The sequence below is a fragment of the Molossus molossus genome, unplaced genomic scaffold, assembly GCF_014108415.1.
Source record: "Molossus molossus isolate mMolMol1 unplaced genomic scaffold, mMolMol1.p scaffold_m16_p_39, whole genome shotgun sequence".
NCBI classification, from domain to species: domain Eukaryota; kingdom Metazoa; phylum Chordata; class Mammalia; order Chiroptera; family Molossidae; genus Molossus; species Molossus molossus.
The window spans coordinates 413,507-557,685 of NW_023425376.1; the positions used below are offsets into that span (position 1 = coordinate 413,507).

Consider the following 144,179-nt stretch of genomic DNA (forward strand, 5'->3'; position numbering starts at 1 on the left):
AGTCTGTACCATGAATCATTCAGGGCCCCCTCAAATAGGCCTCTTGGACTTGGTGCCAAATCAGAGAAGTGATAGGAAGCACTGTTAACATCCAGGAAACACTGCAGACGTCATCAGCAGGTGAATGGCTGCTCCCTCCCCAGGGTGTGCACGGGCAGGCGAAGCAGAGAAGGGGCGTCTCACTGCACATGGCACCCTGGAGACACTCGGGCCATCTGTGGGTGCCCCTGAAGCTCCAAGGGGCCCCTCTCTGGAAGCTCTGTGTGTGGGGACAGGTTGTAGACACTCTGCAGGACTTAGTCTCGAGTTGCCACCCTCTGGGTGGCACACGCACTCACTCCAGCTAGCGAGAGGACAGGGTTCAGGCTCCAGGAATCCGATGCCATGGAGCCTGGGAACGTGGGTGGCAAGTGAGCTCCAGCTCCACAGGTCACTCTGCTCGGGCCCCAGAAAGACATTCCTGGGGGAAAGTGCCCACAGACACAGTAGTGACCTCCAGACGGTGGGACACAGAGACCAGGAAAGGTGGAGAATGAAGGGAGAAACACCGGCCACTCCAAAGCCAGACAAAAAGTTAGTCCAAGTTTGGGGCCGTTGGTCCAGTGGGAGGCAGCATGAGAAGACCCCCAGGTAATGAAACAGAGCGGGTCTGAGCACTGTCTGCCATGCACAGCGTTGTGGCGATGGGCTGGTGTTTCTCTCTCAGCAAGGAAAGGCCACTGGAAACCATGCTCCATAAAAGACACATGAACCACACGGGTCAGTGAGAACAAGGGCTGGTCTGAGTACCTGGTGGAGTGCAGGGCAGAAACTCTCCTGACTGTGGCACTAGGAACCTCTCCTAGGAGTGGAAGATGCCCCCCCCTCCCCGAGACTCCTTAGGTGCAGAGGAGCAGGGCTGGGGCGTGACCAGCTGCAAGGGGTTGATATCCAGGGGACTTCCCACCTTTGGTGGGCTGGGGGCTCTCCCTTCCTTCCCCCCTTTTCCTTCTTCTCCCCTTTATCCTCCCTCCCCTCTTTTTCCCTGGCTCCCTCCCTCCTTCTCTCTTTCTCCCTCTGCGACCAGGTGCCCTGACCTGTGAGGGACCCTACGTGGGTCCTCCAGGCTGTGTCTGAAATGGAATGACAAGGAGGGCCATGAAAGTTATGGGGTCAGGGGGCACAGCCTGCCACCTGGGGTCCCCAGTGGCTGCTCAGGTACCTGTTCACCTTTGTGGCAGGGCATGGGAAACAAATGATTGTGTTGGGGCCCCTCTTCATTGGGATTTATCTGTCAGAGTGATTAGCTATGCTCACTAATTCAGGTTAACTGGTTTTCAACTTCCTAAAGTCTGTAGGCAAAGCACAGAAAATTTAATTATGGGTAAAAATAGACTAAGTGTTGTCAACCTGGATAAGGTGAAGCATCTGTCAGTAGTTGAGGAGAGGAGGGAGAGGAGGGTGACCATGTGGCCACCTTCACCTGCGTGGTGGGCACATGGGCATGTGGGGAGGCACTGTGAATGGGTGATCTCTGCAGACACATCAGCAAGCGCACTGCAGTTGCTGCTGAGGCCTTGCTAGGAGATGGGCCACAGTCAGGAGCCACGTCCTCACCCATCAGCAGGACAAGTGCTGAAGCTGATGGAGAAAGTGCCTGAGGGTTATGGACAGGAGTGGAGACCTGACCTCAGAGCCAGTTGAAGTGGTTGCCCCCCAAGGAGAAGGTCTGAAGATGGAGGGGTGGGCTGGGGGCTCTCCCTTCTTCCCCCCTTTCCCTTCTTCTCCCCTTTATCCTCCCTCCCCTCTATTTCCCTGGCTCCCTCCCTCCTTCTCTCTTTCTCCCTCTGTATCTGTCTCTGTCTAATCATTCCTTTGCATTACTTTATATGTTAAACATGTATGTTTATTACTTTTATTAAAATTTAAAGTATTTAAAGGTTTGCAAAGTAAGTAACCATTAGAAATGAGGTTATTGAAGAGAACAAGAGGTGTTTTGAATACACGAGGGGCTCTGAACTATTCATTGATAGGCCCCTGACACCCCATTCCTGTCTGTGTTAAAGCAGGCCCCTGACACCCCATTCCTGTCTGTGTGTTAGAGCAGGCCCCTGACACCTCATTTCTGTCTGTGTGTTAAAGCAGGCCCCACATACAGGCCCTGGGACATCCTTAGTGTTAGTCACTGGGGGTCACTGTCTGACCTTGAAATTCTTCAGTCACAGTCCTCTGAGAAGAGTCCCGACTTAGAGAAAATGGAGATGTATGTGTGCCTTTTCCTCTACCTAAAATTATTGCCATCCATCTGTCCATCTGTGTGTCCGCCCATTCTGCCAGGGACAGAGGCACTGAGGACTGGGCCCCATGCCGTGTGGAGAGAATACAGGTCAGCAGCAGCTCCAGGTCTGCATCAGGGAGACCGGAGGAGAGGCCTCCATCCTGCACCGGCGTGGGGATGGCGGACTCACTGGTGCTGAAGTGTGAGCCCGGCACTGGCAGAGTCCCATATTTCCTGGTGGCCGACAGAGGGGCATGGGCCAGGCAGTGTGGCTGCAGAGGGTCACCGCCCGCTCCACCATGGTCTCTCTCCCAGGAATGCAGCTGGCCCTTGGGTGGGGTGGTTAATTCTGTCCACCTCTTGGCCCAACCCCCTTCACCCTCCTGAGCACCCACAGGAGCTGCCCAGTCCCCTCCGCCCTCCTGAGCCCCTGCAGGAGCTGCCCCTCCACGGAGGAGGTCGGGCTGCAGCCTCCGCCCTTGACTTTGAATGCAGCATTGCCACCTGGAGAAGGAGGCTTCACCCTCAGTTTCCACATCTGCACAGTGGGGTGACGGTAACTGCCATACAGGCCCTTTTGGGGTTTAAATGAAGTCGTGTCACGGAAATGTCAGAAACTGTTTGTCTTCTCGTACTGCCCCTGGTGTGTCCATCTGCGTCTGCCTTTGCTGCGGTGACGCTGCCTGTGGGGTGTGCATGTCGGAAACGTGGTCCCACACCGGAGCTCACAGCACTGAGCTGTCCCAGGAAGGTCACGTGGAAGGAGAGGGAGCGGGAGTCTGCTGGGGCGGCCTGGACTGGGGGGAGGGCACGTCTGGGGGAACCAGGCTGCCTCCTTTTCCTCCAGGCAGCTGGGGTGGGATTGGGGCTCTAACTCTTGTCTCCTCTCTCATAAAAGATGCATTTCACATGACAGCTAAAAAGGGAAGGGACACAATTAGCCCTGAAGAAAAGAGAGGTTGGGATCTGAAGACTCTGCACAGCTCAGCATTTTCTTAAGAGCCCTTAATGATCCTAGGAAATGTGGTTTTATGACTAGCTTTCTGTTCCTTTCTCTTTCTCTTTCTTTTTTGTGTTTTGTGTTTTTGTTGGTTTGTTTGTTTTTTGCATAACTGTCATGCTGCTGGTCACCTGACAGAGTGGCTGCAGTCTGGGGGAGGGGCACACAGGTGAGCTGTGCTCCAGCTGGGAGGCTGCGCCAGGAGGGAGACTGAGGAAACACAAGGACAGTGCTGATGACCTGTCACAAGCAGGAGATCTTACTGTTTGCCCAGATCTGAGGAGTGAGCAGGACCCATGCCGGGACCAACCTGGTGCAGGCAGCCAGGTGCAGGGATGCTGGGCATCTGCCCCTCACAGCAGATGGGGGTGTGTGTGTGAGTGTGCATGCATGTGTAAGAATGGATGTGACTGTAACTGAGGACATGTGCATGTGTAAGAGTGTGTGCATATGTGTGCGTGGGGGGTGAGTGTGTGTGTGAATAAATGTGACTGAGGATGTGTGCATGTATAAGAGTGTGTGCATGCGTGTGTGTGGAGGTAAGTGTGAGTGTGCATGTGGAGGTGAGTGTGCGTGTGTGTGAGCATGTGTGGAGGTGTGTGTGTGTGTGTGTGTGAGCTTGTATGGAGGCGAGTGTGTGTGTGCCCCAGGAAGGGGGTTCTTTCATCGTAACCTCAAGGCCTTAAACGTAGACCTTTGGTCTCCTCTTCAGATGAAGTTAAAGTCACAGGGAGACAGGGACAGCCTTGAACAATGGTGCCATCTGCTCATAACATGAGTCCATAGTGGGAACAGCACCAACCAGCCCTGTGCATCAGTACTTCAGGAAGTAAATGGGACAATATTCTGAGATAATTATCGTACGTGGAATCAAGGATTTGAGGTGATAAGGTTTATTGATGTAAACATTTTATTTATTAATCCTCAGCCAAAGATATTTTTTCATTGATTTTTAGATAAGAGTGAAAGGGAAGAAGGGAGGGAAGCAAAAGATAGAGAGAAACAGCGATTGGTTGCCTCCCAGTCAGGGCCAGGGATTGAACCTGCCCTTGACCAGGAATCAAACCCTCCACCCTTTGGTCTGAGGGCTGATGCTCTAACCCAGTGGTTCTCAACCTTCCTGATGCCGTGACCCTTTAATACAGTTCCTCATGTTGTGGTGACCCCCAACCATAAAATTTTTTTTTTCTTTTTTTTCTTTTTCCTCATCTGAGGACATTTTTCCATTTTTTGTACAGACAGAGTGGGAGGGAGAGAGAGGAAGAGAGAGAGAGGGAAACATCGATGTGAAAGGGACACATCGAGTGGCTGCCACCCGCACGACCAACCAGGGCTGGGGACAAACTGCAACCGAGGTACGTGCCCTTAGCGGGAACCGAACCCGGGTCTCTCCGGACCGCAGGCGGACGCTCTAACCGCTGAGCCAAACCGGCCAGGGCCATAAAATTATTTTTGTTGCTACTTCATAATTGTAATTTTGTTTTCCAGTGGTCTTAGGCAACCCCTGTGAAAAGGTCATTCACCTGCCCAAGGGGTCGCGACCCACAGGTTGAGAACCACTGCTCTAACCATTGAGAAACCGGCCAGGGCTTGATGTATAAACATTTAAAATAGACACCATTGAAGCCCTGTGGGCACTTCTCTGCTGACTCCTTCAGGGAAGGCTCTCTGGCGCTGCTGGCGGATGGAATCACCACATGGGGTTCCATTGTCAGCTGTCGGACAGGCTGCCGGGCTGTCCCCGGGTGTGAGAAGGCAGCGGCTGGCCTGGGAGGTCATGTCTCGACTACACACATGCAGTGTGACTCCCACAGAAGCTTCCTTTCTGTCTCACTGGGCCTGTGAGACAGACAGGAGGGAACTGAGGCTTGTCCAGGGCTGCTCACTGGCCCTCGGACCCCAGGCTCTGCCATGCCTGTGGTCCAGAGGCCTCATGAGAGCAGCTCAGGTGGCCTGAGCACATCCCACCACGGCTCTGTGTGCAAGGCCTGGCCTTCTTTTTCTTGTTCTTTTTCTTTTTTTGCCCAACAGTTTTATCACATAAAATATATGCACAATGAAATTTATCATTTTATCTCTTTTTTGCCACACAGTTCAGTGGTGTTAAGTACATTCACAGCATTGTGCGACCATCACCACATCATCTCCATCTCAGTTCCCATCTTCTCCAACTGAAACTGTCCCCACTGAACAACTTCCCATCCTCCACCCCACCCTGGGTGCCCTCCCTCTTATCTCTGTCTCTGACTCCGACGGCCCTGGGGACCTCATGTGAGTGGACTCCCACAGCGTTTGTCTTTTTGTGACTGGCTTTTTCACTGAGCATAATGTCCGCACGGTCCATCTGGGTTGTAGCAGGTGTCAGAATGTCCTTCCTTTTTACACTTAATCTATTGGGGTGATAGTAGTTAATAAAATGATATAGGTTCAGGGGTACAGTTCTATACCACATCATCCGTATATTGTATGGTGTGTTCACCACCCCAAGTCAAGTCTCCTTCCATCACCATTTATCCCCCTTTGCCTCTTCTCCCTCCCACCCCCTTTCCCTCCAGAAATCACCACACTGTTGTCTGTGTCTACGAGAGGGTTTTTTCTTTGCTTAGTCCCTTCATCTTTTTCAGGCAACCTCCACTCCCCTTCCCCTCTGACAGCAGTCAGTCTGTTCTTCGTATCTGTGAGTTGTTTATCAGATTCCACATAAAGTGAAATCTTATGGCATTTGTCTTTCTCTGACTGGCTTATTTCACTCACCATAATACTCTCCAGGTTCATCCATGCGGTCACAACAGTAGGGTTTCCTTCTTTTTATTTACAGCCAAGTAGTATTCCACTGTGTATATGTGCCACAGTTTTTTTATCCACTCATCTACTGATGGGCACTTGAGATGCTTCCAAATCTTGGCTCCTGTAAATAATGCTCCAAAGAATATAGGGGTACATATATTCTCTCAAATTAGTGTTTGGGGTTTCTTTGGATATATTCACAAAAGTGGAATCACTGGGTCATAAGGAAGTCCCATTTTTAATTTAATTTTTTTGTTAATCTTCATTTGAGGATGTTTTTTCTATTGATTTTTAGAGAGAGTGGAAGGGAGAGGGGAAGAGAGAGAGAGAAACATCAATGTGAGAGAGACACATTGATTGTTTGCCTTCTGCACAGGCCCCAAGCAGGACGAGGATTGAACCTGCAAGTCAGGTACCTGCCCTTGACAAGGAATCAAACCTGCGACTCTTCAGTGCACAGGTTAACACTCTAACCACTGAACCACACTGGCCAGGGTCATTTTTAATGTTTTGAAGTAACACCAGACTTCTTTCCAAAGTGACTGCACCAGTCTGCATTCCTACCAGCAGTGCACGAGGGTTTCCCTTTCTCCACATCCTCTCCAGCCCTTGTTTGTTGCTTTACTGATGATAGTCATTCTGACTGGTGTGAGGTGATATCTCACTGTGGTTTTAATTTGCATCTCTGATGATTACTGACATTGAGCATCTTTTCATATGTCTACTGACAATCTGTATGTCCTCTTTGAAGATGTGTCTATTCAGGTCCTTGGACCATTTTTTAATTGGATTGTTAGTTTTTTTGTTGTTGTTGAGTTGTGTTTTTTTTAATACATTTTTATTATTTTTAGAGAGGAAGAGAGAGGGAGGAAGGGAGGGGGGAGAAAGAGAGAGAGAGAGAAATCTTTGTGAGAGAGAGACATTGATCAGCTGCCTCCTACATGCCCCCTGACTAGCGATGGAGGCTGCAATCTGGGCATGTGCCCTGACCAGGAATTGAACCAGCAACCTTTTGGTGCATGGGACAGTGTTCAACCAACTGAGCCACACCCACCAGGGCTGGTGTTGAGTTCCATAAGTTCTTTATACATTTTGGATATTAAGCCCTTTTCAGATGTATCAGTGAGTATGTTCTCCCATTCAGTGGGTCATCTTTTCATTTTGTTGATGGTTTCCTTTGCTCTACAAAAACGTTTCAGTTTGATGTAGTCCCATTTGTTTATTTTTCTGTTTCCCTTGCCTGGAGATATGTCAGAAAAAAATATTGTTAAAAGAAATGTCCACCCTAGCCAGTTTGGCTCAGCAGTTAGAGTGTCAGCCTGCGGTCCAGAGAGATCCAGGTTCGGTTCCCGCTAAGGGCACGTACCTCGGTTGCAGTTTGTCCCCGGCCCTGGTTGGGTCGTGCAGGTGGCAGCCACTCAATGTGTCCCTTTCATGTCGATGTTTCTCTCTCTCTTCTCTCTCTCTCTCTCTCTCTCTCTCTCTCTCTCTCTCTCTCTCTCTACCTCCCACTCTATCTGAACCAAAAAAAATGGGAAAATGTCCTCAGGCAAGGATAAAAAAAAAAAAAAAGAAAGAAATGTCCAAGATTTTACTGGCTATGTTTTCTTCTGGAATTTTTATGGCTTTGAGTCTAACACTGAAGTCTTTAATCCATTCTGAGTTTATTTTTGTGTATGGTGTAAGAAGATGGTCTAGTTTTTTGTTTTTTCACTTATTTGTTCAATTTTCCCAACACCATCTATTCAATAGACTATTTTAGTCCATTGTATATTCTTGCCTTCTTTGTCACATATTAGTTGACCATAAATTTGTGGATTTGTTTTTAGGCTCTCTAGTCTGGTCCACTGATTTGTGACTGTTTTTATGCCAGTACCAGGCTATTTTGATTACTATGGCCTTACAGTATAGTTTGATATCAGGTAATGTGATTTCTTTAACTTTATTATTCTTTCTCAAGATTGCTGTGGCCATTGGGGTCTTCATGGTTCCATACAAATTTTTGGAATTTGCTTATAGTTCTGTGAAATACACCATTGGTATCTTAATAGGAATTACATTGAATCTATAGGTTACTTTGAGTAGTATGGACTTTTTTTTTATGCTCACCCGAGGACGCTTTTGCATTTATCCTCCGATAGACCAAGAGGGAAAGAGGGAGGAAGAGAGAAAGAGAGAGAGAAACACTGACACGAGAGAGACACATCAAGTGGTTGCCACCCACATGACTCCAACCAGAGCCAGAGACAAACTGCAACTGAGATACACACCCCCAGAGGGAACTGAACCAAGGACTCTCTGGTCCATGGGCCAATGCTCTAACCACTGAGCAAAACCAGCCAGGGCAGTATGGACATTTTAATGATGCTATTTCTTCCTATCCATGAACATGGTATATGCTTTCACTGATTTGTATCTTTTCCCATATCATTTTTTAGTGTCTTATAATTTTCCAAGTACAGGTCTTTTATACTCTTGGTTAAATTTATTTTTAGGTATTTTATTTTTTGATGCAACTGTAAAATGAGATTGTTTTCTTTGCCTCCCTTCTTTTTTTTTTTTTAATCCTCACCCGAGGACATTTTTCCTTTTTTTGTTCAGGTAGAGTGGGAGGGAGAGAGAGGAACAGAGAGAGAGAGAAACATCGATGGAAAGGAACACATCGAGTGGCTGCCACCCACACAACTGACCAGGGCCGGGGACAAACTGCAACCGAGGTACATGCCCTTAGTGGGAACCGAAGCCGGGTCTCTCAGGACTGCAGGCCGACGCTCTAACCACTGAACCAAACCGGCCAGGGCTGCCTCCCTTCTGATAGTTCATTATTGGTGTATAAAATGCAACTAATTCCTAGATATTTATTTTGTATCCTGTTACTGTACTAAATCGCTTTATCAGTTCTAGTAGATATTTGGTGGAATCTTTTGGGTTCGCTATATACAGTATTATGTCATCTGCAAATAATGACAGTTTTACTTCTTCCTTTCCAATTTGAAAGCTTTTTACTTATTCTTTTTGTCTAATTGATGTGGCTGCAAGTTCCAATCCTCTGATGAACAAGAGAGGTAAAAGTGGGCATCCCTATCTTGTCCTGATCTTAAGGAACACACTTCTGATTTTTTCCCATTGAGTATGATGTTGGCTGTCGGTTTGCCATGTACCACCTTAATTATCTTGAGGTATGTTCCCTCTATTCCCACTTTGCTGAGAGTTTTTATCATAAATGGTAGCTGGATTTTGTCAAATGCTTTTTCTGCATGTATTGTTCTGATCGTATAATTTTTATTCTTTATTTTGTTTATATTCTGTATCACATTTGTTGATATTTAAATATTGTACCAAACTTGCATCCCCAGAATAAATCCCACTTGATCACAGTATATGATCTTTTTAATGTACTGCTGAATTCAGTTTGCTGATATTTTATTGAAGATTTTGTATATATGTTCATCAGGGATATTGGCCCATAATTTTATTTTTTTAGTGTCTTTATCTCGTTTTGGAGTTGGGTAATATTGGTCTCATAAAATGAGCTTGGGAGTCTTCCCTTGTCTTGAATTATTTGTAATAGTTTGAGAAGTATAGGCATTAGTTCTTGCAATGTTTGTAAAATCCACCTGTGAAGCCATCCAGTCCAGGACATTTGTTTGTTGGGAGTTTTTATATTTTTTTATTTTATTTTTTATTACTGCTTCAATTTCATTAGTAGTAATTAGTCTATTCAGATTTTCTGCTTTTTTCCTGATTGAGTTTTGGAAGATTGCATGTTTCTAGGAATGTACCCATTTTGTTCAGGTTGTCCAGTTTGCTGGCATATAGTTGTTTGTAATATTTTCTTACAATCTTTTCTATAACCGTGCAGTTGGTTGTTACTTCTCTTTCATGTCTGATTTTATTTATTCGGATCCTCTCTCTTTTTTTCTTGATGAGTCTGGATAAAGGTTTGTCAATTTTGTTTATCTTTTCAAAGAACCAGCTCTTGGTTTCAATGATCTCCTGTATTTTTTAGACTCTATTTCATTTATTTCTGCTCTGATTTTTATTATTTCTTTTCTTCTACTCACTTTGAGCTTTGCTTGTTTTTTTCTTTTTTCTAATTCCTCTAAGTATAAAGTTCAATTCTTTATTTGAGATTTTTCTTGTTTCTTGAGATAGGCCGGTAATATTATGAATTTCCCGCTTAGGATTGCTTTTGCTGTGTCCCATAGTTTTTTAGGTTGTTGTATTCTCATTTTCATATGTTTCAAGGTATCCTTTGATTTCCCCCCTTAATCTCTTTGTTTACTATTCATTGTTTAGTAACATTATTTAGCCTCCATGTCTTTGTGTGTTTTCGTTTTTTCCTTTTTGGGTTTTGTTTTTTTAATCCTATAAATAATCATTTTCATTGTTGTAAAATGTATATGACGTAAGATTTTCAAATTTAACCACATTTAAGTATACAATTCAGTAGCATTAAGTGCACTGATGTTGGGCCACTATCACCACCATCCATCTCCAGAACATCTTTTATTTTTGCTTCTCATTGTTTTTTATTAAATTTATTGGGGTAGCATTGGTTCATAAAATTATATAGGCTTCAGGGGTACAACTCTATAATGCAGCACCTGTATGTCAGTTTTTTTTCTTGTGATTGACTTCTAGTTTTATACTATTAAGGTCAGAAAAGATGCTTGATATGATTGCTTTGTGTGTAACATGTGGTCCATCCTAGAAAATGTCCCATGTGCACTTGCAAAGAATATACATATTCTGCTGCTTCAGGGTGAAATGCTATGAAGATATGAAATCCGTCTGATCTAATGTGCCATTTAAGGCTGCTATTTCCTTTTTGATTTTCTGTCTGAAGATCTATCGAAGTCGATAGGTGTTAAAATCTCCTACTATGTCTGTATTACTGTCAATATCTCCTTTTATGTCTATCAAGACTTGCTTTACATATTTAGGTGCTCCTATGTTGGGTTCATAAATGTTTACAAGGGTTATATCCTCTTGTTGGATTGCTCATGTTATAATTATGTAGTATCCTTCTTTGTCTCTTACTATAGCCTCTGTTTTAAAGTCTGTTTTGTCAGTTATATATATTGCTACCCCCAGGTTTTTTGTTTTGTTTTGTTTTCATTCTCATTTGCATGAAATATCTTTTTTCATCCCTTTACAATCAATATATGGTTATCACTAACAGTAATTCACCATGTTCAAAATCAGAAAGCCTATCATTTCCTATCTTGCAAGCCCGTGTCTTTAATTGGGGAGTGCTGGGTGAATTACTCTGCTAAGATAGTATATTTACTTTTTAAATTGTTATCTTTTTTATTTTTTAGAGAGAGAGAGAGATGGAAACATTGATGTGAGAGAGAAACATCAATTGGCTGCTTCCTGCATGCTCCCCACTGGAGATTGAGCCCAAAACCGGGCATGTGCCTTGACCAGGAATCAATCCTGGACCTCTCAGTTCATGAGACGATGACCCATCCACTGAGCCACACTGGCTGGGCAATAGTATATTAACTTTTAATATCTTTTCAATTCATTGCTCATTAATTAGTGATATTTCACTCCTGTTTAAAAAAGAAAGGTGGGAGCAGGAGGGAGCCCTGGTGGCGGCGCAAGGAGCATCAGCAGTGGCGGAAAGCGAGCCAGGTTGGGGGGAACCTCGGCTGAAACCGCGGCCGAGGCACTGAAGTGGGTAGCGCCCAGTAAGAACAAGGAGGATGAAGGCCATTCAAACTCCTCCCACGACACTCTGAAGCAGCGACGGCACAGCGGGAAGAATGGAAAATGTTTACAGGAGGCCTTAGCTGGGACACTACAAAGAAATATCTGAAGGACTACTTCTCCAAATTTGGTGAAGTTGTAGACTGCACTCTGAAGTTAGATCCTATCACAGGGCAATCAAGGGGTTTTGGCTTTGTGCTGTTTAAAGAGTGGGAGAGTGTAGATAAGGTCATGGATCAGAAAGAACATAAATTGAATGGGAAGGTGATTGGTCCTAAAAGGGCCAAAGCCATGGAATCAAAAGAGCCTGTAAAAAAAATTTTTTCATTGGTGGCCTTTCTCCAGATACACCTAAAGAGAAAATAAGGGAGTACTTTGGTGGTTTTGGTGAGGTGGGATCCATAGAGCTCCCCATGGACAAATCCAATAAGAGGCGTGGATTCTGCTTTATTACCTTTAAGGAAGAGGAACCAGTGAAGAAGATAATGGGAAAGAAACACCACAATGGTGGTCTTAGTAAATGTGAAATAAAAGTAGCCATGTCAGAGGAACAGTAACAGCAACAGCAGCCGTGGGAATCTAGAGGAGGATTTGCAGGAAGAGCTCGTGGAGGAGGTGGTGGCCCCAGTCAAAACTGGAACCAGGGATATAATAACTATTGGAATCAAGGCTATGGCAACTGTGGATATAACAGCCCAGGTTACGGTGGTTATGGAGGATATGACTACACTGGTTACAACTACTATAGATATAGTGACTATAGCAACCAGCAGAGTGGTTATGGGAAAGTATCCAGGTGAGGTGGTCATCAAAATAGCTACAAACCACACTAAATTATTCCATTTGCAACTTATCCCCAACAAGTGGTGAAGCAGTATTTTCCAATTTGAAGATTCATTTGAAGGCGGCTCCTGCCACCTACTAATAGCAGTTTAAACTAAATTTTTGTATCAAGTCCCTGAATGGAAGTATGACATTGGGTCCCTCTGAAGTTTAATTCTGAGTTCTTATTAAAAGAAATTTGCTTTCATTGTTCTATTTCTTAATTGCTATGCTTCAGAATCAATTTGTTTTATGCCCCTCCTCCCCAGTATTGTAGAGCAAGTGTTAAAAGCCCATTGTGACAGTGTCATGGTGTAGTAGTGTCTTACTGGTTTATTAATAAATCCTTTTGTATAATAAATAAATAAATAAATAAATAAATAAATAAATAAATAAATAAATAAATAAATAAATAAATAAAATGAAAAAGAAATGTGTACATATACATTCTTGCTTAGAAAACTCATGCCAGAATTGTAAGAACTGGAATTAGACAGAATTCAGGAAAGTGAGGCAACAGGTAAGGAAATTAGGGTGGGAAAAACCACATAATATCATCATCATCATCATCATCATCATCACCATTATCATCACCACCACCATCATCACCATCATAACCATCATCACTACCATCATCATCATCACCATCATAACCATCATCATCACCATCATCATCACCATCACCACCACCATCATCATCATTATCACCATCCTTACCATCACCATCATCACCATGATCTTAATAATGATAATAATCAACATTTACTACCACCTACTCTGTGGCAGGCACTGTACTGTGTTCAATATATCTCATGTGGTATTTCAGCTTTGCTATAACCTCTGAGGCAGGTAGATTCTTATCCCTTTTTTACATATGAGGGATGTGAAGTACAGGGAAGTTTAAATACATTGGCCAGAGTCTCTCCCCTAGCAAATGAAGGAGCTGAGACTCAAAGCCAGTGAAGTGTGTATTCTAACAGTGAGGCTGTGTTGACATGGACAGTATAGGTGGGCACACATTGGCATCTCGTTTGTACAACAACTACAGTAAGGCAGGAGGGCCAGGTGCCAATAGCCCTTCTGCCACAGTGAGGAAATCAGCCTGACACCTAGGAGCACCTACTGTTTGTTTTTTCTCCCTGCAACTTCCCTCTTTGGACTCTCCCTTTCCCTTCTGCCTTCTTCGGTGGTATCTGGCCTCCCAGACCCTTTGTCACACAGGAGTCACCGACAACAGAATGGCATGCAGGGTTTATCTTCTGTGTTGACTCAATGTATCTGTTGCCATGGCATGGCCGTTCCCTCTGTGACCTGTGAACATTGTACTGATGGTCCTCATTTCCCAAACCTCCCTGCAACCACACCTCTGGTGATCTTGTCCTCCTCCAACCCTGGCTTGGCCACCACCTGGGCTTGCTCCACTATGGAGGGGGAGTGTCCATGTCCATGCATGCACAGATGCTGTGTTTCTGCCTTCTTGGACTCCCTCTCCTGCCACATGAACATACTAGGGTTCATGCTAGGGGTGCGATGTGGATGAGAGCTAAGCCCTCCTGGCTAGGCTGACTCAGAACTTCCAGGTCCAGGCAGGGGTCTCAGGAGCACGGGTGAGACCAGCGGAGATCAGCAGACTGCCGTGCAGATGTGTAGACTGTGAGCAGTATCAGTGGTTGTGGGGAGACTGCTGCATTTGGGGTGGTTTGCTCTGCAGCACTCTCGGGCAGCAGGTAACTGATACGCATATAACAGCAATGGAATCCTTAAAACACAGGAGGGCTGCCTGTGCAACCAGAGTGTTGTGGGCGTGGGGTCCTGAAGGGAATGAGTGTGTCCCTTTCCCGCCCTGGTGCAGATCTTTCTCTCTGTCTCCATCATGCCATCTCCTCAACCTACTGCCCTCCTGGTATGTTCTGTCCAGAAAATCGTTACATGTTTGGTGAGACACGAGCACCAGTCACAGAGGTCATGAATGTCACAGTTGGGCTGGGGAAAGTGACCCTGCAGAGGACGGCCCGTCTCCGTCTCCCATTCGTGGGGCTGCTGTTAGCTGTCCCTGGAGCATGGTGGCTGTTCCTGTGCAGTGATTACTCAGCTGGATGATACTGTTGATGACCCTCCATTGGGGTCACAGGGTACAGGCCAGTGCCTTTGGGTGTGGTTGTCTGCAGCCCCTGGAGGCTGGGAGAGGGACCTGTCTTCCCAGTCACCTGTGCCTGACCTCCTGTGTCCCTGTCCCTCTCCCTGCCTCCGCTGCACATTCCTTCACAGTACTGGGCATGGTCTGGCTGGTGGCCCACATCCCTGCTGACCCTCCACCTCCAGCAGTGGTGTCTGCGCTCGGACCACCTGCCACCCCGTGCCAGGACAGTGCCCATGGGGACGTGGGTGAGCAAAGACCCAAAGGCACCAGCTGCCACTTCTGTGTCAACAGTTGAGACGGAGGTTCTTATTCTGGAAAATTTTGATGGCAGGATGCTCTCCTCCTAGGTGCCCGGTCATCCGGTCCCTGTGCCCAGCTCCCTGGGTTCCCCGTGACTCTGAGGAGAAACAGCACCCACAGTCCCTGCTCTTTCTACTCGAGCCATCTTTCATTGTGATTATTTTAACCTCCCTCCGCCTCCCTGCAGAGCTCATGTGTAGAGGAAATATATTAACGGAGAGTAATGCTCATAAGAAATAACTTCTTTCCATCGAAGACGTTTATGGGACTAATCGGGAGCTCACGGCCTGCAGAGTGACCGTGTTTAAACCCCTCTCGGGTGGCCTGTAGCTCAGTGGGAGGGAGCGGGGCAGCGGGGTGGCCATGGGGGCTTTGCAGATGGCTGCCCTGGGGCCTCAGGTCCTCGAGTCGCCGATATGGGAATAGGAAGGCTGTCCTTGCCTGAGGACAGCCACTGTGGGGATTAGCTCTCAAGTGCAAGAGTCCTCACCTGGAGCCAGGTCCCTGGGCTCTCCACCCTGTTGGGGCCAAGCAGAGCTGGTGTGGGGCTTGCTGGAAGCCAGGCCTTGTCGTCCCATGGGGGAGGGGCTGTCGCAGGCGTGGGCCCCTTGAGAAGGCACCACAGCCTTCTCTTGTCATTGATTCCGGGATCTGCCAGCCCTGACATCAGTATGGCAACAGGGTGAAGGGACAGACCAGGGTCACAGATGAAATGGTCCAGAAACACCTACACAGGGTCAGGGGCACTGTCACTTTCTTCCCTCTGGAGTGTCTATTGTTAAAGGGAGGCCATTGCCATCGTTTCTGTCCCTTAAAGAGTGTGACTGGCATGAAACAAATGAACAGAGCCCTGGCGGCATGATTCAGAGAACCAGAGACGAAGAGAAAAGTGCCAGGCCTGCTGGCCTTCTGGAAGCTCCAGACCCTGCTCGCTAGGAGCCCGGCTCTGGGCACAGCCAGCTCTGAGCTGGCTCCACCTCTGAGCGGCTGGTGCCCGGCTAGGCCTATCCCCTCCCAGGTCCCAGCATCTGCCTTATCGCTCTCTCTCTCCCTGTCTCAGGCCCTGTCTCTCTCTCTCTCTCTCTCTCTGTGTCTCTCTTCTCTTTCTACCACTCCACCCCCCTCTCCTGCCTCCTCTCCTCCCTCTTTTGTTGGCCCTCCCAATACTGCCTGAGGCTGAGCCCTCCCAGCACTGCCTGTGTCTAAGGGCTGGACTCTGAGTGCCTGGGAGTGTCTGTGTTTTGGCCCAAGTTGAGCAAACCGCAGGCTGTTGTGATGGAACCAGATGGCCAGGGAGGCTTCCAAGGTAAGGTTTCTAGAAGCATGAGCTGACCACTCCTTCCTTGGGTGGTCATTTCCCTTTGTCAAGATTGGCTCCCTGCCCTGCCACCTTTGGAGATGTGCCAGTCTGTGGGCACAAGAGCACGTTCAGTGATGCCAATGCGTCTACCCTGGGTTGGTGTCTAGGGCTTTTCATGGGTGATGGGCCCGCGGCCTGCGGTGGCCTGTCTCCAGTGGCCTCCCAGTGCGTGGAGCTGGTGCCTGGGACTGACCTTGACCGAGATGGGAGGGGCCCTGCCTGGACTGGGAGGTCCAGACCAGCGACCCTGCGGGTTCCCAGGGATTCAGGAGATTCTGCTGGGCCAGCCAGCTGACTGGGGTTTTGTAGCTAAAAGAACTGAAATTCAAGTTTTCCAAGTGAGGCCAGAATTATGACCCTCTTGGATCGGAACCAGGCAGTGCCCAGGCCCCTGATGCTCAACAGCGGACTGACGTTCCTCTCCGGTGAGGCCTTGGCATCCGTCAGGAGCACAGCTCAGACTTCCCATGGCTGGTGGGCGTGTGAGCTGCAGAAGACCCAGCAGAGGAGAGGAGAGGTGAGCCCGTTTCATCCCAGGCGGCCAGGCGCCGAGGAGTCAGTGAACGGACACTCAACCAGCCCTCCTCCGACAGCAGCCGCCTCCCTGGGTTTCCTGGCCTCGGTGCTTTTCTGCATGAAACCACCACGCAAACACTTTAAATACCTGACCATTTCCTACATCTATTAAACCCAGTAACGCTGAAAAACCCCGAAATTCTTCAGGTACATTCTTAAGTTCCGTTCCACAATCTGGCAGTGTACATAACAAAGTCCACACAGGAGCGAATCTGTCTCTTTCCACTGTGAGTGACCGGAGTTCCAGGCCTTTGGATGGGCTCTGAGGGCATCTCTTCCTCCACATGGTTGGGTGGGCAGTGTGGGCTCAGTGACCGAGAGCTGCCTGGGCTCTCTCGGCCTGTCACCTAGAAACAGAGACTCTCCCTGCTCCCCCACCCTCCTGACTCCCGTGATGGCCCCCAGCACAGCCACCCTCTCAGAGCTGAGTGCTGGGACAAGTGCCGCAGCCCCTAGGAACCTGGAGAATTAGTCCTGTCCCTGCACCATCCTGGGGCGGAGGGGACACCCTCACACTAGCCACTTTCTGAGTGCTCTTCTATTGAAGGGTGCCATCCATGTGCAGACACTGGCTGTGGGGAGGGCTCAGGGTGGTGACTGACACCAGGGTTTGGGGCAGACACCACAACAGGCTCTGTTCTGACCTCTAGGAGTCTCGGGCTCAAACATCTAAAACAGCCTTGGTGAGGCGAGAATAAAGCCTTCTTCTCTGCATTAAAAACCTCTCACACTGTTCTGACTTAGGGAATATAACCTTCCCTTTCTCAAATCTCAGTCCAGTGGAGATGTGCCCTTGTCTGCAGATCTGCATGTTCTTCATTCTGCACTGGGAGTCGCACCTGGGAAACACTGTCTCAGGAAACGACCCTGGAGCAGGACCAGGAGTGGACCAGGAGAGGACCAGGAATGGAACAGGAGAGCACCAGGAGCACGACCAGGAGTGGACCATGGAGGGACCAGGAATGGATCAGGAGAGGACCAGGAGTGGACCAGGAGAGGACCAGGAGAGGAACAGGGGAGGACCAGGGGAGGACCAGGAATGGACAGGAGAGGACCAGGAATGGACCAGGAGAGAACCAGGAGAAGACCAGGAGAGGACCAGGGGAGGACAAGGGGAGGACCAGGAATGGACCAGGAGAGGAACAGAAATGGACCAGGAGAGGACCAGGAGAGGACCAGGAAAGGACCAGGAGTGACCAGGAGAGGACCAGGAATGGACCAGGGGAGGACCAGGAATGGAACAGGAGAGGACCAGGAGTGGACCAGGAGAGGACCTGGAGAGGACCAGGAATGGAACAGGAGAGGACCAGGGGAGGACCAGGAGAGGACCAGGAGAGGACCTAGGGAAGTGACAGGAGGAGATGGACCAGGAGAGGACCAGAGAGACCTGGAGAGGAGGACAGGACGATGGACCAGGAATGGAGATGGAGGAGGACCAGGGAGGACCTGGAGAGAGGACCAGGATATGGACCCAGGGAGGACCAGTGAGAGGATAGGCCTGGAGAGGTGCAGTAGAGGACCAGGGTGAGAGCGAGGACCTGAGGACCAGGAGTGGACCAGGAGAGGACCAGGAGAGGACCAGGAGAGGACCTGGAGAGGACCAGGAATGGACCAGGAGAGGACCAGGAGAGGACCTGGAGAGGACCAGGAGTGGACCAGGAGAGGACCAGGAGAGGACCTGAAGAGGACCTGGACAGGACCAGGAATGGACCAGGAGAGGACCAGGAGAGGACCAGGAATGTACCAGGAGAGGACCAGGAGAGGACCAGGAGAGGACCTGGAGAGGACCTGGAGAGGACCAGGGGAGGACCTGGAGAGGACCAGGAGAGGACCAGGAATGGACCAGGAAAGGACCAGAAGAGGACCAGGAGAGGACCTGGAGAGGACCAGGAGTGGACCAGGAGAGGACCAGGAATGGACCAGGAGAGGACCAGGAGAGGACCAGGAATGGACCAGGAGAGGACCAGGAGAGGACCAGGAGAGGACCTGGAGAGGACCAGGAGAGGACCAGGAATGGACCAGGAGAGGACCAGGAATGGACCAGGAATGGACCAGGAGAGGACCAGGAGAGGACCAGGAGTGGACCAGGAGAGGACCAGGAATGGACCAGGAGAGGACCAGGAATGGACCAGGAATGGACCAGGAGAGGACCAGGAGAGGACCAGGGGAGGACCTGGAGAGGACCAGGAGAGGACCAGGAATGGACCAGGAGAGGACCAGGAATGGACCAGGAAAGGACCAGGAGAGGACCAGGAGAGGACCAGGAGTGGACCAGGAGAGGACCAGGAATGGGGGACCAGGAGAGGGCCAGGAATGAGACCTGGACGATGGACCAGGAGATGGACCAGGAGGAGGAACCGGGGATGACCTGGAGAGGACAAGGAGAGGACCAGGAAATTGGACCAGGAGGGGACTGGAGAGAGACCAGGAGAGACCAGGAGAGGATCAGGGGAGGACCTGGGAAGACAGGAATGGACCAGGAAGAGGACCGGAGATGGACCAGGAGGAGGACCTGGAGAGGACCAGGAATGGACCAGGAGAGGACCAGGAGAGGACCTGGAGAGGACCAGGATTGGACCAGGAGAGGACCAGGAGGACCCGGACTTGAAAGGAGGACTGGACAGGACCCAGGGAAGGACCAGGAGAGGAACCAGGAGAGAACAGGAATGTACAGGAGAGGGACCAGGAAGGAGGACCAGGACGGACCTGGAGAGGACCGGAGAGGACCAGGGGAGGACCTGGAGAGGACCAGGAGAGGACCAGGAATGGACCAGGAAAGGACCAGAAGAGGACCAGGAGAGGACCTGGAGAGGACCAGGAGTGGACCAGGAGAGGACCAGGAATGGACCAGGAGAGGACCAGGAGAGGACCAGGAATGGACCAGGAGAGGGACCAGGAGAGACCGGAGGAGGACCTGGAGAGGACCAGGAGAGGCCAGGAATGGACCAGGAGAGGACAGGGAAGGACCAGGAATGGACCAGGAGAGGACCAGGGAGAGGAACAGGAGGGACCAGGAGAGGACAGGAAATGGACGAGGAGCGGACCAGGGAATGGCCAGGAATGGACCAGGAGAGGCCCCGGAGAGGACCAGGGGAGGACCTGGAGAGGACCAGGAGAGGACCAGGAATGGACCAGGAGAGGACCAGGAATGGACCAGGAAAGGACCAGGAGAGGACCAGGAGAGGACCAGGAGAGGACCAGGAGAGGACCAGGAGAGGACCAGGAGAGGACCAGGAGAGGACCAGGAATGGACCAGGAGAGGACCAGAAGAGGACCAGGAGAGGACCAGGAGAGGACCAGGAGAGGACCTGGAGAGGACCAGGAGAGGACCTGGAGAGGACCAGGAGAGGACCAGGGGAGGACCAGGAGAGGACCAGGAATGGACCAGGAGAGGACCAGGAGAGGACCAGGAGAGGACCAGGAGAGGACCAGGAATGGACCAGGAGAGGACCAGGAATGGACCAGGAAGGACCAGGAGAGGACCTGGAGGAGGACAGGAATGGACCAGGAGAGGACCAGGAGAGGACCTGGAGGACCAGGAATGGACCAGAGAGGACAGGAGGAGGACCAGGAATGGACAGGAGAGGGGGGGGACCAGGAAGGACCAGGAGGGACCAGGAGAGGACCAGGAGCTGAACAGGAGAGGACCAGGATGGAACCAGGAGAGGACAGGAGAGGACCAGGAATGGACCAGGAAGAGGACCAGGAGAGGACAGGAGATGGACAGGAGAGGACCAGGAGTGAGGACCAGGAGAGGACAGGAGAGGACAGGAGGAAGGACCAGGGAGAGGACCAGGAGAGGACAGGAGAGGACGAGGGAAGATGGACCAGGAGAGACAGGAGAGGACCAGGAGAGGACCAGGAGAGGACCAGGAGAGGACCTGGAGAGGACCAGGAGTGGACCAGGAGGAGGACCAGGAGAGGGACATGGAGAGGACCAGGAGGAGTACCAGGAATGGACCAGGGGAGGACCTGGAGAGGACCGGGAATGGACCAGGACCGGGGAGGGACCAGGAGAGGACCAGGAGAGGACCAGGGGAGGACCAGGAGTGGACCAGGAGAGGACCTGGAGAGGACCAGGAATGGACCAGGAGAGGACCAGGGGAGGACCAGGAGAGGACCTGGAGAGGACCAGGAATGGACCAGGAGAGGACCAGGAATGGACCAGGAGAGGACCAAGAATGGACCAGGAGAGGACCAGGAGAGGACCAGGAATGGACCAGGAGAGGACCAGGGGAGGACCTGGAGAGGACCTGGAGAGGACCAGGAATGGACCAGGAGAGGACCAGGAGAGGACCAGGGGAGGACCAGGTGAGGACCAGGAATGGACCAGGAGAGGACCAGGAGAGGACCAGGAATGGACCAGGATAGGACCATGGGAGGATCAGGAGAGGACCAGGAATGGAACAGGAGAGGAGCAGGAGAGGACCTGGAGAGGACCAGGAATGGAACAGGAGTGGACCAGGAATGGACCAGGAATGGACCAGGAGAGGACCAGGAGAGGACCTGGAGAGGACCAGGAATGGACCAGGAATGAAACAGGAGAGGACCAGGAGAGGACCTGGAGAGGACCAGGAATGGACCAGGAATGAAACAGGAGAGGACCAGGAGAGGACCTGGAGAGGACCAGGAGAGGACCAGGAGAGGACTCGGAGAGGACCTGGAGAGGACCAGGAGAGGACCAGGAATGGACCAGGAAAGGACCAGAAGAGGACCAGGAGAGGACCAGGAATGGAACAGGAGAGGACCAGGAATGGACCAGGAGTGGACCAGGAGAGGACCAGGAATGGAACATGAGAGGACCAGGAATGGACCAGGAGAGGACCAGGAATGGACCAGGATAGAACCAGGGGAGGACCAGGAGAGGACCAGGAATTGAACAGGAGAGGACCAGGAGAGGACCAGGAGAGGACCAGGAGAGGACCAGGAATGGACCAGGAGAGGACCAGGAATGGACCAGGAGAGGACCTGGAGAGGACCAGGAATGGACCAGGAGAGGACCAGGAATGGACCAGGAGTGGACCAGGAGAGGACCAGGAGAGGACCAGGAGAGGACCAGGAATGGACCAGGAGAGGACCAGGAATGGACCAGGAGAGGACCAGGAGAGGACCAGGAATGGACCAGGAGAGGACCAGGAATGGACCAGGAGTGGACCAGGAGAGGACCAGGAGAGGACCTGGAGAGGACCTGGAGAGTACCAAGAATGGACCAGGAGAGGACCAGGAGAGGACCTGGAGAGGACCAGGAATGGACCAGGAGAGGACCTGGAGAGGACCAGGAGTGGACCAGGAGAGGACCAGGAGAGGACCTGGAGAGGACCTGGAGAGTACCAAGAATGGACCAGGAGAGGACCAGGAGAGGACCTGGAGAGGACCAGGAATGGACCAGGAGAGGACCAGGAATGGACCAGGAGAGGACCTGGAGAGGACCAGGAGAGGACCAGGAGAGGACCAGGAGAGGACCTGGAGAGGACCAGGAATGGAACAGGAGAGGACCTGGAGAGGACCAGGAATGGAACAGGAGAGGACCAGGAGAGGACCTGGAGGGGACCAGGAGTGGACCAGGAGAGGACCAGGAGAGGACCTGGAGAGGACCTGGAGAGGACCAAGAATGGACCAGGAGAGGACCAGCAGAGGACCTGGAGAGGACCTGGAGAGGACCAGGAATGGACTAGGAGAGGACCAGGGGAGGACCAGGAGAAGACCTGGAGAGGACCAGGAATAGATCAGGAGAGGACCAGGAGAGGACCTGGAGAGGACCAGGAATGGACCAGGAGAGGACCAGGAATGGACCAGGAGTGGACCAGGAGAGGTCCAGGAGATGACCAGGAGAGGACCAGGAATGGAACAGGAGAGGACCAGGAATGGACCTGGAGTGGACCAGGAGAGGTCCAGGAGATGACCAGGAGAGGACCAGGAATGGAACAGGAGAGGACCAGGAATGAACCAGGAGTGCACCAGGAGAGGACCAGGAGATGACCAGGAGAGGACCAGGAGCAGGACCAGGAGAGGACCAGGAATGGAACAGGAGAGGACCAGGAATGGACCAGGAGAGGACCAGGAATGGACCAGGAAAGGACCAGGGGAGGACCAGGAGAGGACCAGGAATGGACCAGGAGAGGACCAGGAGAGGACCTGGAGAGGACCAGGAATGGACCAGGAGAGGACCAGGAGCAGGTCCAGGAGAGGACCAGGAGAGGACCAGGAGAGGACCAGGAGAGGACCTGGAATGGACCAGGAGAGGACCAGGAGAGGACCAGGAGCAGGACCAAGAGAGGACCAGGAGCAGGACCAGGAGAGGACCAGGAGAGGACCAGGAATGGACCAGGAGAGGATCAGGAGAGGACCAGGAATGGACCAGGAGCAGGACCAGGAGAGGACCGGGAGCAGGACCAGGAGCAGGACTGGCCCCCAGCCCCCAGGAGGGTGTTAGCATCAGCAGCCAGCCTTTTGAGAATGAGGGGACTCCTGGGCTGGGATCCGTGCTCCTTCCCTAGTGGCTGCCTGTCCCCTGGATTCGCCGACCCCGGGCCTCTGTGGGAGCTTCTTAGCCTGACAGTTTGGGTTCTGCTCCTTGTGGCACATGTGTCTGGAGAGACCCGGTGTCTGAGAGGAACCTGAATGACCTTGTGCTTCTGCGTTCATCAGGAGCCAGCATGCAGTCCGGAGCGTGAGCTTGTCTTCTGGGCTCGTCGCCCTCCTGCAGTGCAGGCCCGGAGGGGAGACAAACCCTGGCCTCCCTCCTGTTTCTGCCCCTCAGCAGCTGTGTAACCTTGAGTGGCTACTTCACATTTTTGAGCCTCAGTTTCCCTATCTGGAACACATGGGTCATTGTGCCTGCCTCGGTGGACCCCTGTGTGGATAGATACGGTAAAACCCTGTGAAGCACCTGCTTTTGCTCCAGGGGCACCATTCTTCTGGCCTCACACAGGGGCCACAGGACCGCCTGGGCCTCAGCTTGGGCAGGAGAGCAGGAAAGGCCCAGAGCGTGGCCTGATCCCGGCAGGACCATCTCCTTCCACATCCCTGTTCTCAGCACCACAGCACACTCTGCAGACATCAGTTTTCTACTTCCATGTTCACCCATTCATCACCAAACGCCAGAGCGTCTGGGTCACCCCTCACCTGGACGCCGGCCCCAGATCCTCAGCACCTCCTGATGTCCTGTCACTGGGGAACACTGGGCAAAGGAAGGAGTCTCTCTGTTGCAGGAGTAGCTGACTTGATCACCTGAGGAGTGAAGGCTGATGCCTCGGGCTGGGGGAGGGGCACAATCCTGGAGCCTGGAACTCAGGGAATCCCCGTGGTAATGGTGAGGCAGGAACCACAGCAGCCAAGACCCATGGAGACGAGGAGTCAGGCCCCTCGACAGGGAGTCCAGCTTCCCTCAAGAGACAAGAAGAGTGGATCAGGCAGAGCACAGCCAGGTGTAAGAGGATGCTGGGAGTGGGCATGCGGGCATGCCAACAGCTCTTCTGGGTAGTGGGGAGCCACTGAAGAGCTTTCCAGAGGAAGTGACAAGATCAGATATTTCCCTGAAAAGGTCACCTTGTCAGTGCACAGGTAAGGAAGAGCATGGCCTGGTGGTAGGATGTTTGGGGCCGGTGCAGCTGCCGCAGGCAACAAGGGCTAGAACGAAGAGAGTGGGCATGGGGCTGCCCAGGGGAGCGTGGCCCTTGAGATGTGGACAGGATTAGGCTGTGTGAGGTGAGGACTGTGAAGGCAGCACACAATCACACACATAGCACACATGTGCATACACATGCATGCACAACTACATAATACACACATGCACACACACGTGCACTCAGTGAATGCACATACACTCACACAGGCACACATGTACACACACGTACACAAGTGTGCACATACAATATACACACATATGAACAAAAAGCATGCCCACACACACACCCTGCCCTAGTCCCTGTTGACTGGAGCCAGGCCATAATAGCTTCCTAATGGCTGTCCCTCTTTCTTTACCTCTATTCTCCATGCAGGAACCACAATGATCTTTCTAAATAAATACACCTCATCTCTGCCCCTCTTAAAACCCTCCCAGTGGTTGTCTCTGGCACTTGGAATAAAATCCCAAATCCCACGGGGCCCTCTAAGTCCTACACCACCTGTGTAGATTTGTCCGGCAAGTTCAGGGGCAACTGCAGCTAACCCACAGCCACCGAATCCCTTTGTTGCTTTGTTATCATGTGGGGTGGTGTAGGTATTGCTTGATACAACACATATTTACATCATTTATCAATAAATTATATTGGTAATAGGGCTATTACATATTTAAATGACTCTAATGGATTCTCTTGAAATATAATTAAAGACAGTGCGTCTCTGGGATTTGTCACAGGGAACATGGACGTGTGTGAACTTCTCTGCATCTGAGCTACAATGTGCTCCAGATGGGAAAGCTGGACTGGGCAAAGCATCACTCTTCTCCTTGCTCCTGGACTGTCCCGTGGGGCTGGCCACCTTCTGTTCCAGCAGCCAGCTTGAACCCCCACCTGCCCATCCTCCAGCTCTCCCCATGGCTCCTTTGCATCATCTAGGTCCCTGCGGCCCAGATGGCATGTCCAGGCCCTTCCTGACCCTGTCTGGGGCCTGCCTCCCACCCCGTGCCCACCCCCACAAAATGTCCTTTGCAATTCAGCTATTTTATTTAATCCATCTCCGTATGGGACACTCCTGAGCTGCATGATCACTCAATCTATTTGCTAATTGTCTGTCTACACTGGAAGGCAAGTTCCCTGCCACCAGGGCTGTCTGCCCGGCTCGTTGGTGTGTCCTGCCACCAAGAGACGTGCCCAGTGAGCACATGGTCCGTGCTCACATGTGTTTGCTAAGTAGATGAGGGAACGAGAATGTGCCCAGCAGCCTCTGTGTGTCTGGATGCAGTGACCGCCCCAGGAGTAGGCACAGCAATGAAAGGACAGCCGGAGAGGTGGAGTGGCCCAGGGCTCCTGAGAGCTGGCGAGTCCCTAAGGCTGTTTCGGCATCTTCTCATCAGTGGGGCAACTGCACTGGAGTCAGTGGACAATCTGTATAAATAATCTACAGAACAGCTTGGGTCTCAGTGAAGACGAACGCCCGCCCTCCTCCTTCCACCCTGCCTGCCTCCCAAACACGAATCCTTCCTGGGGATCAGTTCCAATGTGACCTGATTTATGAGACTTCCAGGCCCTGTGTTGTGGCCAGGAGACTCAGAGGTGTCCCTGCCTTCTAGCCCCAGAGACGGGGAAAACAAATACTTGTCATTCTGTTCTGTTCTGGGGTTTTGGGTGAGGTTCAGTGAATGAATTTTACTTTCTATCTTGTATTACTGCTGGTTGTTTAAAATTTTTCTTTATTGATTTTTAAAGAGAGAGGAAGGGAGAGGGAGAGAGAGAAACATTGATCTGCTGCCTCACACATGCACGCACTCAAATCAGGGATCAGGATATATGCCCCAACTGGGAACCCTACCCTTCGGTGCCCCAACCAACTGAGCCACAGTGGCCAGGGCTGAAAGTCTTTTTAAAAGAGTTTATTGAGCCATGTGCTAGCAAGATAAAAAAGACCAGGTCCTGGGGCTTGAAGTCTAAACCACCAACAGCGGCGCTACGTGGGAAGACAACATGTCGGACTTCTTGGAGTTGGTGAGCTTTTTCTATAGGTCAAGTACAAGTACTGGAAAGAAAGCGTTAAGGTGCTTTGAAAGAATACTTTGGCTACAGAGAAGGGTGGGGTGGGAAAAGGTGAAGCAGGGCTGTTCCCTGACAGCACAGGGTGGACGAAGAGGGGCCACGTTCTAACCTGACAAGCTCTGCAGGGAGGACTGCTGGTGGACTTGCAAACTCAAAGACCAAAGTAACGACAAAGGATGGTCTGAAATTAAAACTTTACTGAAAACCCCAGAGCAAGTAGAAGGAAGGAAATAGTAAAGATCAGAGCAGAAATAAATGACATAGAGACCAAAAAAACAATTCAAAGGATCAATGAAACAAAGAGCTGGTTTTTCGAAAAGATAAACAAGATTGATGGACCCTTAGCTAGACTCACCAAGAAACAAAGAGAGAGAGAACCCAAATACACAAAATCAGAAATGAAAGAGGAGAAGTAACAACCAACACCACAGAAATACAAAAGATCATTAACAGCTACTGTGAACAACTATGTGGCAACAATTTAGACAATCTAAGTGAAATGGACAAATTTCTAGAAACACACAGTCTCCCAAAACTAAACTGGGAAGAGATAGAAAACTTGAACAGACCAATAACAATTAAGGAAATTGAAGAAGTAATCAAGACTCTCCCAGCAAACAAAAGCCCACGCCCAGATGGCTTCACGGGGGAGTTTTACCGAACATTCAAAAAAGAACTAACACTCATTCTCCACAAACTATTTCAAAAAATTCAAGAAGACGGAATACTTCCAAACACGTTCTATGAGGCCAGCATAATTCTAACTCCAAAACCAGAAAAAGACACTACAATGAAAGAAAACTGCAAGCCAATATCCCTAATGAACATAGACGCCAAAATCCTGAACAAAATACAGTACTAACAAATCGGATCCAGCAATACATTGAAAACATTATTCACCAAGACCAAGTGGGATTCATCCCAGGGATGCAAGGCTGGTACAATATTCGCAAATCAATAAATGTGATACACCACATAAACAAAATGAAGACTAAAAACCACATGTGATCATATCAATAAACGCTGAAAAAGCATTTGACAAAATCCAGCATCCATTTCTGATAAAAACGCTCAGCAATGTGGGAATAGAGGGATCATATCTCGACATAATAAAGGTCATATATGAAAGACCTACAGCCAACATCATACTCAATGGGCAGAAACTAAAAACATTTCCATTAAGAGGAGGAACAAGGAGACTTACGGTCAAGATGGCGGCGTAGATATGTGGTATCGCATCCTCCCACAACCACATCAAAGTTACAACTAAACTACAGAACAACCATCATTGAAAATCCCCTGAAATCAAGCTGAATGAAAATCCTACAACTACGAAATTAAATCAGCAGCCACATCCAGACTGGTAGGAGGGGCAGCGGCGCGAGGGGCAGTGGCGGCGGCGGCTGCGGCGCGACGGGCTGGTCCCACACCCAAGTGTGGCGGATAAAAATCAGGAGGCTCCCGTGGCTGGGAAGGTCCTTCCTGAAGACTGAGGGGTCCCCGTCCCACACCAGGTGCCCCGCTCAGGGTTCCAGTGCCAGGAAGAGAAGTCCCTATAACTTCTGGCTGGAAAAACCAGCGAGAACTGAGGCTCAGGGAGGCTGAAGCGGCTGGAGCCCCAGGCAGCTCCTTAAAGGGCCCGCGCACGGACTTATCGGACTCTCTACCTCTAAGCTCGGAGGGGAGGCAGTTCGAGGGGGCACCAGAGGAATACAGGGAAGAACTGAGCTGTTTGGCACTGGAGCGAGGGCTGGAGAGGGGGCTTTCTCGGGGACAAACGTGCTGTAAGAGGCCTTTGTTCCTTTGGTGAGCCCTTCCCTGGGACAGCAGACACTCTCTATACCTGGAACTCCAGCAACCTCGCTCACACTGGTAACCCCGCCCTGCTGACTCCCTGAGGCCCCGCCCCATCCCACCCAACCTTCAAGCCCACTCAAGCTGTTGCCACTTGCTTAACCATAGGATTGGCCGGTCTTGGATCGTGCTTCAGGTTTTTCCTAAATTTTTTCAAACAAGCAGCATCTGGTCTCAGCGAGCCCCATACCTCTCATTAAGTAATACACTGAAACAAACACAGGGAGGCAGCCAAAATGAGGAGACAAAGAAACAGGTCCCAAATGAAAGAACAGAACAAAACCCCAAGAAAAGAACTAAGCGAAATGGAGATAAGCAACCTAACAGATACTGAGTTCAAAATACTGCTTATAAGGATGCTCAATGAACTTAGTGAGAACCTCAGTGAACTAAGGGAGGGCCTCAAGAGCATAAAAAAGGACCAGTTAGAAATCATGGATACACAGTTAGAATTGGAGGCATTAACTGAAATAAAGAATAATTTACACAGCTTCAATAATAGAGTATGTAAATCCAAGGAGCAAACCATCGATTTGGAATATAAGGAAGCAAAAAATCCCCAATCAGAACAGCAAAAAGAAAAAAGAATCCAAAAAAATGAGGATAGTGTAAGGAGCCTCTGGGACAAGTTCAAGCGTGCCGACATTCGCATCTTGGGGGTGCCAGAAGGAGAAGAGAGAGAACAAGAAATCGAAAACCTGTTTGAAACAATAATGGCACAAAACTTTCCTAACTTGGTGAAGGAAACAGACATACAAGTCCAGGAAGCACAGAGAGTCCCAAACAAGATGAACCCCAAGAGGCCCACACCAAGACACATCATCATCAAAATGCAAAAGGTGCAAGACAAAGAGAGAATCTTAAAAGCAGCAACAGAAAGGCAGCTAGTTACCTACAAGGGAGTTCCCATTAGGCTGTCAGCTGATTTCTCAAAAGAAACTTTGCAGGCCAGAAGGAAGTGGCAAGAAATATTCAGAGTGATGAAAACCAAGAACCAACAACCAAAATTACTCTATCCGGCAAAGCTGTCATTTAGAATCGATGGACATATAAAAACTTTCCCAGACAAGAAAAAGTTAAAGGAGTTCATCACTACCAAACCGTTATTATATGAAACGATGAAGGGTCTTTTTGAAGAAAAAGATAAAATGTATGAACAAACAAAATGGCAATGAATACATATCTATCAACAATGGAATCTACAAAGAAAATGAACAGGTAGAACAGAAACATTCTCATAGATACAGAGAACATTTTGTTGGTTGCCAGTTGGGAGGGGGTTTGGGGGAATGGGTGAAAAAGGTGAAGGGATTAAGAAGCACAAATTCGTTGCTAGACTGACAAACCTCAAAGGGAAAGGGGTTGGGGGGGTGGGAAGAAATAAACCAAAGAACGTATATGCATAACCAATGGACACAGACAATAGTGTGGGACAAGGTGGGAGGGGGGTGGGAGTGGGGAGGAGAGGGGTCAATGGGGGAAAAAATGTGGAACATCTGTAATACATTTTACATCCAACAATAAAGATATGGGGAAGAAAAAAAAAAGAACAGGAACAAGACAGGGATGTCCACTTACACCACTCTTATTTAACATAGTACTGCAAGTCTTAGCCAGAGCAATCAGACATGAGGAAAAAATAAAAGGGATCCGAATTGGAAAGGAGTAAGTGAAACTGTCATTATTTGCAGATGACATGATATTATACATAGAAAACCCTAAAGACTCCATCAAAAATCTACTAGACTTAATAAACGAATTTGGCAAAGTAGCAGGATAAAAAATTAACATCAAGAAATCGACAACATTCTTGTACACCAATGAGGAACTCACAGAAAGAGAAACTGAAAAAACAATTCCATTTACCATCACACCAAAAAAATTAAGATACCTAGGAATAAACTTAACCAAAGAAGTAAAGGACCTATTTGCAGAAAACTACAGGACATTGAAAAAAAAAAAAAAAATAGAGGAAGATATAAAAAAAAGTGGAAGCACATACCTTGTTCATGTATTGGAAGAATTAACATCATTAAAATGTCCATACTACCCAAAGCAATCTATAGATTCATTGCAATCCCCATCAAAATACCAACAATATATTTCACAGAACTAGAACAAATACTTCAAAAGTTCATATGGAACCAAAAAAGTCCCCGAATAGCCAAAGCAATTTTGAAAAAGAAGAACAAAGTAGGTGGGATCACAATACCAGATATCAGGTTATACTACTAAGCGACTGTAATCAAAACAGCCTGGTACTGGCACAAGAACAGGCATATAGACCAGGGGAACCGAACCGAAAACCTAGAAATGGACCCAAGGCAATTTGCTCAATGAATATTTGACAAAGGTGGCAAGAGCATACATATATCTTTGTAGCAGCACTATATACAATCGCTAAGATCTGGAAACAGCCCAAGTGCCCATCAGTAGACGAATGGATCAAAAAGCTGTGGTACATATACACAATGGAGTACTACGCAGCGGTAAGAAAGAAAGATCTCTTATCCTTTGAGACTACATGGAGGGACCTGGAAAGTATCATCCTAAGTGAAACAAGCCAAACAGAGAAAGACAAATTTCATATGATCTCACTGATTTGTGGAATATAATGAACATAACAGTTTGAGGAATGGGGTAGTCCCAGAGACGCGGAAGCGGGGTACAGACTGACAATCCCCTAAGGAGTGGGGAGGTGGGGGAGGGATGAACCACAGAACTTATACGCATGTATGCATGAACAGTGGACATGGACAACAATCTGGGGAAGGGGCAGGGAGGGAAGGGGGAGGGGGGAATCAGTGGGGGAAAAAAGGAGAATCATCTGTAACAAAAATTAATCAATAAAAAAATAATAATAAAATTAAATAAATAAATAAATAAATAAATAAATGGTGTTGGGCCCTGGCCAGTTTGGCTCAGTGGTTAGAGCATCAGCCTGCAGTCCAGAGAGACCCGGGTTCGGTTCCCGCTAAGGGCACGTACCTCGGTTGCAGTTTGTCCCCAGCCCTGGTTGGTCGTGTGGGTGGCAACCACTCGATGTGTCCCTTTCACATTGATGTTTCTCTCTCTCTCTCTCTCTCTCTCTCTCTCTCTCTCCCTCTCTCTCTCTCTCTCTTCCTCTCCCTCCCTCCCACTCTATCTAAACAAAAAATGGAAAAATGTCCCCTGGTGAGGATAAAAAAGAAATGGTGTTGGGAAAATTGGACAGCTACATGCAAAAAAATGAAACTAGACAATCAACTTATACCATACACCAAAATAAACTCAAAATGGATAAAAGACTTAAATGTGACCCATGAATCCATAAAAATTCTGGAAGAAAATGTAGGCAATACAAATTTGGACATCATACAGAGCAGAATTTTCACTCATACATCACTGAAGGCAACAGAAACAAAGGAAAAAATGCATACATGGGACTACATCAAACTCAAAAGCTTCTGCACAGCAAAAGAAACAATCATCAAAATGGAAAGGCAACCCACTGTATGGGAGAACATCATTGCCAATTATATATCAGATAAGGGGTTAATTTCCAATATATAGAGAGTGCTCATACAACTCCACAAAAGGAAGACAAAGAACCCAATATAAAAATGGGCAGAGGAGCTGAATAGACACCTCTCCAAACAGGACATACAAATGGCCAAGAGACATATGAAGAAATGCTCAACATCACTAATCATCAGAGAGATGCAAATTAAAACAACAATGAGGTATCACCTCACACCTGTCAGAATGGCCGCCATCAACAAATTTTCAAACAAGTGCTAGCGAGGGTGTGGAGAAAAGGGGACTCTAGTGCACTGCTGGTGGGAATGCAGACTGGTGCAGCCACTATGGAAAACAATATGGTGTTACCTCAAAAAATTAAAAATTGAACTTCCATTTGACCCAGTGATCCCGCTTCTAGGAATATACCCTAAGAAGCCTGAAACACCAATCAGGAAGAATATATGTACCCCCATGTTCATAGCAGCACTATTTACAATAGCTAAGATCTGGAAACAGCCCAAGTGTCCATCAGTAGACGAATGGATAAAAAAGCAGTGGTACATATACACAATGGAGTACTATGCAGCTGTAAGAAAGAAAGATCTCTTATCCTTTGAGACGACATGGAGGGACCTGGAAAGTATTATCCTAAGTGAAATAAGCCAAGCAGAAAAAGACAAATACCACATGATCTCACTTATATATGGAATATAATGAACATAACAGCCTGAGGAATACGGTAGACCCAGAAACATGTAAGTAGGGCCAGACTGACATCCCTTAGTAGAGGTGTGGGGGGGTGGGAAGAGATAAACCACAGAACTTGTATGCATGTATACATAACCAATAGACATGGACAACAGAGCCAGGGATGGGGCGGGGGTTGGATGGGGAAGGGGGTGCCAATGGGATAAAAAAGGAGAAACATCTGTAACAAAAAATTAAATTAAAAAAATTTTTAAAAATAAATAAATAAAACTTAACTAAAAGCAGTTTATGGCAGGTAGTCATGTCCTTGGCCGGCATCTTCCCTGACAGAGGTCAATCTTTACCTTAACTCAGCCTGTCTGTTGTCTTTTTGTATCTACAATAACATATCTTTGGAAAGTCAATGTAATTTTCCTTTTTCCAGACTCCTCAAAGCACAGGCACCACTCTGCTGAGACCACGAATCTCCTCACTGTTATTGCGTTATTGACTTAACTATCCTATACCCCGATGTAAAAGATGTACAGTCTATCATTTTACTTTTCATCCAAACCCAGGTTTCACTGCTTTGCTTTCTCCCACCTCCCTAAACTGCCACTGATGGATGTCACTAATCCACTTGTGTGGCTTATTTGGAACACGGTGGCCCTTCCAGTGGTGTTGATTCAAAACTCTAACACACCTTCAGGAAGGTGAGCAGATATTGTCGTTGCAGATATTTCTAAATATTGTTTATGTCACTTTAGTGGTAGTTATGGACCCACTGCTAGATCTTCCTCCGCTGGCCCGCGGCTATTATTACTTGGTCATTTGTCCCCCCCTTTCCCTACCCAGCTGCTGTAATTTGTTTTAGAACGTGTCCGGATTTCTACCTTGTCACATCACTGCAGGAATGCAATGTAATGAGTCACACGAACACCTGACAGATCCCTAAAAGAAAACAATAAAGGTCTAGATGATAGGTTTCAGAATGGTTGTGAGCCGCCTTTAGCAGGTGCAGATCGATATTCTGAATAACAACTAACCAGCTGCTTTCAAAACCCCAGAAGTTAAAGCATCAGCCGAGGTCCCCCAGAGACTGTTATTCACGGGATGAACAAAAACATCTGACTTCCTCAGGACACTCCCACGCGAGGGAGCCTGGAAAGCGCAGCCACCAACCAGGATCCACCCGGCGCCACCGCGCCAGGGGAGCGCGAACTCTCGCGAGAGCAGCCCCAGCGTCTCCCTCGCGCAACGCGGTGGGGGCGCGGCCTCTCGCGAGAGCCAGTGAAACCCGGCGCGGATTGGCACCCGGAGCAGGAGAAAGATGGCGCGGCCGGGGCCAGCGTGGAGCCGCTTGAGTCCACAGCAGGAGCGCGATGTGCGCGAGCTCGTGGGCCTGGTGGCGGGCCTCCGGGACGAGGCGGACCCCAACTTCCAGCTATGCCTGCATTTCGCTTGGTCCAACTTCAGGTGTGGGGCGCGGCACCGGGGCGAGGCCAGGACGGGTTCGAGCGGGGTGGGCACGGCCCTCGCGCCCGGCTGCGGTCAGTCCCGCCGTCGGGACCCTGGTCTGTTCATTTCTTACCCAAACCTGGAGCAATTCCCGTCACGGAGTAACTAAGCCACCGAGTATAACTGCTAATACAATTACAGGATTCATTCCGTTGAGATACTTAGATGAAGTCAGAGCTTCTGTTTTTCTTTATGGAAGATGTAAGTTAGTACCGTATGATTATTCCCTGTAATGGAATTTTATTCCTGAAAGAATGTTAGTCAGGGTTAACCTTATACCATTTAAATGGCAGTGGGAATCTTCTTGAATACTAAGCAGTTGTTCAAAATCAGTCATCTTGAGTTTCAGCCTTAATGATCATACATGAAGTTCATATTTGGTTGACAATGAGAATAGACAATGAGGCAAAAGCCCGCCAAGTTTCTGGAATAATTAACTCAATCCTTGAATGTGATTTATAAACATAACAATGTGTGAATAGGTCATATAAAACAATTTTTCCTACAGGTTGAATGAATTATTTTTTGCTTTTCTTTTTATTTAACTTTATTTTTTATTGAACTTATTGGAGTGACATACAATTCTATAATACACCACCCCCAGTCAAGTCTCCTTCCATCACCAATTATTTCCCCCTATACCCTCTTCTACCCCCTCCAATTTTTATTTTTCAATTACAGGTGACATTCAGTATTATATTAGTTTCAAGTGTGCAGCATAGTGGTTAGATATTTATATAATTTACAAAGTTATCTCCCCATAAGTTGAGTACCCACCTGGCACCATACAGTTATTACAATGTTATTGACTATACTCCTATGATGTGTTTTTTACATCTTTGTAACTATTTCATAACTGCCAATTTGTGCTTCTTAATCCCTTTCACCTTTTTCACCCAGTCCCCCAACACCCTTCCTTCTGGCAAACATCAGTTCTCTGTCTCTGAGTTTATGTTTTGTTTGTTTATTTTGCTCTTTAGATTCCACATATAAGTGAAATCATATGGTATTTGTTTTTTTCTGAGTTTTTCACTTTGCGTAATACCTGTTATCACAAGTGGTAAGATTTTCTTCTTTTAGTTTTACTTTATTGATTTTTTAGAGAACAAGAAAGACATAGATGTGTTCCACTTATTTATGCATTCACTGGTTGCTGCTTGTATGTGTTACGAGCAGAGAATGAACCTGCAACCTTGGCTTCTCAGGACAATGCTCTAACCATCTGAGCTACCCGGCCGGGGCATGATTTCATTCTTTTTTTATGACCAAGTAATATTCCATTGTATATATGTACCACATCTTCTTTCTCCAATCATCTATCAATGGGTACTTGGGTTGCTTCCATATCTTGTCTATTGTAAGCACTAGAAGGATAGAACTTAAGTGTGTATTTCAAATAATTTTTCTATTAATCTTTCTAAATGGCAAGAAGTAGATGGACATCATTTTAGAGTTGGGAAAGACATTAGAAGGTACTTCTTTTACACATCGAGCAACTAAATTATAACAGGTAAATTAGTGTTTTCAGGTAAACTAAATTATAACAGGTAAGTTAGCCATTCAGTTAGAATTAATGTTATTTTGTAGTGTACTTAAGTTCAGGTTGTTGGCTTTGATACTAAAAAATGGAAAACGAGTCGGGTCTATAATTTTATGATGCTTTAATCCATCAGAAAAATGAACAGTTTACATTTGCTTTTTAAAAATTGTGGCCATGTTGTAGGCCCTAGAAATTCAGAGATAGGTAAGATATAATCTCTGTCCTTAGCGAAGAAAGAGACAAAGTTTATATATGATGAGAATAGGGGTTCTTAACATGAAGGCCTGAAGATAGAATTTAGGTGTTATGAATTTGGACAAGAAAAAATTTACACTAATTACTAGCTAAAAAAGTAGCATTTCTTTCAGTTATAAATGAAAGCAACAAGCAATATTAGCTTTTCTGTGAGTGTGTCACTAATAGAAATGTTTCACATATTATTGTTGTTGCAGATATTTCTAAATATTGTTTATGTCGATTTAGTGGTAGTTATGGACCCACTGCTAGATCTTGTTAATGCTTTAATAAAGAAATCTATCTTACTATGTCACAAACTTTATTATTTTTTATCCTCACCTGAGGACATTTTTCCATTTTTTGTTCAGATAGAGTGGGAGGGAGGGAGAGAGAGAGAAACATCGATGTGAAAGTGAAACATCGAGTGGCTGCCACCCGCATGACCCAACCAGGGCCAGGGACAAACTGCAGCCGAGGTACGCGCCCTTAGCGGGAACCGAACCCGGGTCTGTCTGAACCGCAGGCTGACACTCTAACCGCTGAGCCAAATCGGCCAGGGCTATGTCACAAACTTTAAAAAAAATACTTCACAACTATATTTCATTATACTTGGTTTCCTTTGTATTTCATTTTATGATTTAAAAAACATTCTGAGAAGGGGTCCCAAATCTTCACTGGGCTTCATTATGGCATAAAAAGATTAGGAACAATATAGGATGTGCTATGCTGGGCATTATGGGAAGACAGGATCTGGAGGACCGGGTGGTGGTGGCTGCGGATGACCTATGTCCTCTTGAAAGGCTTCTTGAGCACTCTGAGGTGCAGTGGTTGTTTGCCTAGATGGCAGAGGTGATATAGCAAGAGGGGTGTACTCCTGAGTATAGCTGAGTGTAGGGTGTTCTGGGGATATGGAGGATAGTGATACTAGTCTCTACTTAGCTAGATGACAAGATTGACATACGAATTGCATTTTATCTTCTAGATTTCATCATTTCTTAGATGTCAACAGTCACAAAGTAGAAAAGACAATAGAAGGGTAAGTCAGTTTAATATTTATGTGCATATGTACATATCCAGAAATATGTGTATTTTTATAAATCTTTTTTATTAAAATATCTTTATAACTACCTGTTGATTTTTTAAAATACATTTTAGAATTTATGAAAAGTTCATCATTCATTCTGATCTCAGTAAAGCTGCTAGTTGGAAGAGATTAACTGAGGAATTTCTAAATGCATCACTTCCAAACATAAAGGAAATAAAGGTAAGCATTATATTGTGAGCTCTCTGTTGTATATTTTACCATTACCAATCTGATTATTGTCTACTTGTTTCTGTTAATTAAACCTTCATTTTCTTAGTAATGTTCACTAGCTAGAGCAGAATACCCTGGAAACTGACTTAAGTATTGCCATGAAAACCAGTGTGCCTCAGGCTTGAAATGAAAGAGTAAACATGCTCTTGTTTAATTGTCTCAGCTTCAACCTACTATGAAAATGTAGGTCAGAGTTTGGCACAAATAATGGCACTGCCTGGCTATCTTAAGTCTTTGAAACGACTTTTTAGCACTTGTTAATAAGAACTACCTATATAATGCTTACTAGATGCCAGGTGCTGTTGTAAGCACTTTATATTCAGTCATGGATCCCCAAGACCACTCTTACCTTCAGTGATTCTCTAGAGCAGCGGTTCTCAACCTGTGGGTCGCGACCCCTTTGGGGGTTGAACGACCCTTTCACAGGGGTTGCCTGAGACCGTCAGAAAACATATTTCCAATGGTCTTAGGAACCGAGACACCGATCCTCTATCCATCTCCAGGCAGGTCCACCCACATGCAGATACGCCCACATACAACATGAGGAACTGTATTAAAGGGTTGTGGCATTAGGAAGGTTGAGAACCACTGCCCTAGAGGGACTCACAAAACTTTTTAAAAAGCTGCTTTCCTCACTGTTATATAGTTTATTACAGTGAAAGGATAAAATTAAAAATAAGCAAAGGGAAAAAAATGCCTACATTGAGTTCCAGAAGAAACCAGCCACAAACTTTCAAATGTTCCTTTCCAGGGGAGTTGCGTGGGAATACCCTTAATTCACCCAGTGACAGTGTGTGACAACACATGTAAAGTGTTGCAAATCAGGGAAGTTTTCCCGAGCCTTGGTGTCCAGGGTTTTTGTTGCGGTCGTGTGTATGGATCTGCAGTGCCCATGAGGCTGACCTTACCAACTCAGTCTCTAGCCCCACAAAGGTCAATCTGAGCACCCAGGACACATGAAAACAGGCATTCAAAATAAATCACATTGTTTACATAAATGATCTGGAGTGTGGCCCAAAGCCTCTAGCATACAAAAACCTCCTCCTCCACAGGACGTTCCAAGGGCTCACGTTCTCTCTCAGGAGCCAGTTAAAAGCCAGTCCTGAAGACCTTTGAGGTACTTACAGTTTGGGCAGCCTAGGCCTCCTGAGTTAACCTGTTTAATCTTCACAATAACCACTGTTATTGATAGGCTTTCCCTTCGTCTACACTGTGCAAAAGGGTGTCCTAAGGAAGAGAGCTTTAGACAATTTAAGGAAGGGCTATAAACATATTTCTGGAAAAGAGAGAACTGTAGTCATTGAGTCCATGCCATGAGGGTGAGAAACATACCCTATATATTATTCCTGCAAGAGGAGTCAGGTCCTTTTTAGATCTCTTCTTGATACATTTTTTATTGCTTTCTGGGTAGCCTGTAAAATTTAATGAACAGATCCTGTGACACCATAATATTAATAATAAAAATAGAGATACCCCAAAATGGTGGCGGAGTGAACGGAAGCTACACAGATGTCTCCCAGAACCAAACTGGAATTACAACTATAACACAGACAAATCGACGGGAAAAAGCAACAGGAAAGGAGCTTGCAAGGACCATCTAACCAGGGACACTGACTCGATCCTGGTAGGCTTGAGAAGGTGCGAGACGGGGGCTGGAAGCCTACGATCAGCAGCTGCCTTAGCTGGGAGCAGGGCCCTCGGGATACACTCCCAAGCGGCTCCACAGCACAGAGCTGGGACACAGGCTAAAAAACCCAGAGCCACTTAACGTGGGCTCCAGCAGAGAGAGGGCAGACTGGACTGGGACTGTGTGGGGACACTCGGGATTTGGAAGGCACTCAGAGCTTTTGCTGAGTTGCTGCCACGCAGGGCATTGGTCATATTGCTCCTTCCCAGGGCTCTGGGGAGAGGCAGCAGCCCCTCCCTCAGAGATCCAACCCCACCCTGTGGACCATTGAAGTGCTAATTGAGGGTCATTAACAACCAGCATCTGCCCCACCCTCGTGAAATCCCCTTGTGCTGAGCACCTGAGGGAGTTTTTCAATCAACTGAAAACCCGAAACTCATCAAGTAACCTCCAGGCAAAAAGCTAGAGGATAATAGTACCTTTCCTGGGCTAGCAACTTTAACCAGGAAAGTAAGACTTGACAATGGTGTTTAACGTGGGTCCTCCCTCACTCATCTAAACCCAGGAGAGGGACCAAAAACAGCAGAACACCAACACCCTCAGGGAAAACTTGACAGACTCCAAAGCCCACTGTGATAGCCAAAATGGTGAAACACAGAAACAGAAATCAAATGAAATAAAAAGAGACCTCCACCGAAGATGAGATCAATGTGGAGCAGTTAGGCATGTTAACAGAGCTAGAATTCAGAGACATGATCTTGAGGAAGCGCAACCGCATGAGTAAGGACATAGAGACGCTGAAAATAAGCCAATTGGAAATTAAAAACCACTAAGAAGAGATAAAAAATGACATATCAGAAACTAAAAACACATTGGAAGGTCTAAAAAGCAGAGTAGAGGAAGCTGAGGACCGGATCAGTGAATTAGAAGACAGGGTAGAAAAAAATCAACCAATCAGAAAACCAAAAGGAAAAAAACGATTAAAAAAACAGGAAGACAGCTTAAGAGAACTGTGGGACAACTGAAAACGTAATAATATTCACATCATAGGGGTCCCCAAAGAAGAAGAAAATGAGCAAGGGTTAGAGAATATATTCAAAAAAATAGTGACAGAAAACTTCCCTAATTTGGTGAAGGAAGAAGGCATTCAAGTTCAAGAAGCACAGAGAGCCCCAAGTAAGAAGAACCCAAACAGACCCACACCAAGACACATAGTAATCAAACTGCCAAAAATTAAAGACAAAGAGAATCCTAAAAGCAGCAAGAGATAAGCAACAGGTTACCTACAAAGAAAACCCCATAAGGCTCTCAGCTGACTTCTCACAAGAAACACTACAGGCCAGAAGAGAATGGCATGAAGTAATCAAGGTCATGAAAAACAAGGATCTGAATCCATGACAACTCTACCCAGCAAGGCTATCATTCAAAATAGAAGGTCAAATAAAGAGCTTCCCAGACAAAAAAAAAAAAAAAAAAAGGCTAAGGGAATACATTAGCACCAAACCAGCACAGCAAGAAATGTTAAAAGGACTACTGTATTTAGTAGAAAAAATAGGAAGAAAAATATAACCACACTAAACAAAAATGACAATAAACAAGTACGTATCAATAATCACCTTAAATGTAAATGGACTGAATGCTTCCATAAAAAGACACAGAGTAGCTGATTGGATAAGAAAGCATGACTCATCTATATGTTGTTTACAAGAGACCCACCTCACAACAAAGGACTCACATAGGTTGAAAGTGAAGGGATGGAAAAAAATTTTCCAAGCAAAAGGAAAGGAAAAAAAAGCTGGGGTAGCAATACTTATAGCTGATAAAATAGATTTCAAAATGAAGGCTATAACTAGAGACAAAGAAGGCCACTATGTAATATTGAAAGGATCTATCCAACAGGAAGATATAACCTTGATAAACATATATGCACCCAGTATAGGAGCACCAAAATATATTAAAAATCTTCTGGAGGACTTCCAAGGAGAAATCGACAGCAATACAATCATAGCAGGGGACTTCAACACCCCGTTGACAGCACTGGATAGATCCTCTAGACAAAAAATTAGCAAGGAAACAGAGACTCTAAATGAAGCACTAGACCAAATGGATTTAATAGATATCTACAGAGAATTACACCCCAAAACTACAGAATACACATTCTTCTCAAGTGCACATGGGAGAGTCTCAAAGATGGAACACATGATAGGACATAAACTAAATCTCTACAAGTTCAAGAAAATTGAAATCATATCAATCATCTTCTCAGATCACATTGGCATGAAACTAGAAATCAATTTCAACAAGAACATGCAAAGACATTTCAACACATGGAGGCTAAATAGCATGTTATTAAACAATGAATGGGTTATAGAGGAGATCAAGGAAGAAATTAAAAATTTTCTGGAAACCAATGAAAATGAACACATAACAACACAAAATCTATGGGATGCAGTGAAAGCAGTTCTGAGAGGGAAGTTCATAGCACTACAGGCCTACCTCAAGAAACAAGAAAATTTCTAATTGATTGTCTAGCCTAACAACTTAAAGAATTAGAAAGCAAACAAAAAGAAAACCCCAGAGCAAGTAAAAGGAAGGAAATAGTAAAGATCAGAGCAGAAATAAATGACATAGAGACCAAAAAAACAATTCAAAGGATCAATGAAACAAAGAGCTGGTTTTTCGAAAACATAAACAAGATTGATGGACCCTTAGCTAGACTCACCAAGAACCAAAGAGAGAGAACCCAAATACACAAAATCCAAAATGAAAGAGGAGAAGTAACAACCAACACCACAGAAATACAAAAGATCATTAATAGCTACTATGAACAACTATATGCCAACAATTTCGACAATCTAAACAAAATAGACAAATTTCTAGAAACACACAGTCTCCCAAAACTGGACCGGGAAGAGATAGAAAACTTGAACAGACCAATAACAACTAAGGAAATTGAAGATGTAATCAAGACTCTCCCAGCAAACAAAAGCCCACGCCCAGATGGCTTCACGGGGGAGTTTTACCGAACATTCAAAAAAGAACTAACACCCATTCTCCACAAACTATTTCAAAAAATTCAAGAAGATGGAAGACTTCCAAACATGTTCTATGAGCCAGCAAAATTCTAATTCCAAAACCAGAAAAAGACACTACAAAGAAGGAAAACTACAGGCCAATATCCCTGATGAACATAGACGCCAAAATCCTGAACAAAATACCAGCAAATTGGATCCAGCAATACATCAAAAAAATTATTCACCACGACGAAGTGGTATTCATCCCAGGGATGCAAGACTGATACAATATTCGCAAATCAATAAATGTGATACACCACATAAACAAAATGAAGACTAAAAACCACATGTGATCATATCAATAGACGCTGAAAAAGCATTTGACAAAATCCAGCATCCATTTCTGATAAAAACGCTCAGCAATGTGGGAATAGAGGGATCATATCTTGACATAATAAAGGCCATATGTGAAAGACCCACAGCCAACATCATACTCAATGGGCAGAAACTAAAAACATTTCCATTAAGAACAGGAAGAAGACAGGGATGTCCACTTTCGCCACTCTTATTTAACATAGTACTGCAAGTCTTAGCCACAGCAATCAGACATGAGGAAAAAATAAAAGGGATCCTAAAGACTCCATCAAAAATCTAGTAGACTTCCCCTACCAGGTTTGGCTCAGCGGTTAGAGCGTCGGCCTGTGGTCCAGAGAGACCCAGGTTCAGTTCCCGCTAAGGGCACGTACCTCAGTTGCAGTTTGTCCCCGGCCCTGGTTCGGTCGTGTGGGTGGCATCCACTTGATGTGTCCCTTTCACATCGATGTTTCTCTCTCTCTCTCCCTCCCACTCTATCTGAACAAAATATAGAAGAAATATATATACTAGACTTGATAAATGAATTTGGCAAAGTAGCAGGAAACAAAATTAACATCAAGAAATCGACAACATTCTTGTACACCAATGAGGAACTCACAGAAAGAGAAACTGAAAAAACAATCCCATTAACCATCATGCCAAAAAAATTCAGACAGCTAGGAATAAACTTAACCAAAGAAGTAAAGGACCTATTTGCAGAAAACTGCAAGACATTGAAAAAAGAAATAGAGGAAGATATAAAAAAGTGGAAACACAAACCTTGTTCATGGATTGGAAGAATTAACATCATTAAAATGTCCATACTACCCAAAGCAATCTATAGATTCAATGCAATCCCCATCAAAATACCAACAACATATTTCACAGAACTAGAACAAATACTTCAAAAGTTCATATGGAACCAAAAGAGTCCCCGAATAACCACAGCAATTTTGAAAAAGAAGAACAAAGTAGGTGGGATCACAATACCAGATATCAGGGTATACTGCAAAGCGACTATAATCAAAACAGCCTGGTACTGGCACAAGAACAGGCATATAGACCAGTGGAACAGAACTGAAAACCCAGAAATGGACCCAAGGCAACATGCTCAATTAATATTTGACAGAGGTGGCAAGAGCATACAGTGGAGTAAAGACAGCCTCTTTAATAAATGATGTTGGGAAAATTGGACAGCTACATGCAAAAAAATGAAACTAGACCATCAACTTACACCATACACCAAAATAAACTCAAAATGGATAAAAGACTTAAATGTGACCCGCGAATTCATAAAAATTATAGAAGAAAATGTAGGCAACAAAAATACGGAGCAGCATTTTTACTCATACATCACCTAAGGCAACAGAAACAAAGGAAAAAATGAACACATGGGACTACATCAAATTACAAATCTTCTGCACAGCAAAAGAAACAATCATCAAAATGGAAAGGCAACCCACTGTATGGGAGAACATCATTGCCAATGTTATATCAGATAAGGGGTTAATTTCCAATATATATAGAGTGCTCATACAACACAACAAAAAGTAGACAAAGAACCCAATTAAAAAATGGGCTGTGGAGCTGAATAGACACCTCTCCAAACAGGACATACAAATGGCCAAGAGACATATGAAGAAATGCTCAACATCACTAATTTTCAGAGAGATGCAAATTAAAACAACAATGAGGTATTGCCTCACACCTGTCAGAATGACCGCCATCAACAAATCATCAAACAACAAGTGTTGGCGAGGGTGTGGAGAAAAGGGGACTCTAGTGCACTGCTGGTGGGAATGCAGACTGGTGCAGCCACTATGGAAAACAATATGGTGTTACCTCAAAAAATTAAAAATTGAACTTCCATTTGATCCCGTGATCTCGCTTCTAGGAATATACTCTAAGAAGCCTGAAACACCAATCAGGAAGAATATATGTACCCCCATGTTCATATCAGCACTATTTACAATAGCTAAGATCTGGAAACAGCCCAAGTGTCCATGAGTAGATGAATGGATAAAAGAGCAGTGATGCATAATACACATTGGAGTACTATGCAGCTGTAAGAAAGATCTCTTATCCTTTGAGACGACATGGAGGGACCTGGAAAGTATTATCCTAAGTGAAATAAGCCAAGCAGAAAAAGACAAATACCACATGATCTCATTTATATACGGAATATCATGAACATAACAGTCTGAGGAATACAGTAGACCCAGAAACATGGAAATAGGGCACAGACTGACATCCCTCAGAAGAGGGGGTGGGGGGTGGGAGGAGCTAAACCACAGAACTTATATGCATGTCTGCATGACCAGTGGACATGGACAACAAAGCTGGGGGCGGGGTTGGGGTGGGGAGGGGGGTGCCAATGGGGTAAAAAAGGAGAAACATCCGTACCTAAAAAATAAATAATTAAAAATGTATAAATAAAAATAATGGCAAATGTTTCTAGAGCACTTAGTACATGCCAGGCACTGTTAGTCCCATAACCATCACATTCAGTAGATACTGTTACTTGGCCCCTTTGAGAAGACAAATGCCTTAATCTCAGGTTCATCTATACCAATGAAAATACCTATGTTGTGCAGAATAATTCAATGAAACAGTGAGTGTCACTTCTGATTTTTACTTTGACCTTTTCATTGCCATCTCTGGTTGTTTTTCTGTGCACCCCCAGCAGTAGGGCTCCCTGAACTCAGTGGAACTACGTCCCCAGCTCTGCTGTGGTACATCCTGTGTGCTGTGCCTGCAGTGCACTCCTCCTTCTGTTCTGCCGGAGTCTCCCCCTCCTTTATATTAATCTTAGGCACCTAGAACAGAGTAGACAGTAAATATTTTACAATCCTTTCTTCCTTGCTGTCCATCTCTGCCCTCTGCTCCTGCCCCAGTTAACACAGGCAGAATTGGTTCCCCTTTTCTCCCTTGCTGTGGTGTGTTAGACACATCTGTGGTAGTATAGCAATAACTTCTTACTTTTTTTTTTCAACTTTATATATATATATATATATGTGTGTGTGTATATATATGTGTGTGTGTGTGTGTGTATATCTTACATACCATAAAATCCATTCATTGTGAATGTACAGTTCACCAATTTTTAATAAATGTGTAGTTACACAACAACAGTCCAGTTTTAGAACATTTTCCATCACCCCGAAAGTTTCCCTCAAGCCCATGTGCAGTCAGTGTGTGTTCTTACAGCAACTCCAAACAACTACTGGTGTGCTTGCTGTATTTATGAATTTGCCTTTCTAGACATTTCACAAATGAGTTTTGTGTCTACTTCTTTCATGATGTTTTTGAGGTTCATATTGTAGCATGTATCCATCTGTATTCTCTTTTAAATGTTGAATAGTGTCCCATTGTATGGATGTGTGACATTTTGCATATTTGGATTGTTGCCAGGTTTTGGTTAGGATGAATAATGAACTTGCTCTTACAAGCAAACTTGTGTGGACATAAGTTTTCACTCTTCTTAGATAGGTTTCTAAAAGTAGTAGACTTGCTAACTTATATGGTCAACTTATGTTTAACATTTTAAAACACTGCCAAGGTATTTCCCAAAGTGGGTGTATCATTTTATATTCCCACTAGCAATGTATAAAGGTTCCAGTTTCTCCACATTATTGCCAAAACTTATTATTTGTCTTTTTTGATTATAGACATCCTAGTATCTCATTGTGCTTTTGATTTACATTTCCCTAATGACTAATGATGCTAAGCATTGTTTTCATGTGTTTTTTAGCCACCGATATGTCTTCTATGATGTCCATTCCAGTCTTTCATCTGTTTTTATTTTATTTTTTTTATATATTTTTACTGATTTTTTTTAGAGAGAGAGAGAGAGAGAAACATCTGTGTGAGAGAAGAAACATTGATCAGCTGCCTCCTGCACGCCCGCAACCCAGGAATGTGCCCTGACCGAGAATCCAACCAGGACCTCCCAGTCCATGGGAGGATGCTCAGTCCACTGAGTCACACTGGCTGGGCTCTTTCATCTATTTCTAAATTAGATTTCTTCTCTTCTTATTGAGTCATCTCAGTTGCTTATATAGTCCTCATCTAAGCTCTTCATCAGAAAAATGATTGAGAAGTATTTTCCTCCAGTTACTGTGTTATCTTCTCGTTAAAATTTTTTTTATGTATTGTTGACCGTATTACAGATGTTCCCCATTTCCCCCCACTTTGCCATCCTCCACCAAGCCCCCACCCCACCCCAGGCCTTCCCCCCACTATTGTCTGTGTCCATGGGCTATGCATATTTGCATATATGTTTAGTTAATCTCTTACTGTCCCCTCCACCATCCTTCCCTCTGAGGTTCATCAATATGTTCTCTGCTTCCGTGTCTCTGAACCTATTTTGTTTATTAGTTCATTTTGTTCACTAGATTCCACTTACAAGTGAGATCATGTGATATTGGTCTTTCCCTAACTGGCTTATTTCATTAGCATGATAATCTCCAGGTCCATCTATGCTGTCACAAAGGGTAATACCTCCTTCTTTTGTACAGCTGTGTAAATATACCACAGCTTTTTTATCCTCTCATCTACTGATGGACACTTGGGCTGTTTCCAGGTATTAGCTATTGTAAATAATGTTATGAACATAGGGGTGCATATATTCTTTCTGATTGGTGATTTGGGATTTTTAGGGTATATTCCTAGAAATGGGATTGCACTTCCATTTTTAATTTTTTGAAGAAACTCCATACTGTTTTCTACAGTGGCTGCACCAGCCTGCATTTCCACCAGCAGTGTGCTGGAGTTTCTTTTCTCCACATCCTCGCCATCTTGTTTGTTGATTTATTGATGGTATGTGATGTGATACCTTATTGTAGTTTTAATTTACATCTCTCTGATGATTAGTGACTTTGAGCATTTTTTCATATGGGTATTGGCCAATCATGTGTCCTCTTTGGAGAAGTGTCTATTCAGGTCATTTGCCCATTTTTAAGTAGACTGTTTGTCTTCCTTTTGTTGAGTAGTATGAGTTCTTTGTATATTTTGGAAATTAATCCCTTATTAGATGTATCATTGACAAATATGTTCTCCCATACATTGGGTTCCCTTTTCATTTTTTTGGTGGTTTCTTTTGTTGTGCAAAAGTTTTTCAGTTTGATATAGTCCCATTTGTTTATTTTTTACTTTCTTTTTTTTTTTTTTTTAATCCTCACCCAAGGACATTTTTGCATTCATCTTTAGATAGAGCGAGAGGGAAAAAGGGAGGGAGAGAGAGAAACATCAATGTGAGAGAGACACATCGACTGGCTGCCACCCACACAACCCCAACTGGGACAGGGGACAAACTGCAACTGAGGTACGTGCCCTTAGTGGGAACTGAACTCGGGTCTCTGGACTGCTGGCTGATGCTCTAACCGCTGAGCCAAACCGTCCAGGCTTACTTTGTTTCTTTTGCCCTAGGAAATGTATCAGTGAAAATACTGGTACCTGTAAAATGTGAGATTTTTTTATATTTTCTTTTTTTTTATTATCCTCACCCGAGGACACTTTTCCATCTTTTGTTCAGGTAGAGTGGGAGGGAGAGAGAGGAACAGAGAGAGAGAAACATCGATGTGAAAGGGACACATCGAGTGGTTGCCACCCGCACAACCAACCAGGGCCGGGGACAAACTGCAACCGAGGTACGCGCCCTTAGCGGGAACCGAACCCGGGTCTCTCCAGACCGCAGGCCGATGCTCTAACCGCTGAGCCAAACCGGCCAGGGCGAGATTTTTTTATATTTTCTTCCAGGATCTTTAAGGTTTCATGACTTACATTTAAGTCTTTTATTCATTTTGAGTTTATTCTTTGTATGGTGTAAGTTGGTGATCTAGTTTTATTTTTTGCATGTGCCTCTCCAATTTTCCCAGCATCATTTATTAAAGAGACTATCTGTACTCCATTGTATGCTCTTTACTCCTTTGTCAAATATTAATTGACCACATTTGTATGGGTTGATTCTGGGGTCTCTGTTCTGTTCCATTGATCTGTATGCCAGTTCATTGCCAGTGCCAGGCTGTTTTGATTACAATGGCTTTGCAGTATAGTTTGATATCCAGTATTGTGATCCCTCCAACTTTGTTCTTCTTTCTCAAGATTGCTGCAAGTTTTCGGGGTCCTCTTTGGTTCCATATACATTTTTGGAATACTTATTCTAGATCTGTGAAATATGTTGTTGATACAGTATTTTATTTTTTTAACCGTCATCTGAGGATATTTTTCCATTTATCTTCAGATAGAGTGGGAAGGGGAGAGAAAGAAACATCAATGTGAGCGAGACATATCTGTTAGTTGCCTCCCGTACCACCTGACCAGTGCCAGGGACGAATCACAACTGAGGTATGTGCCCTTGACCGGAATCAAACCCGCGACTCTTAGGTCCACAGGCCAAAGGTCCAACCGCTGAGCCACACTAGCCAGGGCTGTTGTTGGTATTTTAATAGAGATTGTGTTGAATCTGTAGATTGCTGTGGGTAGTATGGACATTTTAATGATGTTAATTCTTTCAGTCCATGCACACGATATTTGCTTCCACTTGTTTGTATCTTCCTGTATCTCCTTTGTCAATGTCCTATAGTTTTTTGAGTACAGATCTTTTACCTCAATGGTTAAGTTTATTCCCAGGTATGTAATTTTTTTTGGTTGCAGTGATTAATGGATTGTTTAGTTTCTCTTTCTGCAATTCATTATTGGTGTATTAAAATGCCATCGATTTCTAGATATAATTTTGTATCTTGCTACTTTACCTAATTAATTGATTAAATAGCAGATTTTTGGTGGAGTCTTTACGGTTTTCTATGTACAATATCATGTCATCTGCAAATGATAGTTTTCCTTCCTCCTTTTCAGTTTCGATGCCTTTTATTTCTTCTTTCTTCACTGTGGCTAGGACTTCCAGTACTAGGTTGAATGACAGTGATAAATGCAGGCATCCCTGTCCTGTTTCTGGTCTTCAGGGAAACACTTGCATTTTTTGCCCAGTGAGTATGAAGTTGGCTGTAGGTTTGTCATATACGGCCTTTACTATGTTGAGGTATGATCCCTATATTCCCACTTTGCTGAAAGTTTTTATCAAAAATAGGTGCTGGCCCCTGGCCAGTTTGCTCAGTGGTTAGAGCATCAGCATGTGGACCAGAGAGTCCCGGGTTCGGTTCCCGCTAAGGACACCTACCTTGGTTGTAGTTTGTCCCCACCCCAGTTGGGGTCGTGTGGGTGGCAACCAGTCGATGTGTCTCACGTCAATGTTTCTCTCTCTCTGTTCCTCCCCCCTCCCTTCTGCTCTATCTGAAGATAAATGCAAAAATGTCCTCAGGTGAGGATAAAAAAACAAAAAACCAAAAACGGGTGCTGGATTTTGTCAAATGCTTTTTTTGGCATCAGTTGACATGATACGATTTTTATCCTTCATTTTCTTTATGTGATGTATCACGTTTATTGATTTGTGAATATTGTACCAACTTTGCATTCCTGGGATAAATCCCACTTGCTCGTGGTGTATGAGCTTTTTAATATTGCTGGATGCAATTTGCTAATATTTTGTAGAGGATTTTAATATCTATATTCATCAGGGATATTGGTCTATCATTTTCTTTCTTTGTAGTGTCTTTATCTTGTTTTGGAATTAGGATAATGCAGGTCTTGGGAAAAGAGCTTGGAAGTCTTCCCTCTTGAATTTTTGAAATAGTTTGAGGAAAATAGGTTCTTCTTAGAATGCTTGATAACACTTGCCTGTGAGGCCGTCTGGTCAAGGGTTTTTGTTTGGGAGTTATTACTACTTCGATTTCATTAGTTACCAGCCTATTCGGGATTCCTGATTCTTCCTTATTCAGATATGAAAGATTGTATGTTTCTAGGAATTTGTCCATTTAACCCAGGTTGTCCAGTATATTGGCATATAGTTGTTCTTAGTATTATCTTTATTTTTTTAATGTATATATTGATTTTTAGAGAGAGAGGAAGGGAGAGGAAGAGAGAAAGAGAAACATCTATGTGAGAGAAGAACATGGATGGACTACCTCTTGCACACCACCTACTGGGGATCTGCCTGCAACCTGGGCATGTGCCCTGACCAGGAAAAGAACCAGCAATCCTTTGGTGCACAGGATAATGCCAGAACTGTTCCTAGTATTTTCTTACAATCCTTTGTATATCTGTAATATTGGTTGTTACTTAGCCTCTTTCTTTTCTGTTTTATTTATTTGAGTCCTCTCTCTTTGTTTCTTAATAAGTCTGACTAGAGGTTCATCAACTTATTTACCTTTTTAGAGAACCAACTTTTGGTTTCATTGATCTTTTGTCGTGTTTTTGTAGTCTCTATGTCATTTATTTCCGCTCTGATCTTTATTTCATTCCTTCTACTTATTCTGGGCTTTTCTTATTGTTCTCTTTCTAATTCTTTTAGTTGTAGGGTTAGAATGTTCATTTGAGCTTTGTCTTGTTTCTTGAAGTAGACCTGTAATGCTATGAACTTCCCTCTCAGGACTCCTTTTTCTGTGACTCATTGATTTGGAGTTGTGTGTTCATTTGCATTTGTTTCCAGGAAGTTTTTTATTTCTTCCTTGATCTCATTGGTAATCCATTCATTGTTTAATAACATGTAATTTAGCCTTCATGTGTTTGAATATTTTATGTTTTTTTAATTGTTCATTTCTGGTTTCATGCCATTGTGATCTGTGAATATGCTTGATATGATTTCACTCTTCTTGAATTTGAAAAGATTAATTTTGTGTCCTAGTGTGTGGTCTGTTTTAGAGAATAGAATGTTCCATGTGTACTTGAGAAGAATGTATATTCTGCTGTTTTGGGATGAAATGTTCTGTAAATATTAATTAAATCTTTCTGATCTAGTGTGTCATTTCAGGTCACTATTTCCTTGTTGATTTTTTGGTCTGGAAAATGTATCCAGTGATGTCAGTGGGGTGTTCAAGTCCCCTACTATGACTATATTGCTGTTGATCTCTCCCTTAAAGTCCACCCAGAGTTTTTTTTTTAAATATATTTAGGTGTTCGTGTATTAGATATATTATATGTTTAGAAGGGTTGTATTTTCTTGTTGCATCAATCTTTTTAGTGTTATGTAGTGTTCTTTTTCTCTTATTATGGCCTTTGTTTTGAAGTCATTGTAAGATATGAGTATTGCTACCCCAGCTTTTTATTTGTTTGTTTCCATTTGCATGGAATATGTTTTTCCATCTCTTCACTTTCAGTCTGTGTGAATCTTTTATTCTGAGGTTGGTTTTTAATAGCATATATATGGGTCGTGTTTTCTTACCCATTCAGCTACCCTATGTCTTTTTATTGGGCCATTTAATTTATTTACATTTAAGGTTATTATTGATAGGTTCTTATTTCTTGCCTTTTTTTTTTTCTATTTACCTATGTTCCTTTGTCTCTCAATTTCTTCTTAAAGCATTCCCTTTAACATTTCTTGCAGTCATGGTTTGGTGTTAATGTATTTCTTTAGCTTGTTTTTTTCTGGGAAGGTCTTTATTTTGCCTTCAATTTTAAATGACAGCCTTGTTGAATAAAGTAGTTTCAATCCCTGTTTTTCATTTGTTTATTTCATGCCAATCCTTTCTGGCCTCAAGTGTTTTCTGTTGAGAAGTCTGCTGACAGTCTTTTTTTTTTTTTTTTTTTTTATCCTCACCCGAGGATATTTTTCCATTTTTTGTTCAGGTAGAGTGGGAGGGAGAGAGAGGAACAGAGAGAGAGAGAGAAACATCAATGTGAAAGGAACACATCGAGTGGCTACCACCCGCACAACCAAACAGGGCCGGGGACAAACTGCAACCGAGGTACGCGCCCTTAGCGGGAACCGAACCCGGGTCTCTCAGGACCGCAGGCCGACACTCTAACCGCTGAGCCAAACCGGCCAGGGCGAGAAGTCTGCTGACAGTCTTAACGGGAACTCCCTTGTAGGTAGCTTTCTGTCTTTCTTACTACCTTTAAGATTCTGTCTTTGTACTGTTTCTTGATGTGGGTCTCTCTTGGTTCATCTTGATTGGGATCTCTGTGCTTCCTTATCTTGTGTGACTTTTTCCTTCATCAGGTTGAGGAAGTTTTCTGTCATTATTTTTTTGAACAGGTTTTCTATTCCTTTACCTGATTCTTCTCCTTCTGGTACCCCTATGAAACAAATGTTATGTTTCATGTTGGACCAAAGCTCTCTTAAACTGTCCTTCTGCTTTTTAATGTTTGGGTTTTTTTCCTATTTGCTCCTGTAATGGGTGTATTTTTCCCCTGCAGCACTGGGTTCTGCAGGGGTATCAGGTCCAGTCAGGGTGGTTTACACCACTTTGTGTTGGGGGTGGTCCCTGTAGCTTACCGGCAGTCTCTTCCTCTCTTCTCGGTGCCTCAGCTCTGCCTGGGTTGCTGGCTGCCACCCCAAGCAGGGGAGAATAGGAGAAAAAATGCCCTGCTTGGCTCTCTTTAATCTTTCAGCATGGCCAGCTCTCACTGGGTGGGGCTTCTGCCCAGGCTCCAACCCAGCCAGACATCTAAATTCCCAGGGCCACCAGGCCCTGCTTCTGGGGTGCCAATTTCTAGCCCATTGTTGTTCCATAGGTAGGGAGAGGGGTATCTCCACTTCACTCTAGGTTGGGAGGAACTCGTCTTCTTCCCCGGGCACTCTGGCTCGCCCCCGTCCAAGTTCTTTCTGCGAATACCCAGCCTCTCAGATCCACTGCTGTGTGATCCACTCAGACCCTCCCTAAGGTCCTCAGTTCTGCTTGGGGCCTCTCTGGCTTCCACAATCAGAGCAAGCTTTCCAGGCTGGTGTTGTAACCACACACTGGCGTTTAGCCTGGGATAGTGCTGAGTCCCCCCAGTGGGCCAGATCACCTCTGATTCCCACTGTCCAGTGCTGTGTGAGCTCCTTTCCCTTCTCTGTTGCTCTTGTTTGGGGATCTCTGTGTGTGGCTGAGCTCCCTGCTGCCAGGGGCAGGAGCTATGCTGCCCACCTTCCTTCCATCTTCCCAGCTGTGATGCGCTGCTGCACAAGTTCATTCATCTACTTCATGTCTTCTCCTGTCCCGTCCTCACACTCCCCGCTCACAGTGTTTCCAATCAGCTGTTTTCAGGTGGGTTTTCATGTTGAATGTTCTGCAGTTTAGCCTCAAGTCCAGTCCTGTGTGTGGAGCAAGTAGACAGAACTTCCTTAGGCTTCAGCTATCTTGCCTCCTTCTTCCAAAATGTTTTCATTTTAACCAAGTCCGATTTATGTTTCTTTTATGACGCATGCTTTTGTATAGCTGAGACCTCTTTGCCCAACTGAAATCTGTCAAGTCTTTTCTCCAGTGGATTCATCTAACAGGCTTACCATGTGCACTTAGATCTGGGATCCATTTTGCTTTCATTGTTCACGTTGTGAGGGAAAGGTTTAAAGCAATCTTTTCTTACCTGTGATTATCCAGTTGTCGCATGACTATTCATTGAAAGATCATTCTTTATCTGCTGGATTCTTCAGCAGCTTCATCAAAAACAGATTGACCAAAACATAAGGATTTATCTCTGGACATGTCTATCCTTAAGGAAATATCACAATGTCTTTATTACTGTAGCTTAATAGTAAGTTTTAGAATCTGGTAATATAAGTCCTTTACCTTTTTTCTTTTTCAAAACTGTTTTGTCTATTCTGAACTTTTTGAATTTCCAGACACATTTTAGAACCAGCTAAATTTCTGCAAAAAGCCTCGTGGTGTTTCGGCAGACATTGTGCTGAATCTATAGATCAGTTGGGTGGTATTGCTATCAGTTGAGTTGAACTGTGTCCCCTAAAAAGATATTTTCAAGTTCTGTCTCCTAATATCTGTGAATGTGACCTTGTTATTGGATCTCTCACAATGTAAGTTAACATGAAGTCATGCTTGAGTAGGGCAATTGATTGGTGTCCTTATCAGAAAATAGAAGTTTGAACAGACGCAGAGAACCCTATGTGATGCTGGGGCAGAGACTAGGGTAGTACCGCTGCCTGAGGACCCACACTGACTGCCAGCGCCACCAGGGCCTGGGAGAGGAAAGCAGCCTCTCCCCTCAGCTTTCAGAGGGGCCTTGAACTGCCATCCTCACCCAAGGACATGTTCCTTGATTTTTAGAGAGAGGGGAAGGGAGGGAGAGAGAAACATTGATGTGAGAAACATCAATCAATTGCCTCCTGCATGCGTCCCAACCAGAGACAGGGATCGAACCCGCAACCTAAACATGTGCCCTGAGAATCGAACCCATGACCTTTCAGTATATGGGACAACACTCCAACTAACTGAGTCACACCAGCCAGGGCTGAACTGCCAACATCTTGATCTCAGATTTCTGGCTTCTCCATAACTGAGAGAGAATTAATTTGTTTTAAGCTCCATGTTTCGTGGTATTTTATTCTGGCAGCCCTGGGAAATTAATACACAATCTTGTCAATATCGAGTCTAATCCATGAATGTGGACTCTGTCTCCTTTTAATTAGATCATCTTTAATTGCTCTCAGCAACTTTATTATTCCGTATACATATCTTGCATTTTTTTTTTTTTTAATCCTCACCCGAGGATATTTTTCCATTTTTTGTACAGATAGAGCGGGAGGGAGAGAGAGGAGGGAGAGAGAGAGAGAAACATCGACGTGAAGGGACACATCGAGTGGCCGCCACCCGCACGACCAACCAGGGCCGGGGACAAACTGCAACCGAAGTACGTGCCCTTAGCGGGAACCGAACCCGGGTCTCTCCAGACCGCAGGCCGACACTCTAACCGCTGAGCCAAACTGGCCAGGGCTATCTTGCATTTTTTTTATGTTTATTTCTATTTTTTTATTCTATTTGGTGCTATTATGAATGGAATTGTCTTTTTAATTTTGTTTGCAGTTTGCTTACTGTGGCATATAAAAAATGTAATTCATTTTCATACTGATTTTTGTATAGTTAGTCTGTTGATCTCTTCTAGTCTAGTAATTTTCTTCTGGATTGCTTAGTATTTTCGATGCTTAGGACCCTGTCATCTTTGAATAAAGATACTGACTCTTTCCTTTCCGGTGTAAAATGGTTTTTGGTTTTTGGCTTACTGCACTAGCTGGAAACTTGGAAACAATGCCGAACAAAAGCCAGAGTGGACATCCGTGCCTTATTCCCAGTCTTGGAGAGAAAACTTTAGTTCTGACCATCAGTTATGATGTGAGTTGTAGTTTTCCACTGATGCCCTTCGCAGGTGGCACAGGTTCCCTTTATTCCTGGTGTGTTGACCATTTTTACTTGAATGAGTGTTGGATTTTGTCAAATACCTTTCTACATCTTTGAAATGATCATATGGTTTTTTGCCTTGTATTCTGTTAATATGTTGTCTTAGTCAGCTGGGGCTACCATAAGAAAAGACCACAGACTGGGTGTCCTAAATACAAAAAATTATTTTCTCAAAATTCTGGAGGCTGGAAGGTCTAAGGTCAAGGTACCCACCAATTTAGTTGCTGGTGAGGACTCAACCTGACCTGTAGAGGGCATCCTCCTCCCTAAGTCCTCACATGGCAGAGAGAGCTCTCCTGTAGCTGTTTTTATCTCATTGGACCAGGGCTTCACTCTCATGACCGAATTACCTCCCAAAGACCCCATCTCCAAATACCATCAAATTGGGGGTTAGAGTTTCAATGTGGATTTGAGAGGAACACAAACATTCAGTCCTTTACATATGATATATTACATTAAGTGACTTGGGGGCATTCATCTGCTTTGTGGGTGGACTGAGTAGTGTATTCATACTTAAGGTCATTTTCAAGACAGTCCTGGCTTAGACTCTGTTGGCTCTCACGTTCTCTGTGCATGGACCCTGCTCCCTTGGCCAATGGTGTCTGGTGGGTCCACTCCAGTCTCTGCTTTGCATATCACAGCCTCAAGTCAACCTAAGACATGTGGAGCAGTTTAGCAAGACCCCTTTGGCTCTGGCAGCCAGGAGCTGTCTGGTAAACCACCAGTTCTTCTAGTGGCCCACTCCTTGCTCCACACAGGCACCGGCTCCCCTGCTCACTTGCCACGGCAGTTGCCATTTGAACCTCCTCTAAGAACAGCATCAGACTGCTCATTTTCAATTTGTCCAGTCCTGGTTGAACTGCCACTCTGATAGAGCTGGAGGGAGGAGCGGAGATGACCCCAGGCAGATGTGCCACAAGCTTCCACCATTCTTTTTTTTTTATCCTCACCCGAGGACATTTTTCTGTTTTTTTTTGTTCAGGTAGAGTGGGAGGGAGAGAGAGGAACAGAGAGAAAGAGAGAAACATCGACGTGAAGGGACACATCGAGTGGCTGCCACCCGCACGACCAACCACGGCCGGGGACAAACTGCAACCGAGGTACGTGCCCTTAGCGGGAACCGAACCCGGGTCTCTCTATACTGCAGGCCGACGCTCTAACCGCTGAGCCAAACTGGCCAGGGCGCTCCCACCATTCTTATCTGAAGTTGTTACCAGACTAAAGGGGTTTGTTGGCTTGCGCGCATCGAAGCCCTTTCAAATGTGATCAGGAGTTTACAGCCAAGAAAGTAAGGATTCAGGGGGAAATCATTAATCATGGTGACTAAAAGAGTTGGACTATTGGGCTCTACTGATTGGTTGGGACCCAGGTAGGGGTTATTGTATCAGGTCCTGATGTCAGCCATGGCATTGTTCTGTCTGGTTTCCTGAGGGTGTGGTCTGTAGCATTATTCAGGGTTTCCGGGGTCTGGGGCTAAAACACACCTGAAGTTTTAAAGTGTTATCTTTAGTTTGAATGAAACTTTCTGTGGTCAACAGACCTGAGGCATTATTCTTAAAACAGGTTGATGCTGACCAGAATCTGATGTCCTAAGGGCTTAATGATTAAGGAAAGGAGTGGATGGGACAGAAGGGAGAAAGGGTCATGTTTAAGAAATAGAGTTTCTGAGTGGTTACAAGGTCATTTTTATGGATTAACACTTCCTGCACTTGAGGCAGAGCACTGAAGCGGTTCTCTTGGCAATTTTGTGCAGCTTTATAATGAGTTTTTGGGGAGAGGATTTGAAGACCACCTCCCTCCATTATGTCAGAAGCAAATTACTCTACTTTTTTCCTCTTTCACTAGTAACTTTCACTTCTTTCAGGTGCACAAAGCCCCACCCCCCCTGCAAAAAAAACCCAAAAAACAGTCTGACAGCAGCTGTTAATAAATAATAGATATATATAGTGAGAGTTATTTCCTTTTTTTATTAATTAATTTATTTTTGTTACAGATGTTTCTCCATTTTCCACCCACTGATTCCCCCTCTCCCTCCCGCCCCACCCTGTCCCCAGCTTTGTTGTCCATGCCCATTGTATTGTTCATGCATATATACATATAAGTTCTATGATTTATCTCTCCTCCACCGCCCCCTCATCTGAGGATTGGCAGTCTGTACCCCACTTCCACATCTCTGGGACTACCCCATTCCTCAGACTGGTATGTTCATTATATTCCACAAATAAGTGAGATCATATGATACTTGTCTTTCTCTCTTTGGCTTGTTTCGCTTAGGATAATACTTTCCAGGTCCCTCAATGTCGTCCAAAGGATAAGAGATCTTTCTTTACAGTGCATAGTACTCCATTGTGTATATGTACCCCAGCTTTTTTATCCATTCGTCTACTGATGGACACTTGGGCTGTTTCCAGATCTTAGCTATTGTAAATAGTGCTGCTATGAACATGGGGGTACATATATTCTTTCTGATTGGTGTTTCAGGCTTCTTGGGGCATATTCCTAGAAATGGGATTACTGGGTCAAATAGCAGTTCAATTTTTAATTTTTTGAGGTAACACCATATTGTTTTCCATAGTGGCTGCACCAGTCTGCATTCCCACCAGCAGTGCACTAGAGTCCCCTTTTCTCCACACCCTCGCCAACACTTGTTGTGTGATGATTTGTTGATGGCGGCCATTCTGACAGGTATGAGGTGATACCTCATTGTTGTTTTAATTTGCATGAGAGGTATTTCTTGAACAGTGTGGGTTTGACCTGCCTAGGTCCAGTTATATGCAGTGACCCACTTCCTTCAATTGAGCCACATAGTTCAAACACAATTTGTTCCCAGGTCAGCTGCTAGTTGGGAATCCCCATATTCAGATTAAGTTACATGTGCATTTTTCACTGTGTGGATGGTCAGCACCCCTAACGCCCGACCCCTCGTTGTTAAGGGTCAACTATATTTACATTTTTTAATGTATTTATTTATTTATTTTATCCTCACCCGAGTTTTTCCATTTTTTGTTCAGATAAAGTAGGAGGGAGGGAGGGAGGGAGGGAGGGAGGGAGGGAGGGAGAGAGAGAGAGAGAGAGAGGGAAACATCAATGTGAAAGGGACACATCAAGTGGCTGCCACCCACACAACCCAACCAGGGCCGGGGACAAACTGCAACTGAGGTACGTGCCCCTAGCGGGAACCGAACCTGGGTCTCTCCGGACCTCAGGCCGATGCTCTAACTGCTGAGCCAAACTGGCCAGGGCTGTATTTACATTTTAGATGAAAAATTATTTGTGAAGGAATTTCATGCATTTTTAACAAGATAAATTACCAATAAAAGGGAAGCTTCTTGCAACCTTATTAGTGATATATATCTTTATTGTTTCCAGGAAAGTTTACCAAGTGTCTGTTCTGTCTTTTGCATCATACTATGTGGTAGGAATACAAAATAAAGAAGACGTGATATCACCAAGTGGTTGTGTAATTGTGATGTGATTAGCACTATGGATATGCATAGAAGGTGCTCTGGACCACAGAACAGGGAGAGTTAACTGGTCTTGAGGCATCAGAGACTTCCTGGACCTTCCTTGAATTTAACCCTTCTCTCCTTTCTATGTATAGTTTATGACTTTCAACACATTTGGGATGTTTTTATTTTTTGGTAACTTTTAAATATAATTTTTAAAATATAATTTAAGCTTTAAAAAAATAAAGAAAAGTTAAAGAATAGTAAAAGAAACTGTGCTCCCTTGCTCAGATTCATTAATTGGTGTCTAATCTGGAATAGTTCCTGAATCTTTCTTTTTCTTGACCTTGACATTCTGAATTGCACAAACCAGTTATTTGGTAACTTGTTTGTCTGATGACTCCTCTTTACGATTTAGGTAATGCATCTTTGACAGGTTCCTGTGTACACACATTTGAACTCTGAGACTGGTTTAGAGTGATACATACATACAATGAACTATTCCTCTGCCATAACAAGAATGAAATCTTACTATTTGCAACAGCAGGGATGGACCTAGAGGGTGTTATGCTAAGTGAAATAAGTCAGGCAGAGAAAGACAAATACCATATGCTTTCACTTATTGTGGAATCTAAAAGACAAAATAAATGAACAAACAAAACAAACAAATTTATAGATAGAGAGAAGAGACTAGTGGTTGCCAGAGGAGAAGGGAGTTGGGGGACTGAGTGAAAAAAGTGAAGGGATTAAGAAGTACAAGTTGGCAGTTACAGAGCAGTCACAGGGATGTAAAGTACAGCACAAGGAATATAGTCAATAATATTGTGATAACTATGTATGGTGCCAGGTAGGTACTTGAAATATCAGGGGGATCACTTTGTAAAGTATATGATTGTCTAATACCTGTACACCTGAAAATACAAAATAATACCAAATGTAAACTGTAATTGAAAAATAAAATTTAGCCCTGGCCGGTTTGACTCAGCGGTTAGAGCGTCAGCCTGCGGTCCTGAGAGACCCGGGTTCGGTTCCCGCTGGGGGCGCGTACCTCTGTTGCAGTTTGTCCCCGGCCCTGGTCGGTTGTGCGGGTGGCAGCCACTCGATGTGTCCCTTTCACATCGATGTTTCTCTCTCTCCCTCCCACTCTACCTGAACAACAACAACAACAACAAAAATGGAAAAATGTCCTCGGATGAGGATAAAAAAGAAAGAAAAAGAAAATTTAACTGGTGCAGCCACTATGGAAAACAATATGGTGTTACCTCAAAAGGTTAAAAATTGAACTGCCATTTGACCCAGTGATCCCACTTCTAGGAATATACCCTAAGAAGCCTGAAACACCAATTAGAAAGAATATTATGTACCCCCATGTTTGTAGCAGCACTATTTGCAATAGCTAAGATCTGGAAACAGCCCAAGTGTCCATCAGTAGACGAATGGATAAAAAAGCTGGGGTACATATACACAATGGAGTACTATGCAGCTATAAGAAAAAAAGATCTCTTATCCTTTGAGACTACATGGAGGAACCTGGAAAGTATTATCCTAAGCGAAACAAGCCAAAGAGAGAAAGACAAGTATCATATGATCTCACTTATTTGTGGAATATAATGAACATACCAGTCTGAGGAATGGGGTAGTCCCAGAAACGTGGAAGTGGGGTACAGACTGCCAATCCCCAGAAAAGGGGGTGGTAGGGGAGAGATAAACCACAGAACTTATATGCATGTATGCATGAACAATGCACAACAAAGCTGGGACAGAGTGGGGAGGGAGGGGGCGTGAATCGGTGGGGGGGGGAAGGAGAAACATCTGTAACAAAAATAAATTAATTAATTTTTAAAAAAAGAAAAAGAAAATTTAAAAGAATAATTTAGAGATTAAGGTTTATTTAGGTATAATTCATGTTTTTCAAACTAGGAAAAAAACGGGTAATAACAGTCATGGGATTATCTTTTCTTTACTCAAACCAGTTTTAAAAGCTCTTACCTCAGTGGTTCATATTCTTCATTTGTTTGGTTTGTTTGTTTTAAAGACGGATGCACATTATTCCATACTATCACTTCTTTTGTGTCTGTCGGACTCTCCTTCAAACAGCAATTACGTGGAAACACCAAGAGATAAAGAAGTGGGTACGTTATCAGATGCTTTAATATTTAACAAATAAATGAGAATTCATTTTATTGTTTATTTGGTAGACATTGAATTTTTATAAAACTTTGTTAAAATCTATGAAACTAAAATATTTCTGTTGCATTGGATCCAATTGCAATTTATTTATTTATTTTTGAAATTGCGATTTATTTATTTATTTATTTATTTACTTTTATCCTCACCGGAGGACATTTTTCCATTTTTTGTTCAGGTAGAGTGGGAGGGAGACAGAGGAACAGAGAGAGAGAGAGAGAGAGAGAAACATCGATGTGAAAGGAACACATCGAGTGGCTGCCACCCACACAACCGACCAGGGCCGGGGACAAACTGCAACTGAGGTACGCGCCCTTAGCGGGAACCGAACCCGGGTCTCTCAGGACCACAGGCCGACCGAGTCTCTCAGGACCACAGGCCGACGCTCTAACCGCTGAGCCAAACCGGCCAGGGCTGAAATTGCAATTTAAAATACAAATTCTCACTTTGTAAGTTGAACTACTTTCAATTATATGAAGAGAAAAATTACTTTTGAATATAAATTTAAAATATATTAGAATCATTTCCCAACTGCATTTTATTTTGAGTTTTTGTAGAATCTTTTCCTATCGTTTTGGGTCTGGTTCCCCTCACTCCCCCCACTATATTTGGTAAAGCTAATGAGATTTTTCTGTTACATTTTAGAAAAGAAAGATGACTTTGACTGGGGAAAATACTTGATGGAAGGTGAAGAAATTGACCTTAGTCCAGATGTAGACACACCAGTAAGTAGCAGGAGTTTTATTATTGAAAATATAAGTACATTCTAAGTGATACAGATAATTTTTATTGGTCCTTCTGTCCTGCAGCAACTCAGCTAAAGCAGGACATTCTTCAGTGAACTAGAGTAGTTTATTATGGAAGATTTATTAAGACTTTTTATCATATCATTAGTACTAGCAAAGTGAATATCATTAAAGTATCCTTTAAGACATTTAGAAAGAGTTTCATTTGGTATAGTTGCTGCTTTCCTTCTGAAATTTTCCTAATCTTTTAATATAAATTGCTTCAGTTGTTATACCTCTCAGGGTAAGATGTATTTCCTTTCTGAATCAGAATTGGTCTGAAGAAAGTGAGGATGAAGATGGTCAACAGCCCTTGAGCAGAGAAGACTCTGGGATTCAGGTGGATAGGACACCATTAGAAGAGCAAGATCACAACAGAAAACCAGGGCCACGTGTTAGCTGGAAAGGTACGGTGTTCTTGAATGCTGGCATCCTTTTCTAATAGAAGAATTCTCTAGAAGGAAAGGCAAGCTTTGAGAATCAGTTCTCTGTCATTTAAGATATTGGTAAGCTTGCCCTGGCCAGTTTGGCTCAGTGGTTAGAGCGTCGGCCTGCGGTCCAGAGAGACCCAGGTTCCATTTCCACTATGGGCACGCACCTTGGTTGCAGTTTGTCCCTGGCCCTGATTGGGTTGTGGGGGTGGCAGCCAGTCGATGTGTCCCTTTCATGCCGATGTTTCTCTCTCTCTCTCTCCCTCCCACTTTATCTGAACAAAAAATGGAAAAATGTTCCACCCTGGCTGGTTTGGCTCAGCGGTTGGAGCGTTGGCCTGCAGACCAGAGAGTCCTGGGTTTGGTTCCCGCTAGGGGCACGTACCAAAAAAAAAAAAAAAAATTCCTCGGGTGAGGATAAATAAATAAAATCTTTAAAAAATATATTGGTAAGCTCTGCCATCTTTATAAAGCAGATCTTTTTAAATCGTTAGATCTTTCTTCTATAGTTGCCTGAGAAGTAACATATAGAATTAATGTTGGAACAGGATTTAGACTGCAGTTTTTTTCTTTTCTTATAGTTCTGAGATTTTGTTGGTCCTAAATATTTTTAGTTTATTTTTTGTTGGAGAAGGATTGCCTTTGCTAAAGTTGGTAACTAAAAGGAAAAGATCTATACCATTTTTCAGTTTGGTATCTGCATTTTCAGTTTTTGGTGAAGAACTATGAATTTGTAGAATCTAGAAAGAGCTGGAAGCAACCTTATAGATTAGGTCATCTAATCCTACTTCTCATTTTGTAGATAAGGAAACAGAGGCCCAGTTACAATGGTTTTCCTGTGGTCACACAGCCATGACACAGGCCCTGGGCACTGTATTTGAACCTAGCCTAGTGGACACAAAGTTGTTAATGCTGATTTTAGCCTCCTAATGATTTTCTGGTTTTCTTTTTTCTTTTCTTACTTTCTAGTTCTTGATTTGAACCTTCAGGGCAGAGTGTGGATTAATTAGCTCAGAGCACATTGTTGTCACTGGTTTGTTCAGGACCTTCAGTCTATTTCTTCTCTTCTGGTCTCTCATTCTCACTTCGTCCCCCAGTTACAGGCACTTGTTCTGATGGAGTGGATATCTGTGTTCCCACATATGTTAACTTTCTTATTAAGTTCATTGTGTGGGGTAGTGGGTTCTGATCTTAAATCACATACGGGTATGATGCTGTGTGTGAACTATGTTCCTCACTATATTGAACTCTGGGTAAAATCTGCCCATATTGCTCTGTGAACCTCTCTTCTGTTACTTCCAGCTGTTGTGGAGGATTCTGTACTGTGCACCCCACATTTTTGTTAGTGGTGCCCTGTGGACAGGCCCTGAGCTGCCTGCACCCCCTCTGCCTAGTACCCCACCCAGTGTGGACCTGGCCCTACTGGATAAGATCCTCCTCTCTGATTGGAGCTGCTGCTGTTTTCCTTTGCATTTCTGTGACTACACGGGTCCCTAGGTCTCCCAATCTTGTCTCTTCTGTGAAGTGCCTGTTGACATCTTTTGCTTGTTTTTCTTTCCCAATTACAGTTTATATTCGATATGATTTTGTATTAGTTTCAGATGTACAACATAGTGGTTAGACAATCATATACTTTACAAAGTGGTCCCCCAATATTTCCAGTGCCCACTTGGCACCATACATAGTTATTACAATATTATTGACTCCTTTGCTTATTTTTCTTTTGGGTTTCATGTCCTTTCTGCCCAGCCTCACCCTTCAGACTTTATTGGATGTCTAGATATTAATATTTGAGTTTTAGACATTGCAATTATCTTTTCTTAGTCACCTGACTATTAACATATTTGATGGTAGTCTTCAGTGTCATTTTTAAAAACACTATGTTGGTTTCAAACCTGTGACTTTTTCATGGTATGAGTAGTATATTTGGGTCTTGATATTTTTCTCTGAATTATCATTCTTTTTGCTTCTTTAATAGCTTAGATTTAGGTCTCTAGTGACTGCCAGGCCTAGTGTTACATATAAAGTGAGGTCCAGCTGATGTTTTCATGTCTTGAGCCAATTTTTCCAGCAGCATTTAGTCAATAGTTCATTCTTTCCATATTGCTCTGTGGTTCTACCATTATCATATATCAGTATGTATATTTCTGAATGTTCCATTCTCATCCTTTAATGAGAGTTTCTGAGGAACAGATGTTTTCCTTTACATGGCTTGGGGATACATCTCAGCACATAGAAAGAAGACAGTGTCCCTCACCTCCTTTACTCTTCACCAGAATTGGCTTAGCTTTCTCTGGACTTTTATTCTTCTATAGACATTTTAGAAGAAGTATGATAAGTTCCATTTTGTATATCCAGCTGGAATTTTTATTGGGATTGTATGACATTTATAGGTTTACCTTAGGGAAGATTTGACATCTGTACTATGAAAATACCTACATTACTACTAGTTTTTTATGTCTTACTGTAGTTAGGAAATTTTCTTTATATAAATCTTAAGTATTTGTTAATTTCTACAAATGTTAACAGTTTTTGTTGTGAGTGGCATCTTTTTTGTTTATTGTGTTTTGGAACACAATTGTTTTTTGTAAATTGTTCTTACATCCAACATTCTTGCTGTACTCTCATTTTAATTATAATAGTTTGTTTCATTGAGTTTTTTTTGTTTTTTTTGTTTTTTTATTTTATTTTTTATCCTCACCCGAGGATATTTTTCCATTTTTTTGTACAGATAGAGTGGGAGGGAGAGAGAGGAAGGGAGAGAGAGACAGAAACATCGACGTGAAGGGACGCATCGAGTGGCTGCCACCCGCACGACCAACCAGGGCCGGGGACAAACTGCAACCCTTAGCGGGAACCGAACCCGGGTCTCTCCAGACCGCAGGCCGACGCTCTAACCGCTGAGCCAAACCGGCCAGGGCTGAGTTTTTTTTTTATATAGAACAGCATTGTCTGCAGATATTGACAGTTTTATCTCCTTCTGCTGATTCTTATATGTTATGTCTTCTTCAAGACATGTTGACGGTGTCTCTTCTCTGGCCAGCCCTCTAGCCTGCAGAGGAAGCGGGCCGTGGAAGTAAGTAGGTTTCCTCCTTAGAGAGTCGCACCGGAAATTCCTTTGCAAAGTGTGGTGAACTTCAGTATAGGTTCTATACGTGGCCTTTATCAAATTGAGGTGATTTTCTTCTGTTCCTGTTTTTCTAGGAACCTTTAAATATTGAACTCTTTCTTTTTCTTTTTTAATTAACTTATTTTTTATTGTTGAAAGTATACAGATATCCCCTTTTTTCCCCCCATTGACCCTCATCCTCCTCACTCTGACCCCTCTCCTGCTTTCCCCAGTCTAATTAAAATGTTATTTTTTATTTGGGAGATAATCCTATCATTTCTCTCTTTTTTTTTTTTCTTACTACATTATTAGATTGGGTTAGCTATTTAAAAAATATTTCTTTCAATTTTTTTAAAATTTTATATTCAATATTATTTTTAGGTGTGTTGCATAGTGATTAGACCATACATATAACTTGTGAAGTGCCCCCCTTGAGTCTTAAATACATCTGACACCTACACAGTCAGTGCAATATGTTCACTGTATCTCCTGGGCTGTACTTACGTTCCTGTGACTACTCTGTAGCTGCTGGTTTCTGCTTCTTAGTCCCAACACCTTTTACCCAGCCTCCCAACCTCCCACCTGGCAGCCATCACTCTGTTCTCTGTATCTATGAGTTTGTTTTTGTTTTGTTCATTTACTTTGTTTTCTAAATTCTACATGTAAGTGAAATTGTATGGTATTTGTATTACTTATTTCATTTAGCATGTTGCCATGTTGTGAAAAATGGTAAGTTTTTATTTTTTTGTGGATGAGTAATATTCTGTTGTACACATCTCACTTCTTTATTTAGTCATCTATCAGTGGGCACTCAGGTTGCTTCTGTATCTTGGCAAGTGAGTCTGTGCACAGGCCCTTGAGGTGGGTGACTTGGTTTCTAGCAGACTCCCATCTCACCTAGATGGGCGGAATCCCCGCTGGTTTTCATGGGCGTATATTGTGGGGTCTCCTCTTCCTGGCACTGGACTGAGGGGCCTGGTGTGGGGCTGGGACTCCTGGCACCCCATGGGAGACCTGATTCTCAGCCGCCACATGTAGGTTTCGGACCAGCTCATTTCTCTGTCTCTGCTACTCCTACTAATTTTGACATGACTTCTTTCTGTAGGTCTTTTATTCATCTAGATTCCAGGTGGTTATCAATGGTGGTGGTTCTGTAGTTTAGTTGTAATTTTGATGTGGTTGTGGGAGCACAGTGTTTACCTACTCTGTCATCTTGACCTGAACTCGGGCTAGCTATGTCTTAATATTTATGATTTTAAATAAGTGATTATATATACAGATGTCGGGTAACAATCCTCACCTGAGGATATGTGTTATTGATTTTAAAGAGAGAAGGGAGGGAGAGAAAGAGAAATAGAAACGTCGATGTGAGGGAGAAACATCTGTCAGTTGCCTCCAGTACACCCCCTGACTTGGGATTGAACCTGCAGCCTAGGTATGTGCTCCAACCAAGGATCAAATCTACAGCCTTTTTGGTGCACGGCACAAAGCTCCAACCAACTGAGCCACCGCGAGAGAGCGAGCCTTTTCTGTTGACTATTTGGATGGAGTCATAAGTTCAACTTTTGTGGGAAAGTTGATTAAGTGTTTTTTTGTTGTTGTTGACTCATAACTGAAACCTATCAAATTTTCTCTAGTGGATGAGCCAGATGTCCGAAGCTGGCTGGAGCAGCATGTGGTCCGTCAGTACTGGACAGCTCAGTCCGCGAGGTTTCCTCATAGTTTGCATTTGCACTCCAATTTAGCTGCTGTCTGGTAAGAAGTTCAATTTTTCAGTTAATGTGTTAATAAAAAAAGCTTTGGCTGGGGACTGCCAGAGCTGAATCTTTGGTGGGCATCCAGTATGGGTCTAGGTTAGAAATGGAACAGTGAAGATGTAGGAAACCCCACCTCCCCTAATGTCCCCTGTTGCCCTCCAGTAGAACCTTTTCCCTAACACATCCACTTGTATGGAGTGGCAGTCGGAGGCTGCGTGGTACTGGTCAGATGGGGCACTCCTGCCAGAGGCCCCCAGCCTGAGTGGCTGTTGCTGGGCTGTCTCTCTCTGGCCTTTCAAGGGCCCTGTGCTGCCCCCAGTGAAGGCCTCTGCTCCACTGCAGTGCAGACAGAAGCCAGAGTGACCAACCTCAGCTGGGTGGGGGACAGAGGTATTTAAATAGCTTCCAATCAGGTGCTGTTGAATTGTGGGAGCTGGATGAGAACGAGACCCTCACCAACAAGTTCTGCAAGCATGAGCATGATGACGTAGTGTCTGTTGTTACTGTTCTGAGCTCTGACACACAAGCTCAGTGGTAGCAAGGACTTCTGTATCTCAACAGACGGTAACTGAATTCATACTAGGCTAACTCAGGGCACGTCACCTGGGTTGCTGCCTCTTCGCACAAGGACTCTGTATTTCTTTTTTTTTTTTATCCTCACCTGAGAACATTTTTCCATTTTTTGTTCAGATAGAGTGGGAGGGAGAGAGACGAAGAGAAAGAGAGAGAGAAACATCGATGCGAAAGGGACACATCAAGTGGCTGCCACCCGCAGGACCCAACCAGGGCTGGGGACAAACCGCAACCAAGGTACGTGCCCTTAGCGGGAACCGAACCCGGGTCTCTCCATACCGCAGGCTGACGCTCTAACCGCTGAGCCAAACTGGCCAGGGCTGTGTATTTCTTTTATGCAATAAGGACAATAGAATTTTACTGTGGGGTATTCCCTGTCCCAAGCCAGCATCACGGGTGGCTACCTTCCTATGTCACTGGCTTGGCACCCTCAGCAGAGTGAAGTCTTTGTCTTCAGTGTTGGGAATGGGGCTGTGTCCCTTGTGGGCACCAAGAGTTCAAGTTGTGTCCTCAGCTCACTGGGCTGGTGTTCTGCTAACACAGTGTTCCCTTCCTGGCCTCTGTAGGTGAACACTGCTCCCTTGCTGTGCTGCACCCAGGCCTTTCCAGCGTGTTTAGAAGTAGAGCCCATAGAGACTTTGTGAAAAATGCTGCTTGGTCCCCACTCAGTCACTCCCTGCCACCACAGTGGTCTGGAACCATATGGTCACACACTCTGTCGTGCCCACGGAGCCCGGACCTAACAGTGTGGCCAGGTAGATTGGACTTAAGACAAAAAGCAAATCCCCGTGAGTAGCCACTCCTTTTTCCCTGCCCTCTTGGTCTGTGAGACAACAGGAAGTCTTGTGTTGCTGCGCCAGATTTGTGTACTTACTGGACTGTCTCAGCCTGGGGACAGCTGGATTCTAGGATTTTATGGTCGTAGGCAAAAACATTTTCTTGAAAATGGACATATATGGGTGTCTCAGTATGTGTGTAGATACATAGTTTTTGCTGGTGAGGAATAAAATTTCATAGCACATCTTTCCCAAGTTCCTCCTAAAAAAAAAAGTTCACAAAGTGTTCTGTGCTCCCCACGTCGCTATGCGTGAGGAGTCAGCTGTGCTGGAAGAGGTGTGACGTGTGGCACTCCTGGGTCTGGGACATGGCTCACAGCACTCATATCATAGAGCTGTTCACCTTGGTCATGAGCAGTGCCTCCATTCACAAATGTCCAGCCCAGCTCACCTTGAAGGCAACGCAGGACACTCTCACCACAGGTTTGCACATCTCCTTGCCATTCGACTGAAAACAGAGATCCATTCTCTGGCTGAATAGGAATTTTGACCAGTCTGGCTGGTGTGGCTCAGTGGTTGAGCATCGACCCTGCATCCAGAAGTTGCTGGTTCGATTCCCGGTCAGGACACGTGCCCAGTTGTGGGCCTGATCCCCAGAGGGGGGCATGCAGGAGACGTCCATTCGATGTTCTCTCTCATCAATATTTCTCTCTCTCTTTCCCTCTCACTTTTTCTCTCTCTAAAATCAATAAAGGAAAAAAAATTTAAAAGAAAAAAACCCTGGCCGGTTTGGAGCATCAGCGATTAGAACATTGGCCTGCGGTCCAGAGAGACCCGAGTTCGGGGCGCGTACCTCGGTTGCAGTTTGTCCCCGACCCTGGTTGGTCGTGCGGGTGGCAGCCACTCGATGTGTCCCTTTCACGTCGATGTTTCTCTCTCTCTCTCTCTCTTCCTCCCACTCTATCTGAACAAAAAATGGAAAAATGTCCTCAGGTGAGGATAAAAAAAAAAGAATTTTAACCAGCCTGGTGTAGCTCGGTTGAGCATCGTCCCATGCACTGAAAGGTAACAGGTTCGATTCCTGGTCAGGGCACTTGCCCAGGTTGTGGGCTGTAACTGGAGGCAGCCAATTGACATTTCTTTCTCACACTGATGTTTGTCTCTCTCCCTCCTCCCCCTAAAATCAATGAAAAATAGCCTGGTTGGAAAACAGCCGTGTGGCCCAGTTAGTTGAGAATCCTCCCATGCACTGAAAGGTTGTGGGTTCAATTCCTAGTCAGGGCACATACCTGGGTTTCGGATTCGATCCCCAGTTGGCATGTTCTCTCTTTCTCTTTCTCTCTTCCCCCTACCCCCTTCTCTTCTCTTCTCTCCCTCTCCCTCCCTTTCTCTTTCTAAGCATATCTTCAGGTGAGGATTAAAAATGTTTAAATAAATAAAACTAATTTAAAAAAACAGTCAATTAAAGAAGAAGAAGTTTGGCTGATGCCTCTGTAACAGACTTGCAGAGAAATGTCTGCTACTTGTCCTACCTGCAAAGAGCCTGAGGCAGACCGGCCTCTGGCCCCTTCCCTGGACATAGAAGTCTGAATACTGTTTAAAATGAAGGATTTAAACTGTAACATCAGACTGGCTGATAAAATAAAAAGTTTAGGCTTTGTTGGCCTATCTTTTGGAAAAAATATTGTTTATGAACTTTGATGTTAGTATCTGGTTTGATTTGTGATTTAAACCAAGTACTTCCCTGAAATTTAAACTTTATGTGTTTTTAACAATGCTAATTGAACAGTTTTTAATTATTTTTATTTTTAAAATGAAATTATTATTATAACCTGTTCTCTAATTTCCCAAATTAATGGGTTGCCATAAGGCCATTTATTTGAGTTCCATTTCAGTGCACTTACTGCAAAAGTACCATTGCCATTTTGACAAAAAAACTATACATTGTTTAAATATTTGCCTAAATTAGCAATAAACATAGCATTTGGGATTGTTCTGAAAGTGCCTCTCCAGGAGTTCTTGGTGATGTGTGAACGTGAGTGTGGAGGGCTCACAGCCGTGTGTGTGTGTGTGGAGGGCTCTCAGCCGTGTGAGTGTGGAGGGCTCTCAGCCGTGTGAGTGTGGAGGGCTCACAGCCGTGTGTGTGTGTGTGGAGGGCTCACAGCTGTGTGTGTGTGTGTGGAGGGCTCTCAGCCATGTGTGTGTGTGTGTGGAGGGCTCTCAGCCATGTGTGTGTGTGTGTGGAGGGCTCTCAGCCGTGTGAGTGTGGAGGGCTCACAGCCGTGTGTGTGTGTGTGTGTGTGTGTGTGTGGAGGGCTCTCAGCCGTGTGAGTGTGGAGGGCTCACAGCTGTGTGTGTGTGTGTGGAGGGCTCACAGCCGTGTGAACGTGAGTGTGGAGGGCTCACAGCCATGTGTGTGTATTAGCTTATCTGTTAACTGGTTGAATTACCACTAAATTTGCATATACGCTTTGAGAAGTAATTTTGCTAAATGAGCAACCTTTTCATTGACGCTTGATATTTGCTTTCTAATAGGGACCAACACTTGTACAGCAGTGACCCACTATATGTTCCAGATGGTAGAGTTTTTGTTACTGAGACACAGGTTATTCGGGAAACCTTATGGTAAGTCCTATTAACCCAATTAATAGCCTAGAAGATTTTATTAGTGAGAAGCCAGATGTTTTTTAAAGAAAGGTGTTCAGAGGTTTTTCATATGCAAACCAGAAACAGGCCATTGGTGTCAACCCTAAGCAGTTCCTAGTGGGCACCTGGACTTGTACTGGGGGGCTCGGGAAGCCCAGACTGCATTGTCAGCCATGGAGATTGAGGTTTTGTTGTATTATTTTTAGTTTTGAAGAGTTTAATATATGATTTAATTAGATTAAACCATCACTTTTCTAAGTTTCCTAGTTTGCTGCTTAGTGATTGTAATAGGCAGAGTCTATCAATGAAACTTAGCCTGTGCCTCATACCTGGAAACCAGGAATCTAAGAAATTAGATTGTGTTCACACAAAAATGAAAATGAAAAGCGCAACATGTAGAGCTATCACTGCTGAGATTTCCAGGTTCTGGTCCTCTCTGCTAAAAGGTATAATAATATTAACATTCTTAAAAACAGGAAGATCTATTTGGACCATATCCTATGTGAGGAAATGCTTTGACAATACTGTTTTAAATTTCTCTCTCGGATGATATTGAAATATCTTGAGTGTTAAGATAATCAGATTAATGTCTTCTGTTTTGTAATTATCTGACCTCTTTGCCCTGTCCTCCCAATTCTGAGTCTTTTATTAGAATTTTTTTTTTAATATTCACCCGAGGGTATTTTTCCATTGATTTTCAAATGGGGGAGGGAGAGGAGGGAGGTGAGGGAGAGAGAGAGAGAAACATCAATGTGAGAGATACACATCAATTGGTTGCCTCCCATATGATCCCAACCAGGGCCAAGGATCAAACCACAACTGAGGTACGTGCCCGTGACCAGAATTGAACCCATGACCCTTTGGGTCTAACTGCTGAGCCAAACCAGCCAGGGCATCAATAGAATTCCTTAATCATTACTGTAGTAAATATTTTTCAAGACCTAAAATACGCTCTTTTTGTATTTCATTTCAGGTTACTTTCAGGGGTCACAAAGCTCTTTATATTTCAGTTGATAGATGGGAAGGTAACCGTGAGAAACAATGTTATAGTAACCCATTTGACACATGTAAGTTGTTGTATTTATTATAGTTACACTTAAATAATAGGGTTTCTGTAAACCATGTTTATATAATTTTATAAGTTTTCAATATTAAAACTATTAAGTATATTTAAGATTTAAAAGGCAAAATTAAGTTGTGTGTCCTAACAGTGCTTAGAGAATTCTTTAGTATTGTTTGTGATATTGTGTTTAGTTTTAATTTGTGTTTTTTCCTTTTTATTTGTCATTCTGTATTAGGAAAGTTGTATACTGTAATTTTTTTTTTTTTTTTTGGCCTGTAGTTCATTTACCTGAAATGTGTTTTCTTAAAAGTATAAGCCACAATTTCATATTCTGTTAATGTTCACACTAGCCTTTGAGACTAAATATTTGTTTTTATTACTTTGTCATCTCCTAAGCATACTATTCAGAACAGTCATGAAATAAATATTTCACAGTGAGGGGGTATGAATTTGAATGCTTGCAGAGACTGACTTTCCAAGGCAAGATTAATTGCAGTTTTTAATTTTCATTTCATCTGACCACAGAGTTGTTTGCAGTCAGTGCTGGAGCAGATAGCATCATATGGCCAGGTTGTGTTCCAGCTCCAGGAGTTCATCGATGATGTCATGGGGCACAGCTCCGAGAACGCACTTCCTGGGAACAGATCTGTCCTTCCAAAGTTGACCGACGCCCCCTTTCGAACTTACCAAGCTTTCATGTGGGCCCTGTACAAATACTTTATTACTTTCAAAGAAGAACTTACAGAAATTGAGAAAAGTATTATCAATAACGGTATTTAAATGTTCTTCCGTTTTACTCATAAGACACACAACATACTTTGCCATTTAAGTTGTTAATTGATATAAGGTTTGAAAATACATGGCAAATAAATAACTGCCACGAATACATTCATTTTTAAAAATTATTTTAAATTTATATTTTAAGCCTTCATATCTTTAAAAATTCAAATAGTAATGAAAAGTGGTAAAAAATTGTTCCTCCTACCCCAGTTGTGCAGGTGAGTATGCGGCTCCTCTCCCAGAGGCAGCCACGTCATCAGTTTCTGGTGCGCCCTGCCAGAGCGCTCTGGACACGAGTCAGTGCGTGTTCATGGTGCATGCCCAGAAGGTGGGTAACTGGTCCCTTCTAATTGTTTTTTATTTAAATTTTGAGGATTATTACCATATAAGTATATAAAGAGCCTCCTCTTTTTTTTTTTTTTTTTTTTTTACAAATTGAGTGCTTTATTGTATGGTGTATTTCCCTTTTGGTGGATATTTATTTTTAATATATTGACTTTAGGGAGAGAGAGAAATACTGATTTATTGTTCCACTCATCTGTGCATTTATTGGTTGCCTCTTGTATGTGCCCTGACCAGTGATCAAACCAGAAACCTTGAAGTATTGAGACAACGCCCTAATCACCTGAGCTACCTGGTCAAGGCCCCTTTTGGTGGACTTGCAGGTTGTCTCTGATCTTTTTTTTTTATCCTCACCCAAGGACATTTTCCCATTTTTTGTTCAGATAGAGTGGGAGGGAGAGAGAGAGAGAGAAACATCGACGTGAAAGGGACACATCGAGTGGCTGCCACCTGCACGGCCCAACCAGGGCCGGGGACAAACTGCAACCGAGGTACATGCCCTTAGCGGGAACCAAACCCGGGTCTCTTTGGACCACAGGCTGACTCTCCAACCGCTGAGCCAAACTGGCCAGGGCCGTCTCTGATCTTTTGCCCTTGCTAGCTGTTCTGCAGAGAGAACCACTTGTGGGTAATTCAGTGTAATGTGCAGCACGCTCTCTGCAGCAGAGGTCCTGAGTGGAGCTGGGTCGAGGAGGCTGTGATGGCATGTGTGATTTTTTAGATTCCACCACCTTGTTCAGTAGGTACAGATAAGTAACTTTTCATTCTTGCACGCAGGGTGTATGAATATCTGTTTCCTGACTCTTGCCAACAGTGTGTCATTAGACTTTTCTATCCTCACCAGGGTGAGGTGTGAAATAGTAACCCTGTTGGCTTCTGCTTCCCCACCTCTTACCTACGATGACTGCACAGAGTAGTGCTGAGTCCTGTTCCCATCACCCAGCCTCCCTAGGGCCAATGCCTCACATAACTACAGTCTGTCACCAAGACTAGGAAATTGACGTGGCATGGTACATTAAGTAGTATACAGTCCTGACAGTTTCACTAGTTTTTAATTTTTTTTTTTTATCCTCACTCGAGGACATATTTCGATATTTTGTTCAGATAGAGTGGAAGGGGGGGGAGAGAGAGAGAGACATCGACGTGAAAGGAACACATCGAGTGGTTGCCACCCACACAACCCAACCAGGGCTGGGGACAAACTGCAACCGAGGCATGCGCCGTTAGCGGGAACCGAACCCAGGTCTCTCTGGACCACAGGCCAACGCTCTAACTGCTGAGCCAAACCGGCCAGGGCTCACCAGTTTTTTAGGTACTTGCTTTTTTGTCTGCGGTGGGGGGAGTAATATCTGTGTATAGTTCTGTGACATTTTGTCACATGTGTAAATTCACTTAACCACCTCTGTGCTCAGGACTTGGGGCTGTGCCCTTCCCACAGAGGGACTTACCCTTGCCACCCCTTTGTAGTTAGTCACCCCTCCGCTCCCCTCAATGAACCAGGAGCCCCATTGTAGTCTGGGCACCCCCCCCCCCCCCGTGTAGTTTTTCTTAAATCCTCGCCCGAGGATATTTTTTCATTTTCCCTGATCTTTTGGGGGACAGAATGGTAGGGGGAGAGAAAGGGAGGGAGAAAAAGAGAAAAACATCAATGCGAGAGAGACACATCAATTGGTTGCCTCCCACATGACCCCCAACCAGGTCCGGGTACCAAACCACAACTGAGGTGTGTGCCCTTGACTGGAATCGAACCTGAGACTCTTTGGTCCACCGGCCGATGCTCTAGCTGCTGAGCCAAATGGGCCAGGGCTTTTCCAGTGTGGTTTTAATTTGCATTCTTTTGTTACAAGTGAGGTGGAGTAAGTATCTTTCTATAATGTATCTAGGAGTCATTTGTATTTCCTTTTCTGTCAGTTCCTTTATACATTATTTTTCTATAGGATGTACTTTCTTTAGGAAAATGAATCCCTTGTGACATGAGATGAAAACCCATCATCCTTCTGTTGGCTCTGCCTTTTCATAAGTAGCTGACCATTTATATCACATCTGAAGGCACATTTTTTCCTGGCTAATGAGTTTGGTTCCTTGCTATTTGCAGATACTACAATAACTCTTGCCATTGTGGTGGACAAGTTGTCGCCTCGACTAGCTCAGTTGAAGGTTCTGCACAAAGTCTTCAGCACAGGGATAGCAGAAGTCCCACCAGACACTCGGAATGTCGTGCGGGCGTCTCACCTGCTCAACACCCTGTACAAGGCCATTCTTGAATATGACGATGTTGGAGAAGCCTCTGAGCAAACCGTACGTGGGCCCTCATCTAGTCTGAAGTGTGTAGCTCCATTCTGCCCAGTCACAGGAGTGTACACAGCTGTCGTAGCTCTTGGTAAAAACAGTGCTGAAGTCATGGTGTGTCAGACACCCTGGCAGGGTTTTAAATTAGCTTTTAAATTATAATTGCATGATCACCAGAAAGATGAGGCAAGGACATAGCAAGATGTAAGAGCAAGATGTGAAAAATAGCTAACTTGCATAGATGTTTGCAGTAGCCTTTTCTTAAATAAAAATGCACATCTGTGAAATGAGGCATCTGGAGCAGTCAGATTCACAGAAACAGGAAGTAGGATGGTTGTGTGTAATCTAGGTGTGTTTCCTAGTTTGTTGTGCACCTTTTTGTTTTCTTACCATTTTAGTCCTGCAGTTCAGTATAAAGGAGGTTGATTTCTTTCAGCTATGCAGGTTTTTTTTCTTTTTTATTGTTGTTGTTTTTTTTTATCCTCACCCGAGGACATTTTTGCATTTATTTTCAAATAGAGCAGGAGGGAGAATGGGAGAGGGAGAGAGAGAGAAACATCGACGTGAAAGGGACACATCGAGTGGCTGCCACCCAAACGACCCCAACTGGGGCCGGGGACAAACTGCAACTGAGGTACGTGCCCTCAGTGGGAACTGAATCCAGGACTCTCCATTCCATGGGCTGATGCTCTAACCACTGAGCAAACTGGCCAGGACCAGCTATGTAATTTTTTTTCTGCTGGGAAGTAGAGTAGAATGAAATCAATTCCTCATTCTTACTGGATATTTTGCTAATTGCACTGTTGAGGGAGGAAACCCGTATTCTTGTTGTTCCTGGGTAACTATCATTCTCAGGAGGGTTCTGGTATGGACTACAGATAGATGAGTTTTTCATAAGGATCTTATAACATATGTTTTGGATTCTTAATTTCTTTGTTTCAAAAAACAGAAATCCAGTCACTTTTTAAAAGCATTTTCAGAATGTTTGAACCTCATTTCATGCAGAGATGAGGATGCTCTGAGTGTGGGCTGTGCATGCTATCTCCACAGGTCTCCCTGCTTTTCTCCCTCTGGGTGGAGACAGTGCGGCCTTACCTGCAGATTGTGGACGAGTGGATCGTGCATGGCCACCTGTGCGACTGCGCCCGGGAGTTCATCATCCAGAGGTGACTGCGGACCGCAGAGCAGCGGGCACACGGTGCTGGCTGGACCTTTGTCTCATTAGAATCAAGTGCCTCCATTAATTCCAGGTGCTGACAGAGTGTGGTCCCCATAGGCGAGTTCTGTTGTGGAAGACAGAAGGTCACAGCCCCAAAATCTCTTTTCCCAAGTTTTATGTCAGTTCATAACTTTCCTTTGCAAATTACATTAGTGAGTGATAGTTGTTGACTGGCTGGTCTGGTAAAATGCACACTGCTTTTCATAAAATGAATTCTGTTATCAACCAGTAGCTTCAGTCATTCCAATATAAATCATCAATAAGACAAAAGTATGAAAATACTACAGAATAGGCCTGTAATATATTTATTTCTCCAAATTAGCTACTCTGTGTTTTTGCCCTTCAGTTAATTGATTTTTCTGAATAGAATCATTAACCTGCCACGTAGAATCGTCTGCATCTGAACTCTGAAGTTGTGCACTGTTGTTAGGTGTGTGGTTTGATTGACAGCTGTCCTTTTACCTCTGCAGGAAGGCAGCTGTGAGTCCTCAGAGCTCTGGAAAGGTGGCCCTGTTTCCAGTGCCAAGAAAAAGGAGCCAGCTTTCCTTAAGTCAATCTCATGTCTCTTCTGTCCTGTTTTATCTCTCTGACATGAGAATTTTTGTAAAAATGGGATTCTGACTATTCTTAAATGGTGATGAGTATTTATCGTTTCATTAGTAAAAGCAGTCCAGTTAAGAATCTATGTGGAAAAAAAGATGTAAAGATTACCCTCACAGGAGATGAACAAATTAATCATATTTTGTTTAATTTTAATTCAGGAAACATTCTACTTAGATATTACCTCTGCCATTCAGAGTGTTTGTCTACATTCCACATTAAACTAAAGTCAGATAAAATCACCCCTGTCTTGGATGGACATTGCTTCATTTTAGCATTAATTCATGTACTGTGTTTGGGAATGTCTGGGTAACATAGCTAAGCTAGAACAGCTATGCTGTTGTTTTGAAAAATAAATTAACATTTAAATTCTTTTGACTCTCTACAGAAACAAAAACGTTCCCGTAAATCACAGAGACTTTTGGTATGCAACTTACACATTATACAGTGTATCAGAAAAGACAGAAAATGAAGAAAAAATGAGTGATAATGCCAGTGCAAGCTCTGGCAGTGACCAGGGGCCCTCCAGCCGACAGCACACCATGGTGTCCTTCCTCAGACCCGTCCTGAAGCAGATCATCATGGCCGGCAAGTCCATGCAGCTGCTCAAACACCTGCAGGTTGGGAACAGCACCGCTTGCCAGGCCACAGCCAGAGGTGGGGCCCTTCCTCATGCCTCTCCCTCAGCATTGGGGTGGTTGCTTTCTTCACTCTTGTCATCCAAGATACGTAATGATTTTGTAATTTGAAAATCATCAAAGCCTTCTAGTTACATGGAAATTAGCACCATGATCAAGTGAATAGATCATGCTGCTCCTGATCAAAAAAGGTTGTCCTCCTTGGAAATTAGGCAGTGATGTAAGTTCCACATGCTTTTTTCTTATTTTTGATTCCTGAGGACTGGTCCTTTAAAAATAATTCCCTGGTGTCCAGCTGGTGTGGCTCAGTGGTTGAGCATCAACCTATGCACCAAGAGATCGCTGGTTTGATTCCCAGTCAGGGCACATGCCTGGGTTTCGGGCTCGATCCCCAGTGGGGGGCATGCAGGGGGCATGCAGGAGACAGCTGATCAATGTTGATGCTTCTTTCTCTCTGATGTTTTTATCTCGTTTCCTCTCTCTTCCTCTCTTTCTAAAAAAATCAATAAAAAAAACATTAAAAAAATAAAAATCATTCTCTGGCATATCTTGCAGCATTTTGTTCTTGAAAACTATGAACTCTGGTAGATAGGAATTTGTTGGTGAGCAATTCAGACTTGATCATGGATTTTGAGAAAATCTTGATACTATTTCTGGTCTTTTTTAATGCAATTTAAACAATGTACCTAAAGTTTTATTAACCAACTAAAAGATTTAAGAGTTGTAGATGTGAACCTTGGTTGTTTTATTAGTAAATCACGTTAGTGTTATATTAACTATTTTGCTTTTACTTTAATAATAAAATCACTTTGGAATATTTTCCTTTTGATTGAATAAAAAAAGGTAATGAGCTTTCCAGGGCCACTGTTAGAAGTGTTTTTTTTTTTTTTTTCAATGAAATTATGACTTAGTGTTATTATCAAAGTGCTGTATGGTATCATGGTAACTTAACTTTCAAGCATCCTGCTTAGGGTATTACCTTGTTCAAAAAAAAATTAGGTTACACTTTGATGTTTTGTCTGACAGGATGTAAAAATGTTTAGTGGCACCGTATTATAAAGGTAACGAAATAGGAATAGACCCTTGTAGTCCAAAGGAAAAATACCAGGCTATATTTGGATACATTACATAATATGTTTCTGAATGTTGTATAATGTTATTTACTAGAACATGGTTAATAATATTAAGTAACCTGACATATTTCTTTATGTTTCAGATGCAGAAAGGAAAGGCTTGTATGCCCTCTTCCTGGAGTCTGTACAGTCACGCCTTCGGCACGGAGAAGATGCCAGCGCACAGCCCCTCACCGAGCAGCAGGCAGCCAAAGAGAGCCTCATGAAGATGCAGTCCATCGCCAAAAGACACCTCGACCTGGACGCCGCCCACGACCCGCTGCTGGCGGTCAGCTTCGCCAGGTGAAACCAGCTGCAACACTTCTGATGGTTGAAATAGCAGAATCTGTGCAATCTTTAGTAACTATTTACTTCTGCCAGGTGGGGCTTTCCAGCCTTAAAAATAAAAACTTTGTAACCTATCATACCTCATGAATAGAATACAAGAAGATACTGGGTTCACTTATTTCAGATGTTTCATTTGGCCCTTGTGCTGTTTGTGAAAGTCCACAGATTACCACATGCCCTAGGCCCAAGAGAGTGCTGTAACTGGAACAGAAGTTCTAAAGTCTGGGTTATACCTGGCCAGGTGGCTCAGTTGGTTGAGCATCCTCCCATGCACTGAAAGATTGCTGGTTAATTTCCAGTCAGGGCACATACTTGGGTTTCAGGTTCGATCCCCAGTTGGAGAACATACAGAAGGCAACCAATCATTGTTTCTCTCTCTCTCTGTCTCTCTCTCTCTCTCTGTTCTTTCCTCTCTTTAAGCATGTCCTCAGGTAAAGATTAAATAAATATACACATATATTTTTGTTTGTTTGTTTTTGAAGTCTGAGTCATAGATGGACATCAGACATATTGTGTCAGACCCTCCTTGTGTATAAAATGTGTCTTGGCCCTTTGAAGCATTTGGGTGCTTAGTCCTCACATAGTGCTGCTCATCATCCCATGGCTGTCACTCACTGCCAGTGGCCCTAATGGACAGGGGAACCTAAAGTACTTGACCCTAAACGCAAAAGTAACTCTAAACAACTGGTCCACTCAACGTGTATCTTGAGGGAAAAGATTTTCTCTCTCTCTAATAGTAATTTTAAGACTAGTGGTTAAAATGGTACTCTGGAGTTTTGATTTAAGAGAATTCTGTTGACAGCTGTTCTTAAAAAGAATACTCATTTGTGTGTGTGTTAAAGGCTATATTTGGAACAGAGTGACTTCCACGAGAAATTCGCTGGCGGAGATGTATGTATGGATAGATCCTCGGAATCCGTGACATGCCAGACGTTTGAATTGACACTGAGATCTTGCCTCTATCCCCATATTGACAAGCAGTATCTAGATTGCTGTGGAAACCTCATGCAGACACTGAAAAAAGACTACAGGTACGAGGGAGTCAAGTAGTCTGTAGTTTATTGTATGTAAGAACAGTTGAAATTATTTTGAAACCTGTATCTCAAGTTCATTTTTATTAGAGTAGGAAATAGTTATGCAGTAAACAATTTTTTTTGAGAGAATCAATTAACCATTAATATTTTAACTGTGTTGTGAAATTTTAATTCTTTGTTTATTTCTGAGATGCTATCCCAAAAGAAAAACAGAAAAAGCTTGTTGCACAAAAATGCCCATCACAAAATTTGCTATCAGAGAGAAAAATATGAAATTACCAGTTCTTTAAATTATGGCATATCCATAAATGTGGCATATTCATATCATGTGTGAACTTTGTAAAGTTCATACACATAATGTTTATACAGTGTATTCAATAACATATTTTGTTCTTAAAGCTAAAAAGCAGGATATATAATATAGTGAAGACTGTATTTTTTTTAATGCATAGAAAAAAAGACTGAAAAGGAATACCCCAGATATTAACAGTGAAAATGTGAATGGTAGGATTTGGATTCACTTTTTTTTTCTAATCCTCATCCAAGGATATGTTTTTATTCATTTTTTTAGAAGAGAGGAAGGGAGACAGAGAGAAAGAAACATTGATGTGAGAAAGAAACATCAATTGGTTGCCTCCCATACACTCCCCAACTGGTGTTCAAACCTGCAACCCAGGTATGTGACCCGACCGGGAATTGAACCTGCTCTCTTTCGGTGTACGGGATGATGCTCCAACCAGTTGATCCACACCAACCAGAGCTGGATTTACTTTTTGTTTTTTTTTCTTTAGAGAGGAAGGGAAAGGGAGGGAGGGAGAGAGAGAGAGAGAGAGAGAGAGAATATCGATTGGCTACCTCCCACATGCCCCCCACTGGGGATTTGGCCCATAACCTGGACATGTGCCCTGACTGGGAATTGAACTGAAGACCTCTTGGTGAATTGGGTGAAGCTCACCCACTGAGCCAGACCGGCTGGGCTGGATTCACTTTTTTTGTTACATTTTTGTGACTGCCCAGTTTTCTACATTATGGAAAAATAACTTTTTGATTATTCAAATAAAACATACTATTTTTATTATTAACAAGATATTTAGGAGGCGCAGGTGTTCCCGATTTTAGTCAATGTGGAATGCAGACCTGTTTCACTGAACGTGGTAGCACACAAACCTGATGCTCTTGGAGCACCTGTCATGCTTCTTACGTCTCTCCTTTCAGATTGGTGGAGTACTTGCAGGCCATGAGGAATTTTTTTTTAATGGAAGGTGGAGATACCATGTATGACTTCTACACATCAATTTTTGATAAAATAAGAGAAAAGGAAACCTGGCAAAATCTGTCTTTTCTAAACGTCCAGCTCCAAGAAGCAGTAGGACAGCGTTATCCTGAAGACAGCTCACGGTAAAATATGGAGGCACCTTTTATTTTCAATATTGAAAATAATCCATGTACCATAAACATTTCTTTGAGTTTTTATGTATATTATTTAATCTGCACACTAACCCTACGAATGTGGCTATTATTATTTTACATATTGGAAAACCAAGGCAGCGGGTAGCTAAGTGACTTTCCCACTGAGCAAAAGGGGATGATGAGCTGGGACCACGTGGCTGTCAGGATCTCCAGCCTCACATGACTGGGGTCATTGCTGGCAGTGGGCTGTGCCACCTCCCTGCCCCAGTGGCCTTGTCCTCCTACCAGCTGCACTGGCCTCCTTTGTGATCTGAAGGAGCTCCAGGTGATCTCAGGTGGTCTCGGGTGTCTGAAGGAGCTCCAGTCCTCAAGGGCCCTCACTTCCACCACATGTTGCTATTACTCAGACCCAGTCACAGGCCAGCCCAGGTTCAGGAGTGGGAAGTAGATTCCACCACTTGATGGGCAAAGCTGTGTGTTTTCAAACTGTTAACCGGCTTATCTCCGACCAGGCTGCTCAGCAGCCCTTTCCTCCCTGCTGAGGAGCTGGGCCAGGTGTGGGAGTCAGTGCCGCTAAATCTTTGTAGTGCAGAGACCCACCTTCTGCCCTTGTGTCTTGCTTAGCTCTCTTTCTCGTTCCCCTTCTAGTGACATAATAATAGTTAACATGGGTTACATGCCACTCGAAGGCATTGTTTTTCTCACAGCCATGCTGGTTACTGACTGCTTAGTAGCAGATAAACTTGCCTTTTTTATTTTCATTTCATTCTTTTATTACCTTTGATTATTCCATAAAAACAGAATTTCATCAATTATATAGTTAGTAAAAGCATGGTAACTGCTACATTCCTTTCATGATAAGAAATTAGTGCTCAGTACCCCCCAGAGGGTACCAGGAAAGGTTGTTTTTCAATATCAGTAGAAACCCATGAATTTTGCTATTTTAAATAAGTTTTAATATATTACAGTTTTTTTTAGGCAGAAAGGAAGAGTGAGAGAGAGAGAAACATCAGTATCAGAGCAAGATATCAATCGGCTGCCTCCTGCATGCCCCCTACCAGAATTGAGCCCGCAGCCCAGGCATGTGCCCCAGCCGGTAATCGAATCAACAACCTTTGGCGCACAGGATGACGTCCAGCCAGCTGAGCTACACCAGCCATGGCTACAGTTATTTATTTTGTTGCTTAGACTGTTTCATTTTGACCAAGAGAGTACCCTGTCACTTGACCCTAGTGACCTCAGAGAGCCCCTTCTCTCAAGGCCGATGTCCAGGTTTGTCCTGTTCTCATCCTGCCCTGGCCTGTATGCCTCTCCCACCAGCTCTTGGCTGTTTGGAGGCTTCAGAAGCCCTCAGCCAGGGTGCTGGAGTATATTCATCGGCCCTGGGTTGTCACCACTTCTGGGCTCTCTCAGTAGATGGAACTAGGAACTATGTAGAAAAAAAAAACTGAATGAACCATAAGCTCAGTGTATATATTAATATTTTCAGTGTATATTAAAGATGACAGATTTCACTTTGATTTTCCTTAGAGTGTTACTAACACATTAATATAACACACATTGGCCCTGGCTGGTTTGGCTCAGCAGTTGGAGTGTCGGCCTGCGGTCCAGAGAGACCCAGGTTCGGTTCCCACTAAGGGCACGTACCTCGGTTGCAGTTTGTCCCCAGCCCTGGTTGGGGCAGCCAGTCGATGTGTCCCTTTCACGTCGATGTTTCTCTCTCTCTCTCTCTCTCTCTCTCTCCCTCCCACTCTATCTGAACAAAAAATGGAAAAATGTCCTCAGGTGAGGATAAAAAAAAAATATATATATATAACACACATTGCATTTGTCCTATAATAAATAGTAATAGTCCCAAAGTAACACTAACAAGAAGCCCCCAGCAACATGCTTGGGGTTGTTTTCTTGTCCTTTCCAGTTGTCAGAGTTCTGCACTTCAAGGTCACTTGGAATACTCTGTGCGATTAGCCCAGCATAGACACAGGGTAACTTGACTGGTTACAGTTTATTTTCTACTTCTAGGAATTGCTCCCCCACCTTAGTTTTGTGTTTTTGTTTGGGGGGGGGGGTGTTGTTTTTTGTTAATCCTCACATGATATTTTCTCCATTGATATTTTTTTTTAGAGAGAGTGGAAGGGAGGGGGAGGGAGAGAGAAAAACATCAATGGTTCACATTGATTGCTTGCCTCCAGCAAGCCCCCAACCAGGACCAGATATTGAACCCACTAAGCCACACCAGCCAGGGCAGTTCCATTTTGTTTTTTTTATTAGGTAAAACAGCTCTGTTTTATTGTTGGTTTTTTTGTTTGTTTGTTCCTTCCTTTATTGATTTTTAGAGAGAGGAAGGGAAAGGGAGAAAGACATAGAAACATTGATGAGAGAAAACATGTATTGGCCGCCTCCTGCATGCTCCCCACTAGGGATCAGGCCCACAACCTGGGCGTGTGCCCTGACCAGGAATCAAACCAGCGACCTCTTGGTGCAGGGTCGATGCTCAACCAGAGCCACACTGGCTGGGCTGATTTACATTTTTCTGTTATATGAGCTTCGTCATCTTTCCAAATGTTTATTTTTGCATTTCTCTTAATGACAGCTATTCGTATCTTTTGACACTATTTTTATCAGTATCAGGTTGTTGGTCTTTATCATCTTTTTTCATTTTTAGAAGCTCTTTAGTTTGTTTTCCCACTTTAACATTGGTCTTTTTATTCTGCTTATCAAATAAACATTTTTATTGCTTTTTTGTCTTGCAGATTTTTTTTTTAATTCTCACCCAAGGATATTTTTCTAGATAGAATTGGAGAGCCCTGGCCGGTTTGGCTCAGTGGTTAGAGCGTCGGCCTGCGGTCCCGAGAGACCCGGGTTCGGTTCCCGCTAAGGGCGCGTACCTCGGTTGCAGTTTGTCCCCGGCCCTGGTCGGTTGTGCGGGTGGCAACCACTCGATGTGTTCCTTTCACATCGATGTTTCTCTCTCTCTGTTCCTCTCTCTCCCTGAACAAAAAATGGAAAAATGTCCTTGGGTGAGGATAAAAAAAAAAAAAAAAAAAGAATTGGAGAGAAGGAGTGTGGGTGGAGAGAGAAGAGAGAAACATCGACGTGAGAGAGACTTGTCGATTGGTTGCCTCCTGCACCACCCTGACCAGGGCCAGGGACCGAACTGCACGAGGTCCATGCTCTTGACCAGAATCGAATCTACAACTCTTTGGTCCACAGGCCAATGCTCTGTCACTGAGCCAAACCAGCCAGGGCCATGCAGATGGTTGCTAGTTTTATAACATAACAGTCTTTTCTCTTATTACTTCTGGTTTTTGAGTGATAGTTAAGAAAGTTTTACTCCCTCCCAGGTTATATTTAAATTCACCCACCTTTTCTTCTAACGCTTGAACGGATTTTTTACATTTAGATATAGATCTGTTTGGAATTTATCCAGCTAAATAGGAAAAATAGATCCACTGTTATCTTTTTCCAAATGACTGGTTGGTTCTCATCGCTTATTTCTTTTTAAGAAAAAAGAAATGTATCTTTTCTTCATTTATTTGAGCAACCCCTTTATCTTTAAGTTTTCATATGCATTTGGGTCTTTTTCTAGATTTTTCATTCTGTTTAGTGTTCTGTGTATTCATGTGCCAGTAGCATTCTGGTTCAATGGGGTTTTCCTGGCTATTTTTGCTTACTTATTTTTCTAAATGCACTTTCTCTTCAAGTGGCTTCACCAAAACACAAACCTTAACGGCATTTTTGTTGAGATTGCATACATTCATAGATTAATTCAGGATAAATGAGCTGCCTCAACCCTTCCTGCTGTGGCTTCCAAGTGCTTTAAATATCTGTCTGTGCCCTCAGGCTCCCTGAGTCCCAGCGAGAGTCTCCTAGGTCCCAGCACTAAGGCCAAAGCCTTGCAACCCTCTCCCAGCCTCCTTGAGGCCCCTTGCCCTCCTACCTCAGCATTCACGCATGTCTGGGGCATATTCCTTCCTTGTTGATGGCTTCGGCGACTCCTGATGACCTGGAAATCGGTAGTTGAGCCCGAGTGTCTTCACCGCCAGCACCTCTGACTGTGCTCGAATGTCATGTGTCCCTTTGTGTCTTTGGGTTGTGCAGCGCTGCTCATCTGAAGGCTCCTCTCACCTGACGCCCCCTGACAGCTCTCGGCTTCTCTCCTTTCACTTGACCCCACCCAGGGCCACCAGAGCGACTGGGTGAACCAGCAGCCCCTGTACCACTCAACGCAGGTCCCTAGCTGGGGTCTTGTGACAGGTGCAAAGGGCTTTTCTGGAGAAGGAGCACTTCTTGCTGCATCTTGGGTTCTCTGTGCACACCAACATGCGGGCACACGAGTTCTCCCCATGCTTTCCATCTCGGGGGTGCAATACTTCAGGTTTCCCAAGAGCCATATCCCCCACTCTGAGAGCAGTCACAGGTACACATCCTGCAGTGACGAGCTCTCCCATTTGCAGGGTATGGCAGTGGTCTGCTGTCCTACAAAGCTCTGCCTGGCTTGGCTTGAGGCAGCCTCCCATGTCTTCTCAGTGACAGGAGGGTGGCTTGCATGGTTGCTATGTGATGTGAGCCCCTGGAGGTGGACAAGGGTTCTATATGTCATCTACTTAGCTCGACACCTGACAGGGTATTCAGTAAGTGCCTAATCAGTACTTAGTGGGTGCTCATGTAACAGATTTAGGAGCTAAAATATTCTGACTAGTGCCTAAGACATGGAATGAATGGGCTAATTCATTAATTGAGGCCACCTGCCCTGCCTTCTACATAACCCCTGTGGTTTGCACCCCGGCTCATTACTCAGGGCCCCTGCCACCCTAGAACACTGCATGGTTTCAGTCCACTGGCAGGACTCTGAGGAGTAGATGGACAATACCATGTGCCCACACAGTGCCTTGTACAGAGACAGTCCCGTGTGCTATTTCAGTTGCTTTCTTTTTGTTGAGAGTCACATTCAAACCAGTGTTGGGGATGAGTGTGCGCGACCCCGTTTTAGAAGCAGGCTATGCTCTTGTCACTCACATACATTCTCAAGGTGATTGGAAGTTTGCTTCTGAGCCTATTGCCTGAATTGTTTCAGAATTAAGCATCCTGTCTTCGTCTCTTTTCTTAATTAACCTACTATAGCTGTTAAGTGGCTCGTCTCTTTTACAGCTAAACCCAGTATTTGAAAATTATTCTTCTTTCTTACTTTCAAAACAAAATTTCTCTTCTGAAATATATGCCAGAAAATAAGACTTTATTGGAACGCTTGCACTCTTTTATAAAATACTGTGTTTTTTTGGAACATGATGTCAATAAATGTTAAAGTGATCATGGTTTTTTTAAAAGAGCGTTTTTATATGAGTATAATATTTTCACAAACTAAAACTGAAATTTCTTTATCTAGTTTGTCTATATCTTTTGAGAATGTGGATGCAGCTAAGAAAAAACTCCCCGTTCATATCTTAGATGGTCTGACTCTGAGCTACAAGGTATGTGCTGATCCTCTTTATAAGAACATTGTTTTCTGCTAAAATCAAAATGTGAATGTAATGGGCTACTTTCTATTCTAATTTTCTTTTTCTGTGGTTATTGCTGTTTTCTTAGGTCCCATGGCCTGTGGACATTGTCATAAGTTCAGAATGTCAAAAGATTTATAATCAGGTGTTCCTTCTCTTACTGCAAATAAAATGGGCAAAATACAGTCTGGATGTGTTACTATTTGGAGGTAAGATTTGTTTTCAGCAGATAAATTATGATTTAATTTTAGCCCTGGAAGAGATAGGTCAGTGGTCTGGTCATTCTTCATGTACATACGAGGACAAAATGACAAGTATTCATAGCAGCATTGTTACAGATGTCGGCATTAACATCCCTGAATGAAATACCAGAAGTTGTATGTACAGTTAACCTAAAATAACAATTTAGGAATTTAACCAGAATAATAATTTTAGGTTATGTGAAAATTTTAATGACAAGTTCATGGGACTTCATGTTTACTTTTTTTTTTTTAATTCTCACCCAAGGACAGTTTTCCATTTTTGTTCGGATAGAGTGGGAGGGAGAGAGAGAGAAAGAAACATCGACGTGAAAGGGACACATTGAGTGGCTGCCTCCCACACGACCCCAACCAGGGCTAGGGATGAATCACAACCAAGGTATGTGCCCTCGACCAGAATCGAACCCGCGACTCATTGGTCCATGGGCCGACGCTCTAACCACTGAGCCAAACCGGCCAGGGCACATTTACTTATGTTTTTATGACAGCGGTTATCCAGGTGATATAGGAACTTTTCAGGGTTTCACCTTCCAGAGACCCTGAAGGTGGGGTCCCTGCCATGCATGCGGGATGACTGCACTGGCAGAGGTCCTGCCCTGGGCAGTGGTGGGGTTGGCTTGGAGTGGAGCTCATCCCACCCACACTGCTCATTGACTCTTTTACAGAACTAGCTGAAAAACCACCTCTTCAAGAAGGACTTTTATCTGGACAAGACATGGCTGCCCAGTTTGGACCACAGAAGAAACCAGTGAGACAACAGATTCATCGTATGTTCCTCTTACGAGTGAAGCTCATGCACTTTGTGAACAGCTTACACAACTATATCATGACCAGGGTTTGTGTCTGCCCCATCGACCTTGTATGCAGCTATTCATAGAAAATACTTGTCAAAGAGTCGTAAACACAGAGGAGCCCACGAAGCACTTACAGGCTATAAATGTGAAAATAGCGCATATTAGAGCTTTGATCCTGAAATTGGCAGCAGGGTGGGGAGGGGCAGTTTTTGAGACAAGCCAGAGCATGTGTGTCCAGAGTCTGCTGTCCTCTTGTCCGCCTGGGAGGGGCGCAGCCAGAGCCTCTCTTTTGGAATTGCCTTCCACAGTGGCTGCGTGTTCTTTCAAACTTGATTGGTTTTGAGAGCTGCCCCTGGAAAATGGCTTCAATTTTTAGTAACAGCCAGAAAATGTCAGGCTAGTGTGGAGTGTCAGGAGGAAGATACCGCCAAAATATATACTTTTTTTTCCTTCCAAACAGGAAGTAATCCATCATAAAGTAAACTTTTCTTACACATCTTCGAACCAGTTCAAGAAGGAGTTCTGAGATTGGCATCCAGCTGTTTGAACAATGGCCATATTACTGGAGGACAGGACTCATTTGGGATTTCAGATAGTTACAAAACAGTTCCTAGTCATTCTGGTCTCAGTTCTGAGACCAGTGTTGGGGTGGAGCAAGCCTTTGAGGCCTGCGCTAGACCCTGCTGCTGTCTGCCTCTCGGGACTGCACCAGTGGCCTTCGGAACACTGGCCCTGACCTTGGTCGGTGAGAGTCAGTGGTAATGGGTTTCAAGTACACACGGTGGGCGGAAGCAGGTTTACAGTTGTGATACAAACACACAATACAGTAATCAATAATAGAGGAGTGAACTCTGTTTTTCTGTTTTGCATACTCACAACTGTAAGTCTACTTTTGCTCACCTCCAGAGAAACAAGACTTTACCTGATCATTTTCTTTCTTTCTTTCTTTTTTTTTTTTTCAAAAAAATCAGTGCATTTTTGTCTGTTAGTCAAAGGGAGGCATTCATTCACTGGGCAAGTGGAGGTCCCCAGAGACGGGCCTGCTGTCCTACTAGGATAAGTATGCTAGCCCCAACAGGATAGTGCTGTGTCAACACTGCAGCTATAGGTACTGGAGGGAGAATTGGAGGAGCAGGAGAGGTTGGTGAACAGTTTTGTGTGGGGCACACAAGTTCTCAAAGAAGAAATTGGATTAAAATTTTCTCTTTCTCTTTCCAGATTCTTCACAGTACAGGGCTGGAATTTCAACATCAAATCGAGGAAGCCAAGGATTTAGATCAATTGATTAAAATTCACTATAGATATTTGTCAACCATCCATGATCGATGTTTGCTGAGAGAAAAGGTACGTGAGATGTCACCTGTGAACTTGTCCATTAAGACAGGAATGAAGCTGACCAAGGGAACTTGTCTCTGTGCTTTGAAATTTTATAGTTATGAAGCTTGAAAGGCCAGTTTCCATGAGGTTACAAATTTGGACCATATTACCAGAAATTATATCTAAGAGAAACAGATGAGAACTGTGCTTCTAGCCTGCCCTGTGCTGTGCATTTAGTTTAACTGCGAATTTTATCTGCACATGTAGAGTGATAGTGCTTATTCAGGAAGTGCATCTGCCTCAGTGTGAGTATTTGGGTTAAGTCCTTTCACAGCCATTGGAAATACCTGCCTCCTTTCATTGGTGGGTTTCAGTGCCGTCCCAGGGAATGGCAGCTGCTCCACACTCAGACTGTGCTACCACCACCTGTGTCGTGGGTGCAGTTGTGTGTGGCCGGTTCCAGGTGCACTTGGTTCAGAGCCAAGCGCCCTTTCTCAACACAGAGGGCAGGCATTATACTGAGGCACTTTCTTTGTGACTCATTTAAATTAGGTAAAGGTTTTGGTGTCAGTGTCCAAACATGGTTACAGAGCCTATGTTCTGTCTGTGGCTTTGCTCTCCAGGTCAGCTTTGTAAAAGAGGCCATCATGAAGGTGTTGAATCTGGCTCTCATGTTTGCAGATGGTTGGCAAGCGGGCCTAGGGGCTTGGCAGTAAGTACGTGGTTTGTGGGGCCTCTGCACTGTGTTTCAGTTCGCTTCATCCTGTGAGTTTTGTTTTTTCATCTTGGCAACACATCACATAGCACTTATATTTAAGGAAAGAATTGAAGAACTCTGCTCACCTAAACTAGATAGCAGCAAGGATTGTGTGATTTTTATATGAGCAATAAAATAATAACAAAAATTTGAAGTCTTTCAATGAGGACAAGCAAATATCCTTAGATTACATTTATGTCTTGTGTTGGTTTTGTTGAATATTTATTGCAGATGCTTAAAACATACACAGAAGTAGAAAATGACGAAACGAACCCAAGGCTCCTGTCACTCTGCTTCAGCAGTCGCCAGTGGTGACCAGTTCTGTTTTGTTTTTACTGTTCACCCCAACTCACACTTGCTGAATTTTAAAGTAAATTCTGGATATCATGCTAGAGGATAGTCCAAAGTTGTATTTTAGGTGAACTGAAAAAGAATATTTGACTTCAGGATGTTTATTACTCACATCTGGCACATAGAAGGGCAAGTGCCCTGATATCCGAGGACCCAGGAGTTCTTCGTATCTAAGTCTCCTATCAAATTCTCTACCGTGAACTTGAATGTACAGCTGAACAGTGTTTCTGCCTTCTTTGTAAAATTAATGTAATTCTGCAATTATCTGTTATGTTTATTTTTCAATTACAGTTGACATTCAGTATCATATTAGTTTCAGGTGTACAGAATAGTGAGACATTTATATACCTTACATTTTGATCCCCCTGATATAATGCTGCCATTAAATGTGCAAGTCTGGTTGACTGGCTATTGTGAAACAGCTTGTACTTAACCAGTGAGATGAGATCTCATTGTAGTGCTAATCTCATTTTAAGTCCTGACCTATGACTGTATCAGAATACTCCGAATGCATAAACTAAGATAGTAGATAAAATTCGTAATTTCAAGCATGAAAATAGAAGTCTTACTGGCTTTATTATTTCCATCTGAGTGTCTAAAGCATATTTCTCTATGTCACTGGAGTGGAGCAGAAAATAACACTGCTGCATATGCCTTGCTAAAATTGAACTGCTTCCTTTTCTTCAACGAGCTGATTATAAGAAAAGAACAGAGGTGCCCTAGCTGGGTGGCTCAGTTGGAGTGTCATCCTGTACACCGAAAGGTTGCAGGTTTGATCCCCATTTGGGGCGTTTTTCTTTCCCTCTCTCCCTCCCTCTCTCTCTCTTTTGCTTCTTCACTCTCTAAAAAAAATCAGTAAACATATCCTTAGGTAAGGATTTAAAAAGAAAAAAAAACAGAGTTGAGGAGGTCTTCAATCACAATTTATGGAAATTAATTGATCATGATTCAAATTTAAAGCAGAAAAGTGAAAAATTGCCAAAACAATGTGAAATTTAGTTTCATATAGGCATGCCTCATGGACACGGACAAAAGTGTAGCGAAGGCCAAGTGAGAGGGAGTTGAGGGTGGGCAAAGGAGGCGGGAAATGGGGGACATCTGCAACAGTATCAACATTAAAAATTTTTAATAAAAAAAAGAAATCTTTTTTCTTTTGTTAAGCCTCACCTGAGGATTTTTTTTTTTTATTCTCACCCAAGGATATTTTTTCATTGATTTTCAGATAGAGTGGGAGAGAGGGATAGAGAGAGAGAGAGAGAGAGAGAGAAACATAGATGTGAGAGAGAGACATTGATTGGTTGTGTCTTGCACAACCCCAACCAGGGCCGGGGGTGGAACCACAACCAGGGTACGTGCCCTTGACCAGAATCAAACCCACGACTCTTTAGTTCGTGGACCGACCCTCTATAATTGCTGAGTCAAACCCTCTAGGGCTTACCTGAGGATATTTCTTTCTTTGATTTTTAGAGAGAGTGGAAGACAGGGAGGGAAGAGGAAGAGAGAGAGAAACATTAACATGAGAAAGACACACCAATTGGTTACCTCCTGCATGCTCCCCAACTGGGGCCAGGGATTGAACCTGCAATCCAGGTATATGCCCTTGACTGAGAATTGAACCTAAGACCCTTCAGTGTGCAGGCTGATGCTCTAACCTCTGAGACACACTGGCTAGGGCATTAAGTATTTTTAAGCAAATGATTTCATTTGCGTAAATTTGTGGATTTTTATTTATTTTTGTTGACAGTATTATAGAAGTCCACTATTTTTCTCTCCTTTCCACCCAGCCCCCACTCCACCCCAGGGTTTCACCACACTATTGTCTGTGTCCATGGGCTATGCATATATACATATAAGTTCTTTGGTTAATATCTTTCGGCCCCTCCCACCCCCCCTTCCCCCTGAGATCTGTCAGTCTGTTCTGTCCATCCATGTCTATGAAACTATTTTGTTCATCCGTTTATTTTGTTCATTAAATTGCACATATAGGTGAAATCATGTGATATTTATCTTTCTCTCACTGTTTTATGGTAATCACTAGGTCCATTCATGCTGTTGCAAAGGATAAGGGTTCATTCTTTTTTGTAGCCATATAGTATTCCATTGTGTAAATGTACCAGAGGTTTTTTATCCACTCATCTACTGATGGGCACTTGGGCTGTTTCCAGATCTTAGTAATTGTAAATAGTGATGCTATGAACATAGGGGTGCATATATTCATTATGATTGGTGTTTCGGGATTCTTAGGATATAATCCCAGAAGTGGGATTGCTGGGTCAAAAAAGGCAGATTCATTTTTTGAGGAAACTCCATACTGTTTTTCCACAGTGACTGCACCAGTCTGCATTCCTACCAGCAGTGTACTAGGTATTGCTTTTCTCCATATCCTTACCAGCACTTGTTGTTTGTTGATTTACTGATAGTAGCCATGGCAGATGTTGGGTGACACCTCATTGTACTTTTAATTTGCATCTCTCTGATGATTAGTGATGTTGAACATTTTTTCATGTCTATTGGCCCATCTGTATGTCCTCTTTGCAGAAGTGTCCATTCAGGTCCTTTGCCCATTTTTAATTGGATTATGTTTTCTTAGGGTTGAGTTGTATGAGTTCCTTATATATTTTGGAAATTAACCCCCTATCAGATGTATCGTTGGCAAATATGTTCTCCCATACAGTGGGTTCCTTCTTCATTTTGGTGCAGGTTTCTTTTGCTGTGCCAAATCTTTTTATTTTGGTATAGTCTCATTTTTTTATTATTTTTGTTTCTCTTACCCTAGGAGATATATTGGTGAAAATCCTGCTACATGAGACATCAGATTTTACTGTCTATGTTTTCTTCTAGGACTTTTATGGTTCCACAACTTACATTTCAGTCTTTTATTCATTTTGAGATTATTCTTGTGTATGGTGTAAGTTGGTGGTCTAGTTTCATTTTTGTGCATGTGTCTTTCCAATTTTCCCAACACCATTTATTGAAAAGACTACCTTAACTTCATTGTATGCTCTTGCCTCCTTTGTCAAATAATTAACCATAATGACTTGAATCTATTTATGGGGTCTCTGTTCTGTTCCATTGATCTATATGCCTGTTCTTGTGCCAGTACCAGGCTGTTTTGATTACAGTAGCTTTATAGTATAACTTGATATCTGGTATTGTGATCCCTTCAACTTTGTTTTTCTTTCTCAAGATTGCTGTGGCTATTTGTGGTCTTTTTGGTTCCATAAATATTTTTGGAATATTCGTTCTAAATATGGGAAATAAGCCCTAGCTGGTTTGGCTCAGCTGTTAGAGTGTTGGCCTGTGGTCCGGAGAGACCCAGGTTCGGTTCCCACTAAGGGCATGTACCTCGGTTGCAGTTTGTCCCCGGCCCTGGTTGAGTCGTGTGGATGGCAGCCACTCGATGTGTCCCTTTCACGTCGATGTTTCTCTCTCTCTTTCCCTCTCTCTCCCTCCCACTCTATCTGAACAAAAAATGGAAAAATGTCCTCGGGTGAGGATAAAAAATAAATAACCCTGGCCGGTTTGGCTCAGTGGTTAGAACGTTGGCCTGTGGTCTGGAGAGACCCGGGTTCGGTTCCCGCTAAGGGCACGTACCTCAGTTGCAGTTTGTCCCCGGCCCTCGTTGGGTTGTGTGGGTGGTGACCACTCAATGAGTCCCTTTCACGTCGATGTTTCTCTCTTCCTCCCACTTTATCTGAACAAAATAGCAAAAAAGAAGAAAAATGTCCTCAGGCTAGGATAAAAAAATTTTTTAAATAAATAAATAAATCTGGGAAAAATGCCGATGGTGTTTTAATAGGGATTGCATTGACTCTATCATTGCTTTTGATAGTATGGACATTTTGATTATGTTAGCTCTTCCAATTCATGAACATAGTATATGCTTCCACTTGTTTGTATCTTCTTCTGTTTCTTTTTTCAATGTCCTATAGTTTTCTAAGGACAGTCTTTTACCTCCTTGGTTAGGTTTATTCCCAGGTATGTGATTTTTTTTGTTTGTTTGAATGGTAAGTGAGATTGTTTTTTTAGTGTTTTGTTTTCTTTTTTGAGAGTTCGTGATTAGTGTATAAAAATGTCATTGATTTTCTGGATGTTAATATTGTATCCTGCTACTTTGCTGAATTCATTTATTAAATCATATAGTTTTTTGGTGGAGTCTTTAGGGCTTTCTGTGTACAATATTATATCAGCTTCAAATAAAGACAGTTTTAGTTCCTCCTTCCAATTTGGATGACTGATGTTTTTTTCTTTTTCTCCTATCACTGTGGCTAGTACTTCCAATACTACTAGGTTGAATAACATATGTGAAAGCAGGCATCCCTTGTTTTGTTCCTTTTCTTTTTTTTTAATCCTCACCCGAGGACATTTTTTTTGCATTTATCTTCAGATAGAGTGGGAGGGAGAGAGTGAGAGGAAGAGAGAGAGAGAAACATCGATGTGAGAGAGACACACCAAGTGGTTGTTACCCACACAACCCCAACCAGGGCCAGGGACAAACTGCAACCAAGGTACATGCCCTTAGTGGGAACTGAACCTGGGACTCTTCAGTCCACAGGCCAACGCTCTAACTGCTGAGCCAAACTGGCCAGGGCTGTTCCTTTTCTTAAGGAAAATGTGTTTAGTTTTTGCCCATTGAGTATGATGTTAGCTGTAGGTTTGTCATATGTGGTCTTTATTCTGTTGAGTTTTGTTCCCTCTATTTCACGTTGCTGAGAATTTTTATATAAAATGGGTACAGGATTTTGTCAAATGCCTTTTTTTTCCTGCATTTATTGAAATGATCATGAGATCTTTATCCTTCATTTTATTTATGTGATATATCATGTCTATTGAGTTTTGAATATTTTACCAGCCTAGCATCCCCAGAATAAATCCCACGTGGTCATGGTGTATGATCTTTTTAATGTAATGCTGGATGTGATTTGCTAATATTTTGTAGGAGGTTTTAGTTTCTATGTTCATATTGGGTATTGGCCTCTAATATTCTTTCTTTGTGGTGTCTTTACCTAGTTTTGTAATTAAAATAATGTTGACCTTATGAAAAGAGCTTGGAAGTCTTCCCTCCTCTTTAATTTTTTACATATTTTGAGGAGGATAGGTGTTAGATCTTATTTGAATGTTTGGTGGAACTCGCCTATGAAGCCATCCAGGCCAGGACATTTGTTGACATTTGTTGTTGTTGTTGTTTTTGTTTTTATTGCTTCTATTTCATTAGTTGTTATTGGTTAATTCAGGTTTTCTGATTCTTCCTGCTTGAGTTTTAGAAGATTGTATGTTTCCAGGAATTTGTTCCATTTTGACCAGGTTGTCTCATTTTCTTTTTTTTGTTCTTTCTAGCAATAATCATGCCTCTGATAAACCTCATTGGCTACGATACTGCCACTGCACAAAGCTGGGTTTTCCCATTTTCAAATATAGTTGTTCACAGTATTGTCTTACAGTCCTTTGTGTTTTTGTGGTATCAGTTGTTTCGTTACCTCTTTCATTTCTGAATTTATTTAGTTGGGTCCTGTCTTCTTGGCATTTATTATGTTTCTTGGTGAAGGTTCATCAATCTTGTCTATCTTTTCAAAGATTCAGCTCTTGGCCCTGGCCAGTTTGGCTCAGCGGTTAGAGCATCAGCCTGCAGTCCACAGAGACCTGGGTTCGGTTCCCGCTAAGGGCATGTACCTTGGCTGCAGTTTGTCCCCGGCCCTGGTTGGGTCATGTGGTGGCAGCCACTCGATGTGTCCCTTTCACATCGATGTTTCTCTCTCTTCCTCTCTCTCCTTCCTGCTCTATCTGAATAAAAAATGGAAAAATGTCCTCGGGTGAGGATAAAAAAAAAAAATTAAAAAAAAAAAAGATTCAGCTCTTGGTTTCATTGATCTTTTGTATTGTTTCTTTAATGTTTATATCATTTACTTCCACTCTGTTGTTTATTATTTTTCTCCTCCTACTTCCTCTGTGCTTTTCTTGTTCTCTTTCTAATTCTTTTAGTTTAGAGTTATAGTTTATTTGATCTTTTTCATGTTTCTTTGGTAGGCCTGTAATGCTACAAACTCCCACTCAGGACTGATTTTGCTGTATCCCATAGATTTGGGTTGTTGTGTGTTCATTTTAATTTGTTTCCAGGAAATTTTTTATTTCTTCCTTGATCTCACTGGTAACCCAGTCATTGTTTAATTACATGCTCTTTAGCCTGTATGTGTTTGAATGTTTTAGATTTTTATTGTAGTTGATTTCTAGTTGTATGCTGTTGTTATCTGAGAAGATGCTTGATATGATTTCAGTCTTCTTGTACTTGTAAAGACTTAGTTTGTGTCCTAACATGTGGTCCGTCTTTGACAGTGTTCCATGTGCACTTGAGAAGAATGTGTATTTTGCATCTTTGGGATGAAATGTCCTATAAGTATCAATTAAATTCATCTGACCTTGTGTGTTGTTTAAGATCACTGTTTCCATGTAGATTTTTTTGTCTGGGAATACATCCAGTGATGTCATTGGTGTGTTAAAGTCCCCTAGTAAGACTATATCACTGTCTGTTTCTCCCTTAAAGTCATCCGGGAATTTTCAAATATATATAGGTGCATATGTGTTTAGCAGAATCCTATCCTCTTGTTCAGTTGATCCTTTTAGTATTATATAGTGACCTTCTTTGTCTCTTGTTATGACTTTTGTTTTGAAGTCCATTTTGTCAGATGTAAGTATTGCTACCCACACTTTTTTGTTGTTGTTGTTGTTGTTTCCATTTGCATGGAAACTTTTTTTTCCATCCTTTCATTTTCATCCTGTGTGAGGCTTTTGTTCCAAGACGGGTCACTTATAGACAGGGTATATGTAGGTCATGTTTTCTTATCCATTCAGTTACCCTATATCTTTGATTGGACCATTTAATCCATTTACATTTAAGGTTATTCATCTGTTCTTATTTATTTCCACTTTAATTCTTTATGCCTATGTTTCTCTCTCTCTCTCTCTCTCTCTCTCTCTCTCTCTCTCTCTCTCTCTCTCCTCTCTCTTCTACAGCAGTCCTTTTAGCATTTTTTGATACTCTTGTTTCGTGGTAATAAACTCCTTTAGCCTTTTTTTGTCTGGGAAGCTCTATTTCACCTTCAGTTTTAAATGATAGCATTGTTGAACAGAGTAGTCTTGGTTTCAGATCTTTGCTTTTCATTACTCTGAATACTTCATGCCACTCCCTCCTGGCCTTTAGTGTTTCTGTTGAGAAATCAGCTGACAGCCTAATGGGAGCTCCCTTGTAGGTAACTGACTGTCTCTCTCTTGCTGCTCTCAAGTTCTCTGTCTTTAACATTTGCCATTTTAATTATATGTCATGGTGTGGGTCTCTTTTGGTTCATCTTGATTGGGACTCTTTTTGTTTCCTGAACTTGTGTTATTTTTTCCATCACCAGGATAGGAAAGTTTTCTGTCATTATTTCGTCAAACAGGTTCTCTATCCCTTGCTCACTTTCTTCTCTCTCTGGGACTCTGTATGATGTGTGTCTTGTTCCATTTTATGTTGTCCAAAGTTCCCTTATGCTATCCTCACACTTTAAGTGTTTTTTCTCTTTGCTGCTCTAATTGAGGTTTTTCTCCTACCTTGTCTTCCAAATCACTGATTTGGTCCTCTGCTTCACCAGGGTATTTTTAATTCGTTCCCATGTATTCTTTTTTTTTTTTTTTTAACTTTATTGTTGAATGTATTACAAATATACCCCCTTTTTACTCCCATTGATTCCCCCCCCCCAATCCGGCCCCTCTCATACCTTCTCCACACTATTGTTTGTGTCCATTGGTTATGCATATATGCATAGAAGTTCTTTGGTTTATCTCCCCACCCCCACTCCCCCCTTCCCTTTGAGGTTCATTAGTCTAACAACCACTTTTTACTCCTTAATTTCTTCATCTTTGTCACCCATCCCCCCAGCCCCCTCCCATTTGCTAACCAACAAAAAGTTCTCTGTATCTATGAGTCTGTTTCTGTTCTGCTTGCTTATTCTGTTTGTGGATTCAATTGTTGATAGATATGTATTTGTTGCCATTTTATTGTTCATATGTTTGTTCTTGTTCTCCTTCAAGAAGACCCTTCAATATTTCATATAATACTGGTTTGGTGGTAATGAACTCCTTTAGTTTTTTCTTGTTTGGGAAACTATATGTCCATCGATTCTAAATGATGGCTTTGCAGGATAGAGCAATCTTGATTGTAGGTCGTTGCTTTTCATCACTTTGAATATCTCTTGTCACTCCTTTCTGGCCTGCAAAGTTTCTTTTGAGAAATTGGCTGACAGTCTATGGGAACTCCGTTGTAAGTAACTAACTGCTTCTCTCTTGCTGCTTATAAGATTCTCTCTGTCTTTAACCTTTGGCATTTTGTGGATGATGTATCTTGGTGTGGACCTCTTCGGATTTGTCTCGTTTGGGGCTCTCTGTGCTTCCTGAACTTATATGTCTGGAAGCACATATAAGTGCTTCCTTCACCAAGTTAGGGAAGTTTTCTGTCGTTGTTTCAAATATTTTTTCCATTTTTTGCTCTCTCTCTCTTCTCCTTCTGGCACCCCAATGATATGAATGTTGGTACGCTTGAAGTAGTCCCAGAAGCTCCTTACACTATTCTCATTTTATTTTATTCTTTTTGCTATTCTGTGTGGGTGTTTTTTGCTTCCTTATATTCCCATTCAATGGTTTGCGTCTTGGCTTCACCTATTCTACTCTTTATTCCCTGTAAATTATTCTTTATTTTAGTTAGTGCATCCTTCATTTCTGACTGGTCCTTTTTTTATGTTGTTGATGTTCTCGCTAAGTTCCTTGGAGGTTTCTTTAAGTTCCTTGAAGGTCTCACTAAGTTCCTTGAGCAACCTTATAACCAGTGTTTTGAACTCTGCATCTGTTTGATTGTTTATCTCCATTTTGTTTAGTTCTTTTCCTGGAGTTTTGTTCTGTTCTTTCACTTGGGACATGTTTCTTTGTCTCCTCATTTTAGCTGCTTTTCTGTGTTTGTTTCTGTGTATTAGGTACAGTTGCTATGTTTCCTAGGCTTCATAGGGTGGCCTATTGTTGTAGGTGTCCTGTAGGGTCCAGTGGCACAACCTCCCTGATCACACCAGCTGGGCCCTCAAGGTGTACCCGTAGTATGGACTGTACACCCTTCTGTTGTAATTGAGTCTTGGTTGCTGTTGGCCCATCAGTGGGAGGGATTTACTCAGGCTGATCAGCTGCAAGGACTAGCTGTGCCCACTGACCACTGGCCTCTGACTCCCTTGGAGGATCAGTAGTGTAGGGGCCCAATACAGAGCAAGACTTTCTTCATCAGGGTTCTGGTACTCACTAAGTCCACTCAATGAGTGTGTCACTTGTGGAGGTGGTTGGGTGGTGGTGCTTCAATGTGGTATGAAGCTAGTTCCCATGTATTCTTGATGTCAGATACACTATTCTTCATTTCCAACTGGTTCTTCTTCATGTTTTCTATGTGTCCTTTTTCTTTCTTTCTTTTTTTCTTTCTTTCTTTCTTTCTTTCTTTACTTTTTTTTCTTTATTGATTTGAGAGAGAGAGGAAGGGAGAGGGGGAGAGAGATAGAAACATCGATGAGAGAGAACATCAATTTGTTGCCTCCTGCATGCCCCTCACTTTGGATCAGGCTCACATCCTAGGCATGTGCCCTGATCGAACCAGCAACCTCTTGGTGCATGGGTTGATACTCAGCCACTGAGCCACACCAACCAGGCTCTATTTTTTCATGCTGCTGTAGTTTCCACTTAGTTCCTTGTAGTTCCCATTGAGTTCCTTGAGCATCCGATAGCATTTACTCAGAACTCTGTGTCTGATAAATCACTTACCTACATTTCATTCAGATTTGTTTTTGAAAATTCCTCCTTTTCTTTAATTTGGGGGGGTTTCTTTGTCCCCCCCATTTTAGTTGTCTGTGTTTGTTTCTACATATTAGAACTGCTATGACTCCCAGTCTCCATGGGGTGGCCTTTTGTAGTAAATGTCCTGTGAGGCCCAGTGGTGCGGTCTTTTTGAGCTCCTGTGATAGATGCTGTAGGAGTGTATTTTTTCTGTGTTGTTTGGACTCTCCTGTTATATTGGGCTCCATCCCATTCATGGATTGGATCTCTTGTCAGGCTGGCTGACTGTGAAGCTCAACCCCAACCACATCATTCGAGCTGTTGTACAGTGCTGACAGGGCAAAACAAAACAAATCAAGAAACAAGACAAAAACATACTAAAGAACCCAACAACAGCAGCAGAAACATTCACAGTAGAAAAGAGAATTAGGAAAGAGTAAAGGGAATAAGAATAATAAAAGAGCCCTTGCCGGTTTTGCTCAGTGGTTAGAGGGTTGGCCTGGGGACCGAAGGGTTGCAGGTTTGATTCCAGTCAAGGGCATTTATCTGGGTTGCAGGTCAGTCTCCAGACCTAGCCATGTGGGAGGCAACCAATCAATGTGTTTTGCTCACATCAATGTTTCTCTCTCTCTCTCTCTCTCCCTCCCCCCTTCCTTACATTCTCTCTAAAAATCAATGGAAAAAAAATATCCTTCTGTGAGGATTAACGAGGGGGAAAAAAGAATAATAAAAGAAAAAATAATATAAAAATACAAAGAAAACTAGAATTGAAAGAGGGGAAAAAAGATGAAAAGAAAGAAGAGTAAGAATAGGGTAATGATCCAGCCGGTGTGGCTCAGTGGTTGAGCATCGACCCATGCACCAAGAGGTCGCTGGTTCGATTCCCAGTCAGGACACATGTCCAGGTTGTGGGCCCAGTCCCCCGGTGGGGGATGGGTATACAGGAGGCTGCCAGTTGATGTTCTCTCTCATCAATGTTTCTATCTCTCTCTCGCTCTCACTTCCTCTCTCTCTAAAACCAATAAAGAAAAAAAAAATAAAAAGAATAGTAAAATGGTAAAAAGGAAAAGAAAGATTATGAAAAGGTAAAAAGAAGAGAAAGATAAATTAAAAGTAAAGAAAATGAAATAGAAAAATAAGACATAAGAAAGAAACGAGATAAAATAAAATAATATTAATGCCAAAGCAATAAAAAAGAAAATTATAGGAAAAAAAAAACAAGAAGTTGAGTTCATCTCGGTAGATTTTACTGCCTGCTAGAATTTCCCTTTGGATCCAGCTCTTACATTGTTAAGATATCTGTTTTGTATGCCTGTTTCAGGCCTCCCGGAAAGTATTTGTGTGCTAGCCACTGTCAGAAGCTGGTCACGTTTGCCTCTTGGCACTCTGTTCAATCTTTCAAGCCATCCACAGCTTGTGGCTGCCTCCAGTGGGCTTGGCTGCCCATGGGAGGGGCCAGCTCAGCTCCTCGGCCAGCTTTTTAGCAGCACAGGACCCAGGAGTGGGTCGGCACACTTCCGAGAAAATGGTGGATGTGTTCCCCAGAGCCAAACTTCTGAGTCTGTCCCAGATGTTTCCCTGACTTCATCAGTGCAGAGCACCTCTTAGGCAGGCCAGTAGGGTCTGCCTAAACCCAGGAGTTTCTATCAGCTCTCTCATGAGAGGAAAGCATCTCCAGGTTCCAAGGAATTTGGGGGCATGGCCCCGCCCCAAAGCCAGTCACTGTCACTCCTTGAGATTACTGCCTCCTCAGTAGGGGTTGAGATGTGGGGTGGGGTACAATGGAGTCAAAAGAGGGTGAGCTGGATTCCTAATGGTGGGGCATTTGCCTTTTTCCAGGCTTCTGCTTCTGGGAGGGGCTTGCACCACTCAGGAAAGAATGGCTGCTGCAATATCAGGGGAGATGGCCTAGCACGGGTACCCCAGCAGCTAATCCCCCATCACTCTCTTCAATTCCTTCTACCCCATTCTCACCTCAGGTGACTCCAGTCCACACTGCCCCCTCTCCACCAAAACCTAGGGTGTCTGGGAACGAAAATCCTGCTCCAGCCCTTTAAAAAAAAAGTGATATTGTCTCTGGAAGCCTCAGACTCCCTGACAGATAGAAACCTCACTTGATGCTGAGTGGGTGGCTGTTCCCAGCTCTGGCTTTCTGGGCTGGGGAGCCCAGCCTGGGGTTCAGGCCTCTCTCTTCTCAGGTAGAACCCTCAACAGCCAAGATAGACCTCCTTACCTTTGGCCTGCTACTCCTGGGAGCTATGCCAGCCCCTCACAACCCCACCCTTCCTACCAGTCTCTAGGTGGTCTCTGCCCTTGTTTAAAAGCCTCTTCTTTAGCTAGTCTTCAGTTGATAATTCAGGGTGGATATTCCCCAGTTTGGTTTTAATTTTTGTTCTATGAGGAGGTGTGAGAAAGATCCACCTGCCCCACCTCCATCTTGAAACCACCTGTGGCTGTCTTTTAAAAGGAGGCTTTGTCTGAATGTATGCACACTGAGCTATTTATGGCTGAAATCCTGTGATGTCTTATATTTGCTTCTAACCATCTGGTGATGTCCGTCTGACTATCAGTGGATGGATGCTTGGGCGTCCCCTGGGTAATTCTCTCCTTCATACTTTTTGGTGCCAGGTCTTATAGCACTACCTCACCTGTGTCTCTGGCAGCTTGGTGCCATTTCCTGAAATAAACGTTTACTTTATTTGCTGCAAAAATAAAACTAAAATTAGGATTTAACATTTAAATAATATAAAAACAAAAATCTTTTTAAGTTCCTAAATTATTTTTAAACTTAGCGTTCTATATCTTTGATTTGTTCTTTTTTTTTTATCCTCACCCAAGGACATTTTTCCATTTTTTGTTCAGATAGAGTGGGAGGGAGAGAGAGAGAGAGAGAGAGAGAAACATCGATGTGAAAGGGACACGTCGAGTGGCTGCCTCCCGCATGACCCAACCAGGCCAGGGACAAACTGCAACCGAGGTACATGCCCTTAGCGGGAACTGAACCAGGGTCTCTCTGGACCACAGGCTGATGCTCTAACCACTGAGCCAAACTGGCCAGGGCGATATCTTTGATTTGTTCTTTCTTTCAAAAAAAAAGATATGCTTGTGAAAAGTAAAAATAATAGAAAAGGGGATATCGTGTTACCCCATCTCTAGAACTCAGTACAGTCAAATCTCAGTTCTCGAACGTATAACACTCAAACAGTTTACTTCTCGACTCCACATTCCTTTCACAGTGATACCTGTATGGTCAGTCATACATCTCTCAAGTGACAAACAGAAGAGAGTGTGCACAAGTATCAGTCATTTCACCACTATTAACATCTCAGGATATTGTTCTGTGAATATTTTTGTGTTGTTTTGCTTTTGTTGCTTATTGTTAAATTTTTGTTTTTAAAAATCTTACAGATTTCCTCCTTTTTCCCCCCATTGGCACCGTCCTCCCCACTCCCATCCACCCTGTCTTCACCACATTGTTGTCTGTGTGCACTGGTTATGCATACATGCATATAAGTTCTTTGGTTAGTCCTTTCCCACACACACCACACCTCTTTCCTCTGAGGTTTGTCAGTCTGTTCCAACTTCCAAGTCTCTGGATCTATTTTGTTCATTATATTCTACAAATGAGTGAGATCACGTGATATGTACTTGTTTTTCTCTAATTGGCTTATTTAGCTTAGCTTAATGCCATCCAGGTCCCTCCATGCTGTCTCAGAGGGTAAGAGATCTTTTGTTTTTACAGCTGCGTAGTATTACATTGTGTACATGGACCACAGCTTTTTTTATCCACTCATCTACTGTTGGACACTTGGGCTGTTTCCAGATCTTAGATATTGTAAATAGTGCTGCTATGAACATAGGGGTACATATATTCTTTCTGATTAGTGTTGCAGGATTCTTAGGATATATTCCTAGAAGTGGAATCACTGGGTCAAACAGCAGTTCCATTTTTAAGTTTTGAGGTAACACCATACTGTTTTCCATAGTGGCTGCACCAGTCTGCATTCCCACCAGCAGTGTGCTAGAGTCCCCTTTTCTCCACACCCTCGCCAGCACTTGTTTGATGATTTGTTGATGGCAGCCATTCTGACAGGTGTCAGGTGTTAACCCATAGTCATTTAACTTTGTATCTCTCTGATGATTAGTGACACCCAGCATTTTTTTCATATATTTCTTGGCCATTTGTATGTCCTTTCGAAGAAGTGTCTGTTCAGTTCCTCTTCCCATTTTTTTTTTTCCATTTTTTGTTCAGATAGAGTAGGAGGAAGAGAGAGAGAGAAACATCGACATGAAAGGGATGCATTGAGTGGCTGCCACCTGCACGACCAACCAGCGCCAAGATACGCACCCTTTGTGGGAACCAAACCTGAGTCTCTCTGGACCGCAGGCTGACACTCTAACCGCTGAGCCAAACAAGCCAGGGCCTCTTCCCATTTTTTTAATTGGGTTTTTTATCTTCCTTTTGCTATATGAGTACTTTGTATATTTTGGAAATTAACCCCTTAACTGATGTATCATTGGCAAATATGTTCTCTCATACAGTCAGTTCCCTCTTCATTTTTATGCTGGTTTCTGTTGTGCAGAAACTTTTCAGTTTGATGTAATCCCATTTGTTTATGTTTTCCTTTTTTCTCTTGTCGTAGGTTATGTATATTGGTGAAAATTTTGCTTCATGTGATGTCTGCAATTTTGCTGCCTACATTTGCTTTTAGGATTCTTATGGTTTAAGTCTTTTATCCATTTTGAATTATTTTTGTGTATGGTGTAAGTTGGTGGTCCAGTTTTATTATTTTGCATATTCCTGTCTAATTTTCTCAACACCATTTTTTCAAACTTAACTTCATTGTTCAATGTATTGCAAATGTCCCTCCTTTTTCCCTTATTGACCCCCACTTCCCCACTTCTGCCCCCCTCCTGTCTTCCCCACACTATTGCTTTTGTTCATTTTTTATGCATGTAAGTTCTTTGGTTTATCTCTTCCCACCCCCCTCTCCCCTTCCCTCTGAGGTTTGTCAGTCTAACAAGCAATTTGTACTTTTTAATCTCTTTACCTTTTTTACTCATCCCCCAACCCCCCTCCCATCGGCAACAACAGAAAGTTCTGAGTCTGTTTCTGTTCTGCTTGTTCATTTTGTTTATATATTTAATTGTTGATAGATATTTAAACGTATTATGAAGTACAAATAGGTTGTTACAGAATAATAGGGATGGAAAAGTACAACATATGGAATACAGTCAGTAATATTCTAATAACTGTGTGGTGTCAGATGGGTACGGGATTTATCAGCATGATCACTTAGTTATATAGTGTCTAATCACTGGGGTGTGCTCCTGGAACTAATATAATATTGTATGTCAACTGTAATTGAATAAGTAAAAAAGTGATTAAATGGAAAAAAGAAAAATACCATTCTTTAAAAAACAGAGCAGGAAACGTTGTATTTTACTTTATAGTCTTTATACTTAGGATTCTAAATAATTAAACTGAGGTACATTTGAAATGATTCCAGGGATATTTTTAGCCTGCCTATTAACCCCATATGCACTTACTTTAGTTAAATGTACTTTCTTTCCTAGGATGGAATCTATAGAGAAAATGGAGTCTGATTTTAAAAACTGCCATATGTTTCTTGTCACCATTTTAAACAAAGCTGTCTGCAGAGGATCCTTCCCCCATCGTGAGTGCACCTGTTATAGCCTTCCTGCCTTTCTGTTTTCTTGTGTAAGGGCTACATGTGCTGATCTCATAAAGAATTAGGTTTCTCACTATTTCACACCTGGACGGTCTCCAGCAGCTGTACCATGTCTTAAATGTTTTTTTATAATTACCGTGGGATGAAAGAACAACAAATGTAAAACATAGAGACTAAAGATTTTGCTTTCTAATGTATCAGTGGATTTCTGAAACTATTACTTAAAAAAGCAGAGGATAGAATTAGATTTCAGTTACACTCTTCTTTCGTGTGTAGCCTTATAACTTCCTTTTCAAAGAGTAGGGGAATTTTTCTTAGCGATTTTAAAACTCCCAAGGCTTCCTACCAAACATTGTGAAGCAGATAAAAGTCTGTGGGGTGAGTCACAGAGGACAGAGCTGTTTGTTTAATCTGCAGAAATAAAGAACTAAGTCTCATTTTTGTGCAGCTTTTTGGAGAAAGTATGCAGGGTTAATCTCTTCCATTTCTGCATATTCACACTGTGATCTCACTAAGAATAGCTGAACTTTTTTTTTTAAACACTTCGAAATGTGTTGGAGGAAACATTGATACATTTGTCCATTTTTGAATTGGTATTTTATTATAAACAGACTCCAGATTTTATGACATGTGGAACAAATGTGATTTCTTTAATGAAATGTCTAGATTTGTTTGTTTTTAAAATTAAAATGATCTGAAATAGAAATCATACATTTTTCAATTTGTATTTAATAAATGAAGATTATCACCTCTATTATACATTAAAAATAATCACTATTTTAATTAAAAATAGAAAATACCTTTAAATACTTTCCAGTTTTGAATTGATCAAAGCCTGACTCAGACATTTTAAAATATTGAAAACTATCTTTTCAACTTTATTCTTCCACAGTGGAGTCTCTAGCACTGTCCCTCATGGCTGGCATGGAGCAGAGTTAAATGCCTGCAGGTGATGAACCCCTCGGACTTCGTCTCCGCACGTGCACAGCTCCATCGCGTGCCGCCGAGAGTATGACTCATTCTGCTTTTTCTCTTTTTAAAAAAACTCTTGACTGCTGTTTAGTCAAGTGGGATGGTAGGTGTTTTCTCTGAAACCTATTAGGTAGCATATAGGGTTGTATTACAAAATTGTGTCAATAATGCAAAGTGTACATAGGCTCTTTACATTTATATTTTCTACTGTAAGCTGCAGGCTTATGGTATCGATACCTTTAGATGTGAATATTATTTTTGAGAATGTAATTGTTAATATTAAAAATAAATTAAAGCATTTTACTTAATTATTATTATTATTTTGCTCAGTCACAGAAGTTCTTTGGGTAGAATTTTGTATGTTGTCTTCCTTAAAGCTTGTCTTGGATTTAGCTATCTGGAAAATGTATTTTGATGTGCCTGAGAAGTTTCAAAATGGAAGATAGCTTCAACCAACATCGATAATGTAAAGGCCGACTTGACACAGACTGACTATTGGTCCATGCCGTCATTGGCATTTCTGAGCCACTCTTGTCAGCTAAAATGATGCCTACCATTCCATTTTTTCACAGTTCCTTTGTGTACTTTCTATACGCCTCTAGGATTTATGACTAAACAGTATATTTACTACTTATTTTTTTAATCCTCACCCAAGGATATTTTTCCATTTATTTTCAGACAGAGTGGGAGGGCGGGAGGGAGAGAATGAGAGAGAGAGAGAAACATCAGTGCGAAAGAGACACATCGACCGGTTGCCTCCCACACAAACCGGACCAGGGCTGGGGACTGAAATGCTACCAAGGCATGTGCCCTTGACCAGAACCAAACCCGTGACTCTGTGTTCTGCGGGCTGATGCCCCAACCGCTGAGCCAAATTGGCCAGAGAACTACTTATTTTTCTACCACTGACTCCAAACAACCTGAGCTGAGTACCAGGGTGCCCTTGTGCTCAGATACTGTCTCAGTCACCCTGCCTGCAGACAACAGTGTCTGGGAATACCCCCGCCTAGAAACCAGCCCAGCTCCAAGGCTTTCCTCTGAGATTGGGAGATTCACTGAGGAGATCTTCAAATGCCAGGGGCTGCATAGCTACTTCCAGGTCTGAAGAAAATGCTGCAGCATAACCTAACCACTACGAGACAGCCATCCTCGGTGACCCGCTTCTGCACGTCAGTCCTGTAGCCACTGATGGAAGCCCGAGCACCCACACAGCCATCACATGGAGGAGTCAGGTTGTAAATAGCAATGACCTGGCTCTTCTAGCATAAAGATCTTCATACGTCACAAAACTCATCACATCCAATGTGCAAGACATCTCTTTCATAACCTGTATTAGCCTCTGACGCCTACAGCTGTAGCAACTGGTGAAACTGTCTTAGCTCCTGCCCAAATAACCCTAAAATGTCACACCAAAGGCCTGTTTACCTCAGTTTGTTTACCCACTTAGTGCATCATATCCAACTTGTAACAAAGAAATTACAAAGACAAGATACAGAGCTAGCATCAGAATCACACTCAGATTGGGCAGAGACATTGGAATTATCAGACTTGGAATTTAAATCAACTGGGATTAATCTGGTAAAGTCCCTAACAGAGAAAGTGGACGCATGGGAGAACAGATGGGCAATATGAGCAGAGACAAAAGCTCAGCAAGGACATGGTTGAACTGAACATCAAATCGACCTTTATAAATTACTTCAACAGAGTACACCTCAACTTATAGAACATTCACCAAGATAGACCACATTTTGGGGCCATAAAACACACCTTGACAATTTTTTAAACATGGAAGTCATACAAAGCATGCTCTCAGACCACAATGTCAATAGAAAACCATCAGGCGCTGTCGGGGGGTGGGGGCAAGTTTGGGGTGACCAGAGGTTGGAATGACCCCTAGTTCCCACAGGGGGGTGTGATTGGCTTGTTTGGGTAATAGGAGGGCCAGCGGGGAGGGATAACCTGTTAGTGGAGGATGGGTGGGGAGCTAGCTGGATGGGACATATCGAGAGAGCAAGGGTTCTCCCAGCCTTCCTGAGGCAGCACATGAGATTTCAGGCCTTAGAACAGCTGTGAAGGAAGGATCCATACCCATTCTTTTGCATATGGATGTCTAGGCCGCATGATTTGTTGAAAAGACAACTCTTCCATTATATTGTCTTAGCGCTGTTGTCAAAAATCACTCATTTCTTATGAATGCTCAACATCACTAATCATCAGAGAGATGCAAATTAAAACAACAATGAGGTATCACCTCACACCTGTCAGAATGGCCGCCATCAACAAATCATCAAACAACAAGTGTTGGCGAGGGTGTGGAGAAAAGGGGACTCTAGTGCACTGCTGGTGGGAATGCAGACTGGTGCAGCCACTATGGAAAACAATATGGTGTCACCTCAAAAAATTAAAAATTGATCTTCCATTTGACCCAGTGATCCCGCTTCTAGGAATATACCCTAAGAAGTCTGAAACACCAATCAGGAAGAATATATGTACACCCATGTTCATGGCAGCACTATTTACAATAGCTAAGATCTGGAAACAGCCCAAGTGTCCATCAGTAGACGAATGGATAAAAAAGCAGTGGTACATATACACAATGGAGCACTATGCAGATGTAAGAAAAATCTCTTATCCTTCGAGACAACATGGAGGGACCTAGAAAGTATTATCCTAAGTGAAATATGCCAAGCAGCAAAAGACAAATACCACATGATCTCACTTATATATGGAATATAATGAACATAACAGTCTGAGGAATATAGTAGACCCAGAAACACAGAAGTAGGGTACAGACTGACATCCCTCAGAAGAGGGGTTGGGGGGTATGAAGAGATAAACCACAGAACTTATATGCATGTATGCATAACCAATGGACATGGACAACAAAGCCGGGGACAGGGCAAGGAGTGGGATGGGGAGGAGGGTGTCAATGGGGTAAAAAAGAAACATCCGTAACAAAAAATTTAAATGCAATATACATGCAATAATAAAATAACTTGTGATTAAAAAGAAAAAATCACACATTTCTGCACCATCAGTTCTATTTCGTTCATCTGTGTCCGTCCTCATGCCACTACTGTGGTGGGGTGGTTACTGTAGCTGCGTGGTGAGTTTTGAAATCGGGGCAAGTGATTCCTTTGATTTTGTAATATGATACGATTGTTTTCCATATTTCCCTTGCATTTTTATGTGGACTTGAAGATTAGCTTGTCAAATTCTGCAAACAAAAAGGCTGCTGGAATTTTGGTAGAGATTGCACTGAATCTGCAGATCTGATGGGGGAGTGTTACCATTTCACAGTATTTGATTTCTAGTCCATGCGCATGGGATGTCTTTATTTTTTATTTAGGTCTTCTTTAATTTTTTTCAACAATGTGTGTTTTGTCCGTGGATTTCTCTTATACTTTTGTTAAATAGGGTTTTTTTTTTTTAATGCTATTGTTCATTTTGAAATAATCACTGACTTTATTAAGTACATGTCAGTCAAAAAATCAACCATTAGGGGTGGGGGGCGGCTTAGAGCCTTCCCTCATACACAGATAAATTATAAATTACAAAGATAAATGTAGAAATTAGAGTAAGAAAATATAGGGAGCCCTGGCCTGTTTGGCTCAGTGGTTAGAGCATGGCCTGCAGTCCCAAGAGACCCAGGTTCAGTTCCTGCTAAGGGCGCGTACCTTGGTTGCAGTTTGTCCCCGGCCCTGGTTGGTCATGCGGGTGGCAGCCACTCAGTGTGTCCCTTTCACGTCAATGTTTCTCTCCTTCCCACTCTACCTGAACAAAAAATGGGAAAATGTCCTCAGGTGAGGATAAAAAAGTGTGTGTTTGTGTGTGTGTGTGTGTGTGTATGGAAATTTTTAACATATTCCTGGATGGAGAATGATTTTCTAAACATAAAAACAGTGGGAAAAATCAAGGGAAATATGGATAGATTTGTTTACATTGAATTTTAAAATTTTTGTATTTCAAAATAATATAACAAAATTCTACAAACGAAAAATATTTGCAACAAGGCTCTGTGGGAACGACACTTAAGCTGAGACTAAAAGGAAAAATAAGAGGCAAGGAGCCTTGGAACATGGTTCAGTGAAGAGAAAAACACGTGACTTCTTTGAAGTGGGAAGACTGATATACTTTGACAGGTTTGAGGACTTGAAAGAAGAGCAGTGTGGATGGAGGAAAATGATGATGTAAAAAAGGTACAGTGAATCCAATCATGCAGAGTCATGGTGAGGCTTCTGCATTTTTATCTTAACAGAAAGCCACTAAGGAGTTTCATCGGATTTACACTTCAAGAATATCTTTCTGGCTGTTGTGTGATGGATGGATTGGGGAGGGGAAAGAGTGGATGTGAAATCGGTCGAAAAGCTATGAAAGTAGTCTAGAAGGGAAATGAAGGTGCCTTAGATGGGGCCAGATCCTCAGAACATTGGTTTGAGAGGTAGCATCACAAAGAATTGGTGATGGATTAAATCTGGGAAGTAAGGAAGAGGGAAATATCAGTGATAATTTTCAGGTTTCTGGTTTAAGCAGTTGGTTTGATGGAGGTGTCATTTACTGAGCAGTAGAGCAACAGGGTTGGGTGGGGAGGGTGAAGAAAGATAAAGTTCCATTTGTGACCCGTCCCGCAGGTCGAGCAACGAGGACTCTAGAGGGGGAGTGAGGATGAGGAGGGACAAGAGACATGAGAAATGGAGACAAGACAGGGTTCTGATCAAATCTCGTTTATTCAGGGGGAGTTCACGCAATATATATGGCAAAAAGCAGGTGAAACAGTTAATGAGTATCCCACCTGAAGCAAATTCCAGTAAATACCCCAGGTGGAACAAATGATAAGCAAAGAATGGCTAGCAGAGTAAATGATTTTCTAGAGGAATGCAGAGACATTGTATGCAGAGAGACCCCGCCTTGGGGCAGGAGATGGCAGAGCAGATTGTAACAAAATGGATGCCATGCAAAATGTCTCCCACACATTTGAATATATTAGATATGAGACACTTCTGAGACATCCAAATAGAGATGTCAAGAATGTAGAAGTGATATATGAGTCTTGAGTCATGAGAGAAACCTGGTTTGGAGATAAAAGCCTGGAGTTGGTAGCAGAGAATAGATGTTAGAATGGATGAGATCACGCAGGATATAGTGAGAAGACCCCAGAACAGAGATGTGGAATAACTCCACTCTTTAGAAATTGGCAACAGAAGGGAAAGTTGGAAAAGGAGACTGAGATAGAGCACGCAGGAGGTAAGGAAGTTCCATGGGATCAGAGAGAAGGTGTTTTTGTGTGGAGGATGGGGTCAACTGAGAGGTGTAATAACACGAGGATTGAAAAGTGTCGGTGGGATTCAGCAACCTGAAGGACATTTTTATTACAGTGGGTCAGCAAACGGGACAGATGGGGGAGGTTGGAAAGTGAGTGAGAAGGAACTGAATTCAGTTTGTAGACAGTGCTTTTAAATGCAATTATTACCTTTAAGAGTAGGAAATCAGGATTATTCAAAGAATTTAGTAGGATTTCTGAGAAGTGTAGAATACCTCATTGAGATTCCTGGTCATTCATTTAAAGCAGAGGTTCTCAACCTGTGGGTCACGACCCCTTTGGGGGTTGAACAACCCTTTTACAGGGGTCGCCTGAGGCGTAGCAGTAGCAAAATTACAGTTATGAAGTAGCAACGAAAATAATTTTATGGTTGGGGGTCAGCACAACATGAGGAACTATATTAAAGGGTCGTGGCATTAGGAAGGTTGAGAACCACTAATTTAAAGGGAGATCAGTCTCCATCGTGTGATTTTCCCCAGCAATAGTGGTTGCTTGGGCGCAGGCACGAAGGTAGTGGTGCTCCTCCTGGTTTTGTCAGGTGAGGTGTTTCCCTGTGAGGTTGGTAGACAGGGTAAGACTTGGTGGGAATGTGGAGGGTTGGGATAATGTTCGGTTGGGAAGGGATAATTCTAAGGTAAAGGAACAGGCATAGAGTTAGGGAAGGGTTTTGAGAGATGAGGCTTGAAAGTTTTAGAAGACAGTATAAAAACTGTAACTTTTGTTTTGTGGCCTTTGCATTCGTATCCTTTTTTCATTGGCCATTTCCTTTTATATACTAATCTGAACTTTTTTCTCAGCCTTGTAATTGTGTGTGTGTGTGTGTGTGTGTGTGTGTGTGTGTGTGTGTTTGGAAGTATTTACTTATTTATTTTTGTTTTTCTTTATTTTTTTAATAAAACTAATGAGGGTTTATTCCAAGAATGTAGGATTTCTTCCCTCCTACTCCCTTTGCCCCCTCCACAAAGCCCCTGCCCAACATCAGACCTTCACCATGGGCTATGCATACATGTACACGTGTTCTTTGATTAATCTCTCCAGTCCCTGCCCCTAAGCCTTCCCCCTGAGATCTGTCCATCTCTTCCATGCATCCATGCCTCTTTTTGCTCATTAGTTTACTTTGTTCATTGGATTCCACATATAAGTGATATCATGTGATATTTGTCTCTTTCTGACTGACTGACTTTTCACTTAACATAATAATCACTAGGTCTATCCATGTTGTTGGAAAGGGTAAGAGTTTCTTCCTTTTTACAGCCACATAGTACTCCATTGTGTATATGTACCACAGCTTTTTTATCTACTCATCTATTCATGGATACTTGGGCTGTTTCCAGATCTTAGTTATTGTAAATAGCACTGCTATGAACATAGGGGTGCAAATATTCTTTCTGATTGACGTTTTGGGATTCTTAGGATATATTCCTAGAAATGGGATCAATGGATCAATGGCAGTTCCATTTTGAATTTTTTGAAGAAATTCCATACTATTTTTCCTAGTGGCTGCACCAGTCTGCATCCCTACCAGCAGTGTACTAGAGTCCCCTTTTCTCCACACCCTCACCAAGACTTGTTGATTTTGATGGTAGCCATTCTGGCAGACATGATGTGATACCTCATTGTGGTGGTGGTTGTTTTAAAATATTTTTTTTGATTTTTTTTAAACTTTATTGTTGAATGTTTTACAGATGTTCTTCATTTTTTTCTCCATTGACCTCCTCCTCCCCATTGCCACCCCCCCTCCCGCCTTTTCCCACACTGTTGTCTGTGTCCATTGGTCATGCATATAAGTTCTTTGGTTTATTTCTTCTCACCCTCAAACCCCTTCTCTTTGAGGTTTGTCAGTCTAGCAACCAATTTGTTCTTAATCCCTTCACCTTTTTCACCCATTCCCCTCACCCCCTCCCATCTGACAACCAACAAAATGTTCTCTGTATCTATGAGAATGTTTCTGTTCTGCCTGTTCATTTTGTTTGTAGATTCCATTGCCGATAGATATGTATTCATTGCCATTTTGTTTGTTCATATATTTTATCTTTTTCTTCAAAAAGACCCTTCAACATTTCATATAATAACAGTTAGGTGGTGACGAACTCCTTTAACTTTTTCTTGTCTGGGGAACTCTTTATTTGGCCATCGATTCTAAATGACAGCTTTGCAGGATAGCGTAATCTTGGTTGTAGGTTCTTGCTTTTCATCACTCTGAATATTTCTTGCCACTTCCTTCTGGCCTGCAAAGTTTCTTTTGAGAAATCAGCTGACAGCCTAATGGGAACTCCCTTGTAGGTAACTAGCTGCCTTTCTGTTGCTGCTTTTAAGATTCTCTCTTTGTCTTGAACCTTTTGCATTTTGATGATGATGTGTCTTGGTGTGGGCCTCTTGGGGTTCATCTTGTTTGGGACTCTCTGTGCTTCCTGGACTTGTATGTCTGTTTCCCTCACCAAGTTAGGTAAGTTTTCTTCCATTATTGTTTCAAACAGGTTTTTAATTTCTTGTTCTTGCTCTTCTCCTGGCACCCCCAAGATGCAAATGTTGGCCCACTTAAAGTTGTCCCAGAGGCTCCTTACACTATCCTCATTTTTTTGGATTCTTTTTTCGTTTTGCTGTTCTGCTTGGGTGTTTTTTGCTTCCTTATATTCCAAATCGATGGTTTGCTTCTTGGCTTTACCTACTCTACTACTAAATCTGCGTAAATTATTCTTTATTTCAGTTAGTACCTCATTCATTTCTGACTGTGCATTCTTCATTTCTGACTGGTCCTTTTTAATGCTCTGGAGGTCCTCACTAAGTTCATTGAGCATTCTTATAAGCAGTATTTTGAACTCAGCATCTGTTAGGTTGCTTATCTCCATTTCACTCAGGTCTTTTCCTGGAGTTTTGTTCTGTTCTTTCATTTGGGACCTGTTTCTTTGTCTCCTCATTTTGGCTGCCTCCCTGTGTTTGTTTCTGTGTATTACTTAATGAGAGGTCTGGGGCTCGCTGAGAGCAGATGCTGCTTGTTTGAAAGAATGTAGGAAAACCGAAGCAGGATCCAAGACAGGCCAATCCTATGGTTAAGCAACTGGCAACAGCTTGGGTGGGCCTGAAAGTTGGATGGGGCGGGGCCTCAGGGAGTCACCAGGGCGGGGCTACCAGTGTGAGCCAGGTTGCTGGAGTCCCAGATATGGCGGCTGTCTGCCGCCCCATGGAAGGGCTCACCAAAGGAACGAAGGCTTCTGACCGCACGTCTGTCCCAGAGAAAGCCCCCTCTCCAGTCCTCGCTCCAGAGCCAAACAGCTCAGTTCTTCCCTGTATGTCTCTTGTGCCCCTCGAGCTGCCTCCCCTCCAAGCTTAGAGGGAGAGAATTTATGTCTGTGCGTGGGCCCTTTAAGGAGCTGCCTGGGGTTCCAGCCGCCTCAGCCCACCTGAGCCTCAGTTCCCCTGCTTTTTCCAGCCAGAAGTTATGGGGACTTCTCTTCCTGGCACTGGAACCCTGAGCAGGGCGCCTGGTGTGGGATGGGGGCCCCTCAGTCCTCAGGAAGGACCTTCCCAGCCAGTTGTCCTCCTGATTTTTATCCGCCACATGTGGGTGTGGGGCCAGCTCATCCACCTCCGCCCCTCCTGCCAGTCTGGATGTGGCTGCTGCTTTAATTCCGTAGTTGTAGGACTTCCATTCAGCTTGATGTCAGGCGGTTTTGAATGATGGTTGTTCTGTAGTTTAGTTGTAACTTTGATGTGGTTGTGGGAGGACGGATACCGCGTTTACCTACGCCGCCATCTTGACCAGAACTCCCCTCATTGTAGTTTTAATTTGCATCTCTCTAATGATTGGGGACATTGAGCATTTCATCATATGTCTGTTGGCCACCTGTATGTCCTCTTTGGAAAAGTGTCTGTCTAGGTCCTTTGTCCATTTTTTAATAGGAATTTTTGTGTTTCTGCTGCTGAGTTCTTTATATACTTTGGAAATTAACCCGTTACAAGATGTATAAGTGGCAAATATGTTGTCCCATACATTGGGTTCCCTTTTCATTTTGTTGATTGTTTCTTTTGCTGTGCAGAGCTTTTTAGTTTGCTGCAGTCCCAATTGTTTATTTTTTCTTTGTTTCCCTTGCCTTAGTAGATGTATCGGTGAAAATACTTTCATGTGAAATGTCTCACATTTACTGCCTATGTTTTCTCCAGAATTCTTAAGATATTGTGACTTACTAAACCTAAACCTAGTTCTATCCTTAGACCTAAGCCTAAACCTAACCCTAATTATTAGCTAAACCTAGATCTACCCTAATCCTAACTCTAAATTTAAATCCAGCCCTAATACTAAACCTAACCTGTACCTAATTCTAACCCTAACCCTAACCCTACACTTAAACAGCCCTTGCCCTAGTTCAGTCTAGCCAACCCCATCCCTATCCCTATCCTTAACCCTAACCCTAGTTCTTGCCTGGACCTGGCACTAGACCTAACCCTAAACCTGATCCTAATCGTAGTTTAGACCTTACCCCAAACATAACCCTAACCCTATTCCCAGCCTAAACACTAGGCCTACTTTGTGAAAATGGTGTTTCGACCACTTTGGAGCCCACTGTTATTTTCAAAGTAAATTAACCTGAAACAAATCATGCAATGCAGATAGTAAAGTTTGAAGCATAACTCTTATTAAATGTAACTAAATAATACTTTCCCTATGCATTCTGATATGAATGTAATAAACTGACCTGACTCACAGGCACTTGCAAACATCATCATACACTGTGTTATTCAGTGAGTGTGTATATGTACTGAACACTCTTTAAAGAGATTTACTTGTGCCCTGGCTGGTTTGGTTCAGCGGTAAGAGCATCGGCGTGAGGTCCAGAGAGACCCGGGTTCGGTTTCCGCTAAGGGCACGTACCTCGGGTGCAGTTTGTTTCCAGCCCTGGTTGGGTCGTGCGGGTGGCAGCCATTCGATGTGTCCCTTTTACGTTGATGTTTCTCTCTCTCCCTCCCACTCTATCTGAACAAAAAATGAAATAATGTCCTCAAGTGAGGATAAAAAAAAAGAGCCACTTGCAAACTATATTTGTTTCTAGGCTCCTCCAGTAAATGGCGTTATATCATAATCATATTTCAAAGAAGCAAACTGCCTTCATGCACACTATGTTCACTAGAGTATGCTTTCAAATAGTGAAATATATTTCCACTAGGGAATGCATGAAATGCTTTATAATATAATGTATAATCAGTACCTCTCTAAAAGCTACAGGCAAATTTGTATTTAGGCAGTGTGCTTTTAGTATTTGAACTCTTCAAATTCGTATGTACCAATTGGGAATTTTTCAAACTGTTTTCAGCTCAGAATATAATCACTGAATGAAACTCCTACTGTATAATGAATGTTCATGACTTCAGACATAATAAAAAACCTATTGTTTTAAAAGGTACTTGCAAAGTGTTCTATTCTGCTTTTTCAATCAATGTAATTTACACAGTAGTAATTCACATATTAAATTGTTTTCACAAAATCGTATTTCTTAAAAATAACTAGCACTGGGGCTTTCTATGTTCAATGCAACATTCTGCCATTTTCTTGACTGAAAGAAAACAGTATTAAAATTAGTGTTGCACTAGATGCTGAAGAATATTTTTATAACTAAATAGCTCACACACTTACTATATGTATTACAGAATATCTGAATTGCATTTATTGAAGGACGTTATGCTGGACACAGTGTAGATTGCTAGTATCTTATAAAATATGATATGTTGAGGGTTCTCTTTAAGTTTTAAGTCAGAGGTAGAGTTAGCATTACTTTTATTATTTTTTATAATCCTCGCCCAAAGATATGCTTATTGATTTTTAGAGAGAAACAATGAGTGAGAGAGAAATACCAATTGGTTTCTTCCTGCACTCTACCCAACTGGGGATTGAACCCACAACCTAGATATGTGTCCTGACTGGGAATTGAACCCGCAACCTTTCAGTGTATGGGACAGTGCTACAGTCAACTAAGCCACCCAACCAGGGCAGTTAGCATTACTTTTAAAGAACAGCTTTGGGCTAAGGTTACAATTAGGTTTAGTTTTAGAGTTGAAATTAGTTTAGAGTTTGACTTAAAAGTTAGTGTTGGTGTTAGGTTTAAGCCTAGGACCAGAGATAGGATTACCTGTATATGCTACAATTTTTTTTAGCATAATTATTTATTTGAACTTTAGAACTGAAGTTATAGTTAGGTTTATGGTTCAGTTAGGGTTGAGATTAAGATTAGGATTAGTATTTTAGTTAGTGTGAGGATTACCTTTTGACAATGATTATGTTTTAGTCTTTTATTTGGTTTGAGATTAATATTAAACTTCAGTTTAGGTTGAAGTTAATGGAGAGACTTGAAATTAGCATTTGGGCTCTGGCTGGCTTGGCTCAGCGGTTGGAGTGTTCGCCCACAGACCAGAGTCCTGGGTTCAGTGTCCGCTAAGGGCACGTACCTCAGTTGCGGTTTGACCCCGGCCCTGGTTGGGGTTGTGGGGGTGGCAACCAGTCTATGTGTCTCTCTCAGATGGATGTTTCTGTCTCTCTCTTCCTCCCTCTCTCCCTCCCGCTCTATCTGAAGATAAATGCAAAAATGTCCTCGGGTGAGGATAAAAAAAAAAAAAATTAGCATTTGGTATAAAGTTAGAATTAGGTTTAGCCTTTAGTTTCTTAAGTAGTCACTTACAAACGAAGTTCAGCACTGTTATTCAGTGAATGTTTGTAAGTAATTAATACTTTTTATCCTCACCCGAGGACATTTTTTGCATTTATCTTCAGATAGAGTGGGAGGGAGAAAGAGAGAGACAGAAACATCGATCTGAGAGAGACACATCGACTGATCGCCACCCACACGACCCCAACCCCGGGGTCAAACTGCAACTGAGGTACGTGCCCTTAGCAGGAACTGAACCCGGGTCTCTCTGGTCTGTAAGCTGACACTGTAACTGCTGAGCCAAATGGGCCAGGGCAGTAATTAATACTTTTTAAAAGAGCAAAACTTGCACCTAAATAACCTACGCAACTTTTAGATAAATCATATATATGCTTTTCCCCTTCTGCCTTTCAGTCACACTCATCTGCGCAGATATCACTAGCACAGTCCTGAACAGTCTCAAGAACCAAGTTATTCTGTTGCCAATTACTGTTAGATGCAGCCAATATATCAAATATGCAAAAACCAAGTGAGTTGTTTTAAGCAAAGTTTTGGGTTTTTTTTTAGACATTTAGGCTAATTTTAACTCAACACATAAACTTATTTAGTTAGCTGGGGTACACTTGGGGGCTATTCATGGGCCAGATTTAAAAGGATAGTGTAAGAGATCAGTGTTCTAATCTATAAAAACACTTTTATGATAGTGATTATTATACCTTATTTAACAAAAGTGTTTTAACTCTTGACCTCGATTTCCAAAGCTAAAGTCTTACTTTTTTCTTCCATGCCACATGATTAATTTAGGCGTCGATAAGAATACTTTCTGGAACTAATCATAGGGATTCTTTTAAAAAATGTTTTTTTTCCACCTATGCAAAGGTAGATCTGCCTGCAGTGTACTTTGCACCCAAGGTGAGATAACTTTCTATTTAAGCAAAAATACAAAGCAGGTACTTGAATTTTTATAAAACAAAGTTTTCTACCATAAGAAGTCATAAAGTTATTTTTTTAAAAAGAACCTTATGATACTTCTCAGTAATGTCCATCTCAAACCACTTAACCAATATTGTAAGTGAACCAGGATCCTCAAAGAGTAATGGTTAAGGCAGTATTTTTCAAAATACATAATAATGCACAATATGTTAAACTGATCAGCTCAGCAATGAATAATGTCTAACGCAGCATTTCACAGATTTATCAACCTAGAATCCTTTTTGTCCTCCAGGTATTACAGTTAGAATTCTGTGCAAATGTAAGCTGGGACTTTCTGGTTTAACGGGAGCCATTTATTTTGGTGGTACTGCCAGCACCAGAAATGTGTGTTGCTAGACTGATGGCTTGTTCTTCAAGGAAATGTCTTCACTGAATTTTGAGTTTATTAAACTGCTTTTGGAGAAACTGTTCTTTTCAATATTTTTATGTAAAATTATTTTAAAGGGTTTTGGGGGGGGGGGTGGACATATGTTTAAAATGAGACAATTAAGGTCTGTCAGGCAAGATGGCTGCAGGGTGTCTGGAGGCTGTGTGCCCTTGCTCCCAGCAGGGATGGGATTTACAGCTAAAATACTATGTACTCAACTTGAAAAACCAAGAGACCTGTAGCTGACCTGAAATATATCTAAGGAGCCCTGAAGAAGCCATGTAGAGACTGGCAAGAGGAGTGGAGATGTGGAAAGGAAAAGCCTCCCTCAAGCACGTATGAGGCTGAGGCCAAAGAAAGATCACAGCTGCATAGCTCTCTCCTGGGAGTGAGGGGTCTCAACCCCGCAGGAATCCCCACTCAGAGCAGCAGAGAGGGGAAGACGAGTTCACAGCAGCATCGGGCAGAGGGAATCAGCATTCTGTTTGTGGGAAGGAGTGCTCCCATTGTTAGCAGCACCAGCCTGAGTTCTCCTTGGGCTTCAGCAGTTTGGAGAGGCTGCGCAGCTGTGTTTGTTTCTAGTGGATTGTCTGTGCGCTGTACCCAGCAGTGACTTTGAGGGACCCTCTACTTTCTGGAAAGGCATTGGGCAGAGCCCCAGTCAGTGAACAGATTGTGTGGCTTGGGGAAAGGGGGACAGTCTCTCCCACCTCAGGCACATAGTCAGAGCTTCTCCCCCTGCCTGTGGAACCGCCTAGACTGACTTGTCCTCCTGGGCTGGTGACAATGGGAGTGGCACAGGTCTGGGATTTGGGGCCCTACCTGCAGGTTCGGAGCCAAGTGGAGCTGGGAATTTTGGCCCCAGTTTTCTGAGACTAGCCACGCGGAGAGATTGAAGTCCTGTGAGGGCTAATTTTCTACCCACTCCTGCTTAGTTAGGTGGCATGGGGGCATCAGCACCACACAGAGCTAAGAGTTTTGGACTGTATCTCCTGGGGAGGCTCTGTCAAGCAGAGAGAGAGGCGAGTGCTAAGCTCTGTGATTGCATTGTGGGGAGGCAGGTCTGAGTTCTCTTCAAGTTCCACCGCGCAGCCAGGAGAAGGAGAGGTAGTGCCCGTGCCCCCCTCCTGCAGGCTGTGGACATCTCCCAGATAGGGGGCTGTTTGGTTCAGCCCTCTGAAGTCCAAGATACTACTGCTGGGTACAGTTCTGTGGAGGACTGGACAGCGGATCACAGCGGGGCATTCAAAGTGTGAGACCCTCAGAGACTATTGTCTGGGACTGGGAGAAAGTACTTAGCCCCCTCCTGCAGGCTGGGTTGACAGCATCCTCAGCGGGAGAATCTTTGACCTATTTTGCTGAACCCAAAGTAGCTGAATCCTCTGTAGAGGAGACTGCAGGCTGTACCCAACCTGAACCCACAGCAAGTCCCATTAGAGGGAATTAGAGTTGGTGACTCTGGCAGAGACTGGGGAGTTTGACTTTGAAGTAGGGACTAACTTCCCCTCATTGAGTACCTCACTGCATAATCTTCAAGCAGGAGGCCCACTTGCCCAAGCTAGGCTTGTCTGGGTTCATCCTACAGACTCTGAAAGGCTGTGGAAGAAGACTGGCCAACCTCAGTGGGTAAGCAGAGTACCTGACCAGGTGGAGGCAGACCTCAGGGGGCCTCAGACTGACCACAGATCTGGCCCAAGCTCTAAGCTGGAAGAAACTAACAGATTTACACGGATTGGCCTCTCAAACGCACACAGTTTTATTAGACACAAACACCACAGTGAATAGTGGTAGATGCAGACAGGTAGCCCAAGGCCAGTCATACACAATGTCTGACAGTGACCTGCATCCGAAACCCACCCAAGAGTACCCAAACCCACACAACCAGTAGTGGGGTTTCAGAGCACGATTTAACTAGATACACAAGTGGCACACTGAAAGGGGGACTCTGCTGAGAACAACCCTACCTTGGGGGGCAGCCCCTGCACAGAATCTCATACATGGTTATAAAGGTTCACCTCTATAGACACCCAGCCTGAAGGGTTGTGCCACTGAGCTCATGAAGTCACCTTGAGACTGCACCTGCACAGAAGTTTGCCCAGTGTGCTCAGGGTTGAGCCTCACTGTCAGCCAGCCTGAGGGTTGATCCCAACCACCAAGGGCCATCATCAGTCAAGACCCAATTACAAAAGGAGGTCCAAACAACCCACACAAGAGACATTCCTAGAGCACCCAAACCAGGATATCAAGGAGACTGTACCACTGGGAGCCACAGGACACCTACAACAGAAGGTCACCCACCAAGACTGGGAGTCATAGCAGTCCTGTCCAAGACTTAGAAACAAACAAAGAGACAGCCAAAAATGGGGAGACAAAGAAACAGGTCAAAATGAAAGAACAGAAGGAAACTCTAGAAAAAATAGCTAAATGAAACAGAGGCAAGCAATTTGTCAGGAACATAGCTCAAAGTAATGGTTATAAGAATGTCCAAAAGCATGAAAAGGGACACAGAAACCATGAAAAATGATATGTCAGAAATGAACAATTCCATATTGAAATACAAAATACACAGGAAGGAATAACCAGTAACCTGGATGAAGCAGAAGATCAAATCAGAAAATTATAAGACAAGATAGAAAATAATCATTCAGAGTAGCAAAAGAAAATAATAATTAAAAAGCAGGAGGACAGTAAGGGAACTTTGAGACAATATGAAAAGTAATAACATCCACATCATAGGGGTACCAGAAAAAGAAGAAAACAAGCAAGCAATAGAGAACCTGTTTGAAGAAATAATGACAAAATGTTCCTAACCTGGTGAAAGAAAGAGTCACACAAGTTCAGAAAACACAGAGAGTCCCAATCAAGATGGACCCAAAAAGACCCACACCAAGACACATCATAATTAAATTGGCAGCCCTGGCCGGTTTGGCTCAGTGGTTGGAGTGTTGGCCTGCAGACCAGAGAGTCCCGGGTTCTGTTCCTGCTAGGGGCACATACCAAAAAAAAAAATTAAATTGGCAAATGTAAAAGACAAAGAGAGACTCTTAACTGCAGCAAGAGAGAGACAGTCGGTTACCTACAAGGCAGCTTCCATAAGTCTGTCAGTTCATTTCTCAACAGAAACACTACAGGCCAGAAGAGAATGATGAAGTATTTGAGGTAATGGAAAGCAAGGACCTTCAGAGGCAAAATGGTTGCAGAATATCTGGAGGCTGTGTGTCCTTGTTCCAGCCAGGGATCAGATTGACAGCTAAACTACAGCACAATCAACTTGAAAAACCAAGTGAAGTATAGCTGATCTGAAATATTTTATCTAAGGAGCACTAATGAAGCCATGTAGAGACTGGTAAGAGGAGGGGAGATGTAGAAAGGGGGAGCCCTCTTGAGCATGTGCAGTGGCTGAGAGGCCAAAGGTATATTGCCTGCAAAGCTCCCTCCCCCTGGGAGTATGAGGTCTCAACACCACACAGGGATCTAAAACTCAGAGCAACAGGGACAGAAAGAAGAGCCCCAGTAGCATTGGGCAGAGGGAACCAGGAGGACTGACTGCCTGGGGGACTCAGACTGCACCTTCCCTGTGAAGGAGCAAGTCTATTGTTAGCAGTGCCCACCTAAAAAGTTGACTCCTGGCTCTGACTGCTGGAGAGTATGTACTACCAAGTTTGGGGTCTGCGGGCTGCACCCAGCAGTGACTTTGAGGGACCCTCCACTTTTCTTTTTTTTAATCCTCACCCGAGGACATTTTTCCTTTTTTTTTTTTTTTTTGTTTTGTTCAGATAGAGCGGGAGGAGAGAGAGGAAGAGAGAGAGAAACATCGACGTGAAGCGACACATCAAGTGGCTGCCACCCACACGACCAACCAGGGCCGGGGACAAACTGCAACCGAAGCACATGCCCTTAGTGGGAACCGAACCCGGGTCTCTCGGGACCGCAGGCCGACGCTCTAACCGCTGAGCCAAACCGGCCAGGGCCCTCTACTTTTCTTGAAAGGCATTATGCAGAGCCCCAGTTAGTGATTAAACTATATGGCTTGGGGAAAAGGGAAAGGTCTTTCCCACCTTGAGCAAATGGTCAGAACCCATAGTCCCACACCGCCCCATTCTGCTGAGTTGGTGGCACAGGAGAGCAGCACAGGTCTTGGATTTTTGGCCCACAATGCAGAGTTGTGAGTGCAAGCAAAGCTGGGAATTATGGCCCCTGCTTTGCAGAGACCAGCCTCAGAGAGAGATCAGAGTCCTGCACAGGGCTAATTTTTCTACCCCCTCCTGCTTCATCTGGTGGTGCACGAGTGCCAGAACCACACAGAGCTAAGAGTTTTACACTGTATCCCCTGAGGAGGCTCCTTTCAGGGAGACAAATGAGTAAGTGCTGGAATCTGTGACTTCATTGTGGAGAGGCTGTCTGAGATCCCTGGAAGTCCCATGTGGCAGTCCCAGGAAGGAGAGGTGGAGCCCTTCCCCCACCCCATCCTGCAGGCTGCAAACACCATCCCCAAAGGAGAATGTTTGGTAAAACCCCATGAAGTCCCAGATACCCACTCTGGGCATAGTCCTGTGAGGAACAGGAGAGCGACTCAGACTGGAACATTCAAAGTGTGAGATCCTTAGCAGCTAATGCCTGGTACCAGGAGAAAGTGCTTAGCCCCATCCTGTGGGCTGGGCTGGCAACATCCTCAGCTGGAGACTTTTGATCAATCTTTCTGAGCCCAGAGCAGTTAAAACTGCTCCAGAAGAGAAGACTGCAGGCTGCACCCAACCTGGTCCTACAGCAAGTTCCCTTAGAAGGAATTAGATTTGAAGCCTCTGGTAGAGACTGAGGAGTCTGGCTTTGAAGAAGAGATTAATTTTTCCCTTATTGAGTGTCTGACTGCATAATCTTTAAACAGGGGGCCCACTAACCCAAACTAGCTAGCCTGGGTTCATTCGACAGACTCTCTTAGGAGGGCTCTGGAGGAAGACTGACTAACCTCAGGGAGGAGGAGGAGTAACTGACAGGTGGAGGCAGATCTCAGGGGTCCTCAGACTGACCATAGATCTTCCCCCAGCCCTAAGTTGAATAAATCCTATCCATTTACAAAGGTTGGTACCTTCCAAATACATAATAGATGCAGACATAAACAGTGGAAGAGTAGTGACTACGCAGAGGTAGCCCAAGGCCATTTATACGCAATGTCTGACAGTGACCTGCATCTGAAACCCATCCAAAAGAACACAGAACCAACACAAGTGGTGGGCTTCAGACCACACCAGGCTCCACCCAACTAGAAACACAAATGGTACACCCAAAGGTGGATCCTGGGCTCCAAACCATGCTGGGAACAATCCAGGCTCACAGGGAAGACCCTGAATAGCATCTCATAGATGGTAATAAATGTTTACCTCTGTAAGTTCCAGCCTGAAGGGTTAACAATTGTGCTACCAAGTTCATGAATACACCTCAAGGTTACACCTGCACACCAGTTTGCATACTATGGTTAGGGCTGAACCTCAGAGTCAGCCAGCCTGAAAGTCAGTCCCACCCACTAACCAACAGCAATCAAGATCCAAATACAATAGGAGGGTCCAAGTAACTCACACAAGAGAGATTCCTAGAACACCCAGCTCAGAAGATCAAGCACCACTTGGTCCTACGGGACACCTACTACAGAAGGTGACTCCACCAAGACTGGGAGTCATAGCAGTCCTATCAAAAACAGAAACAAACACAAAGAGGCAGCCAAAATGGGGGGACAAAGAAAGAGACCCCAAATGAAAGAACAGGAAGAAACTCCAGAAAAATAGCTAAATGAAACGGGTTCGATTCCAGTCAAGGGCATGTACCTCGGTTGCTATTTGTCCCTGACCCTGGTTGGGGTCGTGCAGGAGGCAGCCACTCCATGTATTCCTTTCACCTCTCTCTCTCTCTCTCCCTCTCTCTCTCCCTCTCTCCCTCTCTCTCTTTCTCTCTCTTTCTCTCTCCCCTCCCTCCCTCCCTCCCACTCTATCTGAACAAAAGAGGAAAAATGTCCTCAGGTGAGGATTTAAAAAAAAAAAAGAAGACTGACGTTGGATCATCACCTTAACCCACACACAAAAAATTTACTCAAAATGGATAAAAGACGTAAATATAAGTTAAAACTATAAAACTCTTAGGAAAAAAACATGAGAGAAACATTTCATGACATTGGATTGGACAGTGATTTCTTGGCTATGACACCAAAAGCACAGACAACAAAAAGGAAAAAAATAGGCAAATGAGAATAATATCAAACTTAAATCTTCTGTGAATCAAAGGGTACAATCAACAGAGTGAAAAAGCAACACTTTGAATGGGAGAAAATATTTCCAAATCAAATATCTGATCACACTATCCATGTAATTGTTAACATCCTTCTCTGCTGAGGTCACCCTTTAGTGAGCGTCCTTCCCATTGTTTGCCCACGCAGAGACGTCCTTCCACTTCTTCCTTTAACTTCCTTGTCACCAAGTTTCCAATCATCTTCCTTCCATGTCCCTGGTTATCTGGCCACACCATTGAATGAATCGATATATAACTACACTTCTGACCATTTCTGCTTTCAAACAAAATGAACAACCTGCTGTTCTGCCCACTTGGCTGGGGGGATTTCTTTCACCACTGTTCTTTAGGAATGTCCCCAAAAGGGCTACTGCTATGTGGGGTTGGGGGGTTGGAAGATGGACATTTTGTAACCTTTTGTTAATGCATTCTTGGAAACCTGGCCTGCTCAGGTGCTTTGAGGGCTTCATTTGCATGTGAATAAGGGTTTGTTGTCTTTTGGCTTCAAAGGCTCTTCCCTTAAAGCAAGAAACAAAGCTAGGGTGTATGGTTTGCAGAAAGCCATCTCAAGGACATAATTTACATAAATGTGCTTGTAACCTGGGGAAACCAATCTGCAAATAAATGGGACTGTGTCCAGAGATCTGGAGCATTTGCTTTCTTGCAAAGCTCCCTCTCACTCCAAGCAGCCTGTGCTTGTAGTTTCATTGCATTGCACCAATCCTGGCAGGCCAAGAGATGGCACAGCTACCGGGTTTGTTGTTGTTGTTTTGTTGTTTTTTGAGGGAGAATATATCCATTTATTTTATAAATCAAAGACTACTTTCACACAAAAACTCCACCATCTTGACTGGAACCTACAGCTACGCACTTTCAGTGGGCCTGCATCCTGTGCACAACCATTGTAACCAGGCCGTGTTTTCTTCCTGGTCAGCTGCTTCAGGGGAATCCCAAGAGGTTGTGGGCGTGGGTGCGGGAGAGAAGGCAGTGCACCCGTGGTATGCATGGGCGTTTGGCCCACTTCCCTATGCAACTTCATTGTGCCTTCAAATACTTCTGCTTGAACAGAAGACATGTAATCTTTAGTCCAGAAAATATTTTTCTCACAGAATTGTTTCTATGTCAACGGTCAGTGTCTTTTCCAACTATTTCTCTTGGCCAGGTCTGCGTCAAACTGCCTCTTGTCTCTTTCTATCCTGTAGGAACTCACTTCAAACATTTTTTTTTTTTTTATCCTCACCTGAGGACATTTTTCCACTTTTTTGTTCAGCTAGAGTGGGAGGGAGAGAGAGGAAGAGAGAGAGAGAGAGAAACATTGATGTGAAAGGGACACATCCAGTGGCTGCCACCCGCACGACCAACCAGGGCCAGGGCCAGGGACAAACTGCAACCGAGGCACGCACCCTTAGTGGGAACTGAACCGGGGTCTCTCTGGACCGCAGGCCGGCGCTCTAACTGCGGAGCCAAACCAGCCAGGGCAAACATTTTTTTTTTAAATCCTCACTGAAGGTTATTTCCATTAGACAGAGTGGAAGGGGGAAAGAGAGAGAGAGAAACGTGGATGTGAGAGATACACATCCACCAGAACCCACCGAAACCGAGTTACGTGCCCTTGTTTGGAATCAAACCCGCTCTTATTTGGTTCACAAGCTGACGCTCTAACCACTGAGCAACAGGCCAGGGCACGTCCAACAGTCTTTAAAACTGTTTCACCTCTGTCCCTCTTGCTCCAAATCTATCTATTCAGTCACCTTTGTCACCATCTCATGAAACCCAGTTTCTGAGGCCATAAAAACGAGGCCCCATCCTTGACTCCTCTCCCTCATTATCCTCCACTTATAATCAAATCCTGTTTGTTATTTTCCTTATTGATCTAGTAATCTATTATAGTAGTAGTAATTGTTACTATCAAACATTGATAATGTTTCTGTATCTGTGAAATCTTCTTCCCCAGCACACACTTGCAGCTGCTCCTGAGCTCCCAGATTTCATCCTGTGCTCCTGAATGAGCCCTGAACACGTTCCGAGTTCCCCTCCAGAGGCTGGATTCTGCCCCTTGTGGGCTTGGGAGTCCCAGGGAAGATGTCCTTAGCAGGCCTGGAGCTGTGGAAATGATCTAATTCTGTAAGGGGCTCGGGAACTGCTGGTGCCAAGGGAGCCCTCCGCTCCTCTGCGCCAGTTCCCCAGTCCAACAGCCCTGAGCCAAACCCAGTGGTCAAGTGGAGCAGGTGCCAGAGGGCTGGGCGGTCTGTGCCTGCAAAGCTGGGTGTGGGCGGGGCTTCGGGCCGAGGGGCGGGGCTTTGGGCCGAGGGGCGGGGCGGGGCTACAGTCCTGCCCTCTGAGTTTCTCGAGGCGTGCGGTTGGCCTGGCATTTCCCGAGGGAGGTCGTTCCGCGCACACCGCGGTCCTCCAGGCCTCACCTCCGGAATCTTAAGCAGTGTGGGCCTGCCCGGTGCCCCCCTCCAGGGCTTTCCCTCCAACTCCGGCTGCTCCCTCATCGCCTGCAGGAACAAGTACCCAGTGCAAAGCTAGGCCTCTGATTTCAAGTCATGACCTGACGTGGGCGCTGTGTTTCATTCTCCTCACCATTCTCCCGCTGCTCCCGCCCATCTACTCTGGTGATCACGATTGTTATTGTCGTTTTTGCCATTATTACTATGTGTTAGTTACTGTTGTGCGCATGTAGAGCCGAGTAATGTGTAACCCGTAGCGCGTGTCCAGTGGAGCAGCTGAAGAGGGAGCGTTCCCTGACACGTGTCCCTGCTGCTGCCTGGAGCCCTTCTTGGGATGAGACCTTGGAAACACCCCAAGTCTTCCCAGAGGGCAGGACTGTCCCAGCTGGGCTTAGTAGGGTCCTAAGGAAGCTCCTTGGCCCGCCTGAGCCTGTGGAAACAGTCTCATCACCGCCCCCCCACCCCCAACACACCACCACCACCACCACAGGTGCCTTTCTGGAGGGCTGGGGGAGGGCATCTGGACATTTTCTATGTACCCTGGAGCCCTGAAACCAGCTCCCACCAGCCTAGAAGGCCTGGTAAGGGCGTGTTCAGCAGCCTGTGCAGAATATGCCAACGCCCGGAAACCTGGGCGCTGTTGGTTATTGTCCGGGTTGCCCCTACCATTCCAGAATCACTGAAGGTGACACCCTGTGGCCCTCCAGCAGCCCCTGGCCTATGGAGACGGAGATTTCTGGATTTGGAGAGAATGGGCTGGAGCAGACAGCAAAGGGCAGCCAGGTGTACAGGCCGAGACTCTTCCCCTTTCCCATCCACCATCACTCTGGTCATGGGGACCTCGCGTCCTAGGGCGATGTTCTTTGTCCTCCTTTGAACGCTGTAACTTAAACTGTGAGGTATCAGGTTTACTATTAATAACATATAAGAGGTAATGAGAAAGAAAACAGTATTTGGGGACTATATACTAATATCTATATCCAGCTAAGGAGAGGCAGGACACTGGGTCAGAGATGTGGTAAGGGACAAACGAGCTGAAAGACAAGAACTAATTCTAAGGGTCTTCTGAAACCCCTGTCCCTCAAAACAGTGAATTCCACGCATCCCACCTGGCCTAGCCAGCTGTTACATGACCATTCAAATTGGTTCGAAGGACCTCAGGTGAATACATTTAATTCTGTATGCATCTCCTTGCAGGTCACCCTTGGGGCTGCTGGGACGAGAGTCTAGTTACAGGTCTACAAGGAGATCCCACTGGTGGGACAGGTCTGAGGAAGATCATTCGTGCCTCTGCAAGGGGAGCTATTTCAGCTTCTTCAGGCAGAGGTTTAAAACATTTCTTTCTAGAATTGAGGTATAATTTATATATAGTAAAATGCACAGACCTTAAATATACAGTTCAATGAGTTTTGACAAATGAATACATGCATGGAATCAGTAAAACTGTGCACCATGTCCAGTTTCCCTTGGCCCTTTTTGGGCACCGTGCCCTGCCCAGAGGCCGCCACTATTCCAATGTCCGTCACTACAGATTAGTTTCGTCTGTTAACTTTATACAAATGGAATCATACAATATGATCCTCTTGCATCCAGCTCCTTTCTTAGCAGCATAAAGTTCTTGAAATTCTTCTCTGTGGTTATATGTGTCAATAATGTGTTACTTTCAAAAATTGACTTCATTTTTAGAGCAGTTTTGGGTTCACGGCAAAATTGAGCAGAAGGTACTGAGGATTCCCACACATGCACAGCCTCCCCCTCTATCAACATCCTGCTCAGAGGAACGTTAGTTGTTCAATGAACCCACATTGATTGACACATTATCACCCAAAGTCCATAGTTTACATGAAGGTTTACTCTTGGTGTTGTGCATTCTGTAGGTTTTGACAAATGTATAATGGCATGAATCCACCATTACACATTAATTATTTCACTGCCCTAAAAATCCTCTCCTCACAATCCCTGATCTTTTACTGTCTCCACAGTTTTGCCTTTTCCAGAATCTCATATAGTTGGAAGCATCCACTTGTTCTAGAACAATTTGTTTAAATTTTTTATTTCTCCATTAAATTATTTGGAGTCCTGGTTTTTCAAAATTCAATAGACAGTCCAGTGTAAGTCTATTTTTTGCCTCTGTTTTATTCCATTAATCTGTCTATCATTTTGCCAGTACTGCACTAATCTTGGATACTGTAGCTTTATAGAAAGTCTTGAAAGCAGGTGATATAAGTCCTCTAACATTCTTGTCTTTCAAGATTGCTTTGGTTAATTTAGGTCCTTTGCATAGTCACATCAATTTTTAGAATCAGCTTATCATCTACTGGGTTTCCTGTAATGAGAACAATGAAGAAGTTTTAGTCCAGTACATACTACTCTGTCATCACTTAGAACCCAGTCTTTCTCAGCACTTTAAAGATGTTGTTCCCATTTCTTTTTGTTAATGAGGTGACTTTTGGAAAGCCCCTAGGTCACCTAAGGGTGGGGCTGGCCACCAGATGAAACAGCCATGTGAATGGAGGATTGGAACTTTCAGTCTCAGTTCCTCCACCTCTAGGGAAGGGGGAGGGACTAGAGATTGAGTTCAATCCTCAATGGTCAATGATTTAATCAATCATGCCTATGTAATGAAGCCTCCATAAAAACCTAAAGAGCTCAGGGTTCAGAGAGCTTCCAGGTTGGTGAACATGTGGAGGTACAGGGAGAGCGACCCAGAGAGGACACGGATGCTGTGGGTCCCCTCCCACCTACCTTGCCCTGTGCATCTCTTTCATCTGGCCATTGCTGAATTATATCCTTTCACAATAAACTGGTACTCATATAAATAAAATGTTTCTCTGAGTTCTGTGAGCTCTTCTAGCACATTAATCGAACCCAAGGGGAGTGTCATTGAACCTCTTGGTTTATAGCTAGTCAGTCAGAAGTGCAATGACAACTTGGATTTGAGACCAGTGTCTGAAGCTATTGGGAGGCAGTGTTGTGGGACTGAGCCCTTAACCCATGAGATCTGACACTGTCCGCAGGTCGTGTCAGAATTGAATTGAATTGTAGGACAGCCCATTGGTATTGGAAAATTGCTTTGCCTGGGGAAAAACACACACATACATTGGAATTGGAGTGTCAAAATCTGAGTACTATAATTGATGACAAGTAAAGATTCCTCAAATTCCTCCTAGGATTCAGTTGTGTTGCAGCTGAGCCTCAGTTTTAATGATATGCAATTCACCTGTGATTCCTAATCTCTAAACTCCAATAACTACCTCTTTCATCTTGAGAGTATTTGAACTAGGAGGGGTTGAGCTGTAGTTTCGGATATTTTGGTTCACCTTTGGATCTAGCTTTGTTAGGGCTCTGAGAACGCACAAGGATACACTCCCAGTTTTGTACCTATAGACACCTCAGCAACTTTGGGCAGTACTAAGGGAGAACTTTGTTAGGGCAAGTGATTAATATCGCATTGTCAGCATTCACATTTCAATCCATCCTACCACCCTGCTCATCAAAGCTCAACTGATTTCTTCTCATCCCTCTATGTTCTCTCCACTTATGGCAGACTAGGTCCCACTACCAACCCACACCTTCACCACTCATCCCTCCCAGGGCATGAGAGTTGTCCAGCTCTTTGCTCTCTTAGGAAGGCCTTATTTCCCTCTGGAATTCAGTTCAAGGTTTTTGTATAGACAGTCTGTACTAATCTCATTGGAAAGTACACATTTTGCCTTGTTATTTTCTTGTTAACCCCAGGAGTGCAGTTCTTCTTCTTTTTTTTTAAATCCTCACCTGAGGACATTTTTGCATTTATCTTCAGATGGAGCAGGAGGGAGAGAGGGAGAGAAACATCGATGTGAGAGAGACACATCGACTGGTTGCCACCCGCATGACCCCAACTGGAGCCAGGGACAAACTGCAACCGAGGTAGGTGCCCTTAGTGGGAAGTGAACCTGGGACTCTCCGGTCCACGGGCCGATGCTCTTAACAACTGAGCAAAACTGGCCAGGGCTGGAGTGCAGTTCTTTAGTGTCCTTTAGAGCCTGTCCATAAGTGGAAGTATATAGAGCATTTTCTGAGACAGAGAATTTGAATTAAGTCTCAGGTCAATCTCTGATAAAAGGAAATAGTGTAGATAAATGACGGCTTAGTGTTTGAAAAAGGCTGGAATTCTAGGTACCTTCACTAAATGCTTAGCCTCCTTTGTGACTAGGTGCGATCATGTAAGAAAGATGCTTGCTCCTGCTTTCTCCCTTACTCCCTCCTGTAGTCTGGAAAGCGGACAATGTTTGACCCTGTGAATAAGGGCAACACCATCAGCATTTGGCAGAACAAGTTAGAAGAGACCTGCATGCCTCATGGTGGAGAGAACTCACCCACCCCGAATCCCTCTGCCCTCTGCAGTGTCATGTTCTCTTCATGAAAAATGTGCTTTGGTGTCTTTGTTACCGAAGTTGAGACCATGCTCTAACTTAATGGTCTTCCAGCCTTTTTCTCCATAAGTAAAAATTTTAGAATCATATGCCCTCACACATTTTAAAGTTGAAATCTACCTGTTTTTTTACACTTATTTATTGACTTTAGAGAGAGGGAAAGAGAGAGAGACACTGATTTGTTGTTCCACTTATTCATGCACCCACTGGTTGTTGTTGTTGTTTCTGTATGTGCCCCTAGCAGGAATCAAACCCAGGACACTCGGTCTTCAGGCCGACGCTCCAACCGCTGAGCCAAACCGGCCAGGACACTGGTTGCATCTTGTATGTGGCCTGACTGGAGATCAAACTCACTACCTTGGCGTATCAAGACAATGCTCTAACCAACCGACGTACCCAGCCAGGGCGAAATCTACTTTTTATTATATTTTAAAACTTTCCAAAGGGTATAATTTCCACTTTTTAGGTGTATCACAAATGCTTTAAATGTCTTTCCTAAATTTTCAAAGCTACACTTTACTTATGCATTTAGAGTAAGTAGCCTCAGGTTAATGCAATTGACAAAACTAGTTTACATTGTAATTACTTCCCATCAGGAAGTGCCTGATTTTTCTTTCCTTTTTTTTTTTTTTTTTTTTCTAATTTCATAGATGTTAGCCCAGGCTAACCACTTCAATTCTGAATTCTAAGACTGATATAGAGATTCCCTTAAACTCTTCTTACCCATGTAACACGAAGGAGGGAACATACACTCCACTGGGAGGACCCGTCAGGAGCAGCACACTCAGCCTTCTCAGGGACATCAGTTTTCCATCACCAGAGGCTCTTAGATTCCTCTCCCAACCCCACCTCCCTCCCCAGCCCTGTCCCCTAACGTGTCCCTTGCTCCTGATGCTGCAACCACACTGGTCCTGCTGCTTTGTCTTGGACACATGAAGCCCTTCGCGGCCTCTTTCTCCTACAGTTTGCATGACTAACAGGACGTGACTTTCTAATGGCACCTGCTCAAGAAAGGACTTTCCCAGATAAGTTCATCTAGGAAATCACTCCCTGTTGGTTTCACACATTATGTTTCAGCAGGATCAATTCTAGATGAAATAAATATTTACTATAAAAAGTGAAGGAAATAATGGGAGATTTTTTCAAAACTTGGTGTGTGGAGAGCCTTCCCCTGCGTTGTTGCTGTTGTAATGAGACTTTGTGTGGGATACTTTCAAAGTCTCTTCCTGTTCTTAAATATTTATGTTTGAAATGAAAAAATCTTGTGTGTACACTAAGTAGAAAGGTGCATGTTCATATATAGTTGCAGACTATGGCTTGTTTATTGCTATCATATATGAGAGGCCTGTTTCCAGAGTCATTCATTGATTTTAAATGACAGCCTTGCTGCCCTTGCCAGTTTGGCTCAGTGGTCAGAGCATCAGCCTGTAGACCGAAGAGTCTCAGGTTCAATTCTGGTCAAGGGCATGTACCTCGGTTGCAGTTTGGTCCCTGGCCTCGACTGGGGTCATGCGGGAGGCAGCCAATCGATGTGTCTCTCTCACATCAATGTTTCTCTATCTCCCCCCCCCCCCCCCACACACACATTATCTAAAGATAAATGGGAACATATCCTTGGGTGAGGATTAAAAATAATAATCAATGGAAGCCTTGCCTTGGTAATTGGCAGGCTAGGTTTTTCAGAACAAACATTTCATTGAAAACAACTAAAAGTGCTGGTTAAAATATGTTTTAAAAATCTTAAAATTTTAAGGACAGCTGACAAAATTCTTATTTTAACAACTTAAAGAAAGCAAGAGGCGAAGGGACTGGACTGGAAGCAACTATTATTCTGAAGATATCTGCCAATCCAGGTGAAATTAGGCCTGGGGCAAGAGGCCCATATTCTTGAGTGTCTATATTTAAGTTAACAATCAAGTTAGCAAACTACTAAATAAAGTATATTCTATCTTCTTACATTGACAATTTTACATCATAGCAACAGAACTCAAAGTGAGCAAAATATGAATGGCTCACTTTAGGGCACATGTTGAATGAGTTATGTGGATGGGCAAGCAGTGCTGGGGTAAGAGCATAGATGCACAAATAATTTACAACTTCACATTTTTAAATTAAAATTATTTTTGCCATTATTTCAGCAAATGATTTACTGTTAATAAAGATTTCCCCCCCATAATGTCATTCTGTTAAGAGTAACATCACCCAGTCGATGTGGCTCAGTGGATGGAGTATCATCCCATAGACAGAGGTCCCAGTTTAATTCCTGGTCAGAGTATATGTCCTGGTTGCCAGCTCGATCCCCAGTAGGGAGCGTGCAGGAGGCAGCCTGATCAATGTTCCTCTCTCACATCGATGTTTCTCTTCTTTTTATTAAAAAAAAATCAATAAAAACATATTTTAAAAAGAGTAACATCAATATTTCTTGGTTTCAGGAACACTCTCTCTTGTTAGTTGCATGCAACATTGTACTGGAGGTTCTGGCCAGAACAATGAGGCTGGAAAATGCAATAAATCATCAAGATTGGAAGGAAAGAAGTAAAACTATTTTTGTTTGCAGATGGCAGGATCTTGTCTAATAAACAAGTTAATCAAAGTTGCAGGATATAAGGTCAAAAATCAGTTTGTTTCAATATATAAGCAATGACCAATTAAACAGTAAAATGAAGAGAGATTCCAAATGGCTGCCGAGTGGCTGGAAGCTCTGTTCCCTTGCTCCCCACACTGGACCAGACTTGCAGCTAAACTGCAGAGCAATTGTCTTGGAAACCCAGCTGAAGTGTAGCTGATCCGAAATACTGAGAGCAGGGAGCCGGAGAAAGGACAAGAGGAGACATGAGAGGGTGAAGGAATTCATGCAACCAGCTGGAGGGATCCAGAGGGATTCTGAAGCAGTGGAGGTCCCCGGGAATGTGGGAGTCTCAGATCCACACAGGGATCCCCAATCCAGAGCAACAGAGAAGGGAAGGGGAATTTGTGTAGCATCTGGCAGTGAGAATCATTGGGGACTTGATCCACCTGGGAGACTCAGACCACTCTATCCTAGGTAAAGAGCGATTTCTTTGTTACAACACCAGCCTGGAAAGCTCCCTCTTCTCTGTGGCTGCTTGGAGGAGCCAACGTGGCAGAGCATGTGGCCAGGGGAGGGGTCTGCTCGGTACACCCAACAGTGACTTTGAGGGGCTCTCTATACCCTGGGAGGATTTGGGGCAGAGCGGGATGGGGTCTGGCCCGTATGGCTTGGGAAAGAGGATCTTCTTGCCCACCTTGGCACACAGGCATCGCCCCTCCCCCCACCTCTGGAACTGCTAGGTCTGTCTGCCTTGCTGTGATCCCAGGCAAAGGAGAATGATGTTGAGCTGGAAATCTGTGTTTGTACTGCTTCGTCTGACAAGGAGGGGGTCTCACACATTTGGTCAGTTGGAGGCCCTGCCCCACAGGTGTCTGCTGCCCAGAACGACTGGAGTTACAAGTAGGGCTGACTTTTTCCCCTTTGTTTTGATCCCCTTCTACTTGGTGTGGCAGTGAGGGGGTGCAGGGAGCAGGCAGAGGTGAGATACTGTGACTGTACCTCCTGGGTGGCTTCTGTCCAGGTGACAATCAGGCGCGTGTGCGGGACCCTTCCACTGCATTACAGAGAAACAGATATGAGCTCCTCAGAGAGTTCAGCCAGTGCAGCCTTGGGAAGACAGGAAGTGCCCACTCCTCCTCCTGCAGGTTAAGGGCACCACCCCCAATGTGAGTCTCATTAAACCACACTGGCCAGGTCCCAGATATTCCTGCAGAAGGCAGTTCTGTGGAGGAAGGGAGAACAGCTCAGAACAGGGACATTCAAGGGTCAAGATCCAAGGCAGATCCAGCTTCTGGGTTCCAGAAGCTCCACCCACTGGAGTACTTGGGAATCCACCCTGTGGAGCTTCAGGTTGCCAAGGGCCAGGCTGGGACAGCCACTGACATTAGCTTGCACCAGAGACCCCTGAAAAGGCCAGGACCAGCACACTAGGTGACCAGGCAGCTTTGGACATCAGACCAAAATCCACTGACTCCAGCAACAGCAGATCCAAACGGCAAATGCAGGAGGCACCCAAATCTGTGGAGGCAAACTCCACTGCTTTTGTTTTTTTAATTAATTATTACTTTTAACCATTTAAAATATTTTCCTTTTATTTACTTATTATTGTTAAAAGTATTACAGACATCTCCCATTTTTCCCCATTGGCCCCTTCCTTCCCATTCCCATCCCCTCCTACCTTTCCCAGCCTAGTGTCCTTGTCAATTGGTTGTGCACATATGCATATAAGTTCTTTGGTTTATCTCTTCCCATCCCCCTTCCCTCTGAGGTTTGTCAGTCTGATCCCTTCTTCCATGACTCTGGATCTCTTTTGTTCGACAGCTGATGTTGTCCATTGTATTCCATAAATGAGATCATGTGGTACTTGCTTATTTCACTTAGCATAACACTCTCTAGATCCCTTCATGTTGACTCAAAGGATAAGAGATCTCTCTTTCTTACAGCTGTATAGTTTTCCACTGTGTATATGTACCACAGCTTTTTATCCACTCATGTACAGATGGACACTTGGGCTGTTTCCAGGTCTTAGCAACTGTAAATAGTGCGGTTATGAACATAGGAGACATATATTCTTCCTCATTGGTCTTTCAGGCTTTTTTTTTTTTTTAATTTCTTTTTCTTTATTGATTTTTAGAGAGAGAGAGAGGAAGGGAGAGAGACAAAAACATCAAAGAGAGAGAACATCAATTGGCTGCCTCCTGCATGTCCCCACTAGGGATCAGGCCCACAACCTGGGCATGTGCCCTGACTGGGAATCAAACTGGCAACCTCTTGGTTCATGGGTTGACGCTCAATGACTGAGCCACACCGGCCGAGCCGTTTCAGGCTTCTTAGGATATATTCCAGGAAGTGGGATCACTGGGTAAAATGCCAGTTCTATTTTGAAAAATTTTTTTTTTTATTAATTTATTTTTGTTAGATGCCCCCCCCAACTGATTTCCCCCTCTCCAATCCTCCCCACCCTGTCCCCACCTTTGTTGTCCATGTCCATTGTTCATATATACATGCATATAAGTTCTGTGGTTTCTCTCTCGCCCACCACTCCCTCTTCAGGGGATTCTCAGTCTGTACCCCACTTCCACGTCTCTGGGAATACCCCGTTCCTCAGACTATTATGTTCATTATATTCCACAAATAAGTGAGATCATGTGATATTTGTCTTTCTCTGCTTGGCTTGTTTCACTTAGGATAATACTTTCCAGGTCCCTCCATGTCATCTCAAAGGATAAGAGATCTTTCTTTCTTACAGCTGCATAGTACTCCATTGTGTATATGTACCACAGCTTTTGGATCCATTCGTCTACTAATGGATATTTGGTCTGTTTCCAGATCTTAGCTATAGTATGCTGCTACGAACATGGGGGTACATATATTCTTTCTAATTGGTGTTTCAGGCTTCTTGGGGTATATTCTTAGAAGTGGAATCACTGGGTCAAATGGCAGTTCAATTTTTAATTTTTGAGGTAACACCATATTGTTTTCCATAGTGGTTGAACCAGTCTGCATTCCCACCAGCAGTGTACTACAGTCCTCTTTTCTCCACACCCTCACCAACACTTGTTTGTATTTTGAATTTTTTGAGGAAACACCATATTGTTTTCCATAGTGGTTGAACCAGTCTGCATTCCCACCAGCAGTGTACTAGAGTCCTCTTTTCTCCACACCCTCACCAACACTTGTTTGTATTTTGAATTTTTTGAGGAAACACCATATTGTTTTCCATAGTGGCTGCACCAGTCTGCATTCCCACTAGCAGTGTGCTAGGGTACCCTTTCCTCCACATCCTCGCCAGCATTTGTTGTTTGAGGATTTGTTGATGGTTGCTATTCTGGCAGCTGTAAGGTGATATCTCATAGTTGTTTTAATTTGCATCTCTCTGATGATTAGAGACGATGAGCATTTTTTCATTTGTCTCCTGGCCTTTTTTATGTCCTGTTTGGAGAAGTGTCTATTCAGGTCCTCCACCTATTTTTTAACTGGATTGTTTGTCTTCCTTTTGTTGAGTTTCAGGAGTACTCTATGTATTTTGGATATTAACCCCTTATCTGATGTATCACTGGCAAAATGTTCTCCCAAAATGGGTTCCCTTTTCATTTTGATACTGGTTTCTTTTGCCATGCAGAACCATTTAAGTTTGATGTGATCCCATTTATTATTTCTTCCTTTGTTTCTCTTGCCCTAGGTAATGTATCAGGGAAAATTCCACTACATATATCTGAGATTTTTCTGCCTATATTTTCTTCTAGGATTTTGATGGTTTCATGAATTACATTTAAGTCTTTTATCCATTTTGAGTTTATTCTTGTGTATGGTGTAAGTTGGTGGTCCAGTTTCATGCTTTGCATATAGCTGTCCAACTTTCCCAGCACCATTTTTTGAAGAGACTATCTGTTCTCCATTGTATGCTCTTGCCTCCTTTGTTGAATAATAATTGTGCATTCTGTCTTAGGTTGATATCTGGGTTCTCTGTTCTGTTCCATTGATCTATATGTCTGTTCTTGTGCCATTACCAGACTGTTTTGATTACGATGGCTTTGTAGTATAATTTGATATCTGGTATTGTGATCCCTCCCACTTTGTTCTTTTTTCAAAATTGCCATGGCTATTTGGATCTTTTATGGTTCCATATAAACTTTCGAAGTGTTTGTTCTAGATCTGTGAAATATGCCATTGGTACTTTAATTGGGATTGGACTGAATTGCTTTGGGTAGTATGGACATTTTAATGATGTTGATTTTTCTGATCCATGAACATGGTATATGTTTCCACTATTTCTTTTTTCAATGTCTTGTAGTTTTCTGAGAACAGGTCTTTTATCTCCTTAGTTAAGTTTATTCCAAGGTTATTTTGTGGTTGTTGTGTTGGTGGTAAATGGAATTGTTTATTTTTGTTTTCCTTTCTGTTAATTATTGGAGTATAAGAATACCATTGATTTCCAGATGTTAATTTTATATCCTGCTACTTTGCCAAATCCATTTATTAAATCTAGTAGATTTCTGATGGAATCTCTAGGGTTTTCTATGTACAATATCATGTCATCAGCAAATAGTGACAGTTTCACTTCCTCCTTTCCAATTTGGATCCCTCTTGTTTTTCTTCTCTGATCACTGGGGCTAAGACTTCCAGTACTATGTTAAATAGGTGATGAAAGAGGGCATCCCTGTCTTGTTCCTCTTAAGGGATATGCTTTTAGTTTTTGCCCATTCAATATGATATTTGCTGTAGGTTGTTTTTTTATATATATATATATGGCCTTGATTGTGTTTAAGATATGGTCCCTCTATTCCCACATTGCTGAGATTATCAGAAATTGCTGTTGGATTTTGTCCAATGCTTTTCCAGCATCTATTGATATAATCCTATGGTTCTTGTTTTGCATTTTGTTTATGTGGTATATCACATTTATTGATTTGCAAATACTGTACCAGCCTTGCATCCCTGGGATGAATCCCACTTGATCATTGAGAATTTTTTTTAATGTATTGCTGGATTTGATTTGCTAATATTTTGTTAAGGATTTTGGCATCCATGATTATCGGGATATTGGCCTCTAGTTTTCTTTCCTTGTAGTGTCTTTTTCTGGTTTTGGAATTAGAATTATGGTGGCCTCATAAAACGTGATTGGAAGTCTTCCTTCTTAAATTTTTTGGAGTAGTTTGAAGAGAATGGGTGTTGGTTCTTCTTTGAATGTTCGGTAAAAATTTGAATGTGAAGCCGTATGGGCCTGGGCTTTTGTTTGCTGGGAGATTCTTAATTACATCTTCAGTTTCCTTAGTTGTTACTGGTCTGTTCAAGTTTTCTATCTCTTCCTGGTCCAGTTTTGGGAGACTATGTACTTCTAGAAATTTGTCCATTTCACTTAGATTGTCCAAATTGTTGCCATATAATTGTTCATAGTATTTGTTAATGATCCTTTGTATTTCTGTGGTGTCAGTTCTTATTTCTCCTCTTTCATCTCTGATTTTGTGTATTTGGGTACTCTCAGTTTCTTGATGAGTCTAGCCAAGGGTCCATCGATCTTGTTTATCTTTTCAAAGAACCAGCTCTTGCCCTGGCCGGTTTTGTTCAGTGGTTAGAGCGTCGGCCTGCGGTCCGGAGAGACCCGGGTGCGGTTCCCACTAAGGGCACGTAGCTCGGTTGCAGTTTGTCCCCAGCCCTGGTTGGGTCGTGTGGGTGGCAACCACTCGATGTGTCCTTTTCACGTCGATGTTTCTCTCTCTCTCCCTTCCACTCTATCTGAACAAAATATGGAAAAATGTCCTTAGGTGAGGATAAAAAAAAAAAAAAGAACCAGCTCTTTGTTTCATTGATCTTTTGAATTATTTTTTGGTCTCTATGTCGTTTATTTCTGCTTTGATCTTTACTATTTCTTTCCTTTTACTTGCGCTGGGGTTTTCTTTTCGTTTGCTTTCTAGTTAAGTTGTGAGGTTAGATAGTCAATTAGAAATTTTTCTTGTTTCTTGTGGTAGGCCTGTAGTGCTATGAACTGCCCCCTCAGGACTGCTTTTGCTGCATCCCATAGGTTTTGTATTGTTGTGTTCATTTTCATTGGTTTCCAGGGAGTTTATTTCTTCCTTGATCTTGGTAATCCATTCATTGTTTAATAACATGCTAGTTAGCTTCTATGTGTTCAAATGTCTTTGGATATTTTTGTTGTGATTGATTTCTATTGGTTTCCAGGGAGTTTATTTCTTCCTTGATCTTGGTAATCCATTCATTGTTTAATAACATGCTAGTTAGCTTCTATGTGTTCAAATGTCTTTGGATATTTTTGTTGTGATTGATTTCTAGTTTCATGCCATTGTGATCTGAGAAGATGCTTCAGATGATTTCAATCTTCTTGAACTTGTAGAGACTTAGTTTCTATCCTAACATGTGGTCTATCTTTGAGAATGTCCCATGTGCACTTCAGAAGAATGTGAATTCTGCAGTTTTGGGGTGTAATTCTCTGTAGATATCTAATAAATCCATTTGATCTAGGGCATCATTTAAAATGTTTCCTTGTTTATTTTTTGTGATGTCAGTGGGGTGTTGAAGTCCCCTGCTATGATTGTATTGCTGTTGATTTTTTCCTTTGAAGTCCTCCAGAAGTTTTAAAATACATTTTGATGTTCCTACATTGGGTGCATATATGTTTATCAATGTTATATTTTTCTGTTGGATAGATCCTTTCAATATTATGTAGTGGCCTTCTTTTTCTCTAGTTATGGCCTTCATTTTGAAATCTATTTTAACATATATGAGTATTGCTACCCCATTTTTTTTCCTTTCCATTTGCTTGAAAGATTTTTTCCCATCCCTTAATTTTCAAACTATGTGAGTCTTTTGTTGTGAGGTGGGTCTCCTGTAAACATATATATGACTCATGCTTTCTTATCCAATTAGCTACTCTGTCTTTTGATGACAACGTTCAATCAGTTTACATTTAAGGCTATTATTCATATGTATTTATTTATTGCCATTTTTCTTTATTGTTATATTTTTCTTCCTATTTCTTCTATTAATTACAGTAGTCCTTTTAACATTTCTTGCAGTGCTGGTTTGGTATTAATATATTCCCTTAGCCTTTTATTTTTCAGGGAAGCTCTTTATTTCACCTTCTATCTTGAATGACCGCTTTGCTGGATACAGTAGTCTTGGGTTCAGATCCTTGTTTTCCATTACTTTGATTGCTTCATGCCATTCCCTTCTGGCCAGTCATGTTCCTGTTAAGAAGTCAGCTGACAACCTTATGGGGTTCCTTTGGAGGTAACTTGCTGCCTTTAGGATTCTCTTTGCTTTTAATTTTTGGCATTTTAATTATTATGTCTTGGTGTATGCCTCTTTGGGTTCTTCTTACTTGGGGCTCTCTGTGCTTCTTGAATTTGTACACCCTTTTCCTTCACCAAGCTAGAAAAGTTTTTCTGTCACTATGTCTTCAAATGTACTCTCTAACCCTTGCTCATTTTCTTCTTCTTTTGGTACTCCTATGATGCAGATGTTGTTACATGTCATGTTGTTCCCCAGTTCTCTCAGGCTCTCTTCCTGTTTTTTAACTGTTTTTTGTTTATTTTTTCCTTTTTGGTTCTCTGATTGGATGATGTTTTTCTACCCTGTCTTCAAATTCAC

The 144,179-nt window shown here is 43.5% G+C and overlaps 1 protein-coding gene and 3 pseudogenes across 5 annotated transcripts; 3 read left to right on the forward strand and 1 right to left on the reverse strand.

Moving 5' to 3' along the window:
- Positions 1–2,343: 2,343 nt before the first annotated feature.
- LOC118643461 lies at positions 2,344–12,682 on the forward strand (annotated as a pseudogene).
- A 21,342-nt stretch (positions 12,683–34,024) lies between these two features.
- TUBGCP5 (tubulin gamma complex associated protein 5) lies at positions 34,025–107,525 on the forward strand. Of its 5 annotated transcripts, XM_036281568.1 has the most exons (23): positions 34,025–34,170; positions 36,972–37,025; positions 37,145–37,253; positions 61,007–61,103; positions 61,804–61,883; positions 62,215–62,350; positions 67,121–67,238; positions 71,125–71,214; positions 72,209–72,302; positions 72,824–73,070; positions 75,516–75,718; positions 76,760–76,875; positions 77,917–78,185; positions 79,383–79,581; positions 80,469–80,657; positions 81,876–82,058; positions 87,457–87,541; positions 87,657–87,777; positions 88,494–88,663; positions 89,841–89,966; positions 90,563–90,651; positions 106,456–106,556; positions 107,464–107,525. In XM_036281568.1, exons 1-23 carry the CDS (start codon positions 34,025–34,027, stop codon positions 107,508–107,510), a joined length of 3,069 nt encoding a protein of 1,022 aa, XP_036137461.1. In that variant the 3' UTR covers positions 107,511–107,525. The 5 variants fall into 5 exon arrangements, 4 of the variants coding, with proteins under 4 accessions (XP_036137461.1, XP_036137464.1, XP_036137462.1 ...); XR_004961997.1 differs by lacking the exons at positions 106,456–106,556; positions 107,464–107,525 and having other exon boundaries at positions 88,494–88,595; XM_036281569.1 differs by lacking the exons at positions 34,025–34,170; positions 36,972–37,025; positions 37,145–37,253 and adding an exon at positions 55,361–55,459.
- On the forward strand, positions 67,370–71,214 carry LOC118643470 (annotated as a pseudogene).
- On the reverse strand, positions 96,311–96,441 carry LOC118643473 (annotated as a pseudogene).
- Positions 107,526–144,179: the final 36,654 nt, after the last annotated feature.

Coding starts and splice junctions, on each gene's coding strand:
- TUBGCP5 (XM_036281568.1), top strand. CDS start 34,025: ATGGCGCGGCCGGGGCCAGCGTGGAGCCGCTTGAGTCCACAGCAGGAG. Junction 75,719..76,759: donor GAGAAGCCTCTGAGCAAACC/GTACGTGGGCCC, acceptor CTATCTCCACAG/GTCTCCCTGCTTTTCTCCCT. Junction 82,059..87,456: donor TATCCTGAAGACAGCTCACG/GTAAAATATGGA, acceptor TTCTTTATCTAG/TTTGTCTATATCTTTTGAGA.